Source organism: Pelodiscus sinensis, chromosome 1 (assembly GCF_052426305.1).
Source record: "Pelodiscus sinensis isolate ZL-2025 chromosome 1, ASM5242630v1, whole genome shotgun sequence".
NCBI classification, from domain to species: Eukaryota; Metazoa; Chordata; order Testudines; family Trionychidae; genus Pelodiscus; species Pelodiscus sinensis.
In genome coordinates, this window is record NC_143052.1 from 81,815,494 (window position 1) to 81,959,672 (window position 144,179).

Consider the following 144,179-nt stretch of genomic DNA (forward strand, 5'->3'; position numbering starts at 1 on the left):
ACGGCCATTGTAAGCTCAGGGCTCAGGGTCAGGGGGTCTCAGTGGACCCCCTTGATTCTCTTGCACACCTGCTCCTGGGTGGCCAGGCTGGCAGCTCTCCTGCCCTAGACGGCCACTTTCCTGTGCCTAGTGCAAAGATCGTGGACGAGGTCCACGATGTCTGCACTAACCCAGGTGGGTGCCCACCTCTTGCAGTCCCAGGCAAGCTCCCAGGAGCTGCCAGCCTGGTCCCGGGAAGAGGGGGAGGGCTGGGGGGCATCGGGTGGCTGGCTCGATCCGTGCCAGGTGCAGGGTCTGCTGGCTGGGTGCTGGCAGGCTTGCACCTGGCACGGGCACCGTAGCCAGCACGTGCCCCTTTAAGGAGTCCGGGGCCGGGAGGGGGGCATACGAGTTTCCCTGGTGTTGGCCAGAGTGGCCACCAGGGAAAGCTGGGGAGGGCTAGCCTCCCACTAGTTCGAATTAAGGGGCTACACACCCCTTAATTCGAACTAGCTAGTTCGAACTAGGCTTAATCCTCGTAAAAGTTCGAACTAAGCGCTCCGCTAGTTCGAATTAAGTTCGAACTAGCGGAGCACTAGTGTAGCGCCTATCAAAGTTAATTCGAACTAACGTCTGTTAGTTCGAATTAACTTTGTAGTGTAGACATACCCAGACATAGTAAAATGAAGCGGCAATTTAAATAATCGCCGCTTCATTTAAATTTACATGGCTGCCACGCTGAGCTGACAAACAGCTGATCAACTGTTTGTCGGCTCAGTGCGATAGTCTGGACGCGCGGGTGTCGACATCAAAGGTATTTGTCGACCACCCAGGTATGCCTCCTGGGATGAGGTTTACCTGGGTGGTCGACAGATACCTTTGATGTCGCCACCCGCGCGTCCAGACTATCGCGCTGAGCCGACAAACAGCTGATCAGCTGTTTGTCGGCTCAGCACGGCAGCCATGTAAATTTAAATGAAGTGGCGATTATTTAAATCGCCGCTTCATTTTACTATGTCTGGTAGCCTAATCTACATGCCTCTGGCGACAGAGGCATGTAGTCTAGACGTACCCTAAAGGTATGTCTACACTAGCCCCCTAGTTCGAATTAGGGTGGCTAATGTAGGCATTTGAACTTGCAAATGAAGCCCAGGATTTAAATATCCTTTAAATAGTCCTTTCTTTTGTTTAGGCAAGATCAGACAAATACGGTTACATCTCTATTACTAAAAAATTACACAGACGTTGGAGGCTTGTTTCCTCACCTAAGGGCCAACAGTCCCCTTATACCTGACATGTTACTGCTCTCACTTCTTTATTAAAAGATACATTTTGTTTGTTCTGCTTGGGTTTTTGTCGGTTTGTTTACCCTAGATTAGGTGACATTACCGATATTTCTGTTTTTTGCTGCAGAACTTTCTTAAAACTATGAGATATTTATGAGCTCACAGCTTCACAAGAAGAGGCAATGGTGTTGAAATTGTCATCCTTTTTCTTTCCAAATACTCATTAGACAAATGGAGTTTAAAAAGGTATTTTATAATGTCTGATTTTTAAAATCTCTTCCCTCTCAGCTTCTGTTCCTACTGTTGTCGTTTTACTAATTCTCTCACAGGCAGGGTCTTCCAGGACAGAAATTCAGGTAGACAATTTTAGTGAAATATGTCATAGGTTAGACATCATAAAGCAGCAATCAAGGTAAAAACTTGTTTCATTTTCAATTCACCTTCATCTACCTTTGATGTTAAATCTGGAGGGTAGAGTTGACAAGTTTGGTGATACAAGTGTTTAGCTATGTAATAAATAATTGTGTAGACATGTGTGGTCTGGAGTGAATGAGGGGAAAGAAAGTACTGTCCCCAAGCTCCTTCCTTTAACCCCTATGCTACAGGCACATGTAGAATTAATTAGAAGGCTGGAAGAACATAGTCACCTGTGAGTTGTTAGACTATATATCACATTCAAATAAGCCATAAAAGTGAGGAAATAATTATTTAAATAAACCATGTTAGTCTGCATCTGCAAAAACAATGAGGAGTCCTGTGGCATCTAACAGATTTATTAGGGCATAAGCTTTTGTGGGTAAAACCATAATGCAACTTCACCTTTTCTCATCCATAATCTATCCTTCAGTTCTCCTTCCCACTCTCAACTGCTCTCCATGGGTATGTCTACACTATCACCCTAGTTCGAACTAGGGTGGTTAGTATAGGCATTTGAAGTTGCAAATGAAGCCCGGAATTTAAATATCCCGGGCTTCATTTGCATCTTGCCGGGCGGTGCCATTTTTAAATCCCCATTAGTGCAGACTCTGTGCTCGCGGCTACACGCGGCACGGAGTAGGTAATTCGAATTAGGCTAATTCGAACTACCGTTACACCTTCCATGGAATGAGGTGAACGATAGTTCGAATTAGAAAGCCTAATTCGAACTACCTACTCCGTGCCACGTGTAGCCGCGGGCACGGAGTCCGCACTAACGGGGATTTTAAAATGGCGGTGCCCGGCAAGATGCAAATGAAGCCCAGGATATTTAAATCCCAGGCTTCATTTGCAACTTCGAATGCCTACATTAACCACTCTAGTTCGAACTAGGGTGTTAGTGTAGACATACCCCATTACACCACCTACAGCAGACATATTGCCACCATTATCCTGAGAAAGGAACGGGTACTCTTGAGCTCTGACCATCTTTCTTGGCAATATTGCCAGCAAATTGCAACGACTACTACAGGATTAGTGTGGTTTTCAAAAGGTATATGGTATACCATAGTGAGACAATGAAAGAAACCACTCTCTCTGCCCAGCTGGGCATGGGTAAAGTCTGGGCAGGTCTAGTCCTCTCATCACCAGGGTAGAAGACAGACGTGTCCTTGCTGATGAACCAGCTGCTGAGCTAGGTGGTGTGCTGGACCATGAAAGACCCAAATCCAACGAGGAACTGGAGCTGTTGGGACTGCTGGTGGCCAAACATCCTGACAAACCCAAGGAGCTAAGTACATAGATGAACAGGAAGAGCCTGATTTGGAACTCAGGCAGGAAGGCATCCAGGAATGTTAGCTAATGGGGTTGTGGCTTAACAGCTGGTCAGTGTGCTGCAGGAGGAGCCTCACTGACCACTTGGTGGGACATCTGGTCACTGTTAGGGACCTAGGTTGGAACACAGTAGAGTTGGCTCTCTCTCCACTATAGACCACATGGCTAGTGCTTGCCTGTGGCCCCATTCCTGAGAAACAGTGTGATGGACTCCTTGCCAACACCCCCTGTCTAGGGACCCAGAGCCTTGTGCTCTTGGGAGTTATCCCTGTTACTAAGGCTGGGACGCCACGCTTACCCTGCTAATTCCCTCAAACCCTAGGCCGTGATCCTGGTGAAGTACAAAGGCAGTGTGGCCTCCCTCTGAGCTGGGGGGAGGGAGGAATGACTGCACTCACCTACTACAATACATTTTCAGCTGGAAAAAAAAACATGGTGCAATTTTCTGGCAAAACTTGTTTTTTAAAACAAACTGTTTCAACAGCTTATATAAAAACGAACCAGTAAGTTTTGAAACATTTTAGGTGGACATTTTATTTCAAAAATGTCATTTTTGAATTGAATTTCATTTAGAAATGACGCCTTGAAATGTTTCATTTGACCCAAATGTGTTTTTTGTTTTGTTTTGTTTTGTTTTTTAGTTTCTCATTTTGGTGAGAAATGAAATTCAGTTTTCATGTAACAGGAAACTAAAACACATTCTCTTCTCAACATTGGCTGCAATACAATATAGTAGAGATATTACAAATCCTAAGTTTCTGTTTAGTGGTAGTATGGGAAGGAAAAGCTTGAACATCATGGACCAGATTCTGGTTTCAGTTTTCTCCACTGCGTGAGGCTACATTCATATAAAGGAGCATTTCAGATCCATTTGTGTGCATGTGGCTGCACCTCTTCATGAAAATGATGCTGTGCATCCCTACTATGGGAAACACCGTTTGCAAACACTGCAGTGATGTCACAAGATGTTGCCCCAAAGACATATAAGGTTGTCACCCTAGCTGGATACATATCGTGAGAGAAATGTAAGGCCTGACGGGACCTCCAGAAGTCATTTAGTTCAGCCCCTTGTACCTAGGCAGGACTACACATATCTAGACCATCTCTAGTAGGTGTCTAACTGGTTCTTTAAAACCTCCAATGTCAGAGATTCTGCAGCCTCCTCTGAATCGTATTTCAGTGCTTTACTACCTTATAATTAGGAAGTTTTTCCTAACAGCTAATGTAGATTTCTTGTGCTACCTTCAGTAGGCACAGAGAATAATGGGTGCCCATCCTCTTTAAAAAAGTCCTTAAGGCCAGGTCTATACTAGACCCAGATGGTCGGTTAAGGTACGCAACTTCAGCTATATAAATAATGTAGCTGGAGTCAACATACAGGAGCAGCCCAAGACAAGCTGCTGGCAACTGGCCTCAGGTGAAATGCACAATCGGTGCACGATCGGCGCCCCCGCCTCCAAAGCCCTCAACGGCCGTTTATTTTGGCGCCCTAAGTGACCGCCTAGGTTGCCTGTATTGACGGGCTGCCACTGCCTAAGATGAGCTTGGCGCTACTTTCACAGTGGGAGCAAATACTCCCAGTGGTTTCCCTTACTCCTCGCAACTGTGAGGATTACTGGCATCAACCTGGGTTGCCTTTAATGTTCAGTTTAGTGAGTCTGTACTAGATCCGCTAAATGGAACGTCACAGGATCTGTTTCCAGCATGACCAGTGGAGACATGGTCTAAGACAGTCTCATTTTCTCGAGACTAAATGTGACCAGTTTTTTTTTTTTACCTTTCCTCATAGGTCAGGTTTTCTAAGCCTTTCATCACTTTTTAAAATTTCCTCTGACACTCCCTTTTCCCCCTGTCAAGTGCAGACAGAGGAAGAGCTAATAGTGGTGTTGGTGACGTATCTGTTTCCTCCTATTACAGTTACTTCCTTGTGGAGTACCTGCAAATTAAGGGGAAAGGGGGAATCCCTCCCTATCTACCTCTACTAGCAGACTCCCTTAGAATCCTACCCACATACCTTACCACTACCAGCCTGGACCCCACACCCAGCTGGAATGAGTGACTCAGTCCTCTCAGCATCCTCTAATCATTGGCCTTTTCACTGCTCTCACTTTAAATAGCTACTAGAAAGCAGATGCTGCCCCACCTAACTTCATGGCAACCTAGCCCACCCAGTCAGTCAGCAGCCAAACAGATTTTTAAAAAGTAAATCAGCTGTGATGAGAAGTTCGCAACACAGAAAAGAACACACCTCTTTTCTCCAGCCCCTCCAAGTTAATAAGGCAGAAGTTCTCAAGACATACTTAATAGCTGGGTTACGCCCTTATGCCAGGTCTATGCTAGGGGAGAAAGATGACCTAAGATATGCAACTCCAGCTATGAGAATAACATAACTGGTGTCCCTGCTGCATGAGGTCGACAGGAAAAACTCCTCTTGACCCAGTGGAGTACTAGAGTTGATGGGGGCAGTCGATTTAGCAGATCCTTACCAAATCTGCTAAATTGAACTCTGGGAGATAAATCTCCACAGCGTCAATCTTGGGGTAATGGAGACAAGCCCTTAATCTTCCGCTGCCGTCGTATTACCAGCCAGAGGAACAAATTACATCTCCAGATCCCAGAGGGAAGGAAGATAAGGGACACTGAGTCTACTGTCTTGCCTTACACCTGGGCCCTCCCTGGATTTCACTTCCTTGTTTTCCACCTGTCTACAGCCCAAAAACAGAATCATCATGCAAGTGAAATGAATTTCACCTATACAACATCATGGCATTGCTTAGAAAAAATAATTAAGTTAGCAGCTCCTCCTCCATCTGAAACCCATAAATAACCCAGCCATTGTTCCCTTGTCACAAATACCACCCATTTCCCAAAAGTCCCAAGCAATACTCTTTGAAGTGTACCCTAAGCCCAACAAATATGGGCAATTTCAGATCAAAGCTGGGCAAGTGGGTTTTGAAGTTAAGCTCCTCATGGAAATCTCTACCAGCAGTTTCCTTTCCCTCATTTTAATGGTGCTCCAGCTTTAATACTTCTGATTATGACAATTCTGGCAATATTGCCTGTAGTGAGAGGTGGTCTAGCATAAGCCCTGTGTAAGTGCAGGCCTTACGCATAGTTACTGTTTGCAAAGCTAAACCACAAATATAACTTTTAATGATTGTTTATTTGTTTGATTATTCTGATCACAGTTGTCAAACTAACTGCACCTCTGACCCTTGCTACACCTTCTGAGGACATTCCCCATAGGTGTTATGCTGATACTTTTCTTGGATGAAATCATATTCTTCCACTCTCAAACTGGGGCCTACCTGCAGTTCCCTGGTATTAACTGCGATTATCTCAGCAGCTGTGACCCATGTTCCATACCTGCACTTTTGCTCCTTCTGGGAGCAGTGACTATGATAACCAGTGACCAAAGAGCCTTCTTGAAGCAATGTATAGCTTATTTCAACATAAGCATTTAAGAGAAAATACATCTTAAAACAATAGACCATATACTTCCCTGTCTTTCCTTAAAGTTTGCCATTCCCTAGATCTGGGGAAAAATCCAACTTTTTCAGACTCTGCCTCACAGCCTTCCTCAGTTAACATGTCCTCTGTCTTGCCAGATCATGACAATTAACTCCCTTCTTCCCCAAAGGGCTTTTTAACAACTTGTGCACTGTTCTTTTGATCTCTTTGTTCCCAGCATTAGCAGAAGAGCTGTATCACTTAATCCATATACCTGAAAATATGTCATTGACCTGTTATTGCCTCCCCAATTGTTTATTTGGGGGTTGCTTATCAAGCACCATTGTGTGGCTTCCCTGCTTGTTTTTCCAACACCCCCTTTGGAGTGAGATCAATGCATTCATAAAGGGAGTTATAATAAACCACCATAGTCTTGTCTGCTACAATAACTCCCACATTGGCCACGCCATGGTGTTCATAACAATTCTTACACTTTAGTAATCACAGATAGCAATTGCACATCCCTCCCAACAAAGCTAAGGCCCCCTTGAAGACAATAGAAACAGGAGCAGACCTTTTAAATTCTTCTGGATGGATTCTGCAAGGTGCTGAGTAAGCACACTTCACTGCCGGTAAAATTCATCAAACTTCTGAAGGTACTTTTCTTTTTAATGCTAAAATATGGTTTATAAAAACTTTTACTTTTTGGTGTATGTTTGAAGTGTGATTCTGATCTTGGTTGCACTGGTGTAAATTAGGAATATTTCTAATGTAGCCAGTGGACATCAGAATCAATCTCTCTGCATAGACTTATAATATTTTCTTCAAAGTGTGAGGTGACTAATATGAAGGAGACCTGTTTTTAACAATGGTCACAGCCAATATATCTTAGTTCTCAACCTTCATTTATACAGGTTTCCATGCTGTACAGGTAGCAAGATATAATCCTATGGAGCCATTTCCTGGCTTAAGAAAAACTTCATGTCCCTTATTTCATTTCTGAAGTTATTTTTAAAATGTCTGACCATATAGGAGAGGACATAGACAAGCTGTAGAAGAATACAACTTCTGCTGATTTTACTCTCTTTCCTGATACTGTTCTTACTAATAAAGCAATGAGGATTTCGTGCAATTAGGAGTTTACTGAAAACATCTTTTTTATCAGAAATATCCTGACAAGAACAATGCACTACTGCAGACATAAAATTAGTCATGAGTAGTGTCTCTGTGTTTTAAAAAGACATGATTGACACAAACAAACAAAAGACCTGAGCTCTACCCACAGTTCATTGTTTGTTGCATTGCTTTGCTATTTGAACAATGAAGACGCTTTTCAGGGAGGAAATGGGAAAGTTATGCTGCTGCAACATACAATTTATCTATTTTTTATTAGCATTTCCCTCTGAATTTCCTGCTAAACCCAGCTTTTGAGATGTACGGCTGTATCTTACCATATTTAATATTCGACACGGGAAACCCTCTGCATTTGTGGGGGATACGTTCTGGATATAGAGGTGAATACCAAAATCCACAAATACAGGGGAACAGGGATGTTCGCAACACAAAAACAATGCATTGTCCAAAATGAGCATTTTATTGCTTGCTGTTTCACAGTCAACAAACAACTTCAAATTCAAAGCAGTAGATTTCCAATCAAACTTGAACACAATAATACTGTATAGTCAACAAACAACTTCAACTTCAAAACTAATCACCCAAAACTATTCTTTGAACTCCTCCCTGTGAAGAATCTTACTTTTTCTCCAGGATGGGAAGGGGAGGGTGTTAACAGGGGTGGTTCCCAGGGATAGTCCCCTTACTGCTTTATGGTCTGCAGATGCTGTTCTTTCCCCCTTCCTCACACTGACTTCACATTACGTAAACTGTGCCTCTCTTTAAATTTGTCAAACCATCCTGTGCTTGTAGTGAATGACACTGCACTGCCGTGACTTCCCCTCTCACCACCTGATGCTTGCACAAAATGCTTCAACAAGCTCAGAATCTTTTCTTGAATTACAGGTGCTTGTTTCTGTAACATGTCTTCAAATGCTTAATGACTTTTCCATTTTTTCAATTATGGGTCCACGACACACACGACACCTTTGCACAAGATAGTGCACTTGCAGAAACACTGACCCTTATATTTTTCTCTTTTTAATAAAACACACAGTAGACTCATTAATGCTCTACATTCTAGCTAGTCAGGCCACTCCATTGCAAGCTTATCCAATAATTAGGGCTGTCAAGTGATTTAAAAAATTAATCGTGTCATTAATCTCACTGTTAAACAATAATAAAAATACTATCTATTTAAATATTTTTGGATTTGTCTACATCTTCAAATATATTGATTTCAATTACAATACAGAATACAAAGTATATAGTGCTGACCCTGGGCTCCGTGTTGCACTGCCTCTTCGAAATGCCGCAGCTGAGCCTGGGCTGCCCGGCTATGTCTATACTACTGGGCTTTATTGGGAAAAGGTACACAAATTGCACTCTGCAATTTGCATACCTTTTTTCGATAGTTTTTTCAGAAGAGGTGTTTCCGAAATTTGGCCCGTCTACACTGCGCCAAATTTTGGAAAAAAAAAAACTCTTTCAGAAGAACCCTTCTTCCTCATGGGAGGAGGAAGACAGGGCTTCTGAAAGCGTGCGTCTGCTCTTCCGCAAAAAAAAGCAGAAGAACAGACACGTACTCTGGATGGAGGTATCCCGGAAAAACTCTATAGTCTAGACATAGCCCCTGTGATGCTGTCTATATGAAATGCAGCAGCGGCATTTCAAAGGGGCAGTGCCACACAGCTGATCCGGGACTCCAGCAGTGCTGCCCCCTTTGAAACACCTAAGTTCCGTCAGCATACAGTCACTGCAGTTAGTGCATCACTTGTGTGCATTCATGCTTGGTTCCTTGTGCTGGCAGTGTGCATACTCACCAGGAATGCTTGTATTGATGCAGAGTGCAGTGCACCCGGGGTAGGTACCCCACTGTGCAACTCTCCATCATCCAGCAAAGTGTCTTTTGGGAGTTTTTGCAATGCCTGATAAGCCAAAACAAGTCATAGAGTGGTGACAGAGAACATTAGGTCCATAAAAAAGTGTTCTCCATTTCCCACTGCATAACTTTAGAGAGGAATTAAAAGCAAATATAGTAGCAACCATACCTCCCTTGGTTGTTCCACAACCTCACTTCTTCTGCACAAAGTAAAAATGATTAAATCAAAAGATGTGTCCTGCTACTTTGGAGGTGCCATCTTGATAATTTCAAAGTAAATTGCATACTTATCTATGGTTCTTTGCTCCGCATTGGGCTCACCTATGCCCAACTAGAAGGATTGGCTGGATTGCGATAAGTAAAAAAAAAATAATAAAAGAAAGGTACTGGCTTGATGAGCAGCTGGGTACCCCCGTTGCCTGACTCCCATACTGCTACTCCTCTTCCTCATCTACCTCCTGCTACTCACTATTCAAGGAACCCAGGGTCAGCTGGGAAATCCCCAGCTGACCCTGGGCTCCATGTAGCACTGTCCCTTTGAAATGCCACAGCGTTTCAAAGGAACAGAGTTGCGGGGAACCCGGGGTCAGTGTGCAGCACTGCCTCATTGAAACACTGCCGGGGCATTTCAAAGGGGCAGCACCGCACAACTGATCCCGGACTCCACCAAAACACCTGTGATTAATGCGCGTTAATTTTTTTAACACGTTAATTCTGCCTGCATCAATTGCAGACGTAAACACACGTTGATTGACAGCCCTACCAATAATTCAAGTTTCTGGCTAAAAGTCATTTCCTTTTTTCTCTTCTTAGCCTCTTGGCCACTGTCTGCATCACTTGCTTTTTCTTTTTGGTGCCATAGTTAAGGTTAGATGTTACTTTGGCAATCGTAATGTTTTTACTAAAAAACACTGCGAAAGTGTCAGCACACTGCATCGTGTGCCTGTGCCAGTGCAGTGCCGCCCATCGTGAATAGGTGACACCATGAACAGCAAAACCACAGATGGTGAGGTCTTTCTGTATTGAAGAAAAAGGTGCTGCTATATTAAAGAGGATCCAAAAAATGGTATTTTAACCCACAATTTAGGCTTAGAATAGGGGTTGGCACTTGAACTGAGCCTGAATAAATGTTAGATGGATGGATGATGAAAAAAATCTTATCAGCTGCTATTACAAAACTTCATATCCTAGTCATATGAATGTAAAAAAGATTCTGCAAAATTATTACTACTTCAAATGTTGGGTCTTGTGAAATCAGTTATTAGGATAAGTTTTCTGCTATCATACACTATGGCTGAATTAGATCTGGAACTAGGACATTTGCTATATAGTGCAGAGAAGTGGTTCTCAAACGGTGGGTTGGGACCTCAAAATGGGTCATGACCCCATTTTAATGGGGTTGCCAGCACTGGCATTAGACTTGATGGGGGCTAGGTCAAAGCTCTAGGCCCACCACGCAGGACCAAAGCTCAAGCCTCAGCACCTGAGGCAGAAGGGCTTTGGATTTGATTAGACTCCTCCTCCAACCCAAGATAGTGGGGCTTGGAGCAGGCTCAGGCTTTGGTCCCTCTCCTTGGGTTGTACAGTAATTTTTGTTTTCAGAAGAGGGTCACAGTTGTTACCATATTTGCCCGTTACTTTGACGTAGGCTCATTTATTAGGGTTACTCTTCTGAGTGGCTGTTGATCATTCTATCAGTGTGCTCCCTTCCGCCAATTCCTTCCCAATGGAGCTATCATACAGGCTCTCGGTTCCCCAGGAATGGGTTCTTCCTACCTTAGAATCAGACACTCACACACACTATCAAAACATGTCTGAGAAGACCAGTTAATCATCCTTCACAAGCTGAACCCTTAAATGTCCCTGGACTCAGTAGGCTGGGTTGCACAGCAATGCCAAGCTGTGAGCCTCATGGGCCCTTGGACTCAGTGGGTTAAACAGCACTTTAAGTTGCCACCCTCATAGGCCTCCAGCTTCAGCACCTTCCTGTCCCCACTTTCACACCACAACTGTTCTGCTAGTAACCCCACTTAATGAGCAAACCCCACAGGATTTTTGGATGCCATAGGGATCTTTAGTTTACATACAAGAAGCATTCCAGAGTGAACAGGAAAGCCCAAGGGGAGGAGGTGAGGGTGAGAGAGAGAGAGAGAGAGAGAGAGAAAAGCAACCATTTTAACCATGAAAGTTATTAATTTCTAGGTGGTAACCATACACAGGAAGGCAAACAAACAAAACTGTTACAATATTAAAACTAATTTAAATCTTATTACAAACATTGGGGCTAGCAAACAGTAACTGACTACATAAGGCAGGCTCAGGAGGCTACACCGTGGTGGGAAAAGAGGAGAAGAAAGAAATCTCAATACTCAATGAAGCTTGAATTGATCAGAGTTCCCAGATGGTGATGGTAGCTGAGGATCCAGAGTGCTGGAGCAGGCAGAGCAGAGCAGAGCCCCCACAACATGATTAGTCAGGAGAAGATGAGATTCACTTAGGCTGTGTCTACACTGCCAGTTTTTGCAGCAGAAAATATGCTAATGAGGGACTCATTACCATAGGTCGTGACATCATTAGCATATTTTCTGCCATTTCTTTTTGGCAGAAGCAGTGTGGCCTCTTCTGTTTTGCGCAAGATCCTTATGCCTCTCCGGGACAGACACAAAAAAGTCCACACTGCTTCTTTTTGAGCAAAAACCCCTTGCGCAAAAAGAAATGGCAGAAAATATGCTAATGAGATCACGACTTATGCTAATGAATCACTCATTAGCATATTTTCTGCTGCAAAAACTGGCAGTGTAGATGTAGCCTAAATGGCAGAGGCAGGGGAAGAGGTGGCCTCTCTTTTAACCTTTAGCCCAATAGCTAGGGAACTCATCCAGGATATAGATTGGACTTTAGTTTCCCTCTCTTCCTGAAGTGAAGGAGGGATTTGCCTAAGGGTCTCACAAAGTGCTCTACCACTAGAGGTTAGAAGTTGGTCCAGTAAAAGATATTACCTCGCCCACCTTATTGCTCTAGATTATAGAGTCATTCTCACTTTCTTTCCTTGTCCCAATGACTATTTATTGTCATTATAAATGACTATGGCTGATAATGAATAGTGATTGAGCCAAAGAAAGAGTATGGTTTGACTCTAGTGTCTAATGGTCAAGGCACTAACCAGGCATGTGAAAGACCCATATTCAAGTATCCTCTCCTGTGATAATTTATAAAAAGTGGAACAGCTTCAACAGAAGAGATTGAGGAAAAACCCATACCAAAATAGCTTGTAGCCCAGTGGAGACCAAAGTTTAAATCCCATCTCCATATGAGGGGGAAACTGAATCTGGATTTCCTACAATCCAGATGAATTTCCTAACCACTGGATTGAAGGTTTCATGAGAGCCCTGTTTTGTTAATCTAATCCTCCTTTCCTTTTCTTGAAGTGCATAAAATTGAAACAAAAATATTTGTCAGGCTGAACAAAACATTAATATTGCTGAAACATTTCAATATTCTTAGTTTTGTCAAAACTATTTAGTGACCTCAATCCAAATGCATTAATCATTTTGGGTTGACTGAAACTGTATTTTTATTCACTGAAAAAATTTCACTTAGGTCTAATCTTAATGTAGTGTTCATTACAGAATGCCATGCTCATTCTAGTTTGTCAATTCAAAATATATTTTCTCCTGATTCAGCAACAGTTGAGTATTCCTATTCACTTTGCATTGGCTGCCATTAGATTGAGGCTGAATTTAACTTGATGCGTAGTATTCTTATATAAAGAGTAAGCAACATAGAACAAGCATGAGATTGCAAAAACTTCATTATGCATGTTTGTTTCATAACAGCATGGTGAGCTGCAGCATACTGGTGTTACGTCTCATATGAAACAATTTTAAATATTGTACGTGAGCATTATACCAAGAGGTTAATTTTATTCTACGATAATTAGAAACAATGACTGTTTTACCAGCTTCCCTGTTATATAATCATTTTGCCTCATTCTATGAAAGTATTTCAACATCCTTATTCTTAAAGGCATATAATTAATATAAAATGCATACCTCGGTGTACTTTCATGGATAATGTCAATTCATGATACAGCCCTCAAAACAGTCACCTGAAGATATATAATTTATCTAGTTATAGAGTATCTGCCAGTATACAAGTTGTAACTAGTTATACAGTATAGATTACCTCATCACATTCCAGAATGGGTGAACCATTATGAATAGAATTACATGCTTTTTGAATAGTAAAACAATCTAGAGAAATATTTCAAGCACTTTATTTTCAAAAGAATCCTTCATAAAGTAATGAATAATCTATTGAGAAAAAACTAGGCCTAGATTTCAATAATTAATGTTAATGTCTGATGTGTGTGTTTCCACCTACTTCCAAGTAGCTCAAAAGGTATTTTAGAGACTATCAAAGATGTACCCTTTTGTAATACAGCTTGCGACGTAAGTTGATAGGGCAGATGCGATGAGTCTTCTCAGACTGATATGTAAGCTTTCAGAAGAGTGTTTTGTAGGAGAAAGGTTAGGACTGACTAAACAAAGTAGAGGTTAAAAGTCAACATTTTGGAGAGCAGCTTTCTGATGAAAATAGCAAAGCGATAAGTTCAATTAACATTTTATTGCTTTATCTGACACCACACTCCTGCATTAATCATTGTTTCCAATAATCTGGTTGATATTTAAAACATAACAATCCTGCAAAACACTATGAGATGCAAGAGATACATTCATTTAGGAGAGGTCATTCTTATATTCAATTATTGAAGTCTGCCTCTCAAGTTCCAGTGGATATAATATGCTTTTCCATAATTGCTTTTCCTGATCTATTGTATAGAGTTTCCATCAGCTTTAAAGGACTACTGCATTCCACCCTAAATATGGCTGCATTTCAACAGGCGACTGAAGTTTCCAAAAAAAATCTGGAGATTCCTTGAAAGTACTCAAGAAAAAAATTCCAAAATGAATGCACAGTGTCATTTGATTCACTTTTATTATTTCTTTCTCTGTAATCATGGAGACAGGATATAATTTTCATTTGATTCGTTATCCTGTGTATTGTAGTTAACCCTGCCAGTACATTTCCCTACCATAAATAACCACAGATGCCTCTTAAACAAAAGAAAGAGCTTCTCTGTGAGGAAAACCCCCACTTATTAGAGTTCTATAACTTCACATCAGAGGGATGTTCAAATGCCCTGCCCATTTGCCTAGCTATACAAACATGCCAAAATACATATAACAAACAAAACAGTTGAATCACTAGGCTAGACTTGACAATCAAGCTCAAGTAGATTCTCCAAGTTTCCTAAAGAAAAGGAATGAAGTTTACTTGAGCCATTTTTTCCACTAGTCTGTAGTATCTTTTTATAAGCTCTTCTATTAATAATATATCACCATTGTCTTTCTAGATAGAATGACTTTCCACCAATAACCTTCCAGGGAAGGAAGCTCCGAGAGGGAAGGTCTCTGCAATTGCGGGCCCCACCTGGAGAGGGCAGGTCTTTATTTTGATATTGTTGGCAGGTGTAACAAACTAAGGTTAGCTTCATTCCCTGCCTCCAAAACAGACTATTGATCTCTTCCTGCCTAGCAAAGGATAGTGTTAGCAGGAATTTAATGTGATTAGAAATGCACTAAAATCAAAATGGAGACTGTGACTGAAGGGACAATTCAAAATGGAGTTGTGGTGCATGATGGGATTTTAAAATGGAATCCAACAGACTGAGAAGACTTTTGCCGCCAAAACCATCCTCTGCACATAGCACGTGGCTATGCATACCGCACCAGGTTGTCTGCACCCAGCACCATTCTCTGCACTCGGAACTCCAGCTGCTTTCCTGCTCAGAGACACTTATAAGCTCAGACCTCAAGAGAGCTCAGGTTCCTGGATTCCTGAATCCCTGGGTTCCTGAGTTCTGTTCCCTGCTTGGTGGGTTCGTCGTTCACCTAGCTTGCTGTCTGCAGGACCATGGCGAAGGCCGGGGCCTATCCTGATAGCAGACCAGCATCCATCGGCTAGCAGGGTGCTCTAGTTCACCCACTGTGGCGAAAACCCAGTGTAAGTGAACTCCAGCTACCTGTCCAGACGAACCGGACACACCTCCTAACTCAGAGGCTACGTCTAGACTGGCATGATTTTCCGCAAATGCTTTTAACGGAAAAGATTTTCCGTTAAAAGTATTTGCGGAAAAGAGCGTCTAGATTGGCAAGGACGCTTTTCCGCAAAAGCACTTTTTGTGGAAAAGCGTCCGTGCCAATCTAGACGCGGTTTTGCGCAAGAAAGCCCCGATCACCATTTTTTGCATATTGGAAGGTCAATCAACATTGTGGTAAACCTGTACATTTTTAAATGTTTGATAAGTATATTTTTCTAGGATAGCAGAGTCAAGAAAATAGGATGCAGATCTGGGGATAGGAAACAGAGGACCAGGTATAAAACCTGCTTTCATGAGGAGTAAGAGTTGGAAATAAATATTTACTAGTTTCCTATGTTGCATGTTAATTAAATAAGCCTGTATGTGTTTCTTGGTAGGCTTCTCTAATAGTACTGGCATTTACAAATGTTGGCACATTTAAAACTGGGGAAAGAATCATAAAGATTCTCTATTTACCGTAAAAACGAATTGGCGTTATTCTTGATCATCTCAGTGCGAACACAGTATGGCATTATTAACTCAGAAGGAGCACTATCCATTTCATTTTTAAGTTGGAAAAGGTGAACTGTGTTGAAATAAGACCTTAGCTAATGAATCTTTGTTCCTCTCTCACTCAGAACCTTTGTATAAGATTCTAAAAAATACAACTAAGACTGTGTCCTGGCATGGAAAAGGAGAAAAAAGGTCCCCGATTTGACTGCCTAGTAGCTGACCTTTCCATTCCTGATCTCCACAATTCTTGGAAAATTGTTTATATGATTACAGGGCAGCCTCTTTACTGAGTTCTGATACTGAATTAGGATATAATGTTTTCTGAGGCATATAGCAGTGGTTACATAAGAACGGCCATACGGGGTCAGACCAGTGGTCCATCTAGCCCAGTATCCTGTCTTCTGACAGTGGCCAATACCAGATGCACCAGAGAGAGGGATCACAACAGGTAATCCACACATGATCCCTCCCCTATCACCCATTTACAGAGAAACAGAGGCTAGGGACACCATTCCTACCCATCCTGGCTAATAGCCATTGATGAACCTAACCTCCATGAATCTATCAAGCTCTTTTTTGAACCCTGTTAAAGTTCTAGCCTTCACCACATCCTCTGGCAAGGAGTTCCAGAGTTTGACTGTGCGCTGAGTGAAGAAACATTTCCTTTTGTTTGTTTTAAATCTGCTACCTACGAATTTCATTTGGTGACCCCCTAGTTCTTATAATGTGGGAATAAATAAATAATTTTTTCTTCTTCACTTGTTGAAAGTTGTTAAATTTCTATGTGGACATGCTGTATTATCTCTCAATACTACTATATTTGTTTAGATAACATGAACTATTATGCATTTCAAATGATTATTAAGTAATGGAATGTTTGAAAACAACTATATTGTTTGGGAGTCCATAAAATTTTTATAGACTGAAAAGGGGTCCGTATGCTCAAAAAGGCTGGGAACCACTGGCAGATAGCATACTCCAAAGAGGTTGTTTGCCTTTCAGCTACAGCATTTCCTTGGCAATCTAATTGATATCATACCAAAAAAGGTTATAATCATGAAGGAACAAATGGTGATTTAGAATGAAGACAATTAAAAACAATAAGCTCTAATTAGCACAAATTGGATTGACTCACTGATTTGAGGACAAAGTTGGGTTTTCTCTGTTTTCAGAATAAATGGCAAATAAATGACTAAAGCACCTCCAACACAAATGTCTTATTTTTATTAACTATAATAAACTATATGAGTGCAAAATATATTTTGCTAGTATCAATTCCCAGAACGCAGTTATTAAACTCTGCAGTTTCTAATCTGGGCAATAAATGTAGGTCAAGGAAATCAAAAAAGCTACATCTGTAAATTTTTAAACTATTTCTTCAATCTCAAGGAAGAAAAAGTTTGCTCATAGTCACACCAAGGTAAACTTTGCTTCACTCGAGATTTTAGCTAAAACTAGTTGGAGAACTATTTTTGTTTCATTACCAAGGCTTTGTTAACCTTTTTTACATCGTTATTATACATAACATTGTGCAAACTGTTCAATAGAAATTTGAATTCAAGGTCTCCAACTTTACATTACAATCATTAGTGCTATTGTATATGCTCCAAATAGAGAAACATGTTTTTAAAAAGATGATTTTGAATCATTACTATCACAGTGAAATGAACCTTTGACCTAATACCAGAGCAGCTCTTTCAAAAAGTATACTGTATAGGTTCCTAATGGACCATCATATGAATACCAGGGTATCATTAACAGGGTATATGAATCAGTAATCATTACTAAGTTGATTTACATGTGACAGATACTGTGAATGCATGGTATTAAAATGCATAACTATTATTTACTCTATTTCTTTTTAAAATATTCCACAATATTGCTGCTGGTTTGAAATTCTAACATTTATATAGATATGTAATTCTAAATAACATGGCCTTTTTACAATTACAACATAAAATGGTGAAAACTTGTAACTTTTAAAAAATATTTAAAGATTACAAAATATATAATGGAAGCCACATCAGTCTTGACATTTAAAACTAGACCCATAGTATTGATTACCCCAGATGTTAAAAAATCCTGAGTCAGGCTCCCCCAAATTATTCAATTAAAAAAAAAAGTTTTCTTATTTCCCTTCTGGTTTTTTGAGTTTTTACGATAGGACACATTTTCAACCGTTTGTCCACAAGCAGGAGGGTTAGAAAATGTTAAATGAAAGCCTAATCACATGCCTCTGGGAACTGAGGCTTCTAAGAAAACACAAAAAACACGGATCATACTTTGAGAACCTCAGCATGGTGCATGTATGTGTGAGGTGGATAGCAACGCAGCATCTGGGCAGCTCCCAGGTACTGCCCCCTGTTGCTCCCATTGGGCCAAGATTCCAGCCAATGGGAGCAGTGGGGAAAGCTGCCTCCAGGTGAGCGGTTTCCTGTGCTGCCATTCCCCAATCTGGGGGATGGGGAAGCGGCAGTGCATGGAGCCAATTCCTACCCTGCGAACCAAATCTGGCCCACAAGGGTTGGGGCTCCCTTCTTCCACCCATGGGAAGCCAGTGCTGGCACTCCAACTAGGCATGGAGGTGTGGGGTTAGAGCACCAGGACATGCTCATGCTCCCCTCTGAGGGGTTGGGAGGAAGGGCTGAACTCTAAGCGCATGGCACACCTGCAAGACAGTCATAGACCACTAGTGGTTCACGGACCATACTTTGAGAACCACTGCACTACTGTATCTAAGTTTTTTATAAATATTTATAAAATTATCTTCACAATACTCCTGTAAGATGAGGTAGTATTAACACCCAGCTGCACCTTTTTATAGTGAGAGAATGGAGGCAGAGAGATTGAGGACAAAATTGTCAAAAGTATGAACTACACTTGGATACGCAGCTTCAAACATCCAAGGCTCGGATTTTCCAGAGTACTTGCCAATTTAATAGTACATTATATGCTCAAAATACAGCTTCCATTGACATCAGGTACTGTTGTGAGTGGTCAGTTTCAGCAAATCTGGCCTCAAACATTTGATGCTTGACACTCAAAAATGAGGAACACACACTTAGTGGCTAACTGAAAATTTTGGCTCATGTGGTTAAGACTGGTATTCCCATAGGAAATCTGTTGCATTCATCAACTTTTACAACAAATGATACAGCGATATTATAGCCAACAATCTTATTCACTACACATTCCTGATTCATACCCAGAGTAGTCCTTCCTGCGTACTGAATGTGCAAAAAATAACATGCAATCATATAATTAAATACTGAATCATAGTGTATGCAGCACAAGCAACCTTAATGCTGATATTTTTCAACTTTTGAGGGTTTGACTTCTCAAACTTAATGTTAATGTTTTGTTTGTTTACCTTGGGTGTTCTTTCCTAACTTTCTTAGAAAACAAACTGAAAAAACACAAATTTGATCACAAAAAAACACAAATATTGATACCAAACTAAGGTAATCAGCAGGGTTTGGACCTTTCGATTCCTAGCATAAATTTCTGCCACTTGAGGCAAGATGGTAACTAATAGTAGTAATAGGTTGTTTTCCTCTTCGTTCCCTGCCACTACGCAGTGGTTCTCAACTAAGGGCACGTCTATCCAGCGATGTTGCACTGAGTGATATAAACTGGCTGAAGTAGAACTAAGACTCAAGCTATCTATTTTAGGGTTTTATATACTAACTACAGGTTGAATCTCTCTAGACCAGCATTCTATGATCCAGTAACATCTGTGGTCCGGCATGATTTTAGTTAGCCAGACATCTGGCTGTCATAGGTCTGGCAAGTTTCCTGTGGTCCCATAAAGTTTGTTTACAGCCACTAGTCCTGGTTCTCAGTGTTCTGTGCCGTTATTTAGCTCTAATTTATCCTAAATGTCTTCTAAGAGCCCAATAAACAGTGAAAATGTTGGTAATGTTACTAGGCAATATTGAGCTCCCATGGTTCAGCAAATTCTCTGTTTAGCATCATTCAGGTCCTCACAGTACTGGACTAGAGAGCTTCATCCTGTACTGCCCCAGTTGGTAATATCTAAACACATTCCAAATAAAACCAATAATAATATAATATTATTGTACTACCTGGATTTCATGCAGTTTGTAGTTCCTTTCCCTTTTGTGGGCAAAAATCTCTGTTTTGGGTGAGTTTTTATGTATTTGCTTTTGGAGATTATGAAGTACAAGGTGGAGTCACTGTATAGTGAATGTAAAATTCTTATGGTGATTTTTTTTCAAAGATGAAGGTTTTCAATATTTACTGAAGACAGTGAATATAGATTGCCTGATTTCCTCTGCAAATTCAGTCCCTAGCCAGATTGCCTTGATCAATAATTTTTGTTCTGAGTTCTCATATGCTTCATCTTGGGCCTTGTGATCTTCTTTGGCTCAGAAGAATGCAGCTGTAAGGCCAAATCCTAATAATAATATTACATAAATGTGTGGGAAGCCCCTGTTTTAACAGATGTCTGGTTACTATAAAGAACATCCTTGGTTCAGGCAGTGATGGATTTACCTCATATCAACTGAACTTTGACTAGGTCATAGTAATATAAATGGCAATCATGTCCATTTTGACATGGTCCTTGCAGTAACAGCATCACCCAGAATTGGTAAGAAATTAAACATGTACAGTGGACATCTTAAGTGCTTCAGTCTGCTCCAAATAAGCTTGAATGGGAGATATCTGGAAGCCTAGTAAGAGCCATTACTAACCAAAGTAAATCAGGCCTTAGTTACAACCAATGGCATATTTCTGTGAGTTTACAGAACTGTAACAACTGAGGTTGGTGTACAACCAAAACTTGCCCCAGTTTAACTAAAATCACATTTCAAATTGATTTAGGACTTGTCTACATAGGAAAGTTATCCTGGCATATGGGTTAGGGAGTGAATGTAAAGTTCTGTGGTTTGACTGGTATATCTCCCTCTCTGAACATACTATTCCAGAAAAAGAGTATGTTTACACTACAAACATTACAGCAGCACAGCTACAGCTGTGAAACTGTAAGGTCTCCTGTGTAGCCACTCTATGGCAGCAGGAAAAAGCTCTCTGCAGAAACAGCAATAGTGGCAGGATAGAATTTCCACCTGACATAACTCTGTCATACCTGCACTTTTGTCAGGGAAACTTTTGTTGATCAGGAGGATTTTTTTCACACCCCCACTGACAAAAGTGCTAGTGTAAACATAACTTAAGTCGAGTGACTTTTTCCAGTTTAGTTTATCATTTTGGAAAGGATTTCAGTTAATAGCTTGTCTATACTTAAAATGCTGCAGCTGCACCATATTAGTGCTTCATTCCTATTTATCTAGTGCTATCTATGCCCCAGAGTAGGCCAGTTTATCTGCATCACTCAGGTGTGGATTTTTCACCCCTGTGAGCAACAATTATACTGACAATTTCCTACTGTAGACCAGTCTTTGCCTAAAAAAGTGATTTGTATTCCCATATAAGCATGTTCATTTGGGGGAAATCTACCAGTATAGCAGTTGAATGACTAATATAAATGGAAAAACCTTGCATAGATAAGCCCTTAAATCATGCCCTAGGACCTTGGTGGCACTGAAGACACTAGCCTCCACCCCATCCCTGTGCCAGAACCTGCTCCCATCACCCATCTCTTGTCAGCCCTAGCCGAAGGGTGCTGAGAGCCACTAAACCATGGGTTCCCAAGCTGGGGGGCATGAATAAATTCTACGAAGGGGGGGGAGAAGAGGCAACCCAGCTTCCCCCCATCAAGTTTTGCTGCCCCGGTCAGGTACTTTTTTTTTTGCTCAACAAGTTTTGTTGTTGGGGGGGGGGGGTTTCAAAAATCAAAAAGAGGCATGATGCCGAAAAGTTTGGAAAACACTGCACTAAACCAAGCTGTAAACCCTGTACGTGACAGTAATGGCTTCACGCCCAGGAGGAGGGCAGCGTCCCAGCACGTATGCTACCGCTAACCCTGTAAGCAGACCAGGCTCAAGGGGGGGAATGAGCAGAGGGGCCAGCTCCATCAGTGCCTCGGACACTGCTCCGCACTTACAGCCCATCCAGCAACCTACCGGCCTCCTTCAGCAGCCACTCACCCAGTTCAACGCAACGCAACGCCCCGCCCCTCTGCTCCCGCTCCGCTTACCTCACCCCGCCCCTTCAGCTGCCTCGCCAGCCCCACCCTCAAGCCCTCCCTCGCTCGCTCGCTCGCTCCCCCGCCCCTTCCCTCGCCGGGCCAAGCGCGCCTGCGCAGTGCGGCGGGGAGGCGGCGGCGCGCGGGGGGCCGTGCGGGCGCAGGAATGTGCGTTACAGTTAAATAGTGGGCGCAGGGGCGGCCGCCGCGGCGCTCGGGGCCGGGCAGCGCAGGGAGGCGGCGGAGCCGCTGGGCGGGGGACGGGCGGGCTCCATGGCGCGGCGCGGTTCCCTGGCAGGCGGCGGCCGCGGCGGCGCTTCGCTCCTGTAAGAGCCGCTTCCCCGGCGGGACCGAGCGCAGCTTGGCCGGTGCCGGGCGGAGCGGGGCCGTGTCAGGCGGGCGCGCCGGGGCCGTGTCAGGCGGGCGGCGGCCGGGCCCCCTCCCCCCGCCTCTATGATGAAGCTGAAGCCGAACCAGACGCGGACCTACGACCGGGAGGGCTTCAAGAAGCGGGCGGCGTGTCTGTGCTTCCGCAGCGAGCGGGAGGACGAGGTGAGCCGCGCAGGGCACTGAGGGGCTGGGCACGTGTGTGTGGGGCGGGGGAGCCGCAACCGGCTCCGCGCGCCGCAGCCTCGCCGGGCCCTTTGTGCCGGGGGCGTCCCGCTCCCTTCCCCTTCTCTCGCTCGGGGCCGCGCAGCAGCAGCCGCGTGGCTGGGTGCGAGACGCCGTCCCTCCCAGGCTGGCCTAAGGCCCGAGCGGCTCGCTTTGCGGGCCGGGGCGCCGGTCACAGCGATGCGCTCCGCCCTGGCGAGCACGGGGGAAGCGGCCGGCTCCGGGTTTCCGACGGCGAGGGTCCCGCTCAATGTGCAAAGCAGCACGGTGGCGGCGGGGGGTCCTCGGACCTTTCGGCTTTTGTAGGGTGAGCCGCTGTCTGTTCGAAACTGAGTCAGCGCATGTGGCAAGAGAGGCGTCTCGGCGTAACCTGTGCGCATTGCCCTGCCTGGCGTCTCTTTCCAGTTACGCACCCATAGGGCTCCCTCAGCTGAACAGATCTCTCTTCCGAAGTGTAATACAACGAAAAATGACTCCGATTACTTTCTTTGCTATGTTTCAACTTCATTATTGAGGGGGCACTGAGAGATCGAGGACTGTCACCATTTTACAATCAACAAACCCGGCGTGCAAAGCGGAGTACTGACAGATAGGCGGCACCAGCGCTGATTTATAACCAGAATCGTTATAATGGGCGAAAACGGGCTCTCGGAATCTATTGTCTTTTTAGTTTGTAGGCTGCTTAGAACTATGACTTGTCTGTACAGCAGTTTTGGTGCTGAAGTTGGCTTCTAGTAATTTTCTAAATGCTGATTTTTCTCAAGTGAATATTCATGATTTGATTTTTTTACCAAATACTTGAGGGACTTGTAGTCTAACAGAGTGTATTGAAGATGAGGCATATTTGTGACATAGGGTTAGGATGAACTTGGAATAAACCTAATTGTGCTGTATTAGTGAATTTGCATAGTTCTCTTGGCTTTTTCTTGTCAAAATAATATTTGAGTTTTTAAGCACAGTTTTAAGAAAGACACTTTACAGTTTAAAAATATTGTATATAGACCTTTTTTCTCTGTACATTCAGTTTTCGAGGAAAGTTGAAATGGTAAATATAGGTATGAGTGAGGTCTTGTATCCAATGCAGGAGACAACACATTTCTTTATCCCTAATCAAGGTCAATTATACTGGCAGTCATTTAAGAACTTTGAGGTTTTGATTGGTAGATGTTACCTGGAATTTGGCATATGAACACTAGAAACTTGAGTTAATATTTGTAAATAACTGAAATGGTCATGAAATGTATGTACCAGGAATTTTTAAGACCCGTGGTTTGTTTGGATGTTTTTTCTTCCTGATCTGCTTATGGGAAGAAATCTTTTTCTAGAGATATCATTTTACAGGTTTTGTATTCCTGGGCCATAGCCCCTCAATGTGAGAGCTCAAGTTTCTTACCAGAGTACTTATCCTTGAGGTCTCAGAAGCTGGAGAGACATTGCTAGCTTCTTGATAATGCGTTCAATTCCTCCTATACCATGTTCTGCAAAGGAGCACCAGCAGGAGATGATGGCGTAGTCTACACAACAAACTTCTGTCAGTATAACCTCACTCAAGGATGTGGAAAATGCATACTCCTGAGTGATGCACCAGTCAAACTCCCAGTGTAGAAAGTACTATTGCTTTCTCTCACTGATGGCATCTTTACTAACTGCTACAGTGGCATTGTAAGTGTAGACAAACCCCATGTCTCACTGGTTATTGCACCATCTTTTCTCTGGATCTCGGCAGCACCTCTGGTATTCTGGCACACCAATGCTTTTGCAGTTTTTTTTCTCAGATTGGGATGCCTGCCTCAGTACTCAGGAACTGTTGGTCTTTGCCTTTCTTGGTGCCTGAACATCTGTTTTGTCCAGCTTTTTCTTCTCATTGACAGATGAGCATACATGCTCTGGTGCCAGAGTCTGTTAGATGCCTACACCTAATGAGTTGGAGCTTCCTGTCTTGTGCTGCATTTACTTATTTCATGTATAAGTATGCAAAGAGTGATCAAATAAGAACTTGGCAGTTTCAGATCTGTTTGAACAGGGTCCACAATTGAAAAACAGCTTGTTGCAGACAGTGTCATCTGAAGAAGTGGGTTTTGCCCACAAAAGTTCATACCAAGATCTGCATGTTTTGTTAGCCTTTAAGGTGCTACTGGACTATTTTAAGTTTTTCTAGTTACAAGCATGGCTACCCCCTGAAGCTTGTTGCATTGTTGCATTTTATCTTCCTCTGAATCTACTATTGTGCCTTTTCAAGCAGTTCACCTCAGGAGAAACTCTTGAAGTCTGGCAGGAGGCAAGCCTGCAATATCTGGAGGGATAAATTAAAAGTAATATAAGTTGGCCAGAGTATCAGGACTCAATGCCAGCACCACCAATGTAGCTGTAGTCCCATCCTTAACCCAATGGGATTGTTCTGCCACTGATAAACACTGGTATAATGCACTTTCAAAGTGCGCCATTGGCCCGGTCCACTTTTGTTTACCTAAAGGGTGTGTAACCCATGGAACCTCGTGGCTCCCATTCACTCTAGTTCAGTTTCCAGTTGCAGAAAGCAGCACACTGCTTCCTATGGCTCCCCTTGGCTGGAAACTGAACCAGAGTAATGGGAGCAGTGAGGCTCCATGTCTACATACCCTTTAGGTCAGGGGCCAGAGGTGGTCCTTGGCTTGCCTGGATCTTGCACCCCAGGGCTCAGGGCTCCTCCCCACCCCCAGAACAGGGAGCCTGCGCTGGCACTTCAGCCCCTGCCTGACTGATAGTTCTGTGGATCAGTGGCCCTGATCCCAAAAAGGTTCTCCACCCCACTTTAGGTAAAGAGAGCACCGTGGGCCACCTAGCAGCTTTTCCATTAGCCCACAACCCACTTTGCTGATTATTGCACAGGGCAGCGTTTCTCAAAGCAAGTGTGGGATTTGCCATGTATTTAGGTGGAGAAGTTAGTGGTATTCTGTATAGGAGTCAGAGACCAGTAGAGCCAAGAAGGCCTGTAGCTTTTTCTTAGCTATAGTCCCAACTCCACTCTTTCCCTTTCTGCCTTAATGTAAAGAAAATTGTTTGTGCACGCTTAGCATTCTGGCCTGACTACAGCTTGTCCTCTGCAAGACTGCATCACCAAGCCCAGAGTATTGCCTTTGGGGCATTCCTTCTGCCTTATATGTGCAATTGTATTATCTCTTGGCACAATTAGTACTTTTTGCAGAAAGGTTGGTAATTCTGGTCCAGGGAGTCTTGGCCTCTATCCAGTGTTTCAGTCATTGAAAATTCTGGTGTAGCCGTTATTGCTGTCTGTGGTAGACTTTTATATGTAACTTAATTGACTATTAACTTGAGGGTATCTACTGCATCCCTGAAAATTAGTATAAATGCTCTGCATGCAGTTTTTGCAGATTACTAACATTTGAGACCTTACATTACAAAAGTCCACACTAATCTTTGCAAACTTGAAGTACTTTTATTGGGAGCAAGCTAACTTGAGGTACAAGGCTGGTGTCAAATCCTGCTTGTTGCCCAATACTTAACAGTGAGTAGCCTAGGCTTCTAGTTCCGCTGACTAGCCAACTGCACCTGCTTTCATGGGTGTAGGCTGAAGTCCAACTTTCATCACCCTAATCTTCAGATCTAATTAAACCTGAGGAATCTTCTAAGTAGAGATGTGCTGCCGAATCCCAGTCCAGAAGCCCACATGGTCTGGGAGCTGGCAAATTCCCCTCCTCCCTGGGCTGTGGCTTCCAGCGCATGTGGGCTGGCAGCCCCATGGGGCTGGAGCAGCTCTCTGCCTGTGGTGGGCAGAGAGCTGCTCCTGAATAAGTTAATTGTTCACACCCCTACTTCTGAGGCAAAACCCAAGTCTGATGCTAAATTCATGTCTGCTACTTACACATCAACACCCAGCCCTGGCCCCCTCCTGCCAGCTCTGCTTAGGAAAACTTGAATAGTGGCTGCTGAGGGTGATTTACCTTTTTTCCTAATAGCTGATTTTTAGTTAAAGTTGGTCTAGGAATCTACAAGGGTATGTCTACACAGTGCTTAAATGCTTATAGCTAGCCTGTGTCAATTGACTTTCTTGGCTTAAGGGGCTGTTTAATTGTGTAGCAGAGGAGCTGCAGTTAGCTGACCAGAGCCAACTGTGGGTCTTTAATTGAAATGTAGGCATATCCTCCTCTCTCTCATACCTTTCAACCTAGACAACTCTCTCTTAAACAGTTAGTCATTTGTTAATGCTAAGTCTCACAAACCACATCATTATGTAACCTTAATAAAAAGTATTAAAAAGCAGTAACATTCTTATAATTTCATTAGATTCTTTGTGGTCCTCGGACCTCTTCTTAGGCTTCTGGTATACATTCATCACTTGTTCATGTTACTTTGCCAAGTATTTTCAGGGACACTTTCTATTAGTCTCCCCAGTTTGCTTTTGATTGAAATGGAGCTTGTCAAGTGCTGCAGTAAATTCCAAACATTTGGCTGCTGTAATTAGGATTCAGCTGTATCGGCATTTACCAAAAAAGTTAATGCATGATAGTGCTCAAGACACACTGAGAGTGTATACTTTTAAAATGTGGTGCAGTTAGCTTGTAAATGAAATCTATTATGTACCTATATTCAGTGCTGACAAACTCCCAAAACTAGAAGTATATAGGAAGATTCACAGGTTATCTACTTCAACTTAGTTTTGTTGAGCATTAATTCATTATGTAGGTGACAATATTGCTTATTATATCATAATATAATAGCATTTGAATCTCCCCATCCAAGAAGCTGCTAGTATGTACATAAATACAGTATTTGTCTCCTCTTATATTGTAGCTCCTTGTTCCTTATTAATTTCTGCATCTCTGTTCTTTTTTGTGGGGGACTTAATAAAATAAAATTATCTCCTGTCTGATTTCACCTCTGAGTTGTTTAAAAGAATGTCTCCTTGTTAGTAGGATCACATCCTCTTCTTTGTAGGCCTGGATTGAATGAGCTTTCCAAGTAGTTAGCTTTGATGTAAAAATCTGCCTGGCTCCTGTGCATTTGAGAAACTAGTTCTACCCATATTGCATCCCTGCAGATGGCAGTAACTTAAGCTATTTGTGCAGTGGGGCAGGGGGAAAGTAGTAGTGTTAACACATTAGCTGATTGAGCTAGGGTTTACCTCCGCTAAACTGTTTAAAAAAACAAATGTCTTCTGTACGCTAAGATTTTAACTAATACATGTTAAAATGCATTCTTTTGCCTAGAAAACATGGCCACATGCCCTGTCTTGATTAGAGGAGAATGTTTTCAAAATAGCTGACATCTTCATATCATATGCAGTGTTTGTTGCATCCATGTTGGTCTCAGATATTAGCAAGACAAGGTCCAATAAAAAATACTGCCTCACCTACCTTGTCTCATCAAGATGTCATGTTAACTTCATTTATGAACCCCCCCCCCCCCCCGCACTATCTTAACTCTTTTTTTAAGTGCCATTTGCCACAATAAATACAAGTCCTAACTGAGTGTTTGAAACATGTGCTTCGGGGACTATAGAAGTACCTAAATCTGGGGGACATGGCTTTTGACTGGAACATATTCTTCTCCCTTAACTGTTATAGTAGAATTTGATCACAGGTACATTCTACAGATGTTAAATTGTGGATATTTGACTAATCGAATAGTCGATGCATTTTGCTGCGACTAGTTGATAGGGCATGTCGGCCTTTGAAGTGTAGCAACAGCCCTAGGGCTGTTGCTACACTTTAAAGGCAAAAGCGCCACTTGGAGCCTGGGATCAGCTGGGGACTCCCTGCAGAACCTGGACTCTGAGCAGCTCTGCTGCTTTGAAATGTTGCCATGGGAGCCCAGACTCAGGCTTCCCGCAGTGTTTCAAAGTGGCAGTGTTGCACTCAGTGTTTCAAAGTGGTGGTCTGGCCCCAGGCTCCACATGGTGCTGCTGCTTTGAAGCACTCTCTTCTTCTCTCCCCCCTCCCCCCCCCCGCTGCCTCTTTCTGATGGACAGCAAAGGGGAGGGAGAGCGACTAGTTGACAAGCTTGTTGACTACCCAAAATGCATTTGCTTATAAGATAATCAACTAGTCCTTCACATCCTTAGTACATTCCAAAACTTTTGTTAATTCAGTGAAATTTTTTGTTAGTGCTGGCTTGACAGAGGATGGTCCCAGTTTTGTAGCCCTCTATTATATTGACATTTGGCCAATTTGACCTGTTAAGTTTTGGTTTTTTTGTACCTAAAGACTTTTGATGGAGCCATCTTATAAATTTTAATACTAATACAAAAAATCAAATACCTAAAAGCAAAATCTCTTCTGTAAAGAGGTAGTGTGCTCTTCTAGGTATCTTAAATGCCTAGACAATTCAATGATATTCAATCGATCCTCTGTATAGCAGTGATAATTTTACCTACAGCTGAATGGTTCTCAAAGTTGTGGAACTTTTTCCTGTTTCTGCAAATGAGCTAGTGACATGTTGATCCTCAAACTACTATTTCCCCACCAACTAGCACAGCACCAAGAGAAAAATGACTCTTGCAAGGAGTGCAAAGTGATTGTGATACTACATAATTGGGAATGGGTCTTTGTCAACACTCCTGAATTATCAGTTAAGGAGAAAAAAATTTCCCAATTTGAGATCTCCAACAAAGTTAGTTAGGTTAAACCTTCATGTTTTGTTTCCAAACGTAGGTGGGTGTAGGGTTGTATGTGAAGGGGGGAAAAGAGGGGCTGTATGCAACCAGAAGAGTTTGAGGCCTTTCTGGCATTCATCCAACATAAGGGCAAACACTTTTCCTTTAGAGGTCACCTTTCAGTACAGCAGCTGCTTGTTGATTACTCCACACTACAGTATTTAATCTAACTTTAAAAGGCAGGTATAGTTGTCAAAACTTTAAGTTGAAAGGTTGGCTAACATTGTAAATGTAGCTAATGAAATTACAAACTTAAATGTTAAGTGACCTTTGTAGCCCACTCACAAACATAGCTCCTTAGCACCAGTGTTCAAATGCTGCCCAGCAGAGCACCCACATCTAGGTTTTTTGCTTCTATTGGTGGATCACATTCGCACGTGCTTCAGTGCACAAAACTTATTTTGCCTGTCGATTGAAAACTTCTGCACATGGATAAGGAAAGTCAGTTAACCAGTGAAGGCAGGAGGTGCTCTGACCAGACTGAAGCAACCTCTTGTGCCACAGGGGGCACTCGGGCTAGGCCAAAGCAGCCCGCTGCATCATACCTGCCACCATTTTAAGTGGCTAATCCGTTAGCCAATTAAATGGGGTTTTACATCCCTAACATAGATGGAAAAGATTAGAAAGAACGTTACTTAGCACTATCTGTTGTCTGAGTTAAGCAAGGCATCTTTTAGTGCTTCATGTTAAATCACGTCAGCCAGAAAAACTGCTTTGTCCTTCGGTAATTAACATGATTATTAATTTAGCATGACAGCTGCTCTGTGGCACTTTAAATGGGACTAAAAACCCAGTTTCTCCCAACTTCGAGGTAAAGTTTCAATATCTCACCACCTTCTAGCACTAGCAATCAGGAAGCTTTCTCTGAAAGACAGGGAGGGCACCTAAGGTTTCAAGTAGCATTTCACATGTATTTGTTTTTGGACAGTGGTTCTCAACTCTTCCAAACTATACAGGTGGGACTTCCCTGGTCCAGCACCCTGGGGACCTGAGCAGTCCTGAATGATAGTCTTCAGGACCAGTGAAGATCCACTCTGCTTCCCTCCAGCCCTGCTGGGAGCTGCACTTCCCACTAGGGATGTAATAGTAGAACTGATTAAGCAAAATCTTTGGCTGTGTCTAGACTGACCAGTTTTTCAGGAAAATCATTTGCTTTTCCAGAAAAACTTGCCAGCTGTCTACACTGGCCACTTGAATTTCCGCAAAAGCACTGACTTCCTACTGTAAGAAATCAGTGCTTCTTGCAGAAATACTATGCTGCTCCCGTTTGGGCAAAAGGGCCAGCGTAGACGGCTCAGATTTGTTTTCCGCAAAAGTCCCGATTGCGAAAATGGCGATCGGGGCTTTTTTGCGGAAAAGCGTCTAGATTGGCAGGGACGCTTTTCCGCAAAAAGTGCTTTTGCGGAAAAGCGACCGTGCCAATCTAGACGCTCTTTTCTGCAAATGCTTTTAACGGAAAACTTTTCTGTTAAGCATTTGCGGAAAATCATGCCAGTCTAGATGTAGCTTTATAGTTTAATGCTATAGACTACATGCATTCCCCCTGCCTTTTTCCAGCAACGTTTTTTAGCAGCATGGCTCAGTCCCAGCTTGTGCCGGGTCCAGGACCTACCCCTACTGCGGCTCTGTAGTTAAAGAGTATTAGGAGCCAGGCAGACAGGCAGCCCAGCTTGTTCCAGGTCCTGGAGCTTAGACCCCATTCCCTGGATGGGGGCTGCTGCCACCCCATGCTGCTGCTGCCTCTGTATCAGAGGCAACAGTGTGAGGTGAGAGGTAGCTAGTCTGTGAGGGGGATCTGGCTTTTAAATTGGCTCCCCTTGCAGACCGGCTCCCGACAGAGGCAGCAGCATGGGGTGCCAGATAGAGGCAGCAGCATAGAATAGCAGGGGGCTCCTTGGGAGTGGGGCTGAAGCGCACTGGCTGCCACTCTGCCACTCTGGGCGGGGCTGCACTCTGCCAGCTCCATTGCCACTGAGCTGTGTTCCAGGGTGGAGCTGTGTTCCCTGCTGCCAGCCGGGGTTTTCTAGTCCAGCAATATCCATGGTTCTTCTGGACCATGCATGTTGCCAAACCAGAGTCCTGGATTTTACAAGTGAAACCTTTAGTTCCCTTTCAGGAGTCTGATTTGGTTTGCATGCCTCCAAGTTTCATTTCACTTGAGCTACTTGCTTACAAAATGTGAAAGTGTCTGTGTCTCTCACTGAAATTGCTTGCATCTCATCTTCTCTGTACAAAATTTTAGCTTGCAGTGATTTAGCTAGTGCTTTTGATATATGGCCTATTGTAAAATTAGGCAACTATCTAGATGAGTTGATGTCTGTTAGAAGAGATCTGCGTACACCTGTTTGAGAACTGTCCTAAGGCTTGCCTACATGGGAATATTTACTGGCGTAACTATACTGCTGTAACTATCATAACTCCCCATGCGGACAGTTACTACAGAATAAGAGTGCTTATTTCCAGTTTAGTTTCTCAAAGAGGAAAAAGGCACTCTGGAGCAAGCCTGTTTATGCAGCTACACTGATTATTGGCATAACTATACTACCAAAGTTAAGTTCCCCACATAAACAGTTCCTGGGGCATCAGTAAATGTGAAATGCTGTGTTTAAAGCTTAGATGCACAACCTGATAGCATTGGTCTTCAGCGGAGGCTTCTGTGTTAGTTTTGTTGCATTCTTCCTCGGACATCAGTTTTCTGGAGCCCAGCTGAAATGGGTGCTCTTCTCCCATAATACTGCCATGTTAAGCTCAGTTACAGAAGAGACTAACTAAAAATCACTGCTTAGTTTCTGTAATTCTAAAAGATAAATCAAGGAAATCTCTAAGTTAAAACACTCTTAACTAGAAAAGCAGGCTTACCAGAAGTCTTTAGTTCAAAAATCCATTTCACTTCTCAAAAATAAAATAAATCCTTTGAATAAAATCTAATCAGATGTTGTAAATCATCTACCATGACATGTAATCAAGAACTTTGTGCTTGTGGCATGGAGAATAAGTGCATTATAGAGGTAAAAATGACTCTTATTTATAAGTTTTCATTATACTTCCCGTTATAAACTTTTACCACGAGGTCTGAAATTTTCCACAATGATAATCCTTAGTTTTTGAGAATGAGATTAGGGAAAAATATTCAGTCTGTATCAAGCAAAACTCTTACAGCCATCTTGTTCACAAAATTTAGCTTTGGCACAAACTTGAAATTTAGTGTAGTGGTTGCTTGGTGTGAAGGGTATCCACTTTACCATCCCTGTGAAAATTTTACCAAGTTTGGTCAAGTTCCAAGATCGTGCAAACTTAGATTTTTTCAGATACTCAAATAGGGATGTAAAATTCTGTTTAATCAGTTATGAGTGGGGCCACTGGTTAACTGGTCAGGTAAACATTACCTGTTCATATCCCTACTTTAGAATAGCTAGCTTGGTAGCAGCAATTCTCTTCAACTTCTGTTTGTGTTAAGTAGGGTTAGGCATTTAACTAGTTAGAAATTGTCAAAAATAGTAAAATATTTTTAAAGCATTAAGCAGCAAGATATTAGCTTCCAGTAGGCTTAGCCTTAGACTCGTAGGCCTGATTACAAGAAATGAAGTTCTTTAAAGTTTGTATGTGTTCCTTACTTAAGTTCTACTGTACATTGGCCTTGTATACAAATAAAGATACATTTTGTAGAAGACTCTAGCCATTAAGATGCTCAGCTTTCAGTTAATTCATCTTTTTTTTCAAATGTGTGGCTTTCACATTTCAAAAAGTGATTAAGACATTTAAGTAGTCTTGCTAGCAGATGATATGACAATACAACCAGAAAAGTAGGTTGCTGCATATATTAGGACATTCTTGGAGGAATATTTAATGATATTTGACCATGATCAAATTGATTAGCTTGTCAGGCCTAGTCAAACTCTACCTGCCATTCTGGTACAACAATTGACCATTCTGCAGCCCAGGGCTGCAGGAGCTGAGCAGGACTTACCCTGTGGTTGCTCTTTCTAGCTGTTGTGGGTCACTATGGCATTAATGTCGAGTATCAGGGGTAGCCGTGTTAGTCTGAATCCGCAAAAAGTGGCGAGAAGTCCTGTGGCACCTTATAGACTAACCGAAGTGTTGGAGTATAAGCTTTCATGGGCAAAGACCCACTTCGTCAGATGCATCTCATGAAGTGGGTCTTTGCCCACAAAAGCTTATGCTCCAACACTTTGGTTAGTCTATAAGGTGCCACAGGACTCTTTACCGCTTAAGGCAGTAGTGGAACTGAGATGGGAATCTTCTCTCCTGTCTTTCAACAATCCTCCCATGCATTCCGGAGGAGGAAGAGGAAGGCAATGTTGGCTGCTGGTTGAGCAACAGGGTGGTGTGTGTGTGTGTGGGGGGGGGGGGGGGGGGGAGGGGGCAAGAGCTACCCAAGAGAAGTGTGACTGGAAGAATATAAATGGGTCTCCAATTAGGGCATTCCCCTATAAAACCTGGTACAATTATTCTTGAATTTAAACATCTTAGTCACCTAGCAAATAGCAGTGAAACAGTCCTGTGTAGTAGGGATGTTAAATTTAGATTAATTAATTGAATAGTTGATGGGATTTCCATCGACTATGTGATTAGTCTATAAGTGCACCTCCGCCTTTGAACTCTAGGAGGGCTCTTGCTCCGGTTGAAAAGCAGAAGCCCCACAAGGAGCTTGGGGCCAGCAGGGTGCTCTTGTACATTTAAAAAACAATCACAGCAAAAGCACCCTTGTGCTGTATGGGGATCGCGGACCCCAAATGGCTGCTTGTGCTGCTTTCTCCCACGCGGCAGCCCAGCTGAGCGGCGCAGAAGTCAGTTGCGTGTCATGTTGGGAGGCAACAGCGCCGCCCAGAGGGAACAGCCAGTGTTGCAGCGTTAGTCACAGACATTGGGCTACTATATATACTAGAATTGCGTTACAAGAATATGCACAAGGCAGCTTTAACTTTGGTATTTTTTTAACTCTTTGAGTGGGTCTTTGCAACCATACCATTTTTAAAGTAGATTCTTTAATGTGTTCTATATAGCTTTGTTGTTACGTACTCTTATTCCAAGAATGTGAGGTGTTAAATCTTAAACATTTTACCCTAAGCAAGAGATCAAAAGAAATATACAGTAATGTTTTTTAGGTTCTAAAAACTAATCCAAAACTTTTACATGGTTGCATCTTGAGGTTTTTCCCCCCAGTTTTTAATTTTCCTATTTTTTCTAATAGTGGTTTCTATAGAATGGCCCCACGATGCCACATGTCCTGCCGATTGGTATGTACACCTGTGACTTAAGTTAGCCACAGCTAGGTTAGGCAGATTTCAGTTGCTTTTTATAACCAGGTGATAGCTACCCACTTCTCTTCTTCCTTCAATGCGAAGTATAACTTTGTTCTTCAGATAAAGGGTAAAAACATTTTCAATAAGACTGGGAGACAGGCTTTTGCCCCCCTGCTTCAGTTGAGCTGAGCCACACTGGTTTAGCTTCTGTGGCAGGTGGAAGAGATTAACTTTCTCTCAGCTTCTAGGAGAAGTTAAATTTAGAAGAGGGTATAGCTAGCTAACCTATCCAAATCACCTTCACTTCACTTAAGAAATAGCTTACAAAGAAGAGGGGGCAGAGGATATGAAACAAATCCTCCCCCGGCTTTTGGGAAAGGGGGAATGGGGTTCTGCTGTCAAGGATCCCAAATAAGTAATAGGATGGTAAGAAATCAAATTCCTTGTTATGCAATTTGAGAGCCTTCCTTCATACACAAGAAAAATTCCTCATCCTCTATATGGATGTTTAAAATTAGATTAATCAGCTAATTGAATAGTTGATGGAATTTCAGTAAGGGCGCTTCTGCTTTGAAATGTAACAAGAGCCCACCTGGCTGTTGCTGCATGTCAAAGGTGGAAGTGCTATGTGGCGTTCAACCCTTGAATTGCCTTGTGGGGCCAGAGGTCATCCCCACTGACCCCAGGCTCCATGTGGCGCTTTGGCTTTGAAATGTACAAGAGCCCTAGCTGGGCCTGAGAGCAGAAAGGGTGGGAAGAGGGGAGAAGCAACAAGTCGACTAGTGTGGTGGCTAGTCACTTGCATCCCATATCCTATAACTGTCAACGTTGTTCTGAACCTAGTGACGCGTCATGTAGAACTTCGGGAAAAGTCATAGATCTTACCTTCAATGATGTTTGAGTGTAAATGACTAACTGTTAAGCAGATGCTTATTAACAGTGTAACTTACACTCAATGAAGTCTCCTCCCCGAGAGCCAGGCAGGCAAGGGCTGCCTGCATCACTTTCAGGGAGGCTTTGCTATGAAGCTTTATGCTGCAGAGACCACAGGGCGGGAAAATCACAGCGGTTACTAGGGATGTCAAGGAGTAGTCAACTAGATTAACCAATAAACCCAAGATTATTGGTTCATCTAGTCAACTAGTCACATTCCTTTCCACTCCCTCGCCCCCCCCCCCCCCCCCCCACTGCCTCTGTATCTGTTTATGGCAGGTCCAGAGGCTGCTTCGCAGCAATAGCTCCTGTCCATGGGGAGCCTGCATCTCCTGAAGCAGCCATTATCCATGGCGAGCCTGGACCTGCCATAGTTAGAGGCTGCTTCTCAGTAGCAGCCCCTGTTCATGGGGATATGTTCCCTTTAGAGCAGGCATGTCCAAAGTCCGGCCCGCGGGCCAATTGTGGCCCGTGTTCTGGTTTAATATGGCCCCACAGGTAATTTGGCAATATCTATCTTTTATGGCCCCCAACGAATCCATATGTATTGAGATGAATACATTGTAAAATCTCAGTTAATGTCAGCTGGTCTAAATCAGTTATAAATATATTTGGACACAACATGTATACTTGGTGTTATGTTCCTGTTCATATTTTTTGAACTTAAAAGTTGACAGACAACCTTTATTACCAATAATATGTAATGTACTTTACAATGTTCCTGACATATGTCAGCTTCCTGGATTTTTTTCATCTGGCCTTCAGATATGAAAGGCAGAGTGATTTAACACCTGTTTAGATTGGTCAACCATGTGACAAAATGAAAAGTATGCCGTTTTCAATAAACATTGCATAAAATAGTTAATTAGCATTTAATTTTAATGGTTCAAAGAATGTCAGGCAAAATGGTCGGCCCTCACGCATGTTCACTTCATCAAATCTGGCCCTCTTTGAAAAAAGTTTGGACACCCCTGCTTTAGAGACTCAATAGGCACAAATCAGATATCCATAAAGGGAACATACAGAAACCTGTTGGTGAACACTTTAATCTGCCTGGTCACTCATTAAGAGACTTTCAAATTGCTGTTTTGTTACAGACCAATTCCTCAAGCCAAATACACAGGGAAGGGTTGGAACTACAATTGATTCACACAAGTTTAATTCTCATGCCAATGATCTGAATGGAGATACCGGATGGCTGGGACATTACTGACCTATCAAACAATGAATGCGCCAATGGTTCTTTGTGTAGAATCTGGTGTTAGTGCTCTTCCTTTCTATTGCTAACTAATGGTTCTCATCTGCTTCTTTTAACTATCCAGTCTTTAGGTGCTTATAGACTATCAGTTTTGCTTGTTACTGCTTGGCTTTCCCTTTGATATTTACATACCCACTGCCTCTTCTCCAGTCATCTGAAGAAGAGGTCTGTGCCCAAAAAAGCTCATGATACCATCCACGTGTTTTGTTAGTCTTTAAAGTGCTACCAGACTTTTTGTTTTAAGTGGATCCTGTACAGACTAACTCGGGTACCCCCTGAAGCTTTTTATTTCTTACATGTAGGCCATGCCTAAGGATTCTTCCTTCAAAGATTCGTAATTACTCCTGGTAAGGGGCCTCAGATACTTGACTGTTTTACTAGCCCCAAAGAGCATGGATCAGAGTAATCTTGCAGGATTTCCTGTTCTTTGGATGGACCAAATTCTTGGATGGAGATAATGCCATAAGACTGTTGCAAAATTAGAATGAACTGAGTGCTGTGTCATAAGATTCTCTAAGGATGTTAATATTTGGAATCTGATCAATAGTGCCTCTGTTTTAACTCTAGGGAGTATAAATGTAACTTTAGTTCATGTTCTGTTCAGAGGGAAACTCTCTAGGACAATTTTGAGTTGGGGTGGGGAGAGATGGTGAACCAGACAAACTTCAAAATGAGTACGGCTTACTTTGTAGCCAACAGCCCATGAAGCTTGTGGGTTTCCTTTTGTACCTATAACTAAAGTCTATCTGGTCATCTTAATATGCATTTTTTCCATTAGAGATGTAAAATCCTGTTTAAACATATTTAACCATTTAACTAATTAAACAGTTAACAATTACATGGGGTGAGCAGGAGGGCTGGGCTGGAGCGCATGCACACGCACACATGTTACAAACTGATGCTGCTCTGGCCAGGGTAGAGTGCCCACCTCCACCTCTGCTTGTTGCAGGTCCCATGGGGCTGGAGCATTTCCCTGCCTGAGACAGGCAGGAGGCTTCTCCAGCCCCTACACCCCACCAGCTAAAAATTCATATCCCTACTGTCCATTTCTTAATGTGTCAGGTGGTCATAAAAATACAGCTTAGTGGCAGTGTTCCCTCTAAGATTTTTTCTATCCATGAGTGAGTTTGTCTTGTATGCCAAGAATGAGGTCGTGTGTGCCACTGTGGTACCCACCAGTGCTCGCTAGGCAGGCCATGTGGTGAGTGGCCGCCCCATGAGCCCGGGCTGGAGCCAGGACCACAATGAAGCTGGGGCTTCAGTGTGGACAGCTCCACATCTCCAGCTCTGGCAGCTGCCGTGTGGTCTGCCCTGGCCCCAGCTTCAGCTCTTGGAAAGCACTGAAGCTGGGGCCAGGGCTGCATAGTGGCTGCCCAGCTGCTCCCAGAGCAGGGCTGCATGGTGAACAGCTGTTCTGTGTACCCATGCTGGGGCAGGCTCCAGCTTCAGCTCTGGCACACTGGGCAGACACCCACCACACAGCCCATTCTGGGAGCAGCTGAGCAGCCACCATGCAGCCCTGGCCCTGCACTCTCCCAGAGAGGCACCACCAGCAGCTTACCTTAGACTTAGAGAAAGATGAGTGCTGCACTGTGGCTCTGCTGAGGAGGTGGGTGGGATTGAAACTTTTTGTGTGCCCGCACAGGCATGCACCCTAAAGGGAGCTTAGCTGTGGTAACTTTTGTTCATGTCAATGGTAAAATCAAACATAAAATGCGTGACTTTATGCTAAGCTTCCATTCAGGGCAAGCAAACTGATTTGTCCCCTTCTAGTAAACTGGAATTTTTCAGCCCTTAACCAAACAATAAATCCTGATTTCAAACAATTCCACTAAACCAGGAGTGGGGCACCTAAGGTCCAGGGGCCAGATGCAGTCCCTGACTTGCCTGGTCTGGGCCTTGGGGCTCAAGGCTCCTGCCCGTGCTGGCACTCCACCTCCCGCTCCTCCCTGCCTGACTGATTTTTTTTTTTCTGTGGGTCAGCAGCCCCCTGGCCTAAAGAAGGTTTCCCACCCATGCACTAAGCTCTGAATGATTTAATGTAATAGTCATCACTATTACTAGTTGCTTTCACACAGCTCCCTTGAACACTGATTTGATCAGCCGAAAGTTGTGTGTAATGTTCATGTTGTATGGAATGTCAGCTGTGCTTATCCTTCAGTTACTTGTAAGGTTTTAAAATTGCTTTTTGAGCATTGCTTAAGTGGATCCATACTCATAGAAATATACATGCCCTCGCAGGTTACCAGTTCTAAACTTTCTCAGTAGCACCACTTACCTATGCATCCTGTCCACGTACTCATAATAAAGGCTGTAAAGAGATGCAGCCTTAATACATAAGCATTGAGCAGAATCTTGGTTATGATTATTGCTATCCTGCTCTTGCCTGTATAGGAAACCGTCCAGGGCTTTTAGTTAAGGTAGTCGTAAGCATTGTCTACACCAGTGGTCTCCAACGTGGTACGTGCGGGTGCCATGGCGCCCGCTGGGCCATTTCTGTGCGCTCACCGAGTGTTCAGGGCCAGCCCTGCCCCCGGGCGTGTGGCGTGTGGGTGGCACCGGCCCCCGGGCGCACAGCCCCAAAAGGTTGGGGACCACTCGTCTACACTTAACATCAGAGATCATTGATGCAGGGGTATCCTGCTATAGGTGAAGCTTGGCAAACTACGGTAGAGTCCCAATTATCCGATCTAAACGGGGACCAACAGGTGGTCAGATTACTGAAATTGTTGGATGATAGGGACTCTACTGTAGCCAGAGCCGCTTGGTCCCCATCCCTGCCTGGCCCTGGCCTTGGCTCTGGCCCCTTCCCTCCCTGCAGCTCCCGGGACGCAGGCCGGGAGAATGGCCCCACTCGCTGCCCTGTCACTTTCCTGGAGCCGCTGATGCTGCTCCTGCCAGCGCCACTTTGTCCCTGGGAGCTGCAGGCATCAGCAGCTCCAGGAGAGCGACAGGGCAGTGGGCGGGGCCATTCTGCCGGCGCTGCTTCGTCCCCTTCCTGCAGCTCCTGGGGCGCAGGCCGGGAGAATGGCCCTGCTCGCTGCCCCATTGCTCTTCTGGAGTTGCTGATGCCTGCAGCTCCTGGGGACAAAATTGCGCTGGCAGGAGCAGCATCAGCAGCTCCAGGGTGCGGACTGGGAGAAGGGCCCCACTTGCTTCCCTGTTGCTCTCCTGGAGCTGCTCCTGCCGACACCGCTTCGTCCCCGGGAGCTGCAGCCATCAGTGGCTCAAGGACAGTGACAGGGCAGTGAGCGGGGCCATTCATCGGACTCTGCAGCTTCCGGGGATGGAGCGGCGCCAGCAGGAGAGCGACTGAGCAGCGAATGGGACCATTCTCCCGGCCCACACCCTGGAGCCGCTGGTACCTCTCTTGCCAGTGCCAGGAGCTGCAGGGTCGGATAAAGCAAAATGTCGGATTGCCGAAGGTCAGATAATCGGAACTCTATTGTATCACTATTCCTTTCCTATTCCTACAGTCAAGTCTAATGTAGCTTCAGAAATTTCAGTGAGACTTGCTCCTGGGGAAATTGTGCCATTGTGCAAGGAGGGATTTACACAATTAACATTTTGCACAGTATTTCATTTTTCCATGCAGAATTGGCTTTACAGAACTGCTGGCTTCCACTAGGAACAGCTGGACCTAGCAGAGTGGGTGTTCTGGCTTGAAAATACAGGATACTGTCAGGGAGACTGAGCTTGAGAGTTTTGGGCAACTGTGGTTCCCACTATGTTGTTTGGATGTCCGTGTGTAGTCCACTACATGATTAACTGATAAGCCTGGGCTTAGTGGTTCATCTTCTCAACTACACTCACTGCCCCTACCCCCCACTTGTTGCCTCTGCATCAGAGGCAGCAAGGAAGGATGGAGTTTAGAGCTGGTAACCTGAAAGGGCATGTATATTTCTGAGTATGGAGCCACTTAAACAATGCTCAAAAAGCAACTTAAAAACCTTCCAAGTAACTCTGATAGAGGCAGCAGTGCGGAGTGTGAGGAGGGTGGGGGCCGGCGGCAGCCAGTACATGTGGGAAGCCAGCTGTCAAGCAGGCTGCCCACATGTATTGGCTCCTGCAGAGCCGCCACCTCTCCCCCTCTTCCCGTGCACTCCTGCCCCTCTATCAGAGGGGAGGGGCAGGCAGAAGCCAATATGCATGTAGAACCATCTTTTGAATCTGATTCTGTGCACCAGTTCCATGGAGCCTACTCTTCTTCCCCCACCCCCCGCTTGCTGCCTCACACAGAGGTAGCAAGGGGGCAGGCCGGAGCCAGTTCTTGGGGCGGCGGGGAGGGAAGGGACCCAGCTTAAAAGATTTTAAACCAGCTCCCCATGCGGACTGGCTACCACCTGCCAGCCTGCACTTCTGCCTGTGATACATTGGCAGCAGTGTAGCGTGACGGGCTCTCCAGGAGTGGAGCTAGGAAGCACACTGGCTACTGGCCCTGCCCCGGGGACTATGAAATAGGTGTGTAACCAATAATATTTTGTGCGGTTACACACTTATTCAGTTGTTAGGGATGTTAGATAGCGATTGTCCTGAAGGAAGGAGTGGCTCTGTACAAGCCCTGGTCTTGGTCTCCGCCTCAGGCTGTGTTTTTTTTTCTAGATCCCTGAGCTTGGGGAGTGAGGGTGAGAGGCTGAGGGAGTGTGTATGTCTGGGTGTGACAAGCCTGCCCTGAAGCTGATGGAGTGACCTTGGCTCAGCTGGCTGAAAGGGCCCTATTCCCCACAGCCCTTCTGGGCATGCTTCAACTGGAGATTGACTGTAAAGGTTTCTGGAGCAGCTCAGTCAGGGCTGACTCCTGAAGGGGAAGGTGGAGCTGAAGGAACTCCTGTGGGGGAGCACAGCCAGCCCAAACAGCAGCAGCCAGGCCGAGAGGTGCTACCTAAGGAGCCTCAGAACCTGAATCCGCATACGGGGTAGAAATCTGCCAGGTACCAGTAGGAAGTAGCCCAGGGTGGGGAATCACTCCTTGAGCACTCATCGTGTTGTAGCAGGATTCCCCCTTGAGTGAGCAGTGGACCATGCCAAGGCCAACAGGGCCCTGGCCTGGGACTCAGTGCAGTGGGAGGGCCCAGGTCCCCTTTCCCCTGTGTGGGGGAGTTTTTCCTGCGTATGTACTTAGGCCATTGGGCCCTGAGAAAAAGGCTAAGGGTATAGATTGATGCTGTCAAGCTGCCCTGTAAATTGACTTGGTGACTATCAAGTTGCTCCATCAAAGGAAATCTGGCTCAAGGGTCCTCCACAGGTTGGTAGCTACTATAACGGCTACTGCTTCAGATCTTACACCACAGATTGAATTTACTAGTCAGAGCAGAAATGGCTCAAATACAAGTAATTTTATTAACTGCAGACATTCTTTAGCTCCATTTTCATGGTTTTACCATATTTCCCTTTTATATAAAAAGCATTCAGTGTAACTTCTAACTTAAGTACCAACCTGGCTCGATGGTGAAATAAGTATTTTAAATTTCTGGCTAATGGTGAGAAGTGCACAATTCTATTGTGTTAACAGTTAAACAAGAAGGCTCCTTGGGGCAGAAGCCATTCTTGTTCTCTGTACAGTGCTTAAAACAGCAGAGTCCTGCTCTGACTTAGGCTTCTAGGAATTGATAGTATGTATAACAGACTTGTTTTGTTGTTCGCCCTGTGTATGTGCCTTCTAATTTCAATGCAAAATAGATGATGAAACATGAAGATAGAACACACTAAATCTAAATCCTAACTTATTAAACTTGGATTAGTACATTTTGAAGAAAAAAGTAACTTGCAGTGCATACTTTTTGGGCTTTTTTTGTATTTCTCTAACTTGGACAAGTTCCGGTGAAGTTGCATCATTACATCTTGCAAGCCCAATGTTGTAAAAATTTCAGGGAAATATCTTAGTACATCTTACATTTTTTGACAATTCTATGTGTATGGACTCTTTTACAAAAGCCTCATCAGCAGTCTAGAAAGGTATAACTCTAAATCAGCTTGATATAGTTCATTTAAGAGTCAGGATCTTAGATCACATTGGTAAAACATTTCCTATTTACACATGTGCAGAAAGTGAGTATCCCGAACCTGAGGATCTTGACTCTTAACATTAATTTTGTATTAATCTCAAGGCGTTTTAAGAGTTGGTACTTCACATGTAAATCTTGCTATAGGTTATTGAGTTCTGATTATGTTTTGTAAGGTATAATCCATCTGGCATCATGAATAAGCCCCTCCCATGCCCCCATTCTAACCAAATCCCCCCTCCATTCCCCAGAGCTAGCTCCCCCAACCTAATGCCTCCTCTCCCCCAATCTAATAGGGTTGCCAGATGGTTTCAACAAAAATATGGGACACACTTGACATTACATCACAATCAACATTACATCTTTAGAAAATACCAGACATTAATATTTTCTCGATTTGTTTTCCAAACAGAAAGCTCAAATACTGGACTGTCCAATTCAAAATCAGACACCTGGCAACTCTACAACCTAATATGTGGGTCCCAAAGTCAATGTTGCTGCCTCAGGCGCTGGGGCAGCATGAGCAGTGGCCAGCTGTGAGCACCCAGCCAGCCATGAGCGCATGCACAGAGCAGCATGGCCAGCTGTGAGCAGGCACTCGGCTACATGTTCCAAGTGGCCAGCACTTCATTCTCTTATAAAAATGTTCTGGGGGCCACAAATTTCCATCGGGCCACATGCAGCCCTCCAAACACGAGTTTGACATGCCAGCTTCAGACTGTCTTCAGTCAGATTGTTTTCAAGTGACTGCTTAAATGTGTGTCTTTTTTGATATTTTAGGTACTGTTAGTGAGTAGTAGCCGGTATCCAGATCAGTGGATTGTACCGGGTGGAGGAATGGAACCAGAGGAGGAGCCAGGAGGTGCTGCAGTTCGAGAGGTTTATGAAGAGGTAAACATTGAAAGTTTCACTCACATTCAGATAGCAATCTTAAACAAAAATAGAATTTCAGCAACTTCTCAATTTAATTTGCTAAAATTCCAATGACCTACAAATGCCAAAAATGTATAACTTAGCCTATTTCAGACTTAATTTTTAGGACTCATATCTCCATTTTAATGCAAATCAGAATACATTGTGTAAGTAGGTTTTGATCAATATTTAGATTGAAATCTGGGTTTTTGTAGACATAGTACATCTTAAATCAAGTAATGAGACTTGACTAGTTGAAGGAAAGGGATTCTTCGATTATTTTAAATTGAGGAACACCAATTCAAATTCCTGACAGAAAATGTTTGAGTAGTATATCTCTGCCACTTGATTTGAGGGCAGAGTTTCTGTTCTAATGCTACAAAAAACCCTAATGTTTTGGTATCAAGTAATCTATTTGTATACTTGTGTGAGAACACTATGTAGGCAGTAGCATAGTACCAAAAATCTTTCTGTAAAAAGATTTTGGCAGTGAATATTTTGTTGACGTGCATAGTTGCTAAAAGCACTGCAGCAGAATTTCTCCAAAGTCCCATTTAATGAGTTAAACACAACATATAAGCACTATGTAGTGAGTACCAGTAGTGGTAATTCAAAGGTGCTGGTGCTCACAGGGAGTTGGCTTAAAAGCCCTGTAAGCACTAGCTTCTGCCTCTGCCCTGCCCCCATGCATGTGAACATATAACCATTGACATGTTCAGCAGTTACACGCTTACACTAATGCCTTTGAACAAATCTATTTTACGAGATTTGCATCTCTAATTTCCAGCTAAAATAAAGTACATCGGTGATAAACTACAATGAAGTGAAATGTATATAATTAAACTTAAAGTGAGGGTGTTCGATCAGGGGTGGGCAAATGGCCTGCAGGCCAGATCCAGTCTGCTAAGGTTAGCCCCTGTCTGGTCCCCACACCATCAGATTTATCTGCACCTGTGAACCCAGCCAATGGGAGCTGCAATTGTCTGAATCTGTGGCTGCGCAGGTAAATATAGCAGCAGCAAGTGCCTAAAACAGAGGCAGTCTTGTAAAGTATTCTCCAGTATATAAATTTCTCTTGACTGCAGTTCTGCATTATTTGCAGCAATTGTTTCCTGCAAGAGAAACTCACTGGATTTCATTTTGTGGGCATTCCAAAAGTGTGAGAATAGTGTCTTAAAGTAAATTAAATTACTGCTTGGTTATTCAGTGTCTTGGTGAACCTTCAATGCCATCTTAATTTTAGCTCACATATCAAACTTCAGAGTTTGTATGTGTTCTAAAATACACAAGCTAGCATTTTGCTTCTCTATAAAGTATGGGTTTTGCTCCACCTACAGGAAACAGAAGGTAAGACTGTAGTGTGTATAAATTTTCTCTGCTGGGTCCAAAAGATTATGGGCTAAAACTGAAGTTCTTCCTATTTAGATGCATGCTAAAGACGAGCAATATTTGGAAATGTATAAAATCTAATAATGTCTTTCAAAAACACACACACACAGACAGACACACATACACACCCTGTCTGCTACCCAAGATCAATAAAACTAGAAATCCTGTGATGGCACACTTACAGCAGGATTATTCAGTTATGTTGACTCTCTCATCAGACCCTATGCTACCATCACTCCTAGCTACCTTTGAGACACCACTGAGTTCCTGAGGAAACTACAGAACATCAATAATCTTCCTAAAAATGCCATCCTGGCCACCATGGATATAGAAGCTCTTTATCTGAATATTCCACACGATGGTGGATTACTGGTTGTCAGAAACACTGTCCTTGATGACACCACTGCATACCTGGTTACTGAGCTCTGTGATTTTTATCTTAGCTACAACAACTTCCAATTTGAGGACAAGTTAAATCTTCAAGTCAGTGGCACAGCTATGGGCACCCACTTGGTCCCACAATATGCCAACATCTTTATGGCTGATCTTGAACGACTTTTCCTCAACTATCACCCCCTAGCATCCTTGCTCTGCTTATGCTACATTGACAACATTTTCATTATATGGACCCACAGGAAGGAGACCCTTGTTGAAATCCCTGGGGAATTCTTCAATTTCCACCCCACCATCAATCTTAGCCTGGATTAGTCCACACAAGAGCCACTTCCTTGACACTACAGTACAATTACACAAAGGCCAAATTTCCACCACTTTATACCAGAAACCTACCGAGTGTTACACTTAACTACATGCCTTTAGCTTCCATCCCAGACACATTTCCCAGTCTATTGTTTACAGCCAGGCCCTAAGATACAACTGGATTTGCTCCAGTCCCACAGACAACAGGCTCTGTATGAAGCATTCTTAAAACTTAAATACCCACACAGGTGAAAAAACAGATTGACAGAGCCAGATGAGTAGCCAGGCATCAGCATCTTCAGTATGGGCCCAGCGAAGAAAACAGAACCCCACCAGTCATCACCTATAGCCCCCAACTTAAACCCCTCCAGCTCATTAACAATCTATAACTTATCCTGGAAAATGACCCCTCACTCTCTAAAGCCTTGGGGTGTTGTATCAATAAAAGCAAGCAGGATTTTGAGGGGGATAAGGCAAAAAGCCACATTTATTGTAAAGATAATAAAGAATAAAGAAAAGATAGAAGTAAACAACCTTGTTTAACTACTTATTCCTATCACTACTTAACCCTTATACATACATACATACATACATACATACATACATACATACATACATAGAACCTGAATGTATGTATGTATGTTCTAGTTACCAGCCTGGAAGTTGCTTGTGACAGAATACTGACCAGGTACTCTGTACACAAGTGATGGTAGTGGGGAGTGAAGTCCTGATCAGATGCACATCTGAAGCTCCTGGTAGGCTGGCAGCAGAACCTTGGACTCTGACTCCATAGTCTTTTAGTCCAGTTCTTATGGGAATTTCTTCCTATACCAGTCTATAGGAATTGCTGCATCATGCTGATGTCCAGGGTGGCTGTCAGGTGCTTGTCAGTGATCTCATAGGGTGGACCTCCAGTACTTGGTTTTCTCCACTTGACACCTTTTGGTTGCACTGGCACCTGACACCTTCTTCAGCCCTTTGTTGCTGAATTCTCAGGCTGGCACATCTCAAAACTATTCATTCATCATCATCCAAGCACTCTCTCTTACATACATTCCCTAATTGTTTCACATACAGTATTTTGTATAATAATAACTTTACATATACAAGAGTTGTAGTTACAAAGTCACAAGTTTCTGGGTGGCATTTCTTTGCTGAGTTAGTTACTGTTATAGTTACAATGTTTCACTTTGCTATTAGGGTTAATTGCTTCACAGTGCTTTGAAGAGAATGGGCATCAATTGTGTAAGTTTGAGCATGCCCTGGGACACAGAGGGGAGCTGTTTCTGGCTACATAAAACTGTTAAAAATATAATTCTTAAGTTACATGACCTAATATTACACTCCTAACAAATTATATTCTAGAGGGGCAATAATTATAAATCTAAACATTTAACAATCTTAACAAATAATCTAAACACTTATCAAGCTTGATAACACTAAATCTAAACACTTATATGCTTCTTCTATTTAAACTTATGCTACTTAGACTTTAAGTTGTGGGGAACAAATTATGGGGAGTCACTTCCACTTGGGGGAATCATTTTAAATACTTTAATATGTTATCCCTACAGACGGACCCCCAATCCTCATCTACAGACAACCCCCTAACCTCAAACATTCTTTTCAGCACCACACAGCACACCACTGTCATACTCATCTCGAAACCCACTCCTGCAATCAACTCTGGTGCCAACTCTGACCACACATTTATACAAGTGACATTATCACAGGACGTAACCACATAAGCCACCAAATCAGAGGCTCATATAACTGCACATCAACTAATGTGATCTATGTCATCAAGTGCCAGCTAATGCCCCTCTGCCACGTATATTGGCCAAAGTGAACAGTCTCTACTACAAAGGATTAATGGACACAAATCAACTATTTGAAATGGTAACACAGAGAAACCTATTGGGGAACATTTCATTTTGCCTGGGCGCTCAGTAATGAATCTAGATGACTATATTATTTAAAAGACCAGTGACTAGATTATATTTCAAAAGCCAGATGGAGAGAAGCTGCAGAACTTTGTTTCATTAACAAGTTTGACACCTTGAATAGAAGTTTAAACAAAGACTTAACTGGATGAGTCGCTATATTCCACACCCAAATGACAAAAAGTGAAGCACTGGGCACTTAGAATACTTAGAGCCTCGTTTATCATGGGCACTCTAACAATATTTTTTCCCCTATTCCCCCCCTTCTTTCCCTCCCCATCCTCTTTCTCTATTCATTTGTACCCTGCACCCCTACACTCCATTCATCTGAAGAAGTGGGTTGTGCCCATGAAAGCTTATGATACCATCTACCTTTGTTAGTCTCTAAGGTGTTACAAGACTAATTTGCTGTTCAAGTTTTTTGTAGCAACTTGTTAGTGTCTACCCACTTTGTCTCCAGTCTGAGCTTCTCATTAAAATCCATCTTTCTCCTTTGATGTCTCAAAGACATAAGACACCATCAGTTCTGATTCTTTAGCCTAGTACATGAGATAGGGATTGAAGGCTGGAAAATAGCTTTATAGTACTGGAAAGTCATGTATTATAGATACCACAAGGACATACTTAGGCCTGATACACAGTAGAAAACTAAGCTGACTTAAGTACCTTGCTGAAGAGTATGACAATCCACAACCTTGAGCAGTCTCATTAAGCCAACTGTGACGAACCGGGCTGTGTCTGGGCACAGCTGAGGGCGTCCGCTCAGGGTGAGTTGCTCAACTTTGGGGCTCCTTACAGTCCCCAAACAGGTCACAAACCAGTCCCACAGAGCACTTCAGCAGCCTGCCTGAAGCCTTACGAGCAAAACCCCTCCGACACCCCAGGAATATCCGTGCCCCAGATGGCCCCGGGCCTCATACACCGGTCGGGGGGGGGGGAGGGTCTTAGAACCCAATCCCACCTACCCCGAACAAGTTCTGACTGGTTCCAAGAAACCAGCCACAGATCCCTGGTCAACTTACCCTCTGGGTCTTGCCTACAAATCACACTGAGCCAATCCTTTAGCATCTAACATCTAAAGGCTTATTACTACAATAAAGAAAAGCATGAGAGTAAGGTTAAAGGATAGTACATTACATGCATTGAATCTCCCAGTTCTCAATGCAGGCTCTAGCAGAGATGTTATAGCTGCTGGCTTAAAAGTCCTTGTTGTGCATCCTAGGATCAGGATGGGTCCACAGTTCTTCCTGGCTCTTGAATCCCTGCACTGCTGCCTCTGGGATGAAGTGCTGAGCTGAGTACCAAGATGGAGTCCGCCACATGGCCTCTTTATACATCTTTCCTGGTCTCTTCTTGGCTGCAGCAGGTCACTTGTTCCAGCGACCTATCCCCGTGTTCCTTGTTGGCAGCCCTTAGGTGGCAGCCCTCATTCTTTAGGTGTGTCCATGGCCCATTGAGTGCCATTGTCCCACAGAGCCTCACTAATTAGCATGTCCATAGGCCAGGCTCTGCCCAATGCTCAACAACATGCAGAGAAATATTCATTATCCACACAGATTACAGATTCCTAACTACACACACATACATTATACAATCACATGACTAGCGTACATAGGATTAGCAGACAATAAGCTTCTATTCAACACCCCACATGGCCCCCTTTTATACCATTTTTGGAGCCAACACCCCCACCTATGGGTGTAGCAGTGATCTGGCTGCTTCCCTCAAATTCAGTAACGTGACACCAACCAAACATCCTTTCACCATGAGGGGAACCCTTCCTATTGATGTAGATAGCGTCTACATTGAAGTGCTGCAGTTGTGCAGCTGCAGCAGCACCGTTGTAACATTTCAGGTGTACAAAAACCCTGTTACAGCCTCGTCTGCAGATGGACCCTTGAATCATACATTTGTAGATTTAGATTTGTAGCTTGGTTGGACGAAAGTGTAAAGCATAAATAATGCCTCTTCACTGGAAATATCTCAAGCTACCTGTAGGTATGAAACTGGAGAAAATGAAGTAGTAATTTCTCTCGTGGCATATGTTAAGCTATTTCTAAAATAAAACTCTGAATTTTAGCCTTGTATGATTGCTAACTAACTAAAAAGAGATGAAAGACAGGTGTGGAGATCCCAACTGTAGGTTTGAGCATCACTTAAATCTGTTTGAAACATGTATAATGTGAAGTATTTTGTCCCAGTTGCATGGGGGCAATTCATGTAACTATGATTAACATATCAAGTATTCTAAAACAGTATTAAAGTCCTGCCTTTTGATTTACTTTAGCTGTTGACAATGTTCATGGACATCAGTGTCTGGACTAATAATTCTTATGGAGTGACTGTTGGCTCTTTAGTTAACTTGATTATTCAGCCTTGGTAAATTATACCTAATTTTATTTCATTCTATTCACCTTAATTTGCTACATCCCATTTGATATCTTACTAATGTAAAAATGGCTTACAAGGAATATATAAAATAACATTTAGGTCTAGATACATGTGAGTTTCAGCCATTTTTTGTTCTTTGCACTTTGGTGCTAATATGTGCACGTGGTGATAAGTCAGTAAGATCAGATACATATCTTCTTACTGGATGCACAAATTATTGAATGTACAAGTTTCTTGCCCTACAAGCATATTCAGAGATCAAAAAGTTTGGGTAACTTTTTGAGATCACCTCATCTCACAGATATATTGGCATTGGAAAAGGTTCAGAGAAGACAACAAAAATGATTAAGGGGTTTGGAATAGGTCCCATATGAAAGATAAAAAGACTTAGACTTCTCATCTTAGAAAAGGGGAGACTAAGGGGGATATGATAGAGGTCTATAAAATCATGACTGATGTGGAAAAAATGAGTAAAAGTTATTTACTTATTCCGATAATATAAGAAATAGGGGTCACCAAATGAAATGAATAGGCAGCAGGTTAAAAAATAAAGGAAGTTTTTCTTCATACAATCAACCTGTGGGAACTCCTTGCCAGAGTAGGTTGTGAAGACCAGGACTTTAACAGGGTTGAAAAAAGAGCTAAATACATTCATTGAGGTTAGGTCCATCAATGGCTATTAGCCAGGATGGATAGGAATGGTGTCCTTAGCCTCTGTTTGAAAATGGATGACAGGAGAGGGATCACTTGGTGATTGCCTGTTACGTTCACTTCCTCTAAGGCATCTGGCATTGGCCACTGTCAGCAGACAGGATAGTGGGCTAGATGGACCTTTGGTCTGACCCAGTATGGCGGTTCCTATGTCATCTCAAGTAATAATGGTGCCTAGGCAAAATTTCTCTATGAATTAATATTCTACATCTACAGTATCTCCTGATAAACCTGTGTAATCCCTTTTTTATATGGTTTGTAGCAACTTCATTTCAAAAGCATAAGTCAGATTTCAGATTTGAACGTAAGAAAAATGGGCATGGTAATACTTTATTCTTTCTTTTTTGTAGGCTGGAGTAAAGGGAAAACTAGGCAGACTGCTGGGGATATTTGAGGTGAGCTATTTAAAATATAACTCCAAACGCACACCTAAGCCTATATGTTCACTATGCAAGTTGATAGGCTGGTGAAACTGACCTCTTTGAAACTCCAAGGAATGTAAGCATTGCTTGTTTCTGGAAAAGATGTGCCTTTTTGCTGCTCTGTGTAGGGCCTGAAAAGTAGAAAGCCTTTAAAATGTTGGAGATCCCTGGTGTTCTCTGCCCTATTTTCCTGGAAAAAAATTGGGGTATCTGAACTAATAGATTTGGCATTTGGAATCCAAAAAAAGTGAACCAGAGTGGTAGAGGCTTGTAAGCTGACTACACCTTTTGGTCAACACCCAACTTTCTAATTTAGTCGTAAGTCTGTTCTGGCCTGAAAATCACCAGATTACTTCATCTGACCACTAGCATATCATAGGTCACTGAATACAACCCAGCAACCTGCATACTAAAGACCTCTGGAATTAAACCAAATTATTATTGCCCTCCTAAGACTTCACTTCCTCTCACCTGTTCTATGTGGCATAGAAGAGAACTAGTACCTGAAAAAGGGATGGGGGATGACAGTGGTGATGAATTCCTGCCTGACTCTGAAATATGGCTATCAATTAGTTGCTGAGAACATGAGCAAGACCTGAGAAAATGCTTGATATCACCTCAGACCACTGGCCAACATCATCCAATATCTCTTCTCCAGTTAAGACCATCTCTGGTGCTTGATATTGAAGACAAAATATCAGTTAAAATACAAGTGGGACAACTCTTATTCAATACCTAGTCCTTTTAAGGCTCTCTGAGAATTTTCAGTCCATTTTCTTGGGTTTACTTCTGGTTTTATGCAAGACAACATGGATGTTCTTAAAGTATCTTGGAGATTTTAAAAAAAATCAGTTCTAGAAATTGGGCTTTCTGAACAGCAAAGCACAAATTACTTTGTCCTTGAAGTGTAGGTGACAAAGGGACCCAATCTAGTCAGTTTGAGTTGCAATTTTAGTACCAGAAATTAAAGTATCTTTCAATGTTTTGTTAGCCACTATGATCCAGTTTTTAAAAAATGCTTCTCGTGATGCTTTGTGATAGACACAAATAAGGAAACTGATGATACAAAGTTTAATGTCAGATGCTCACAATGAATCCGGGGGGCGAGGAGGGGTTGGAGAAGACCTCTGATTTTTGCTGTAGTTTTTCAATATTGGTTGTAACAGTAACAAGCAAGACATTAAGTTCTTTACTCCTTTAAAAGAGTAACTATCAGCGGTTTAGACTGGCTTATTGTAGGCAGTCTATACTTGATTTTTCTCCCCTCAGCATCCACCACCCCTACGGTTTTCCCTCTACGAAAAACAATATTGGACTTATGCAAATAGCCATCCTTATTTCTTCAATATGGTTCCCACTGTCACTTCCCTATTTTATCAAAAACCACAGCTACTATCCTATTATGTCTTTATATGAGCATCTTTAGTTTTAAAATACTGCCCAGATACATGCGGGATTATTTCCTTTACCTTCCCACGTTATCTACACATAGCCGGCATTTAATTTCTCCCTCTAGCCAGTGTCTTTGGGTATGTCTAGACTACATCTCTTTCGAAAGAGGGATGTAAATTAGACCTATTGAAATGGCAAATGAAGCCGGGATTTGAATTTCTTGCACCTTATTTGCATAATTGTCTCGGCAGTCTTTCGAAAAATGCTATTTTGAAAGTGAAACTGTGGTCTAGACACGGTTCTTTCAAAAAGAAAAGCTGGTTCTGGGCACTCCCCTCTCCATCCACCATGGGAGCGACCTGACTGCGTGCACAGGATTTAAGGGATGCCCTGAAGGGAGGGAGGTGGGCTGGGTTCCCAAGTGGCTTATGGGATAGGGCATTCACCTGGGGAGTGGAGGGTGGAGTACAGGATCTTTCGAAAAAGGCTTTTCTTTTTGAAAGAACCGCATCTAGACCTCGGTTTCACTTTCAAAATAGCATTTTCGAAAACACCATGACACAATTATGCAAATGAAGTGCAGGAAATTCAAATCCCGGCTTCATTTGCAATTTTGATATGTCTAATTTACATCCCTCTTTCAAAAGGGGGAATGTAGTTTAGACGTACCTTTTCTGATAGGGAAAACATTAGCACTTAATTGTAGTGTAGCAATAAAGGAGGAGGATTTAGCTGTGTACAGTCTAATCAAAACAATTACTAATTGGGTTGTTTTTTAAAACACTTAATCCCTCTTAACAACTTTTCTCACTAAAACATTAAGTGTTTGGTCTCTTGTCCATACCTGTCCCTGTGTAGAAGAATTGAGAAATCCCATACTTAGACAGGGATCGGATACACTACTTGCTTATCACTTAGAAGCCTTAACAGGGTTTTAGGAACTTACAATGGTGATGTTGACCAATAACCATCTTGAAACTTGTATTTAGTAACTGGAACAAAGCACTGAATTAAAACCACCTACATACTCACCCCTAGGGCTTCTCTACATGAAACAATACTGCATGGCAGTCTGTAGATATACATCTTGGCTTGCCACACAGTAACATTCTGTCGATAAGGCCTAAGTCTCATGTCCATACAAACCAAGTTAGATGGTTATTGGAAAAAACTGACCCAACTTAAATTCCCCTACAAGCCCTCCTGTCTTGGATGCTCAGTCCGTTTTTCTGTTCACCTTTGCTTTGGAGCACCCTAAAGAGACAGCACTGGCTTTGGAATGTCCCCAATGAGCAGCCATTAAGGACGTGGATATTGTCCATGATTTACCCATTACTGTAAGCTGTCGGGGGACTAGGGAAGGAGGAAAAGAGGCTCTAAAAGGTTAGCAGCAGGGCCTGTTAACCAGTCAGACCTTTAGGATGAAAGTTGCATTCTCTCGTATAGTCTTGAGTAGCCATGTTAATCTGTAACTTTAAAAACGAGTAGGTCCATAGAGCCTTAGAGTATATGTACACCGCGCAGCTAATTTCGAGTTTAGGGTGCTGTGTAGACACACCCTTAAGCTAACAAAATTATGTATTTTAAAAATATGGCGGTATGAGCATTCATGGGTAAAACTCAGTTCTCCTGCTCATCTGAGGAAGTGGGTTTTGCCCATGAAAGCTCATGATACTATCTATTGGCTGATCTAAACTGAATATTAATTATTGAAAAACTCAGTCTTGCTTACAAATCTAGAATACTTAGCTGTGTCCATTCCACCTATGTTGAGTGAAATTCTATAACGTGTTATGTGGTCAGACTAGATGATTGTGATGGCTCTTCCTGAAGTGAGTGAGGGGGGTGGGTGGGGTGGGTGGATGTGTGTGCACGCGCGCGCATGTGCTAAATATTATTCAGTTTTCATAGGGTCCAACTTTGTTAACTTTCAATTTTTATGCTGTTCAGTACTAAGGTGGCTTTCCTGTTTGGAGGGAAAATAGATGTTTGAATTCTCTTGTGCTTATTCTGCAATAGTATGAAGTATTTTACAACAGGAATATCAAATAGTCAAGAGTGAGTTGGTTTTGTTTAACGGATACATTGAACACTTTAATGTATATAATTGAACATGAATTTAAACAAGTGTCTGTCTTTAAATTACCGTGAATTAAAATTTGTATTTCTAACATTCAAGCAGAACCAAGACCGGAAGCATAGGACTTACGTTTATGTTCTTACAGTGACTGAAATATTGGAAGACTGGGAGGATTCAGTTAATATAGGCAAGTTTGTTTGTTTTATCCTTGCTAAGCGCTAACTTCAGTTATGAAATGTATTTCATTTTCTGGAACCTACAGCAGTGGATTCTTCTCAATTTGGAGAGAACCCTAATTTGTGACAAAACTGAAATGATTGTAAATGGTGTGGTTTTTTTCCTCCGCTGTACAAAACTTAACTTTCAAATTAGGGATGTGACGGACTAGACGACAAGCTTGTCAAGGGGAGGAAAGGAGAGGGTACTTCAAAGCGGCAGCGCCAAGTGGAGCCTGGGGCCAGATCCTGAGCTCCACGTGGTGCTGCTGCTTTGAAACACTGCAAGGATCCTGACTCTGGGCTTCTGCTCACCCCCTAGCTCCATGCAGCGCTGCAGCTTTGAAATGCTGCGGGAGCCCAGAGTCAAGCTCCTCCCAACATTTCAAAGCGGCAGCATGGCGTGGAGCCCAGGATCAGCTGGGGCTTCCCAGCTGATCCTGGGCTCCATGTGGCACTGTCACTTTGAAATACTGTGGGGAGCCTGACTTTTGGGCTTCTGCAGCAGTGCTGTTCGGAACCCAGAGTCAACTGGGAGTCCCTAGCTGCTTCCAGGCTCCACATGGCGCTTTCACCTTCAAAGGCAAAGATGCCCTATCAACTAGTCGATGTAAAATGCATTGACTATTCGATTAGTCAATTACCCTAAATTTAACATCCCTATTTCAAATACAATGTAGGAATAACACAATATATATAATATAGGTGGTGTAAAGCAATAAAATGAGAAACTGCAACATTTCTCAACATAACTGGAACTCCTTGTTGTCAAGTTGCTAGGCATAATCGCAGATGTTCTGAAAATGGGTACCTTGCATGAAAATACTATTTTTAGCAGATTTTGCTTTTTGTTGAAAAATTTCCAGTGTTTGTTTCAGAAAACAAAAGGATGTTTTGATTTCCATAATAAAACAATGAAAAGGTTTTTTTTGAAAGACCCTTTATCCAACTTTAATGAAACTTTGACTAGGTTTAGTTAAACTTGTACTTCATAGCTTTTGTAGCACTTGAGCAATTCCAGTAAAATAAGATTAGGTTGTGGAAGTCGCAGATTCCATAACTTTCAGAGACCTCTGACAGCTTTTTTTTAAAATTAGCAAGTTATAGATATCCCTAATAAGATAATCTGTCTTTCCTGTGGCTTTATCTCAATATTAGCATGTTGCATTCATTGAGCAGTCTGTTGGTCAGTTGTCTTATGGATCACAAAGGAACCCGCACAAAAACAGTATCCTCCGTTGGCTGATGGTTTGCCCATTTCAGGAACTATAATTTTAATACTATACATTATATTCTACAATAAATACTGTAGATCCTAGAATTTGAATGTTTTGTCCTTTACAGTAAGTAGCATGTCAGTCACAACAATGTCCCTTTAAAAGAATGTTTCAAAAACTACAATAGCAACACAATATATATTGCAAGTTGTACAACAAAAGAAAACCGTGTTAACAGGTTTTTCATACTATTTTCAGTACAGAAATCACTCCTTAAAAAGGTAGTACAAGGGTTCCCAAACTGATTCATGTACCCAAGAGGCAATGCAAGATCTCTGGGGGAGATGCAGGAGAAACTATGTAACGGTAGATTTTATTTATTACACTTTCATAATAGGCTACTCAAATGAAGCTTTTAAACTCTACAAATTTGTTACATAAAATATGGTAGTTTAATTTACTTCAAGATATACCAGTGAGAACACATGCTGCTGTACAGAGTACTCATCTACAATCTTGTATCACCCAATACAGTGTGGGTTCAATTGCCCAATAATTGTCCAGTGTAAGTTCAGAACTTCATACTATAGCTGTATATAACTGTGAAATATGAACACATGGCAGAAAACAGTGTTAACATGCAAAGTATTAGTTATAACAAGGGTAGGATATGCAGGCAGCAACTAGATCTGGAAGGGGATATACAGATAATTGGTAAATCTGAAAGAGCGTACACAATAAGTTTGGGAATCTCTGCCTTAGTGTGCTGAGGTACTTTAGGGTCATTAAAGGTGTCACAATCATGTATTGTGGGGTAGCAAATAAGATTAGTTTGTGTTAACCATATAGTAGTGGTTGCATTTTGGTATAGCCTACTTGAACTACAAAAGATCTTGACTTCAGGTTGTAGTTGCAAAGACTTTGCAGTTTTGGTACAAAAGAATTGGGCTTGTGGTTCTGGTCTGGTATGCAAACATATCTTCAAATATGAATGGTAAAGAAATTCAAACTATTTTTGTCAATATATTTGGAAAAACAAAATGGAATGACTTTAATTCAGTTTCCTTGTAACAACCATTTCCTTTAATATTTTCTGCTCTGCTTTAAATGGCTTCATTGGTGTCTTATCAACTGAAACATGAAGTTTGAGCATTTTAGCAACTTAAAGGGGTTGCTTGAGCAGACTTCTAGACTGCTCCGCTTTCATTGGCCAGAGGAACTCCTCAAGAGTTTCCTGTTTTTCCTTCAGTTACTAGTGCTTGGAGTTCTGCTACTACTGTCTGTCAATTGTCAGATGTTACATTTAGTACCTCTTCGTTATCTTGAAGAGGGCAGATGATGATGCATATGTACTCTGGTATATTTAAAGTGGAATAGCCATTCCAAAATAACTTCAGACATGAATATTTACTCAGAATGGCTACTCAGAAAAAGGTGCCACTTCTATAAGTGTCCATACAAAGTTATTCAGTAGGCACTCATATAGACTTGCTCTGTGCCCTAAAGAAGCCAACCATGCATCTGTTCCTGTTCCCAGCCATTCGGACTAAACTTGTTAAAGAGCATGGATTCCGCAGAAGTTGGACTGGAGATAGAATAGGTATAAAACCTCTACAAAACAGACCTCATAGCTAAAATCTTTTGTTAGCATCTATTTAGTTTCAATGAACGAGATAAGTTTGACTATTTGTTGCCCAGCTTTCTCTTGAAGTCACTTTCCTGTTCTCTAGTTCAGTCTACCAGAGCAGACAACCTGGATTTCCAGTGTAAAGCAACAAGGAAAATAAGCAAACCTTTTACGATTCTGTACATTGGGGGAGGGGGAGGGGAGGCAAGGCACAAGAACCTCTCTTGCTCTGCTACTCACTGTTACTCTTGTGTTTCATGTCAGTTTGTATTTTTGCTTGGCATTTCACCTTGGAGTTTTTTGAACTAGCTGTTGTACCTAACTGCTATTGAAACTTGTTTGTAACATCTTTTTATGTAAATTACTCATTCAGGAAGGAAAAGAGAATGGTTTAAAGTAGAAGATGCTATCAAGATTCTTCAGTGTCATAAACCTGTTCATGCAGAATACCTGGAAAAACTGAAACTGGGCTGTTCCCCAACCAATGGAAATTCTGTGGTCTCAAATCTTCCCGATAACAACTCCTTATATGTCACTTCAGCACAGACTTCTGGGTTGCCCTCGACTGTGAGATAAAAATTTGGAATACCTTTTTACTCATGTGCCATCACAAGGTGGGGGAGGGGAGGAAGCTTTGTTCACATGCAGACATTTTTGACTCAGTTCTCAGCAAAATGTATGAATACATCATAACATTCAGACACTGACTTTTTTCTTTTAACAATGTAAAATAATATTGCAGCAAACTAAAGCCATATTTAGATTTTTAAGATGTCTTAACTAGCCATTTTAAAAAAACTAATCAGTGTGTGAATTTACACCCCTGCTAAAATAACACAACATCTGAGTTAAGTGGAACTTATTCCAGATTTTGGCTTAAATTGTTTTAGTCAAATACACCATAAAATAAAGGTAAACCTTTTGGCAGGAAAGTTTCTGTAAAACTTTCATTCAAAATGTACATTTACAATGCTAAAGACCTCTAAAATACTACTACTGTCTGGGAAACTGAGCATGCTATTCAACGTAAATAGATAAGCACGACTACAATGAAGCACTAAATACATCCAGCCAATGGCAACAAAGGATTTAAATATCAAGCAACATTTTTCTCCTTAGTTACGTTGACTTATGTAGTTTTAACACATAAAATGTATTTGACACCTCTGGCAAAGATTCTGAACTGAGGCTTGACAATTGATGGTCTGTCTCTACATTTCCAAAAGCTGTTCTGAGAAGCTTTTTGTAGTACCTGGCAAACATGCAAGAAATTCATAAGTATAGGAAGAGGTACATGAAAACTGAAAACATGCTGCTGATTCCCCCCCCCCCCCCCCACACCTTCTTTACAATGATTTTTTAAGTGTTGCTTTCCTCTGATATCTTAACATTCATTTTGCTGACAGCATGATCCTGTCGTTCTTTCCAGGATTGTTCAGTTATCAAAAATAGCATCTCAGTTTCTTTCAGTTTTGTCTCTTGAAGCTTCTGTGGCATAAGAAAGTATAGTGTTTGGGGGGGAAAAATTATACCTATAAGGGGTACAATTTGGATAGGTCTAAGTCCATTAGCAAACTGATGATGAAGAAATAGCATTTTGTAAACCTAGGAGCAAAGAGCTTCTATATACATTTCAGAGGTACCAAAAATTGTTACCTTATTAACTATGCTGGATATCCCAATTCAAGTAGTTATACTTCAAAAATATTACGGACCATTCCAAATAACCATTTTTGCTCTCCAAAGTGAAAGTAGAGCTACTGCTACAACTGCAGTAAACTTGGGACTGCAGCCTGTCATAATTACCACTTTCCCTTGTACCTGCCAACCAAAAACATTGAGACCCACAGCTGAGATCAGTTTCCAAACATGTTCTTGCCACTGTGCCATTATAAGTCTTCTACAAAGAGTGCCATCCTAGCTTATGCAGATACTTAACTTTGGAAATTTGTAGGATCTAAATGATGATTCAGCAGCCTCTGCCTTTCTAAGCAGCCAAAACTTAGGGTGGGGTAAACGTGTCTTGTGAAGGCTGTTTTGGGTAAACTCATTCTTTTACATAGCATTTGAACCCTTTGTAAATATTCCAACTGGTAAATAGTGAGTGTAAAATGGAAAGTAAATGTAATTTAAACATTTTGTTACTCAATACACAAATGGTTAACTTCTACTTTTTTAGCACAAATTGTGTAAAATGCTGCTATAAATTAAACTTGCGTGCTGTTACACTTTTTTAGGAATATACTGGTGCCACAAGTGATTTTTTTGAAAAATGAGATGTGCCATATATAAATGTATTTGAACAATGGATAGTAATATTTCTGAGGTTTCACCTCATGCAAAACTGCTCTTTGCCAAGGCCATAAGTACTACTGACTAGAGATGGCCCTGAACATGAGCCACGAAACATGAGCTCCTTGAACTTTGAAGTGGGATGACCAAGTGATTTAAACAGCACTAGCCGTAGTTCTAGTTCCAGGTCACTTCTAAAACCGGAAGAGGAGGCATGTCTATGTATAGTTCAGATTCACCACACAATTGTTGAATTGTGGTGAACTGCTGATCTCATGAGTCTTCAGGTACTTGAGGTCCAAAATCTCAAAACAATGAGATTTTAAACTATTTTTTAATTATGATGTGAACACCACCAACATTGCCTAACTCATATTGACTTTGAAGGGCTTTCAAAATTGAAAAAAATGTACTAAAACATCTAGAGAGCGCAGAAGTCAGGCACTTTGAAAAGAATCTGATGTACTATGATAGAATTTCTGTCATGTACATTGACACTCATGTTGTTCAGAAGTCATTAACATGTTAAACTGAGCTCATAACTATTAGCCTTTGAGAAGTTTCTGATTTTGTACAGCATAATCCATGTAACTACATACAAGAATCCAAAGTAGTTACTTGGCTTATAGTTCATAACTACATCTATCTCAGTTTGACTCCTGGAATTAAAAGAAAACCCATACTTGTATAAAATATTAGTGGTAATGCATGATTTTATTTTGTAGCTCTATGTATTTGATAATTGTAAAAATGTACAGAATTGCTGTTGCTAACAAGCTCAGTTGATTGCCTATAAATATTTTAATATTTTTGGTTGCACCCCTTTGGATTATTAATAGTGCCACATGAATTCTTATGCCATTCATTGTACAGATCTCTTCAGTCTCTATGCAGCTTTCAAAATGAAACATGTTCAATTTTATTTCCAATGCTTTTCTATTCACAGAACTTTGAAGTATGTGACAGTAAAGGTAAACTGACAGTACTGTGCAGGCTGTTGCTTTTAAGTATGCTACAGAACCATTTTGGCAAATATTCATTTGTGAGTGTTAATGACTGTCAAAGTGAGCACTACATTGCATTCTATAGAAATGAATGGTGTAAAAATGGATGGTGTAAAATGTGGGGTAAGAGAAATTTTGCATTGGTTCCAGGTGTCAAAATTAAATATAGAAGCATGTTGCTGCCAGCACTTTTCTCACATTCTTAGAAAGATTTTTCCAGTTTGATTCATGAAGTAAATGAGTGGTGGTTCTTATGGCTTTTACTAGGGTGCATTATTTGTGTAAATAGGACTAGTTTAAATTTTTCATCCTGTTTTCCAACCAAAGTGAGCTGCTGATGGCTCTGAGGCTTGTCTGGCTGTGTGAACAAAAAAGGAAGCTGATTTGCACCAGTGGATGTGATGGGCTATTGCCAGTGCAAATAGCTTCAGCTCCAACTGAACTGAAAATAGTTACCCATTTTTAAGCAGGCATTTATTGAATCTTGTAACACTGCAACAGTATCAAGTGTTTTGCACAGAGGCTGTTAAAGTGAAAAGCATAATTTGGCAACAACTTGCGCATTAACTTTGCCCAAAGTTGGCCTATTTACGAGCTGTTATGGAGAAAATCAAACCAACTAGGTTTTTTCCTTTTATCAACGTGGTTCTGAGAAGAGAAACTTGAAGGAAATGTAAGTTGTAGACATTTTGAACTGCTTGCATGGATTTTTCTTTAAAGATTGATGTAAGAATTTTGACTTTTTATATTTGAGAAACATCAAAATAAAATCTGAACTAGAGCTGTGGGTGTCATCTTTCAGTAGGTACTAGTGTTTAATCACTGATGGCAGAGTGCTGATATACAATGTTTATGCCCTATCTGAAAAGGGTTTGAGGGTCACTTGGCTATAGCACTGGCAAGTAACTTAAACCTTAAGTTGCCCTTTTGGTGCCCCAGTTTGCATATCAGTGTAAATGGTCCCAAAAGCTGGCAGTGTTGCACGTGTACTCATTTAAACACCTCAAGGGTATCCATGTTAGTTTGTAACTTTAAAAATGTAGTCCTATGGCACCTAACATACTCAGTCGTGAATTCTGAATGGTCCAGCTAACTGTATATGCAAATACAATTGAACTCTTTTACCACAGTGCTTCTGCAAATTGATAGTTCTCTGGCCACAAACCTTGTTTAAACAGAAGATGACAGTGTTTGTCTTTACATGCTTTGGTAATTAAACATTTAAATACCAGCCCTTTTAAAAAATGTTCAAATCCTCTCCATCCAGATCACTCACATTTTGTTGCTCTAGTCTACCATGTAGACATGAAGCCAAACTAGTGCTACAGTTTAGGACTTTGAGTTCTCTGCCTCATGTTATAATTGTTTGTACCAGTGTTTCCTAAACTATGGGCCATGGGAAGAAAATACCGGGCCTCAGCGTGGCTCCCATGGTGTTCCGGGCTCCTGGACTGCCCATGCAGTGCCAGGTCCCCCAAGCCCTCAGCTGGGATGGGTGGATACAGCTGTATGTTTCAGGCTCCTAGCAGAGCCATAGTGAGGATTACCAGGTGAGCTCTTATTGCTGGCTGGGGGGAAGGGGGGGTGTTGGATATGGGCTGCAGGGAATCAGGGTTGGGGCAGTGGAGCTGCCTGGGGGAGATAGGGAGGGAAACCGGCCCGTGGAAGCAGGGCTGGCAGAAGCAGGGCTGGTTTGGGGGTGGGGGGGCAGCAGTGGGCCTGGCTGGGAAAGGTGGGTAGGGGTGGAGAGAACAGACCAGCAGAAGCAGGGCCAGCAGGGCCTGCCATGGGGGAGGGGGGAGAGTGAGGGAGAAGTTGGAGAGGGAAGGGGGGGAAGAATTGGCCAGTGGGGAGTAGGACAGTTCAGGGGCACACGCAGTTCTTGAATAAAAATGTAAAAGCGGTGCATTTTAAATATCCCCACTGCTGACAGTGAGGTTTAAAGGCACTATAATGTGTCAGAATGGAGAGAACCTGGTGCTTTCACCATCCAGAATGAGAATATGGATAAATTCCAAAGATGGTGTGGGCTTTCTGAAAATAAATGAGCCCTTTTCAAGACACGAGGTAGTGGTGCAGGGTTTTGCTGGATTATGCTGGTTCTTCTGGCAGAAGCAGGGCTGGCCCCAGGAGGGCGGGGGGCTGTGGGGCTGGCTGGAAAAGATGGGGGCAGGTGGAGAGAACCAACGGGAGGAAGCAGGGCTGGCCGGAGCAGACTAGGAGAAGTGGGGGAGAATTGCCAGTCTGGCAGAGGGTTGGAGGGAGGGGGGAGAGGGAGAGCAGGGGGAAGAGACTCTGCCAGTGGGGAGTGGGACTGATCTGGGCACATGCAAATCCTGGGGCGCTACCTGTCCAGTGCATGGTCGGGCGAAGCATGAAGGAGTCTGGCCTCCTAGATTCCATTTTGCCATCCCCAAGTAGTTGCGAACTGTCTGGCTGATGGACACACGCAGCATGTGTTGACCAGTCAGGAAGTTGGCAACTATAAACTGATACACATAAAACGTACCTAATTAGAAAATAAGACATTTTATATGTGGTATTTTCTCAATTTGTTTCTAGAGAGAACCCTCAAATACCAGACTGTCTGGTTCAAAACTAAACACCTGGCAACCCTGCCCCTCGTAGCACTCTCTCTCCTAGCCAGATACCCTACCCCCAATCTGCTTCTGCCTCCTGGAGTGCCTGTGTGGCGCTGGGTCCCCCAGACCCTGGCTCAGGTTGGGTGGAGGATGCAGCGAGTGAAACAATGAAAACTTACTCATTTTTCATTCTTTTTTTGTGATTTTATTTTTTGGGGCTGGGAAAACAGTACAGGCAGTTCCTGGGTTACATGGATCCGGGTTACATCAGATCCCTACTTACAGATGGGGTGAGGCAACCCCGCACTAGCTGCTTCCCTGCAGCAGACCAGGGAGATGCGAAGCTAGTGCGTTCCCCCCCCAGCAGACCAGGGAGACGCGGAGCGGCTTTTCTCAGCAGACACCTCAGCTTGAGAATAAAGGACTGAGGGAAGTGAGGTGTGGGAGAATAAAACTGAGCTCTGGAGAAATGTTTGGCTAGAGTTTCCCCTACAACAGTGGTCCCCAACCTTTTCAGGTTGGCGGGCGCCAGGGGCCGTGGCCGTTTGCCTGTCAGGGGGCGGGGACACTTGCCTGCCCGGGGGCGGCCCCACCAGCTGCATGTCCTGGGGGCAGGGGCCCCCCCCATAGCCGCGCGCCCGGGGAAGGTGCCCCCTGGCAAGCGCTGCGCGCCCGGGGCCGGCGCGCCCCCCCCCCCCCGTAAGCGCCGCGCGCCCAGGGCCGGCGCTCCCCCTGTAAGCGCCGTGGGGCCGGGACCGGGGCTGCAGCCAGGGCACACATGGTGCCCCCGGGAGCGGGGCCAAGGCCGGTGCCAGAGCTGGCAAGGGTACGCGCGGTGCCCCTGGGGCTGGCACCTGCCAGCTCAGATTGCTCCGCGGGCGCATGTAAAGAGCCCGGCGGGCGCCATGGCGCCCGCGGGCACCGGGTTGGGGACCATGGCCCTACAATATGTACCAGTTCCGACTTACATACAAATTCAACTTAAGAACAAACCTACAGTCCCTATCTTGTATGTAACCCGGGGACTGCCTGTACTGGAAAAAAAAAAACCCAGGTTCCAACTAAAGTAAAAGTTTGGGAAACCCTGGTCTAGCCAGCTTTCTGTCCATCTTACAGTCCTTTTATCCAATCCATGTTCCCTTAACTTGCTGGTAAGAATATTGTGAATGGCCATATCAAAAGCTTTGCTAAAGCTGGCACTGGGGGCTTTGGGAGGACCAAAAACAATGTTTGCATATTAATTTGCTTAATGAATATGAAATGAAAGTTACCAGTCCTCTGAATGCTTGTGAATGGATTTACTGGTCCCCATGTCAAAAAGTTTGGGAACCCCTGGCTTGTACCATAAGAGGAAATCTTAACTAAATTCATATGAATTATTCTTCCCACAAGTGTCTCATGCAAGGAACTCAGCAAACAGTGCAGTGCTTCTGCATGCAGGGCTGAGCACCATATAGGTTAGTGTCAAACCATTTCATTCCTTTCTTTTCTTTTCTGCAAGAAGTTCTGGGAGCTGGGAAGTTATGTAGAATGGCCTTCTACTAAAAGTAGACCATGTCTGCTGGCACTCAAATTTCTGGCTTATCGGGGTTGAAACACATGCACAGCAAGTTAGTGCAGTAAAGCACCAGTGTGAACCAGGATAGAATGTTGTTTGCTACTTCCCATGTGGAGATGGTTTACATAGTGCTGGGAGATCTCCCATATCCCTCATGCCATGGTCATACTTAACAGTTTAAAGCACAGCTGTAGCAGTGCTTAAAATGGAAAAGTGGAGACAAAGCCTAGTGTTGGAAAGGATCTAGGAACGTTGCACCCATTTGCAAATGTGGGTTCTTAAGCACCATGCGTATTTGAGACTGTAAGTAAAAGGAAAATTGCTGTTAAGTTTTCCTTGACTCTTCCCATCTCCCCAATTTGGGCAAGGCTGGGAACATGAAAGGGCAAGGACTAGCTGTGAATCATGCCACGTTTGCCTCTCCCTACTGTTGTCTACTAGGCAAGCCACTCAGTTGTAGTCAATCCTGTCGCATTCAGACTAAAGAGCTTTCTGCCAAAAGTGGTACTAACTGGGGAAGTTTTCTGGTAGGAGTATGCTAATATTTGTGTGGGGGTTTGAGGCTCTCTGAAGCAGGGCCCTGGGCCTGATTGCCTTGTAATAAGATGGCTAGTCAGTGGTCTTAAGCAGTTGTTGTACCATTTTGGTCTGTTTGATTATCTGGAAGCTTAAGAGTGTTCTACTCTGTTTCAGTTGCTACTCCTGGTGCATTCAATCACCACATGAAGTGATGTTTATATAGTTGGACATCTAAGACAGTGTTTCCTCAGACTTCAGTTGGACAAGCTGGTCCTGTACTACAGCATTTTTAGTTGTGCTGGTGACAAGGCCTAATCTGTATTTCAATGTGGGTGGACGTATTGTCAAAACTGGTGAAGCTACGCTGTCTGAACTTTAGCAACACTAAAAGTTGCAGAGTGTAAACAAGGCCTTAGAGGGGAATGGCACCTAGCAGGCTTTTTAATATTATGCCTGTGTATAGTCTATCACCCAGGCATCAAAGCCACATTCACAGTGCAGTCCCCTATTCAGTGCAATACTTGGAGGGGAAGAAACATGACCAACTTCACTAATGCTCTCAGCTAGGGGTTGTGGCTTTTTTTTTGGAAGTAAGAGGACAAGAATGCTGCCAGGTTTGGTCAAGGACACCAGTGAAGTGTTCATTACCCCTGAGGGAAAGAACTAGTTCAAACTTGAAAAGCAGCAGGAATGGTATTAAACACCCTGGTTGCTGCAATCTAAACTGCTTTTGCTGTAGGGGGGCTGTCACTTTCGGATAGTTCTCACCTATTTCTTAGCTTTTGTAGAAATAGGGCAACTTTCAGAAGAAATGGAATCGAACTGTACTACTGCTTGTGAAAGTAGATGGTTCAGCAACATAAAGATGTGGAGGGCAACGACCAACTGTTCTACAGTTAGTCACCATCAGTAATGTTTCTAAACATTTCCCCTTGTGCCAGTTGCATTACCTGAAGGAGGCAGTGGTTAAGGGTGTAAAATATTCAGCTTGCTTTGCCCTGCCCTAGGGGTTAGCTGCATAATAAATTCCTCTCGTCAAGCTCTTGATCCTATAAGGCACAGGTCTTCAACCTTTTTAACCACAAGATAAATTGAAAAAGTGAAGTGCAATATAAGATCTACCTGAAACCCCAATACCCTAGCCCTGCTTCCTTCCCATCCCTTCTTTGAGGCCCTGCCCCTGTTCCACACCATCTCTGAGGCCTCACCCTGCTCACTCCATCCCCTTTCCTCCCATAGTCTCTCACTTTCATCAGCCTGGGGAAGGGGTTGGAGTGCAGGCTTTGGGCTTGAACCAAGGAGTTTGGAGCAAGGGAGGGGTTTCATGTTTAGCCCATGGTGGGGGATTGGGGTCTAGGAGTAGTTTCAGGGTGCAAGCTCTGAAAAGTTTGGGGGCAGGGGGACAACTGGACAGCCAGCGTTTGAGAGCTTCCTGGATGAACCAGTCAGGAACACCAAGATCTGCGGGTAGATCCTGATTTACGGGTTGGTGACCACTGTCATAGGGACACCACACATGCTTTGCTAAACAGTTGCTTGCCTCTAGCTTAGGTCATCCTTCACCAGGCTGCTAGGCTACGTCTACATTGGCCCCTTTTCCGGAAGGGGCATGCTAATTTTACAGGTCGTAGTAGGGAAATCCGTGGGGGATTTAAATATCTCCCGTGGCATTTAAATAAAGATGTCCGCTGCTTTTTTCCAGCTTTTAGAAAAGCCGGAAAAGAGTGTCTGCACTGGCCCCGATCCTCCGGGGAAAAAAAAGCCCTTTTCCGGAGGATCTTATTCCTACTTTGAAGTAGGAATAAGATCCTCCGGAAAAAGGCTTTTTTTCTGGAGGATCGGGGCCAGTGTAGACACTCTTTTCCGGCTTTTCTAAAAGCCGGAAAAAAGCGGCAGACATCTTTATTTAAATGCCGCGGGGGATATTTAAATCCCCCTGCGGATTTCCCTATTACGACCTGTAAAATTAGCATGCCCCTTCCGGAAAAGGGGCCAATGTAGACATAGCCCTAATGTGTAGGCTCCTGAATACATAAGGGAAAGGCAGACCTACCTTCAGAGGTGGTAGGCTCATGTCTACAGTAGCTGAGGTTTTTGGTGTTAGTCACAGTAGTTCTTTTGCTTTGATGGAATATTAGGACAAATGCTTATTTTCTTCATAGCACAGATGTGTACTAAAATGCACTGAAGTAGGCATGGGACACTAGCAAAAAGGTTTTATCACCTGGAGGGGAAGAATTGGCTAAGCAATAAGCTGGTTGTTTCTGCTACTACAGTGCATAATACATTGGGCACCAATGGGCTTTATAGTAAAGCCAATGCAACAAGCAGGATGGTTCTGGACTAGCTACAGCAGTGGTGGCCAACCCAGGGCTTGTGAGCCACATGTGGCTCCTGGCAGAACTGGAACTGAACCTGGAACTGCTCATGCTCTCTCAGCCAAGCTGCTGAGAGTCACATGTGGCCTGTGCCATTCTGCTCATGGCCCCCAGCACACATCATATCCTGCATGTGCAGGCTGGGTTGCGCACAGCATCTCAGTCTGCATGTGCTAGCAGCTGGCCACTGAGTGCAGGCAGCAGCACCTGGGCAGAAGGTGGGGCGGAGAGATGCCTGGCTCCGGAGAAGGGGAGGGGAAGTGGATGGGGGGGAATGCACTGGTGGTAGCTGTGGTGGCAATATCAGCAGGTCTGGGACCCAAGCATAAGGTTGGGAGGGGGATTGGATTAGAGCTGGGAGGGGAGGTGTCTGGCTCTAGGGAAAAGGGAGGGGGATTGGGTTGGGGGGGGGGTGTACATAGCATCCCCAGCCAGCTCATACTCAAAACTGGCTGCAGCACGTGGGGGGAGACATGCAGCTGTAGCAGCAGCTCTGGGGAAGGGAAGGAGGGGCAGATTGGGTTGGGGGGGAACCTGGGGGAGGGAAAGAGCAGCCAGCAAGCTTCCCAAGACCCAGGATCCCCAGGTACTGGGCCCGTTATCTCTGTCCCTTCCTCCCAAGCATACCCTACCCTGGCACCTGCCCCAGCACTCTGTCCCCACCAGCACAATTGGGGCCACATTAGCAAGGCTTGTTTTTTTTTTTGGAGCAGTAGTTGGTTTTTTGCCTCTCACTTGTGTGGCCCCGATTGACTTTTCTATGGGTCAGTGACCCCTGCTCATAAAGACAACACAAACATTTTATTTGACATTTAAAAAATGAAGTCTGGCCAACAAGCCCCAATTGGGGCTAACCCCCCATCTGGCCACAGCATCATAACACTCCTGCACCCCCCCTCCCCCCACCAGACTCCAAACCTGAGCCCATCATACACTGGAAGCCCGTCCTGTGAGCCTCTCATCCCCCAGGCTTCTGCCACAACACTTCTGCACCATCCACACACTGCAAATCTGTGTCCTGAACCCATCATACTCCGAGCCCAAACTCCTGCACCTTCACAGCCATAAGCCTGCAGCTTGCTCAGCACCCCAACACTCTCCAGCCTGGAGTCTCCTCCCTGAGCCAGCATCCTCTTCTCTGCTTCCTCCTGCACCTCTCATCCCTTCCCAGTGCTTTTTTTGTGATGGTATGTCCTGGGACCATGTACCAGCACTTATTTTCCCTCAAGCATGTGTTTTTCCCCCCCCTCAACTCTTCCCTCTCCCCCACATGGATCTTCACATTCTATCCACCATTATTTTGGCTCTTCATTTCTAATGGATTGGCCACCCCATAACAGCCTCAGGAGGGACTCGGACAGTATTCTGCCCAGAGTAAAGAAAGTTGCCTTAACATGCATGTTCTGGAACAATTCTATATCAGTGCTACACTCACAATTAGAGATTCATCATCTTCCAGTGATGTCCTTCACTTCATATTTTTACTCCCCCCTCCCACTAGTTTTCATGTTGTACACATCTGTTTTGCTAGCAAACAGTGCTTTTTTGAAATTCACAAGCTTAAAGAAAGGTTGAGGGGGACAGTCTGACTGCCTCCTGTAGTATGATACATAGCTAATCAAAAAGGACAACTTCTTGCTAACAAAACAAGCTTTGCTAATGCATATTACCAAAGTAGTTGTGTTCTAAAATAAGACTTTTTTACTCCTCAAAGTCAGGAGGCATAGTTCATGCTCATTCAATGTTTGGAATAAGTAAAGCAGACTTCATTTGTACTCAATTATTCCACGTAAGTCCAGGTTATTACTTCCTATAGATGATGCAGCATCAAACAAGCATACAACAGTAGAAGAAAATTTCAGTGTTATAGCTTAAGTGATTTATAAGAATCTTGGATTCAAGCTATCAAAATGTTTACCTGTAGCAGACTCATATGATATTAACTTAGTGTTTCAGAAGTGTTGTAAACATTTTTACAATAAGCAATTAGGAATGTTAGCTGAATAATTTAATTACACCTCCAAAATCATTAGTCTCCATGTAAAAGATCCAGGCTTTTAAAACTCCTATATTTTGCAAGAAACCAGAAAATAGCCTTTCAAGGCCAAAGGAAACTTGAGTCGTCTTTGGCTGAGAGACCGTGGCCAGAATAGTTTACTTTTCTCCCCATTAGAAACCAGCAATGAATGGAAAACAAGAGTTATGGAGGACTTAAAAATTTGTCAAACTTTATTTTCTAATTTTGCACAGACATTATTTAAAGACCACTGAAACTGAACAATACCATGGTCATACGACAAAAGGGACCACTTTCTTTTTAAATGATGCTCAATGTATATGTGATGAATAATCCACTCGTCCTTTTATTTAAAGTGTCCATTACATTACAGTCATGACAGGTTGTTTATAACAGACATTTTCATTTTAAAGTACCCCTCAAAATAATTCCAAGTAGGAACATACATAAATTGAGGGAAATTTCACAACTTTCAATTGAACTATTCCATTAAGACGTTTAAAGTAACCATGTGTTGGAGATACGCTTTCTTGAAAGCTATAAAAGCAACACTTCACTGTTTTAGGCTACAGAAGTTACCTAATAGTCAAGTCATTTATTCTGTCTGTTGTTCTAAGGGATAGATACACCACCTCATTTCCATGTAAAATCATGGCTAAATGTTTAAAAATGACCGTTCAGATTTCAGAATGTTAAATGCAAGAACAAAGAACCTTCCAGTGTATTTCCTTGACCTAAAGTTAGATATTGTGAAAAAAATTAAAATGTAGGGTCTGGTTTACAATTTTGTCTTCTACGTACACAACCATAAATTAATATGGAAAAACACAGCTTTGACTCCTGTTCAGGCTTTCAGGCCAGTTAGCTCTTAGCACCAATAGTACTAAAGGAAAAGTATGAAAGGAAATACTTATACTGAAGAATTCAGTAAAGATTAAAAATTCTAATGTGCTCATGGTAAGGCAAACCATACTTGTACGTGGTGGAAAATTATGATTCTAGAAGTCATGTTTGAGCATTAGATAAGACAAATATCAGGGCATCTTCAATCACTATTTGAAAAATAGAATTTTGTTATTCTGGTTTCAGATAATTCAGGCAACTGTACAGATGAGCTAAGAACTTCACACTCTCAAATATGAGCCAGGGAGTCATATCTGCAAGCATAACTTGCTACAAGGCAGAAAATATCTGATGTTTCATTTTAAACTTCATTAAAAAAAGCACAAGGTTCAGATGTTAAGTGACTCTCATAATATAAAGTAATATTTTCATAGATCTTACTTTACTTGAATTTATTTTGGAGTTTAAGTCCACAGTTCCGGATTCTTATGGCCATGGTTAGCACTGAAGTTATGCCACAAAAAGTTTTTAGCATCTAAATTTTTTTTTTTTTTAATAAGCATTTAAGGACAAGTCCTTCTAAACATCTTACATCTGTAGATGCATCAGCTATTTACCCACACATTTACATTGTCTAACTGCACAGAGAAAAAGGAAGTAGCGAAGCTATTCAACACTAACCAGTAGATACTTGAAAAACCTGGTATACATTGGCTCCTCTATATACACAATGAAATGTACTGCACACCATTTCTGTACCATGGTTTGACTGGTGGAGTACTTTTTCCATTTAGTTACATATTCAAAGTATGCTAATAAAGGCATCAATTGGTACATGGGAACAGTAGTATTAAAGGGTTGAGTATCTTTAGATGCATTTTAGAATTCAGAAGACATGAATGCAGAGTTAGTTACAGTAAAATTAAGAGTACATGTATGCTTAATTAACTACAGTCACTCAACAAACAACCAAGAGAACTTCACAAACTAATCTGCACAAATGTTCATCTGATCACCACATAGGGGGTTGTTAGTTACAGCAAAGAGGCCTATTCAACCTAAATAAGCCTAAAATCTGCTGTACATCACAAATGTGAGCCAAACTACATCCAATATGGAAATCTAGATTTAAACCTGGCTTTAAGTGTCTTAATCTTGTGCTGAACTAGATTATTCTGAACCAAGCTTTAATGTGTTACTATGCAATGCACTTTGAGGGACAATACCAGTTACCAGTCACTGAGCATTAGTATGTTGAAAATGTAATTTTAATAGATAATCTTCATCTTACATAAGAGCACAATAAATACACCACATTCTATAGAAACTCCAGATGACACTAGAATAGGAGTGTGGGAGGCAGAAAATACCAACAGGCTACATAACCATCACTGTGAATTGCAAGATAGATATACATTCCCACTTGCAGGCTGTCATTTATACAGTTTAAATTGGACACATAGAAAGCTTAGAGATCAGAAAACATTACTGGAGTTTTGTGGGGAGGTGGAGAGCAACTAGTAAAAGAGCATTTAAAAGGATACAAAGTTGCACTGAAGAGATTAAAATGGGCTTCCAAAAGACATAAATATATAAACGTAAGAGCAAAGAAGCAAAAAGCTATTTACTGCTTCCAAATGAAGAAACCTTTCTAGTGATAAGTTAGCTTAATTAGGCTTGTAAGAAAGATCAATGGTAAATGGGGCTATTTGAAAGTGGCTTAGCAAATATCGACAGACTAGTTTGTTAAGCAGTTGTACTGTACACTGGTATTTTATATGCCTTTTTGGAGACATGAGTTAGAATTAAAGAGAATGCCTATAATACCTGATACTCAGCACAAAACACTGAAGTCGTACATTAACAGCAAATGACAGCAGTAACTGGGTAAGCCTCCATCAATTTTGTATTGGCCAATTTAGGAATATTCAGTGGCATGGGCTGTTACCTACTATATGGGCTAGTAATACAAATCAGCAGCAAGAGTAAGGGAAATTGCAAATTCTTACTCTTACTATTTAACCTGTCAGACTGGAGAAAACATTCTTCTGTTCTGATTTCAATTTTTTAAATACAATTGTCACAGTAGAGAAATGAAAACCACAGCAAAATAAACTGTACAACAGCGAAGTAGAATAACAAAAAATATTTTACTAAAACATAAAAGATTTACAGAAGATTTTCCAGACAAGCCATACAAAATGGTCACAAGCTTTTCCTTGAAAGGCGGTTTCTACACTTGACAGCAGAATCACAATGTAATTAGTGAAGGTGATGGATGTTTAATGTTCCCATTTTTGTTCAAACAATCAAGCTTGTCCATCTACAATGTCTAAGTTAGACTTGGCTAGAGGGCATATCCTAAAGTGTAACTGGTTAGCTGCTTTAGCCAATGCAATTAGCATCACCATAAAAAAAAGGAAGAGGAGCTCACAAAATTAAAACAAAATCCTCAGCTAACCCTGACTACCTTCATTCACAGTGCTTATACTTAAACCATGATGGAAAAAAAATGATTAAAAGCAGATGAGCTACTGCTTTTAAACAATTTCACAACAATCCTGATGATACTTCTAGCCTCTGCTCATGCGTTACAACAGTGAATTAGGACAAGACACAGATTTGCTAATGTGCATTTAATCACCAAAGGACTGAAAATGTCTGGGTTTTTATTCTGTAATGTTTCTAAGACTGTGTCCATTAAATGCAAACAAAAAACAAAACAAAAAAGAAGAGGTCTTGGCAGAACAGGAGAAGTGATGCACACTTGATGTTCAGAGTGAATTTAAATATTATTCATGGCATATAGCCTAGTCCATGCTCTGGCTGCAAAGAAAAAAAGATGCATACTTTAAGCGCATTAAATTTAATTTTATTCATTTCAATATACTCCATTTCCCAAACTTTTGGATTAGAAGATCCCATTAAGCAGAGGCATCTCAATTTTTTAAATTAAGTTTTATTTTACTGTTTCACAAATACTACCATGTTAGCTGTGGAATGTTAGTCACAATCCAAGCCAACAGGATCCATAGAAACAGATGCCAATGGGAACAGATGTCCTGGCTGCAGTGGATCCTATAATGAGTAGGCATAATGTACCCTGTTTATCCTCTCATCACAAAAACTACATTCTATTAGAGCCTGAAAGAGAAGTAGAGATAGAGATGCTGTGCAGAGCTCTGTGAAACTAAACTGCAATTTATTTTCAAAAAATCTCTTCCAATGTACCAGGAATGGACATAAAGTAATGAGTTCAGTCCAATACTCTTGCACCTTTAGCAGTGTAAAACATGCAGTCTAAGTGGATCCTCAGAAAAGACAAACCACAACTCTCTGGCTCTGATTCTGCACCTGCAATCAAGTACTTGGATGTCAAATGCACAAGCAAACAATTATGCATGTGAGTCATAGGCACAAAACCAGAGGGTCATGTTTCAAAATTCAGTCCCAAAATAAAAAGGCATTAGTAATTTAGTTTTCATCAAAATTTCACACAAATACATAAGGAGCAGCTTGCATGATACACTACCTGTTTCTATGGCTTGGGCTTCATTGGTCTTCCACTGCTCTGCTACATCATTTGCTAGCGGATCGTCTGGATTGGGAGCGCTTAGCAAAGCCTGGATTGATAGCAGAACTGTACGGATCTGCAAAGCTGGGGACCATTTATCTGAAGAAACAGATTTACAGTAGCATGAAACACCATACTCTTTATTACCACCCCCAGATTTAATGTGCTTTCCTTTCAAATTAAAGCCATTTAAGGCATTCTTTTGAGTAAGCCAAAACAAAAAGCCACCCATAACTTAGATGTTTAAAGGATTACAGGTATCTATTGTCCCCACTTGGGATGAATGAAAAGAAATGTATTTATTGGAAAGGATAAAACTTACCTTTCAAAATATCTAAACATATTCTTCCCAACTTGTCTACATTAGGGTGATAAATTTTGGTCATGAAACGTACTTTAGGAGCTGCCATTGGATATTCTTCTGGAAGGAATAGTTCAAGTTTAAATGTCCCACCCTCAAAGGGAGAATCCTGTGGACCTGCAATGACCACATGAAAATAACGTGCGTTGCTCTCATCTGGCTCTGCTTTTATCCCAGGGACTGGTTCTGCCAGCAAGCGCTGGGTTTCCTGGAGGAGGAGGAGGAGGGAGTCAGTGTAAAAAAGGCAAACTATTTAAAACACAGCAAACATTTAGACAAAGTTTGTACCAGGATAACAAACATTCATTTTAAACATATTCATGAAAATCCACAGACAATAACGTCTCATAGATGAAGAATAAAAAGAAAAAAAAATCACAGACAAGAGCAAGACAAATTCAATATGGAAATTAGGCAAGAGAATAATTACTGGCACAATTTACCAAGCATTGTGGTGGATTCTGCATCAGACAACTTTTATGTTGGGTGAATATTTTTCTAAAAGATCTATTCTAGGATTTATTTTGAGGAAATGCTATGGCCTGTACTTAAAAGAGGTCCGATTAGACTATCACAATGGTCCAGTCTGGCTTCAGAATTGATGAACCTGGTGCACGGCTACAGAGAACACTCCGAGAAAAATCCCACCACCATGACGTTCAGAAAAGTGCTTCCCTCTACGAACTTCACAATAACACCTAACAGACTGAGAACCAGACTGAAGAACAATTTCATATGCAATGTTTGAGGTGTCCTATGTGGTAATGAGAGGACTTTCCAATGATTCAATTTAAAAAAAAATCTGTGCAATGCATTCACAGCCATAAATCAAATTTAAGATAGAATAAAAACTCGCACAATTCCATTCTTCTGTATTAATGAAAAAAGCAACACAGCACCTAGGAGCCTGTATTAATGAAAAAAGCAACACAGCACCTAGGGGCCAGGTGAGAAGCGCTTGTCCACAGTTATTGCAGCCACAACTGGGGAGGGGTATATGTCCCCTGGCTAGTGAACAGACATACAAACTCTCTGAAATATATCGTAGATAGCTGTCCTTTTCTCCATCCTGCCCAATGGGGTTATAGCTGTCCCAATCCCCATCTCTGGCCACTTGCTGCCAGTCTGTGGTCATTCTGCAGTATAACTGTCCCTCCTATCAAAAGTGTTCCTTTCCATTATATCAAAAAATCTAACTCCAGGCACATTCCAGTTTCCTGGCACAACCAAACCCTGACCTTGCTTTAAGTTGTAAGAGGAAGCTGCATACCAAATTTAGAGGTCCTAGCTCTTACTGTTTAGGAAACGTTCTTGAACAAATGGACTCTCACACAAAAGCACGTTACTAAAATATATTATAAGATATCAATTTAAAAAGAAATCTACCCTTGTGTTTAAAAGTACTTTTAATCTACTTTTGTTGCTATTGCAGATATTGCAAACACATGCAACATCTTTATTTTACATTTAAAACATAAAAACCTGTGGAAGGAGTTCCAGTTAAGGGGCAATCAATACAAAAAATAGCTTTTTGACATTTTCCAAGGAAGGAAACGACCCTTGATGTATTTATATTACCTGTTCTAGATCAGATATCAAAAGCTCAAACTGATCTGATTCTATATACTGGGACAAGTTGCCTACGGAGGTTGTGGAATCTTCATCTCTGGCGATATTTAAGAGCAGATGGACATCTATCAGGGATGATCTAGACAGTGCTTGGTCCTGCCATGTGGACAGGGAACTGGACTCGATGACCTCTCAAGGTCCCTTCCAGTTCTAGTGTTCTATGATTCTATAAACAGAAGTACTGTCCAGAGGGTTCTGGATCTGATACCTGATATCAACTGGCTCCTGCACTAGGAAGACTAAGCTGAGAGGTCTGATAGACTGACATCTACCAGAGCCCTTTGTGGGGGGTGGGAGAGGTGGAGGAGAGAGGGGACATGACATCTGCTAAGCTTTTAGCTTGTGTTTAGGAACTTTCATTGTTTTCTAGGTAATGTTTTTACCCTAAAATTAAGTGTACTTTAACTAGGGATGTCAGCGTGTACAAGACTATACGATTAACCAATAAACCTAGGCTTATCAATTAATCTTACTGACTACATGCTAGGGATGTAATTGTGTAGTTGATTAGCCGATTAACCAGTAAGTAAAAGCTTATCAGTTAATGCTATAGACTACACACATTTCTTCCCGTGCCCTCTCCCTCCCCCAGTACATTTTTTAGCGGGCTGGTCAGCAGCCCAGTTCAGTCCCAGCTTGCATTAGGTCCGGGACCTACCACTGCTGCAGCTCTGCATTTAAAGGGCATTAGGAACCAGGTGGGCAGGCTCAGTTCTGGCTCATGCCCTGCCCCCCAGATAGGGCTGCTGTCACCCCACCCTGTAGGCAGCTGATCTGTGCAGGGAATTGGTTTTTAAACTGACTCCCCTCGCGGATCAGTTCCCACCTGCCATCCCAAACTGCTGCCACTGATACAGAGGCAGCAGTGTGGAGTGGCAGGGGGCTCCTTGGGAGTGGTGTTAGGAGCACACAGGCTACTGGCCCCTCCCAGGGACTATAGAATAGTCAACTAACCACTAAGAATTCAAGAGATTAATCAACTATTCAATTAACCGATATTTAACATCCCTACAGCATGCATTTCCCTACCCCCTTGCCTCTCTATCAGAAGCAGCATGGGGGGGGGGGGGGAGAGAGAGCAGGAGCCAGTGAACAGTACCTCTATTTATCAGTTGGATCTCTGATCTATAATAGGTAGTATAAATAAATCAAGAGTCCTTTCCTTCCTGGGAAAGTGTCAAAAAGCCAGTTCTCCCCAGCACTCGCTCTGGGGTGCCACACCCCTCTGATAGAGGAGTCAGCAGCATGGAGTGGCAACACCCTGGGAGTGGGCTGAAGCGCACTGGCTGCTGGCCCCGCCTCCAGGGACTATCAAATAGTTGTGTAACCGCACAATATAGTGTGCCATTACATGATTATTTAATTATATGCTAGCTAATCTCCCTAATTTTAACTTAGTGAAGACTGCTTGATAAGTGATGGGGAAACCTAAGGCCTTGATCTAGAGAAAGACAGAGCTCTGAGCAAGAGAGAGATGAGAGCCAAGAAGCCTGAAACCTTTAAATGGCAGTGGTAGGCAAATGCTTATGCAATGGTGGACAACCTGCGGTACCACCTGCAGCCTGTGAACTGCATGACTGTCCCTCTCTTTCACGTGCCTCTCGCACACTGGGGCATTGGAGTCCTGCACTTTCAACTGCTCCCTCTCTAAGCACTTTCAGAGAACACGAATTCCCCAATTCATGCTCCGTCCCACTCCCTCCTAGAACTGAATCAGCCATGAACAGCTGACTCACAGAGATCCACTTCTGGGAATAAGGGAGCAGGGACAGAATGCAAATCAGCCAATAAGGAAGAGAAAATTATAGTAAAAACAATTTGTACAGTTACAAGAATGAAAGTTTTTTCAGTGCACATTCCATGACATTTATAAAAATATTTTATGTAGGGTGCCCACAAAACATATCCCCAAAGACAGAGGCACTACTACAAATCAGCACAATTACAAAACAAAGTTGATGCTTTCTATACAGAGACGCAGCCAAATACTATTTTAGATAAAATATTCTAATTAACAAGAACAGTAATATTTAATATTTAAAGGCTATGTTTACCATTTCAACACGTGTTCTTCAGAGCCAAAAAAGAACGCATTACATTAATCAGAAAGATTAAAAAAAAAAAATCAGATAAAAATTATGCACCATAATCACTGATGGCAAGTGATAGTTTACTCATCTCATTCAGTAATTAGATGTAAAGCAGTACTCAAACAAAAATCTGGTACAGGCAGTCCCCGACTTACGCGGATCCGACTTATGTCGGATCCGCACTTACGAACGGGGCTCTCTCGCCCCGGAGCTCGCAGGCAGCGATCCGCCACCTCGACCTCCGGGGCGAGAAAAGCTGCTCCCAGTGCCCCTGGTCTGCTGGAGACTGTCTCCAGCAGACCAGGGGCACCGGGAGCAAAGCCACAGCAGCGGCGGGTTCCCACGCTTCTGAGGCTTTGCAGAAGCGCGGGAACCCGCCGCTGCTGCGGCTTCGCTCTCGGTGCCCCTGGTCTGCTGGGGACTGTCTCCAGCAGACCAGGGACACCGGGAGCGAAGCCGCAGCCGCGGCGGGGTTCCGCGCCTCTGAGGCTTTGCCCGAGCAAAGCCTCAGAGGCGCGGCACCCTGCTGCGGCTCTGCTCCCCGTGTCCCTGGTCTGCTGGGGGGGGGGGGGGACGCAGCTAGTGTGCCCCCCCCCCCAGCAGACCAGGCTTTTGTTGTGGACCCTGGGGCAGAGCAGCTGGGGCGCTGCTGGTTGGTCCAGTAGCGCCGAGGAGCGGTGCTACTGGAGGAACCCAGCAGCACCCCAGCTGCTCTGCCGCAGGCGTCCCCAAGTCAGCCGCTGCTGAAACTGACCAGCGCTGACTACAGGAAGCCCGAGGCAGAGTTGCTCTGCCCCAGGCTTCCTGGAATCAGCCGCTGATCAGTTTCAGCAGCAGCTGACTTGGGGACGCTTGGGGTTCTTGAGTTGAATCTGTATGTAAGTCAGAACTGGCGGTCAGTTTCAGCAGCGGCTGAATCTGGACGCCAGTTCCGACTTACATACAGATTCAACTTAAGAACAAACCTACAGTCCCTATCTTGTACGTAACCCGGGGACTGCCTGTACAAACATTATAAACAACCCAAAGAAAACACAGATGTTCTATCCTAAAATCAGTTAAAACCACTCAATCCACTATGATTAAGCAGGTAATACCAAAAAATGGGAAAAACTAAACTAAGTTTTAAAAGAAAACAATCAAGAAGGAAAATAAAGCATCCAAATCACAAGCATCTACACACCACCACTAAGTTACTTAAATATATAACAAAAAAGAAATAGTCTATTAAAAACTCATGCTAGATTATATAACAATCATGACCTTCATTTCTGGCTAAATATATTTTTTGACTACTACTTATTTTGTATCAAATATAACATTAACTGTCTCTTCTAGGAAAAAGTGAACACTTTTTTCTTTGGTATGTCCACCAATGTTGCCTCTTAGCAAATTTTATTCTGCACACTGATAGAAAAAGTTATGTGCACTGTCAGGAGGTACGCCTCTGACAAGGGGCTCGGCCCCCTCCTATCGGGCCTGTACAGTACCCCAAAGTCCCGACGTAAAAGTCCAGGCCCTTCTATCAGGGCATATACGGTACTAGAGACCTAGCCGCTCTGAGAAGCCTCCCCTGGCCCGGGGTTCGCTTATCCAGGGAAGGGAAAATGGGTGGTAGGGGGACCCGGGCCCTCCCTCTCCACCGGGTCCCAGCCCAGGGCCCTTTAGGCAGGGCCTATGGCTCCTGCCGGCTCGGCGGGGGATCCAGCCGATACAGGCCGAGCCAAACTTTGTATCCTTTGCCCTGGGCCGCTTCCTACCACGCCCTGGTTCCCCCCAGGCCCCTTCGCCTCCGAGGCAGTACCTGCCGGGGTTGCGGGCGTGCTCCTGCCACTCTGGGTTGGCGGCTGCTTCCTCCGTGTCAGGGTCCGGCGCGGGCAGCAACTCTGGTCCCAGCGGCTGCAAGAACACTGGCCCGGCCTGGTCTCCTCCTTTGCCCTGGGGCCTCCCTGACTGCCGGGCTCCTTCTGCCTTTATACCTGGCCACTGTTGGGAGCATGCCCAGCAGGGTCAGAGGGGCGGGGCTTTCTCTGCCAGCTGGGCCTGGGCTATCCCCTGCTCATCAGTGCGGGGCCTGTCCGCCCCGTCACATGCACCAAGACGTACAGAGGTGCACCACCAGTAGAAATACATGCTATTGGCTCTGCAGGTGCTCTGCTAATCAACTAGGTAGCCACCCAAGCACTCAGCTTATAGGGAACATTGATATCCACAAGAATAAAGCGCTGATAGTAAATAGATATAAATGGTGGGAAACTTGACAGAAATGTTCATGAAATTGATTTTTCTTCAATTTGTCAGCAACGTTTTGCCAATTGGCTCTAAAGGAGACTAGTCAGGCTTGGAACTCACCTACTGAAAGCACTGCCTACTTATTGCTACTTCATAAATTTGGTGTTAGGGTATTTATGTATTCATGGCCAATTTGTTTAAAAACAGAAATAAACTAATTTACATTAAGAACATAAAATCTAAACAGTAACAGATTAAAGAGGGACAGCCTCCAGTCCCTACCGGTTAACCAGTCACATCTAATTCACTTTAGCTCTCTTACAATCTCCACCAGGATTTTCAAGGGGCAGCTGGTTTTTACAAGTCATGATGTGGGTAGGCAAGATGAGTACTATACTCCCACCTGGGGCTGACCTCAACTAACTGTGACAGGGTCAGGTCAGAGGGATATAAGAGTGCTAGAAGGAGAGCATGTGAGCCCTAGATTAAGTAGGTCTCTGTTCCCTGGGTAAACTGGCTAGAACCAGCAGGAATTTTCCAGAAGCAGTCTGGACGATCAGGTCAACTAGAAGACATGGAGCTAATTAGGAGCTTTGCAGAGACAAGGGAGTCAGGCTAATCAGACCACTTGTGGCCAATCAAGAACCAGCTGAGATTGGTTTACAAGGGCTCTTCTTCCATTAGTTGAGAAGTATGTGATCCAAAGTGCTGAGTCTCAAAGGAGTCTGGGTGAGAGCTGGGAACTGCAAGGCAGGAAGTGTGTGTTGGAGGAGCAGGTATCAGAGGAAAGGTACTGGGAGGAGTTGTTTGGGGAAGTGGCCCAACGTAGTAGTTGCCAGACGGGGAGTAGAAAAGAACGGTTACTTACCTGTAACTGTTGTTCTTCGAGATGTGTTGTTCATGTCCATTTGAATTAGGTGTGTGCACCGCGTCTTCCAGAGCGTTTTCCCTAGTGGTACCCGTAACGCCAGCAGGGCGCCCCCTGGAGTGGCGCCGCCATGGCGAGGCATAAGTACCCCTGCAAACGTTCCCCCACCTCAGTTCCTTCTTGCCGGACGCTCTGACAAAGGGGAGGTGGTGGTCGGTGGTGATTTCTGTCCAGGCATGGGCAAACTGAGATAACCTGGCCCCAAACGGGGGGCCAGGGTGGGAGGCTGGTGCACGACTCTCTAGCAGCCTGTCAAAACTGGTGCTTGGGCTGCTGGGAGGAGCCTGGACCAACCCCACGGGGGTTGTCCCCTCTCGGGTGACGTCGACAACCCCTTGCGGACAAGAGGCCCGCAACTGCCCCCACACCCCCACTGGGGGCACGAGGATGGCGTCTCCAGTAATCCCCACAGGGGACATGGGACTGCGTTCTCCCCTGCTGTCTGTAGGGCAGCTGACGACGCTGAGGGGCCGGCGTGTGGATCCCCAAATACCGGAGAGTAGACCTCGTGTCCTTAAGCATATGGAGCCTGGAGTCCGTTTGCTCCGAAAACAAGGCTTTCCCATCAAATGGCAGGTCCTGGATTGTGGTTTGAACATCTGGAGGTATTCCAGACACCTGAAGGGCCGTGTGGGGGTAACGGTTCTGCCCTCCGAAGTCGTGGCGCAAACTCCTGACAGGTCTCGGCAGGCAATTTATCCTTAAACTTATCCATGGTCTGCCAAAGTATTATAAGCATAACAACTCAGCATCGCTTGCTGGTTCGCAATGAGGAGTTGCACCCCGCCAGAGGCATTTAGGCTCCCTAGCCTTCGGGGATGACCCCGGCTGGGGAAGCCTCTCCTTTTGAGCCGCAGCCTGAAGGACCAAGGACCAGGGGACAGGTTGGGAGTACAGGTGTTCGTGCCCCGACTGGGGAACATAATAGTGCTTCTCAACTCCCTTTAAGGTAGGGGTCAGGGTTGCTGGGGTCTGCCACACGGCATTAGTAATCTTGGCCACGGTTTTATTAAGTGGCAAAGCCAAGCGGGCGGGCGCATCATCCGAGAGGATGTCAATCATGGGATCCATGTCCTCCACTACTGGCTCCACTGGGACACCCAGATTGGAGGCCAGATGCCTAAGCAGATCCTGATGCACTCGAGCATCCATAGTAGGCAGTGCTGGTGCGGGATCCACCAAGCCTTCATCAGGAGATGATGATGATGACGACAACAACTCCTGGACAGGTACCGGATCCAGCGTAGGGCCCAGTTGAAGAGCCGGCTGGGCAGGCGGCATCATTTGCGGAAGCGGCTCCAGCACCGAGGCTTGTGGCTCAGCAGCAGCATCTGTAGCAACCGACCTCGGGGGGGGGGGGGGGGGGGGGGGTCGTGACAGCGATGTCGACGGTTGTGCACGGTGCCCCGAGCCACTGGACACCACAGAGGAGGGCACAGGCCCCTGCCACTGGTGGTAAGCCCACGGCATCCAGAAAGGCCATTGCAGTTGAGGCGGCCAAGTTTGCTGCACGCATGAATGATCACGCCGGTGCCGAGAGCGGGATCTATGAGTCGAGAAGCTCCTGAGGACTCCGACCTGAACGACGCCACATCAGAATCCGACGAGTAGTCTGACTCAGGCCAGGGAGGCGCAGATGACAAATGTTCTGCCACCAAGGGGGGGGGGGGGGGGGGTGCAAAACTGGCCATAGACTCGGGTTTGCCCACGTGCGTGCGATGAGGGCGTGCCGGCACCGGAAAAACCAGTCCTGGTGCCATTTGCGGTGCTTGTTGCGGCACCAGGAGGACAGGTCCTGGTGCTGGGAGTGGAGCTGGTGCCAGGAGGACAGAGCCCAGTGCCTGGATTGGAGCTGGTTGCAGCACTGGGAGGACAGGTCCCAGTGCCGGTTGTGGTGCCGAAGTCGGAATCAGTTGCGAGATGAGCCCCGAAGAGGCCGATGTCACTGGTGAGGACGGCACGGGCATGGCCCATGGGGTCGATGCCGGTGCCTGTAGTGGTGCCAAAACTTGCATTAGTGCTGAAGAGGTTGATGCTGAAGGTCCTGGTGCCGATGACTGAAACAGCACCACGGGAAAGCTGCTCAGCGCTGGTACCGATGATGGTGCCGCAAGGCCTGGGTGATACGGCACTGGAGGAGCCAAGATGGGGTTTGGAAGAGGTCCCAGCATCAAAGGAGGTTGACTGCAGTCGAGCACCGAGTGAACCCTGGCGGCCTGAGCTGAGGCCGGCATCAATGACGATGCAAGTGGTACTGGTCCCACAGGGGACAGTCCCGCTGCATAAGCGACCGGTGCCGTCCGGTCGAGCCGGTGCTGAGGCGAAACCGGTGCCAACACAGCCTCCAGCGTAGGCAACCTCGACCTCTCCTCCTCAACCAACGACGGAGCAGAGGCAGTGAGGCTAATAAGATCATGCACCGCCTCAAAGGTGTCCAGCGTGGAAGGGCGGTGCGAGGGTAGTTGCCCTGGACTGGATGGGTGTCCCACTTGCTTACGCCGCACTGTGGTGGATGAGGACGTGCACACCGGAGACTTGGCACTGCGGTGTAGGCCCGACTTGGACTTCAGGCTCAGAAACCTACCAAGGGACGCTCTTGACCGCTTTGGTGCCGGGGAGCGAGACCAGTGCTGAACCCTCGACACCGAGGCCCAGTCTCGAGATGGGGCATCGCGCGTGGACGCCGGTGCACTGCGCACGGCAGAATGTCCAGCCGGTGCCGGCTGTAAAGCCGCCTCCATGAGGAGAAGTTTTAGACGAGAGTCTCTCTCCCTCTTAGTGCGTGGCTTAAACGACTTTCAGATCTTACAGGCGTCTGTAAGATGGGCCTCACCCAGACACTTCAGACAACTGTCGTGAGGGTCTCCTTTGGGCATAAACTTTGCGCAGACAGCGCACGCCGTAAAGCCTTGCAACCCTGGCATTCCTCACCCCCGAAGGGGGAGAAGAAAACAAAGAAACACTATCTAACTAATTGAACTATTTAGAACTATCTACAATGCTAAGAGAAATGGGAACCATTAACTGAACAGAGACACACGCTCCAACGACAGTCACGGGCGGTAAGAAGGAACTGAGGTGGGGGAGCGCCGGCAGGGGTACTTATGCCCCGCCATGGTGGTGCTATTCCAGGGGGTGCCCCGCCGGTGCTACGGGTACCGCTCGAGAAAACGCGGTGCATGTGGTGCGCACACCTAATTCAAATGGACATGAGCAATCACTCGAAGAAGAACTAACCCCATATTTTGCCACTGCCTTAGGGTTCCTGGATCGGAACCTGCAGCAGTGGATGGGCCCGGGTTCCCCCCAACCCTCCCCACACCTCTACAGGAGTCTATCCCTGGTTAGGGAGACCAGGACTACAGAGGGGTTTCACCCCCATATTATGGACTAGCCTATGATGAGTATGGCTCGATAGGCTGTGAACCCTGCCTCTAGTAAAAAGAAAGAGGCTGTGTGGTGGGGCATAGTGAGTCTTTGAGGCTGAACACTGTTCACCAGAAGCACAGGACCCACGGGCACAGCCAGAGCTTTGCCACACTAAATCAAGCAGCCTAGCTTCTTCTAGGATTTTAAACCAAGAACACCAACTTGCAATAGTTACCTCACAAGGTAAAAAAATTCCACAGCAAGCCCACACACTTTTTTTGGGAGGGAGGGGGGACTCTTCACAGGGAAGCAGTGAAGACAGCCTTAAGCCATGTCTACATTACAAAATTATGCTGACCTAACTTATGTTGCCCACTGCAGTTATTAAATACTTTCTGCATGCATATACTTGGCTCCTTGTGTCAGAGGTGGTACACATCCTCACTGGGAGTACTTGTATAGTCAGCATGGGATAATGCCTGAAAGCCAGTAATAGCTCATGCAATCAACACGTCTACACGGATACGAAATTGACTATCATCCTATGCCACTCAAGGAAGTGGTGTTACTAACCAGGTATGGAGAGGCACTTATCAGCAAGAACCAAAGTTAAGTGAAGACACTTTCACAGCTAGGTTGATGCAAGGTAGCCTACGTTGACCTAACCATGTAGTGTAGACCAGGATGTAGTCTTTGGCCAGCCCTGAACTTTTGAGATGTCCCACTACAGCTACTTTGGGTACGGGTGTGGGGATAGGTTTTAAAACCAATATGGTTATACTCAGGGATTGACAAACCACTTTCTCTACTCGCCTATGGCAAGTAGATTTCAGCCGGTTGCTCCGTGCGCCCCATTTACCAGCGCTGCGCACATGTGTGGTACGGGGCTGGCAAGTAGTTCCCCCTGCAGTTTGTCGAGCCCTGGTTATACTAGTACAACGCCTACTGTGGATACATTATTCCAGCGAGAGAGGTCTTATACCAGGTCTTAGTCCCCTTTCCATGCTGTAATAAACAATAGTGGTATAAACACACTACAACTGTGCTTTTAAGACAGCTCCCCCCCAACATTGGCTTCTGCTCCTCCCCCCACCCAGCTGCCTCTGATACACAGGCAGCAAGGGGGGAATGGTTGTAGTAGTCCAGATTAACAGATAAATCTTGGTTTATCTGTTAATCATATTGTTGGCTACACATTGACATCCCTAGTAAAGCACTGGATTAGTGACCTCACACTGGTAGGTTATTCAGCATATAAGTAAAACAAATTTGTATCCCTTGTTGCCATGATTGCTGGTTCTCATGCTTGAACAAACACACCCTAGCAAGGCACTATTGCACAAATATGAAGCCAAGCATTAAAAAAGGTTATTAATATTACCTTTGAATGTTCCACAGATTATTATTACGGGCAAGGTAATGCTTGCATTTTAATAACCTTTTGTAGCATGTGCTACATTCTGGAAACTGGAAAGTGACTGAAAGGTTTCAGACAAAAGCTGAATGCCCTTATTCTTGCCATTCAAAACTAAGAGTATTTGATATACCCCCTTTAAACATTTGCCAATCTCCTTTAAATTTAAGTCACTAAGGCCCTAATTCTACAGAGCACTTCAGCATACGAGTAGTACCAGTAACTCCAATGGAACTACTCAAAAATGTAGAGCATGTGCTTAAGTACTTTACTGAATCAGGACTTAAAATTCTATATTTAGAATTAACATGAGATTTGTATTAGACGTCAGACTTATTCACAGAAAAAGAAGATTCAGGCCAAGATTTTTACAGGTATTTAGGTGTTGCACTCATCCTCATAATGCTCAACTGATTTAGAAGCCTAAATCTCATTTTCAAACCTGAATTAGGCAGCGTGCAGTCTAAATCCCATCAAAATGGCTTTTAAAATATCAGCTCAAATACTTAAACTATGTCTGAACTCCTGTTTTATACAACAGGAAAAATATGCACTATTCATTGGTACTGCAAAAATACATAATCAAGGCCCTACTAGAATCATGCAATGATTGTCAAATAATTGCAGCTGAGTTGCAGACAAGGCACAGAAAAGTAATAATGGACTTTTATTAATTGTGGTAATTTAGAAAAGCCAGAGAAGATCCATTTGTTTAAGAAAATTTAGTTGGAACAAGGTACACATGCAAGTGTTATGTTATGCCTGCTAATCTGTTCAATAGCCAGATATTTTGCTGCAAGTATATTATAGTCATTAATGCCTATGGCAGGCAGCCAGAGCTCCTACTACCATTGCACAGCTGACAAAATTACGACAGAAGCCTAATATTGCAGGATCCACAATATTGCAAATTAAGTATAGTCTTATATACACATACCACTTTACAGGTAGGCTGCAAAAAAAAACCAAACAAAAAAAACCTGAATCCCAATATTAATGTCCGTACAAAAACTTTGTGAACATTGAAAACTACGAATGGCATCTATCAAGCTGAAATAAAATGTTTTAGCAAGACCTAGAAATCTGGCTCTGAGGCCTACTAGAAATGAAGTCACAGGTAAGAATGGGCTTTGAGAATGCTGTTGGCTGTAAGTCAGTGGTCCCCAACCTTTTTGGGTAGTGGGCGCCGCGCGGGGCTGCTGGGCCACCCGGGGGCGGGGCTGTGCATGTGCCACATGGCCGGGGCCAGCTCTAGGTTTTTTACTGCCCCAAACAAAACATTTTTTTTGCCTCCCCCCCCCCCCCCCCGGACAGGCACTGAGGAGGAAACCACCCCTTTCTCTTTGACTCCCACCACACTCTCCGGCCAAACCCAGCCTATATCCTGTCTCCCCTCCAGACACATCCCCGCCCACACACACATCCCAACCCCCCCTTCTCTCCCCCCCACATGCACTCACAGAACCCAGTTTCCACCTTCTCTCCCCTCCCAGGCAAACCTGACCCCTCAGTGACTGGACCCAGTCCACCCCTCTTCTCTCCCCCACCTGATCCACCCTGTACCCTCTTCCCTCCCAACCAAACCCGATCCCGACCAGACCCAGTCTGCTCCCCTCTCCCACCGACCTAATTCCATCTCCTTTCCCTCTCTCCACCAAATCCTTGTGTCCCCTCCCCACAGCACACGTGGAAATGTTGGAGCACCCTGGGGGAGGGGTGAAAGTGGCATGGGCCCCCTACTTGCCTTTCTCTTTAGCTGTACACACCTTTCCCCGATGTGAAGTAGGGCACCACAGGCGCCCCTCCCCTGCAAGAGGAGAGAGAGGAGCCACCAGGCCAGGGCTCACCTGCAGCCGCTGCAAGGGATTCTGCGGCCAGCAGCTCCCGGGGGTGCTGCGGAAGGGCGGGGGGGGGGGCCGGCGATGTAGTGCAGCTGGCAGCCCCGGACAAACACCTGGGAGCAGGAGTGAGGCAGAGTACTGGGTGGGGCGCTGCCTGCGCTAGGGTCCAAGCTCCTCGTGGAGCAGACGGAGGGTCTCCAGAGCTCTCCTGGTGTTGATTAGACAAGAGTGAAGGGGATAGATGGGGGAGGGGCTGAAATCAACAACAAGCAGCGCAGCAGCAGTGTGAGCGGGGACGGTGGCAGGCGACTCAGACCATGGGGCGCAGCTGCCCGCCCCATCCTGCTGCTGAGGTCACTGGCATTCACCATCAGGGTGGGGTAGCTGCGGGGCACACCCGCTCCTCCCAAGGGCTCAGCTCACACGCAGCAGGGCTCAGCGCTCGCCCGACTCCTGGCCGGGCTTCCATGGCGCCCCCTAGGACACTGGCAGCGGCTAGCAGAGCACGCTGCACCTGCCTCCATGTCAGCCCCGGCCCAGTCACCTCTCCCCACTAGCTGCCACTCCACAGACGCTCGGCTGCTTCATGCCCAGGCAGGGCTGGGCATGTGCGTTGTGCGGCGGCAGCACCCCCATGCCGGCTTGCATCCCTCCACCCACCATCGGGCCCCCGCTTCTCAGGGTGGTGGTAGCCACATTGGGCACCCCGCAAACTTCAGTCGTCACCCAGCGCAGCCGCCGGAGGGCTTGGGGGTGGGGGAGAGGAGGCTGCAAGAGGCGGGGGTGGCTGGGCTTCGGCATCCTGCTGCATGGCCTGGCTCCCCTCTCCCTTCCCTCCTTTGTCTTCCTGCTACCCCGTGCCATCCCTGCCACGCTCCCCTCCACAGGCAGGCCCGCAACAGGCAGTGAGGCTGGCCGGAATGCCGCCCCTGAAAATGTGCCACCCCAAGCACATGCTTGGTTTGCTGGTGCCTAGAGCCGGCTCTGGGCAGGGCCGCGCATGTGCGGAGCTCCCGGGGGCAGTGCTAGGCGGGCGCACATAAATGCCCCGGCGGGCCATGGCGCCTGCGGGCACTGTGTTGGGGACCACTACTGTAGGTCATTTATGCTATTTAATGAGATTGTTTTGTTATGTATTTTAAACACTGTAAAAGTGGTGTTTTAAAAGTTCTTCTGGACTAGTCTGGAATGAATAGCTTATGCCTTCCTACCAGCCAGTGGAAACAGCAAATACCTATATACTTGCGTCCCAGTTTGGTTGTGCCAATTTATTCAACTGGAAGATCTGTCAAGTGAGATAGCATCTTGTAAGGTGGTGTGTTCGGCTGTTTTGTTCCTCTTCCTAGTTCATTTTAGTACCTAACATGCTGTTTCAGAATCTAGTGTAAAGAGAATTCTGTTTACAGGTTTTTGAATTGACAATTCCTCATGAAGGCCTTAGAATTGGCCATACCTAATCTTCATTAAACTTGTTTAACAGAAGCTACAAGGGAACTGGTAAGGTAATAATCCAACCTTGCAGCTAAGCCAAAAGGAGGAAATCCTCTTGACTCCTTTCATTAAATGGAGTTACGTCAATTTGCTCAACTGGTTAGTTTAATCGAAACATTAACTCATTAACTTATTTAAATGCAAACATTATCTGATTAACTGTTATTTAAATGTCATGGGACACTATAGTATTATAAAAGCACCCTAGAACTACCTAGATCTGATAATCCTCAGAGAAACAAAGTCCTTCAAAACTGTGATCAGGGTTTCCAAATGGTTTAAACAAAAATACTGAACCCCCACCCACCCCCCCAAAAAAAAACCACCATTGAGGAAAAAAAGGGAGACCAAAGTTGTTGAGGGGAAATACCCTCGACAGTTATTGAGAGAGAAAAAAAAAAAAACTACAGAAAACCCAGCATGGCCCCTTCAGAACTTTGGGGCTTTTTTTGGCCGGTGGCCATCTTGTTTTCTTACTCTGTGCCAGAAGAGGCAGGGGGTTGGGGACTGTCCGGTTGCTGAGAGTGTCACAGGGTTGCCAGGTATCTGGTATTTTCGTCTCCTGGCTATTTTAGGTGTCCGGTATTTTCTGGTTTTTAAATTATCGGGCTGTCCAGGTCAATACCGGACACTTGGCAACCCTAACTATGATTACGAAAAAGGCTTTTGCCAGAATTTTCTCAATTTGAAATCAGCAATCACAGAATTTATAAAAAGTATTTAAGGTAACCATGCAGGTAAGCATGGGGATAGTGCAATTGGTTTCTCTTTTTTGAGAGGAGATAGTATAGTGATCTGCATAAAAATATGTCACCATCTATTCAAAGTGTAACAAGCGCTCCATTTTTTAGATGCCTGGATGCATTAATTAGTCCCTAGTCTTTCAAGAGATTCTTAAGCAAGCACTCACAAGTCTATCAAGACCACAACTCAAGTAACCAGTTTCAAATAATGTTATAAAACGCCATTGTATATATACCAAAAAAGAAGAAAGCAAAGGTTAGTACAATACAATGGCACACTAATAATTATACTTGAAAAAACTGTATTCGGTTATTTGTAAAATGTCACCTTTTCATTAGTGGCAGAACTACACTAGTATAAATGGAAAGCTTTAGCCCTCACTTGACTGATAAGAATCTGTACTGGTTTAGAAGACTGAAGAGAAAATGGATCACATGAAATAGAGAACTAAGGATTTTAAAAAAAAATAAAATAAAGGACTTCTGTATTGACAGGGAAAGTGGTCATACTCCTACCTTCGTCCCATACACTATAGCAATAAGGAAGCATAAGGAAGGACATTATCACTGAATGACAACATATTTCTGTAAAAATTAAAGAATGCTTAAGGCAGTGGTCGCAAACCAGTAGATTGGGATCTACTGGTAGATGGTGAAGCCTTTAATGGAGATCCTGACAGGTTTGGCTGACAGGCTATCAAGCCGGCACTTCAGCTGTCCCTCAGCACTTCCGTGTTGCTCCTGTCCTCTGACTTGGAGCTGCCCCCCAATTTGGGAGCCTCCTGCTTGCTGTGCATGGCAAGGGAAAAAGTAGTGGTGGTACTGATGTCAGAGTGCCCTTCCTCCACCCCCACAGAATGGAAGGGGAGGCAGGGATGGAAAGAGTTTGCTGGCTACTTTTAGGAGTGGTGAGGACCCACAGCAGGGGTGAGACTGCCTTAGCCCCCTGCACCAACACCACAGAAGCCACCTGTGATAAGCTGTGCCCCGCTGCAGCCCACATTCTAAACCCCAGCCCCAGTCATGAACCCCTCCTGTATCCCAAGCCTCTGCCCCAGCCGAGACACCCCCGCTGCACCCAAACTCCCTCCCAGAGCCTCCACCCTGACCCCACCCCAACAACTCAACCTTCTGCCCACAGCCTTACAAAAGTGAGTGAGGATGGGGGAGGAGAGGGAGGATGGAGTGAGCAGGGGCGGGGCCCCAAAGAAGGGGCAGGAAGGAAGTGGGGCCAAGGGTGTTTGGGTTTGAGGTACTTCCTGGATCACACTTAAATTCAAAAAGTGATCTCATGCTTAAAATGTTAGAGATCACTGGCTTAAGGAAAAAGCTACAAATCTTTTTCCAACATTTATCGTAGAGCTATTGGGATTTAAATGAATTTGACAATCCATTGTCATTCCAACAATTTTAAAACAGTTAAAAATGGAAACTCTTATTTTGTATTAGCAAACAGCCTCATTGTCGTCCCCTACTCTCTCCCCAAAAACCACAACCCAAAATCATTACATCTTGTCAGATTCACTGTGCTCTCATGTAAAAAAGAATGTTAACCTACTTTCTTTACTTTCCATTCAAGGTAACATCACAGAATAACAGATCTGTTATCACCAAACGCCAAAAAATTGCTGGCTAATCCAGGAGTTTTATGAAGTATCTATTAAAGTGATGCCAGGGAGTTTAAGTCTGGCCTTTGCCATTCCAAAATTGCATGGCAATGGCTGTGGAAACACACATGGAATGGAATTCATTAAGATTACAAAAAACCCCAAAGGAACTTATTTTCCTGCTATAATGGGCAGTTGATGTAGCATATCAGAATACTGCACTCTTCTGTGATCAGCTTCAAAAATCTCCCAGTCAGTAGTGTATTATAAATGGGCAATTCAGCAACTTTTAATAGTAGTAAGAGTATGGGCAAAGATGAGAAGTTACTTATGAGAACTAACTTTACCACACTGTGCCTTTGCTACCCTCCACCTTATTTTAAGTACAGATTGGATTGGGAATATGTCCCTGTGACGGGTCTGCTGGGACACACACTGCGTCCAGCGAGGGGGAGTCACCAGGGAACAGCGTGGCGAGCGGCGAACCCTCCGCCGCTGTGCAGGGAAACAAGGGAAGCCCTGCACAGCCGCTGGCAATGGGACAGCTGGGGAAATCATGTTATTCTGGGGATGGTCTTGTAAATCAAAAAACGATCCCTAAAAAAAAAATCATGCTATCATGAAAACGTGATAAGCGGGCACGTGTTAAATGAGGAATTACTGCACAGTTCAGACTTCAGCTTGATCCTTCTCTCTAAGCCAAAGGAGCAATATTCTCCTTTCTGGAAATGGCACCTCGTCTTGCTTTTTGATTCTCTAGGCTGGCTGAATAAGATGGGCTCTGGAACAAGAGGTTTCATCTCTCCTTTTTCAGAAGAGTCACACTGATAGTGATCCCATGATTCCCCCAAAACGAAGGTGAACACACTAAGTCTGGGGGGCCTAATGGAGAAGAGAATAGGGAACAGGAGGAGGATGGGGATGAGAGATGTGGGGAAAAAGCATTGGTAGGAGAAAGGATCAACTTTTTTTTTTTTTAAATAAATCCAGTTAACCACTGTAGCCAAAAGGAACTTAACTACTGTATTCTATTCCTTGCAGGTGTGTGGCTTTTTTGTTTTGGGGTAGGAGAAAGGGAAGATTGAAGGGGGGAAAGAAGGTTTTCACAGCTAGGGATGTCAGCATGTAGTTGTATATGTGATTAACCAATAAACCTGGGCTTATTGATTAATCCTAACGACTACATTCACCCCCTCCCTGCTGTCTATCAGAGGCAGCAGGTGCCAGCTTTTAAGGCGGCTCCCTGTGCAAACTGGCTCCTGCTGAGCAGACTCCCTCTCCCTGTGCTGCTGCCTCTGTATCAGAGGTAGCAGTGCAGGGGAACATGGGGGGGAAGCAGGAGCCAATATGTGCAGGGAATCAGCTTTTAAGCCAGCTCCCCGTATGTGCCAGCTTCTGCCGAGCCACCTGCCCCCAACACTGCCGCCTCTGAATCAGAGGCAGCAACACGGAGAGGTGCAGGTGGGAGCCAGTACATACAAGGAACCAGCTTTGAAGCTGGCTCCTCGCTCATACCAGCTCCTGCTGAGCCAAATGCCCTCTACCTCCAATACAGAGGCAGCGGGGGGGGACGGGGACGGGGGACATGTATCTGCTGAAATTTTCAGTGGATAAAGGTTTACACAAATGCATTTTACCATCTCTGTTCCCAACTAGGGATGTTAGAAATCACGTATTTCAATAATTGTGTAACCACTAAAATTCTTAGTGGTTGCATGATTATTCAGTCCCCCACCCAGGGACAGGGTGGTAGCCAGTGAGCTCCTGGCCCCAACTCCAGAGAGGCAGCACTGTGGAGTGGCAAGTACCGTATATTCCGGCATACAAGACGACCTCTGATGTTAAAAAACATCCCCCAAAAATCGGGGGTCGTCTTGTACGCCGGGTATGCATCCCAGGCGCGCCTGGGCTGCCCCCCCGCCTGAGCCCCTCCACGGCTTTGAAAGCCTCGGGGGAAGCCGGCGGGGGGGCATCCCAGGCGCGCCTGGGCTGCCCCCCTGCCGGAGCCCCTCCGCGGCTTTGAAAGCCTCAGGGGAAGCAGCCCAGGCGCGCCTGGGCAGCCCCCCACCGGAGCTCCTCCGCGGCTTTGCAAAGCTGCTGCGGCTTTGCTCCCGGTGCCTCTGGTCTGCTGGGGACCGTCTCCAGCAGACCAGGGACACCGGGAGGAAAGGAGGCAGAGGGGTGCTGGGGTATAAGATGAAACCCTATCTTTTAATTAAAAAATTAGGGGGTCGTCTTATACGCCCAGTCGCCCTATACGCCGGAAAATACGGTAGCTCCCCTGCGTGCTTTTCATTTAAAACCCAGACTGGCAGGCTGGGAATGGGCTAGCCTTCTGATCCCAGTTTTAAATGCATAGAGCGTGCCGGGGGAGGGAGGGGGGGGGGGGGGGGGGAAGATATAGGTGTTGATGTGGCTAACAACTACTCAGATATCTCAACATACAGAAAGTGAAAGACCTCATCTGTGGGACAGGTTTTTATTCAGTGTGGTAAAGTGCCACAACATTATTCTCATTCTTTAAAGAAGAAATAGACAACCTACGCTAAAGAGTGGGCCACATGAGCAGCCCTCCATCACAGTGAGCCACAAGATTCTCTTAACCAGGTCTCTCAGAATACGCAGATTCGCAAGCTGTGCTTGTGTGCCAATTGAACCATAGCAGCATTTTGGATGCAGAGGGAGTGCACGGCTCAGTCAATTTGTGCAGTCATCACGCACCTCATTTCACATGCCCTTACTTTATTTTTGTGTGTCACTTTATTAATACCAGTAGGAAACACATATACACAAACAGAAACCTATGGAATCTAGCAGACCCAGCGCATGGGCAACGGTAAACAAAATATCTCATGGGATACACATAGAACTCCAATGGGACACAAAGGTCCCAGATGGCCCAAAACTGGTTTAGAGAAAAATAAAGGAGATCAGAGAAGATCAATATCTCCTATTTATAACATCCCACTGAGCAATAGCATGCTGAAGCTACTAAATATACACAAGGTTATATATAGATCACCGCAAAGTGCTATAGAACTTTACAGGAAAGAATCCCAAAGCACTTGACAAGATGGAAAAGTATTCTTTTTATTTTAGAAGAGAAACTGAGCCACAATAGTCATTAATTTCAGAAGTACCTGTTATATAGATTAGAATGGTGTCATATTGGCACTGAAGATAAAGGAAAGTCCTTTTACACAGTCTAAGCCTTCCCATTTGAGTTTTCCAGTCTTTACAGGGTAAACAAAAAGTATACATGCATTCTGTTAAAACCTATCAAGGATGAAAGCTACAATCAGCTCCACCTATAAGCAAACAGCTTGATCTGATTGTGCACAGACTAGTAAACCATCAGGGCTGTGTCTAGACTGGCATGATTTTCCAGAAATGCTTTTAACGGAAAAGTTTTCCGTTAAAAGCATTTTCGGAACAGAGCATCTAGATTGCACGGACGCTTTTCCGCAAAAGCACTTTTTGCGGAAAGCCGTCCGTGCCAATCTAGATGCGCTTTTCCGCAAAAAAGCCCCGATCGCCATTTTCGTGGAATTCAAGCGGCCAGTGTAGACAGCTGGCAAGTTTTTCCAGAAAAACGTCAGATTTTCCAGAAAAACTGGCCAGTCTAGACACAGCCCAGGTGTAAAGCCAAGAATCAATTGGTGGCTGTCAATACTACACCTCCAGTAAAAATCCTATTCCTTGCAGGTGTGTGCCTTTTCTGTTTTGGGGTAGGAGAAAGGGAAGCTTGCAGGAGGAAAAGGTTTTCAAACTAGAGATGTCGGCATATAGTTGTATACATGATTAACCAATAAACCTGGGCTTATTGGTTAATTCAAAGTAACTACATGCACCCCCTCTCTGCTGTGTCTATCAGAAGCAGCAGGTGCCAGCTTTTAAGCCAGAAAAAGCTGGGATTGTTTGGAGTTACAATTCAAAAATTTCTTAATCTGCCTGTTTCTGTAGCAGCTGAATGTACTCTTTTATACTCCCCTCTTTGCCTTTCATGGTTTGCTTTATTAGTTCTATCTTGTGCCCTGTTCTTTATAGGGGTGTCAATGACTAGCAGAGTAGTCAACTACCCAATAAGCAAATGCCACAGCATTTCAAAGCAGCAGCACCACACACAGCCCAGGATTAGCAGGGGAGTTCCCCAGCTGTTCCTGGGTTCCATGGGGCACTGCCACTTTGAAACGCCGCGGGGAGCACAGGGCCAGTGGGGGACTGCACTGCAGGCCCCGTGCTCCCCGCAGCACTTTCGCCTTTTAAGTGTCGCAAGAGCCCTGAGGGCACCCTTATCAACTAATGAAATAGTTGATACAAATTGCATCAATTGACTATTCAATTAGTCAATTAATTGAAATTCAGCATCCCTAGCTCTTTAATGGCTACTCAACCTCATCTACTGGTTCTCCTCTTGGATCTTTTCTCCTCTCTGAAGATATCCCCCAAAGAATTTAAGCCACATCCTAGGGATGTGAAAGTATAAATGTGTACATTGTTAACTGATGAGTTTGGGTTCACTGGTTAACCTTCACAGTTGAATGCAAACTCCTCCCGCATTGCTGCCAAGGATGTTAAAAAGCAGTTAGTTATTTGGCTAATGATGTAACTGATAAGGGCTACTCTGCAGAGCCGCAACAGGAGGGTAGCTCGTAGAACCAGCTTAAGATGCAACTGAGTAGTCCCAGTTTATGCCAGCTCTGGATTGCTGCAGCTCTGCATTTTAAATGTAGTAAGAGCCCGGTGGCTTTTCCGACATTTAAAATGCAGAGCAGCAGCTGTCCCAGACTGGCACGAGCAGAGACTTCGATCCAGCTTGCAAGAACTGGATGAGGATGGCCATGGACAGGGGCAGGAGCTGCTGCCAGAACAGACCCTGCCCACAGCCAGCCCAGGTCATGGTGAACAGAGGCTGCGCCAGCAGCAACTCCCGTCTGCAGCAGCCAGGTCTGGCTGTAGATAGCAGCTGCTGCTGGAACAGTGTCCCCTAGTCTCCCACCCCCACCTCTGGGGAGGCAGCACCAGCTCCTGTCTCCCCCTCCTCCACTCCGGTCTCATACAGAGGCAGCAGGGGATTTAAGGGGAGCAAGTAGTCAAGTACTCTACTTGACTATCCAATAAGCTTATGCTGACTGGGTAGCCAAAACACTGACTACTCGCTTACATCCCTAGTTGCTGCCATGGGCATTTTCAGCAGTTACATGTTTACTTAAATAAAAGCATTCTTAAATTCCTCATCTCATTTCTTCTATTCTGCCTCATACCTCGTATTTTAAAGTAGGGATGTAAAATCCTATTTAGTTAGTTAACCAGTTAAACTTTGTTTCATCAATTAACCAGGGGCAAGTGGAGCCCAGGCTGGGCCTACCACAGATGATGGCTGCTCCAGCTGGGCCTCCCAGGGCTCAAGCAAGGTAAGGCTTACCAGTTAAGCATTCAAATCCATATTTTAAAGGGGTTTCACTATGTTTAATGCTGTGCTAGGAGGAATGAATAGTCACTTGGCCACTATGTAGCTTGCAAAGCATCAATGAAGTAGGGCTCAAACCACCTATTTTAAATGTTTCCTTTCATTACATACTTAGTGGCAGTTATGCCAAAAAGGCTTACCCAAATTTACATGAAAGGAATTTGTTATATATTTCTTTTTATAGTCAAAGAAAAGGAATTTTCAGAAAAAAATCACTTACAACAACTTCCACAAAAGTAACTGCCACAACCCATACAAGTCCCATTACAAAAAAATAAATGAAAGTTTAAAATTTAAGGTTTGTCTTAGGGATGTGAATGACTAGTCACCTATCCGATAAGCAAAGGCTGGGGATTCCAGGCTTCATGCAATGTTTCAAAGTGGCAGCGCCATGTGGAGCCAGGTTCAGGGGGGCACTCCCACTCCCCCATGGCGCTGCTGCTTTGAAACGCCATGGGGAGCACTGCGCCAGCAGGGGACTGCTTGAGTTCCCTGGAGCTGTTGCTGCACTTCAAAGGTGGAAGCGCCCTTATCAACTAATAAAATAGTAGAATAATTGAATAGCAAATTGCATCGACTATTCAATTGGCCAAATCTAAATTTTACATCCCTAGATTTTTTTTAATATTCATGTTCAAAATTAAAATACTGTAAAATAGCATAGATGCTCTAGATTTTAGTCAAAGTTGAAAACAAACTCCAGATGAAGATTTAGCAGTACAGGCAGTCCCCGATTTGTTCTTAAGTTGAATCTGTATGTAAGTCGGAACTGGCGTCCAGATTCAGCCGCTGATTAAACTGACCAGCGGCTGACTACAGGAAGCCCGAGGCAGAGTTGCTCTGCCCCGGGCTTCCTGTAATCAGCCTCTGATCAGTTTCAACAGGCTGAATCTGGACGCCAGTTCCGACTTACATACAGATTCAACTTAAGAACCCCAGGCGTCCCCAAGTCAGCTGCTGCTGAAACTGATCAGCGGCTGATTCCAGGAAGCCTGGGGCAGAGCAACTCTGCCTCGGGCTTCCTGTAGTCAGCGCTGGTCAGTTTCAGCAGCGGCTGACTTGGGGACGCCTGGGGCAGAGCAGCTGGGGTGCTGCTGGGTTGCTCCAGTAGCGCCACTCCTCGGCACTACTGGACCAATCCACCAGCACCCCAGCTGCTCTGCCCCAGGCGTCCTGATTCAGCCGCTGCTGAAACTGACCAGCAGCGGCTGAATCAGGACCCCTGGGGCAGAGCAGCTGGGGTGCTGCCGGGTTGGTCCAGTAGCGCCCAGAGCAGCGTTGCGGGACCAACCAGCAGGCCCCAGCTGCTCTACCACAGGCGTCTGGAAAAAAGCCTGGACTGCTGGAGGGAGGGGGAGGCGGTGTACTAGCAGACCAAGGAGACGTGGGCGGGGGACCGAGACGCACCGCGGTCCCGCCGCCCGGGTCCTCCGCGGCTTTGCTCCGCGTCTTCCTGGTCTGCTGAAGACCAGCAGACCAGGGAGACGGGGAGCAAAGCAGAGCAAAGCTGCGGAGCACGCCGGCAGCGGGACAGCCGCGGCGCGTCTGGGCTGTCCGCTGCCCGTGTGCTCCGCGGCTTTGCTCCGCTTTGCTCCCTGTCTCCCTGGTCTGTTGGTCTCCAGCAGACCAGGGAGACGGGGAGCAAAGCCTCTGAGGATGCCGGCAGCGGGACAGCCGCGGCGCGTCTGGGCTGTCCGCTGCCCGCGTGCTCCTCAGCTTTGCTCCCCGTCTCCCTGGTCTGGGGAGACGTGGAGCAAAGCCGTGGAGCACACGGGCAGCGGACAGCCCAGATGCGCCGCGGCTGTCCCGCTGCCGGCATCCTCAGAGGCTTTGCTTCCTGTCTCCCTGGTCTGTTGGTTTCCAGCAGACCAGGGAGACAGGCAGGAAACCCCATTCGTAACTGCGGATCCGACATAAGTCGGATCCGCGTAACTCGGGGACTGCCTGTATATATTTGAAATATCCAATAAAAGATATATATAGTATGGCTTTTTTTGCCCATAAAACTGGAATTGATTTAGACAGACTAATTTAGCAACTAGATCAGTTAAATCAGTGTAACCCCAAATGGGCACCCTTAAAATGGCTAAAAGAAGTTAGTCAATATAAAGCACTCAAGAGTGCCCAAAAAAGGGGGCTGAATCATATTAATCAAGTATATTTAGACAATGATTTAGTTAAAAATGTACAATCTGTGTTTAGATGAGGCCTAAGCAATCACTATATCTATGTAAATCACTAAAATAAGTTTCAAATAAAATAATTAACTGGTGTACATAAAAGCATTGTATTAAAGCTGCACTTGTGTCACGTTCTGAAGATTACTAGCACTGATTTTTTTAAAATAATGTTTATTGGAAAATGTGACGATTGAAATGGAAAATATTCCTGATTCATTTTTCAAGATTGGGTCTCTTCATTTTCACTTTACGCAACAGCAGTAAGAAATAGGGATGTCAACATGTCGGTGACTACATGATTAACCAATAAACCTGGGCTTATCAGTTAATCCTGTCCACTACATGCTAGGGATATAAAGGAGTAGTTGACTACCTAGTAAGTCTATGCTTATCGAGTCAACTACTTGCATTCCCCTCTCTTGCTGCCTCTATATCAGAGGCAGCATTCGGGGGGGAGGGGGGAGAGCCAGGAGCCAGTGTCTGTGTGCAACCAGTTTTGTAGCTGGCTCCCTAGGAGCACTGGACCCCGTGGAATTGTCTGCCCCTGCCCACCCCCCATGCTGCTGCCACTTTCTAGCACAAGGGGACAGGCTGGAGATGGCTTTTACCCATCCTAAATGGGTAATGCTTACTAGTTCTGGTTAACCAGTAACAGCAGGGGGCTGCTCCAGCCTCACAGAGAGCCCACTATGGACAGGGGCTGCTACAGCGTGCAGAACCACCTCTGTCTGTATGGAGTCCAGGTGCCCCATAGGCAGGGGCTGCTCTGGCAGGGGCTGGGAACCGGCAGCAGTCTCAGCTCCCACATGGGGACTGAGAGATGGCAGAGCCTGTTCCTGCCCCAGCACAGGGTATGAGAGCCAGCAGTCAGCCCCAGGGAAGAGCTGGGAGTGGGAGCCCGACAGGCTATGGGCTGCTCCAGTCATACTGGAGTGGTCCCCAGTCTGGATCCTGCTTAATTAGGCCATTAGGCCAACCTAACATTTAACCAGTAACAGATTACCCGAGATTTTGCATCTCTATTTAAGATCATCGATGTCTATTAGTTACTTTTAAGAAAGGATCATTTGACAGAGTTCTGTACTTCTCAGAAGAAAATGTATGAAGACACACAATGAACATCAATCAACCACAATTAGGCACCTACCATCACCTGCAGAACCATCAAAAACAACAGATATTCATATCTACAATATCTTTACCACCATTCCATGATTCTGAAGATTGCAGGAGCTGTTCCGCAGGGCTGGAGAAGCCTCCTGCCTGTGGTGGGCAGTAAGCTGCTCCAGCCCCCACCAGTTAACTGGAACTAGTAAGCACCACCCGTTAACCTTTCACATCCCTAATTTAAATGTCAGTCTCAGGACTTGAAAAAGTTACCCATACAGTTGAAATACACAAGCTATATATACTCCATCCAGACTTGTCTCCAACCTCCACTGTGTGGGCCCATACTATTCTCTCCTGCTGCCTGAATTCTGTTCCCTGCTAATACTAACACACACACACACACACACACACACACACACACAGCAAGTGAACAAATGTGTTATACCCAGTAAAATTAATGCTTGATAGTAGCGTCAAATATTTTGTGTGATCCTCAAAAATCTTCTACTGGAATCCCACATACATGCAGAGTACTCTGCTAAGGAAACAAAGGGCAGGTTTCCCTCTTCCTTGCCTACACCCCTGCCTCCTCAAAAATAAAGCAGCAGACTGAAGAGATGTGAGACTCTGCCCTGGCCAATCCGAAGACCAGGAATAGCAGGCCCGCTGCCAATCCCAGACCAACAAGAATAGGAATACAGGCAGTCCCCGGGTTACGTACAAGACAGGGACTGTAGGTTTGTTCTTAAGTTGAATCTGTATGTAAGTCGGAACTGGTGTCAGCTGCTGCTGAAACTGATCAGTTTCAACCGCGGCTGAATCTGGATGCCAGTTCTGACTTACATACAGATTCAACTTAAGAAACCCAGGCGTCCCCAAGTCAGCTGCTGCTGAAAGTGATCAGCAGCTGATTCCAGGAAGCCTGAGGCAGAGCAACTCTGCCTCGGGCTTTCTGTAGTCAGCCGCTGGTCAGTTTCAGCAGTGGCTGACTTGGGGACACCTGGGGCAGAGCAGATGGGGTGCTGCTGGGTTGGTCCAGTAGCGCGGCTCCTCGGCGCTACTGGAGCAACCCAGCAGCACCCCAGCTGCTCTGCCCCAGGCGTCCTGATTCAGCCGCTGCTGAAACTAACCAGCAGCGGCTGAGTCAGGACGCCTGGGGCAGAGCAGCTGGGGTGTTGCCGGGTTGGTCCGGAGTGGCGCTGCGGGACAACCCGGCAGCCCCCAGCTGCTCTACCCCAGGGGTAGGCAAGCAAAGCCTGGTCTGCTGGGGGGGGCACTAGCTGCACCCCCCCCCCCCCCAGCAGACCAGGGGGACAGGAGCAAAGCCGCGGAGCACGCCCGCAGCGGGACAGCCTGGGCGGCTTTGCCCGTTTGCCCGGGAGCAAAGCTACCCAGGCGGCGGCTTTGCTCAGGTGTCCCTGGTCTGCTGGGTGGGTGGGGGGGGGGGTCCAGTGGCTTTTCTGGACCCCCCCAGCAGACCAGGGGGACAGGAGCAAAGCCACCCAGGCGGTGGGAGTCCCACTACCTGGGCGGCTTTGCTACGGGGCAAACGAGCAAAGCCGCCCAGGCAGCGGGACTCCCGCCGCCTGGGCGGCTTTGCTCGGGTATCCCTGGTCTGCTGGGGGGGGGGGGGTCCAGCGGCTTTGCTGGACCCCCCCAGCAGACCAGGGAGACCGGGAGAAGCTTCTCTCGCCCCAGAAGACACGGGTGGCGACCCGTCGCCCATGAGCTCCGGGGCGAGAAAAGCCCCGTTCGTAAGTGCAGATCCGACATAAGTCGGATCCGCGTAAGTCGGGGGCTGCCTGTATCAATCTCTTGCAGAGGAAAGGTCTGGATTCCATATGGCCTATTGGGCAGAACATACATTTAGAATATCGTTCTTTCCTCAATCCATAGCAGATCTCCCACAGATGTCAGTGGAAGGCTTGCAAAGATATTAAGATAAAATACAGTACTTATTTAGTAACTAAAATTTATTCATATCCTCACATTCACGAGAAAATAGGCTCTCCTTTAAGCCACCACTATGTCCACCCTTCTCTTTCTCTCTCTTTTATCTGTGTTCCCTCTACTATACCTCTGTATTTGCTCCCGTTGATTTTGGAGTTGGAACTAAGGGATTCATTCACTTTCCTATGCTGTCAAATGATCCATAATGGAATATTTGATGTTGTCTTTAAGTATCACTGGCTTTTGGAATTAACCATAGCTATCTATTTCAGACCTCTGCAGATTCAGGCAGACATAACCAGTTTAGATTGGGAAGGATCTCTCTCTGCAGCCATGATGGCTAGAAACTTTCATACAGAAAAACTAGGGGGCAATACCCCCCTGCTTGCTAACCCCCTCTCTAGACAGCTCCAACTCTCCACCCAGCCGACAGGGAGGGCCAGGCCAAGGCATGGTAGCCCTGGCCTGATCTCCACCTCTAGCAGGGGGCCAGACCAAGTCGGGTTTGGTTCCCTCTCTCTGGCCACTAGGAAGGGAGGAGGGGAAGGTTGGGCCGGACCAAGACTGAAGCTGTCCAGCTCCCTCCCTCCAGCCACAGGAGTTGGGGGGGGGGGGGGGGAGGGGGTTGGGCCCAACCAAGGCTGCTCCCAGCCTGGCTCCCACAATTCCAGCCACCATGGGGCTGGGCAGGACCAGACGGAGGCTGCACCAGCTCCCACAACTCCAACTGCTGGGGAAGGAGAGGGCGCTAGACTGAGGCGGCAACTGGCTCAGCTCTCTCCCTTGGGCTGCACCAAAACCCCTGCTGCCCAGCTCTCCTCCCTCTGGCTGCTGGGGAGCTAAGGGGGAAATGGACTGAGGCTAACCTGGCTCCCTCCCTCAGGCCACCAGTGGGGAGTAGGTTGGGCCAAACCCTCATAACTCCTGAGCACCGCCCCTCCCCAGCCCCAGACAGTGGAGGAGCCGCGTGGCTCAATTTAAACTCCGGCAGCTGCCACAGGGCGATGGTGAGGCCCATGGCAAAGGGCCCTGCTGCAGAGTCCCGACTGGGAGAGGGCTGGACTGTGGGTCACCCACAGGAGGCACCCCAGCTCCTGAGCCAAGGCTGGAAGTCCCTGGATACTTTTCAAGATGTCATATTTCCACCCAATCCTTGGAAACAAATGTGATGATTTAATTTTTAATGATATTATGTTGCAGTTAATCAGCTAATCGAGCAGTCAATGTAATTTCCATCGCTGTCTCTCTGCAATATAAATGTAGTAGAAGCTGGGAGCACAGCAGCCCAGATCCCACTACATTTAAACTGCAGAGCCACAGCAGGGTTAGATCCAGGAGCCGGCGCAAGCTGAGACTAAGCAGTCCTGGTTCGTGCCAGCCTCGGGACTGCTGTTTATCTGCCTCCCACCACCCTGCACTGCCAAGTAAGGCCTGGGGGGGAACCAGCTTTTAAGCCAGCTCTTGCTCCCCCCTCTTGCTGCTGGGGGAAGAGAGTACTCGACTACTCCCTTACATAAATTCATCAGTCTCTAAGGTGCTATAAAACTACTCTTTTTTTAAGTTATTTTTGGTTACTGTCTCCCTCCAGATTTTAGATCTAGTAAATCTCATCCTCACATCTAGACCCCCCCCCCACCCCAATAAGTGAATAAAAAAGAGAAAGGAAGGAAGCTTAGACTCCCAATTACTTAACTTTGAATCAACTAGTCATTTATCTGAACACAAGTGAAGAAAATATTTTCTACACCTGCAGCAGAGGCTATTGCTGTTAAACGCTGATTTAGTATTTAACAAATTCTGATTCTAGGTGCTCTACCAGTTCATGGATTAATGTCTGGTTAAAAACATGGTAGTAAAGAGGGATGTGAGCTGTTAATCATAACTAATAACCAACAGGAGCTAGAGTAGCCCACCCTGGGCAGGGGGCTGCTTCAGCAGTCCAGAGCAGTCCCCACCCTCCTCCATTTAATCAGTTAACTAATTAAAAGGGATTTTACATCCCTACTACAAATATAAACAAAAAATAGTATGATTACTCTATAACAACAAGGTTAAAGGTTGTCAATTTCAAAATTTAAATGAAATATTAATTTAATATTTAAAGGGTAATAGTCTACCTTTGCTCATTTCAGTCACATTTCCAGTTTGCTGTACTTTGAGAGAACTATGTAATTGAATTCCATTAATATAATTTTGTCCTTAAAATTCTCAATGTGGCTTGTAAACATTAAGAAAAAGGTAATAAAGTTTATAGGTTTAATTCTCTTACAAAGTTTTAGTGGAATGTTTCTTCTTTTTAATTCTCATTTTGTTATCCCAACGAGTTCATATAATTTCATTTTAAGACATATTAACTTGCATATTTTCCTGTCCTTCACTGTTTGCACTGGATGCAAACTTTCAGTGTGTTCAGCCAAGAACAGCTTCAAAGCATTATAAGTTATTTGTCTGACTTTCATTCAGTGTAACAGGAAACAATCATGTTATTTCCATCCAAACCTAATAAACCTTACTCAAATAAGGTAAGTTACTTTCATAGAACTATTCATCACATGACTTCTTAAAAGTCGGAGTTACAGATACTGTAGGAATTCAGACTAATCTTTAAACTGTACGAGTTGGGAGTTATAGAAAGGTATTTATTTTGTACTAACAAGAGGACACAGGTATATCAGATCAATGTTATGCTGCACTGTTAATTTTTTATTGTAGGATTTCACAGCCATACGTATTTGGGTAGTCTGCTTTAATATTCATGTAAGTTGATATAAAAAGAAGTGTCAGATTCAGTTAGGGCACTCAGTGGCTTGAACTAAACAAAGTGGTAAAGTAAGAATATTACTACATATTTCAGCAAGCATCAAATTAGTACTATCTATGAAGTTTGTTGGATTCACACTGCACTCTAAGAATGTAGTTACAAACTAAGAACTTGATCATTAACACACTACTTGATCATTAACACATACTTAAATATATAACTACTGAAAGATCCATACTTACAATATCTACAATATTCAAATTTTAAACCATTATTCTATTTACATATACCCACACCCCCCAAATATCCAGAAATCAAGAGGTCTTTATTGTTCTTACATCTCCATTTAATGTCCAGTTTCAAGACTACTCTGAATTCTTGTTTACTACACTAAACGCATAGAGAAATTCATTGTAGAATTCTCTTCCTCACTGCCTACAAATTGCCATCTAATTAGGAAGAAGCATCTACGATCAAAATAATTTCAGCCCTATTTCTAAGTGTTAAAATAGAAATACATAAAGAGCAAACTTGCTGGAAGTTATTTTTTTAAAAAAGTTAAAATTCAAGCAAAACACATACTTGACAGTCACCTCAACCTGTTAATTCCTATTTGGGACAGTCATCAGAATTGGCGTAACCTCACTTCCTCAGACCGTCAGTCCTGAGTCATCAAAAGATTCACAAACCGTGACTAGCGCAGACTAGGCACCCCGACTGCGAGGCTGAAGATGGGCTCCAACAGTGGGTGAGTAGGTGGGTGTGTCACAATCTCTCCCTGCAGAAGGCGGGTGGGAGCAGGGTTTGGTGCACGCCGCGGTAAGCAGCCTGGTGCCGCATTTCCCTTGTTGCCGCTGTCACGGGCGTGCCAGAGGCACCAAGTCCGGGGCGGCCCCGGCAGGCGGATACGGGGCTCGCGGCTAACGCCGCTCCCCGGCCAGAGACGGCGCCCAGGCCGCGGCCTCACCTGTCCATTCATTCCCCGCGCCGCGGCGGCGCCCAAACCCCGCCCGGGCCTCGCCGCCACCGCAGCCGCAGGGGCCTCCGCGCCTCGCTCGGTCACGCAGCCCCGGGGGCGGGGGGCCAATGGCGGCTCCGCGGGCCAAGGCCCCGCCCGCTCCCGCGCCGCTCCCAGCCCGGCAGGGCCTGCCCGGGCTCCCGTGGTCGGCAGCGCCCGCCTCCCCGCGCCGCGCCCCGCTCACGGGAAACTCCGCGCTCTGCGCCCCGGCACAGGGGCAGTGGGGGAGGGGTGGCGGTTACCTTGATGATCCTGCGGGGCAGCCCGGCCATCTTGTCTTATCGGGATTCAAGCGCCGCTGGGTCTCGGCTCCGCTCGACACTCGCGCACAACCGGAAGGAACCCGAGCGCTCCCTTCCGATGACGTCACGCCGCGACTTACAGCCTTCTGGGAAACGTAGTCGCGGCTGCGGGGAGGCGCGAGAGTTGACGCTCAGGGGCCGTCGCCGTAACCAGGCGCGTGCGGTACCGCCCGGCCCCCAGACCGACCCGCCTAAAGCCCCCAGCGCTGCCTCTGGTCTCGGCCCCCGACCCCCGCCCGCAGCCGCCCCACACCCCGCCCGCCTCACGCCCCCCGCAGCACCAGCGCCCCAGGCCCTGCCACGCCCCAGACACCTGCCCAGCGAGGCGAGGCTGCGGTCAAACGCCCGCGCGTGCTCGCCATGGCACCCGCCCTAGACGGCTCACCCTGGGGGGGCGCGCACGTGCCTCAGCGTCCCAGGTGTGGAGCCAGGGACAGGCCTGGATTAAGGTTAGTAGGCCCTAGGCCACTCATAATTATAGGCTTTCAATTGGATTCTAAATAGATATGGGAGAAATGCCTGGTGCATAGATGCCTAATATTGCCCACTTCAGTTTTTGCTCCTGAAAGTGCTGCACCTTGTGAGCAATTCATGATACTTCATGCTAAAATCGCAGCCATTTTGATGTATATTACAATGATACCTAGGATGCACCCGGCAGTTAATCATCTGATCAGGGAAGTAAGAAGATGTTGCCGTTACAATTGTAATATTTGATTTTGCAGTTTTCTTATTTTCAAGTCCATTATGAATTTTCGTAGGCCCTAAACTTTGTCGTAGGCCCTAGGCACTGTGCCTGTTGTGCCTAATGGATAATCTGGCCCTGGCCTCTCCCACCCTGCAGTCACCAGTCATGCTCCACCCTTTCCTCAAGTCCTGCCCCCTCCCTGAGCAGCGCCACAAAGAGGATTAATGAGGGAGGAGAGCTGAAACAGAATAGCCAAAGGTCCATCTAGTATCCTATCTACACTGGCATGATTTTGCGCAAATACTTTTAACAGAAAAAAATTTCCGTTAAAAGTATTTGCGCAAGAGAGTGTCTACACTGGCATGTGCTTTTGTGCAAAAGCATCCGTAGCCAGTGTAGACGCTCTCTTGCGCAAGAAAGCTCCGATGGCCATTTTAGCCATAGGGCTTTCTTGCGCAAGAAATTAACATTGCCTGTCTACACTGGCCTCTTGAGCAAGAATACTTGAACAAAAGGGCTGATCGCAGTGTAGACATACCCTGACACACAATTGGGGCCAATAGTGCATTTGTAAGCTGTTGATCCCCACTTTTTGTTCAGAGCCTAAGCATATGTTCTGTGCTTAGCTCCTATGTAAGAGCAGGGCTGGAAGGCCTTTTCCTGCTTAGCTGTAAGGAGCAGGTACTTGGTAGTAGGCTCTGAAGAGGCTCTCGAGAATTAATCGTTTAAATAATTATCAATGAACTGGAAGTCAGTATAAAACCACTGCTGGTAACATGTGTGGGTGACAAAATACTACCAGAGAGATAAATAAGACTGAGATCAGGGCAGTGACATAGGGGCTATATCTAGACTGCAGGCTTCTTTCAGAAGAAGCTTTTCCGGAAGGCTGTGTCTCCATTGGCACCCCTTTCCGGAAAAGGGATGCTAATGAGACACTTCGGAATCATAACTGTTGCGGGGGATTTAAATATCCCCCGCGGCATTTGCATGAACATGGCTGCTGCTTTTTTCCAATTCGGGGTTTTGCCGGAGAAAAGCACCAGTCTAGACGGGATCTTGCAGAAAATAAGCCCTTTTCCGGAAGATCCCTTATTCCTACTTTCAAGGCCAATGGCTGGAAGGTGAAACCAAATACATTCATATTAGAAATAAGGCACAAATATTAGGCTTCACCATGGGAACAAACTACTGAAGTAAGTGATGGATTCTCCATATCTAGATGTCTTCTAATGAAGACTGCGTGCCTTTCTGGTATGTGCTTGGATCAAAACTTAGCAACTGGGATATATAGGATGGGTGGGATATTCAGGGGTCAGATTTGATGCTCTCATGGTTCCTTCTGGCCTTTTAAAGTCAACTAATCAATGAAAAACTGTATGTGCCACAGAGAGCAGCCTCTGTTGCTTTACTATGCTGTCGGCTTGATCCCCAGACTCAGCTGTGGGATGATTCAGGGGAAGCCATTCAAACATCCAAGAGGCTGGCCAGGATCAGGACACCAGCCTTATAGGGGACAGGTGAGAGCAGCAGTGATATCACAAAGGCCTGTTGCAGGACCTCAGCCTATTGGGGAAAACTGGTGGGGAGATGGTGACCTCATAGAGAGACCCTGACATCAGCCAGGCAGGACAGAGGTGCAAGGCAGGACAACCTCAGACACACCCATGGCTCTGAAGCAGCAAGGCTCCTTTTTAAGGTCTCTCTTTGGGGACAGAGAGAATTAGGATTAATTGACATAAGCATGAAGAGGAACCTCATCAGAGTTTTCTCCTTTCCTACTACTGATTTTGTAATCCCTGTATAGAAGGTAAGACCCTCAGACAGGTCTGAAACCTGTTCTGTCTGATCCACCTGATACCAGCTGAATTCTAGGTGTAGCAGTCACTCAGTTAAGATAATTTGATTTCCTACCAAGGACTCTGTCCCAGAGAATCACTGAGGACATTGGGGTTTATCCTTTTAGGTTTCCCTTTTCCTCTTTCCTTCTCTCTCTCCTTCTCTTGCTTCTTTTCCCCCTATTCCTTTCTTCCCTCCACCAAGGAGGTGACTGCCTGTCCTAGGGAGGAGAGGTTGCAGTCACTGTGGGAGGCCCGCATAAAGAGGTGGGGCTGGAATTGGTGTGAGACTGATCCCCTCCAGAGGTGTCCGGGGCCATCCTTCAGGACATCTGCAGAGACCCCTCTGCTTCTTACCTTTCAGGGTACGTCTAGACTGCAACGTTTTTGCAGAAAAAGGTAGGCAAAATGCGCTTCTCATTTTGGGTCAAATTTCAGAAAAAAACTCTCTTTTGGAAGATCCCTTCTTTCTCGTGGAAGGAGGAAGACAGGGCTTTGGAAAGAGCACGTCTGCTCTCCTGCAAAAAAAAAAAAGAGGACGAGCAAATGCGTTCCCTGGGTGCTGCGGAGGTATCCCGAAACCCCTCCCCCCCACAGTCTAGACATACCCTCAGAGTCTCAGTGCTCATTGGCCAAGCAGGTGGCTATTGACAGGGAAGACTCAGGTCATTTTGTTATCTTTTAAGACCACACAAATAGTTCACAAGCAATCATGTATTTAATTGATGGTGTTGCTTTTCTCCGGTTATTGTCCCTGGGCAGTTCCTAATTCTCTCTAATATTCTAGTTCTTTTCAAATACTTACTGAATGATGACTATCAGCAATTGGTCTGTAACTCATTTGAGAGGACTTTATTCTGATCAATCTGTGTGTCCCAATGGGCTGGCTAGGGACAGGCCATCAACCTTGCAAGGGACAGGTGGGCATGGCAGTGACATCACAAAGGCCTGTTGCAGGATCTCAGCCTATTACGGAATGGAGGGTGGGGGTGACTTCATTGAGAAACCCTGACTTGACCCAGGCTGGACAGAGGTGCAAGGCAGAGGCAACTTCAGATACTCCCCCTTATGGCTTTCTGGGAGGCCCTCCCAAAAAGGTGGTCCTGAAATAGTGCTCTGGGACCGATCCCCTCTGGTGGTGACCTGGGCCATCCTTTCGGATGTCTGGTGACTTGAGACCTCCCACCTCTTAGTGTCTCTGTACTGAATGGCCAAGCAGGAACTATTGTCAGAGAGAAGTTTTCCCAATTGTGACCCATGACTGCCCTTCCTTGCAGGCTCTTCACAAGGTCTTGTGTGACCTCAAACATGCTCATGCTGGGGAACCTGCTGGCAGAGTCCCCAGACATGGACAGGCTCCAATACATCTTGGAGGTGAGCAAAGTCAGGAAGGGCGGGGCATTTGCACTGGGGAGAACTGGAAAGAAGAGACTGGAAATCCATTTTCAGTCTGTCATCCTAGCCTGCACCCTAGGGGGCCATCTTTGCTTAGGGAAGTCAGTGCACAGCTATACTGGTCCCTTCTGCCTTAAGGGACAGGGGAAGGAGTTGGAACTTCAAATCAGGACCCTGGCTAGCTTTGGGAGTGAGAGCCTTAAACACCTCCCCCACCACCATCACCACTCAAACTTCCTCTGCCACCTCCCATGAGATCCAGGAAACGATGCTCACACAGTAGTATCAGAGGAGTAGCGGTGTTAGTCTGAATCTGCAAAAGTGACAAGGAGTCCTGTGGGACCTTATAGACTAACAGATTTATTGGAGCATAAGCTTTCGTGGGCAAAGACCCACTTCATCAGATGCATGTTGTGGAAATTCCAGAGGCAGGTATAAATATACAGGCATAAGAAAAGAGTTCCAATCAAGAGTAAGGCTAGAGATAACAAGGTCAATTCAGTCAGGGAGGATGAGGCCCACGATATTGCTGGGTGAATTAAGGGTACCGCTATTGTAGATTATACCACTATTATAGGGTACCACTATTATAGATTGATGATATTGCTGGGTGAGTTAAGGGTACCACAATAGTACCTTAACTCACCCAGCAATATCGTCAATCTATCCAACTACACACTCAGCCTGGCAGAAGAATCTGTACTATCTTGGGGACTCTCTTTTTGCCCCACCACCTCCACAAACATGCTACAGTTCTGCGGTGATCTGGAAGCCTACTTTCGCCATCTATGACTCAAAGAATACTTTCAACACAACACTGAACAGCGCACTAACACACAGATGATACCCTCCCACCAACATCACAAAAAAAAGAACTCTGCATGGACTCCTCCTGAGGGTTGAAATGACAGTCTGGACCTCTACATAGAATGCTTCCGCTGACATGCACAGGCAGAAATAGTGGAAAAACAGCATCGCTAGCCCCATAACCTCAGCCGTGCGGAATGCAATGCCATCCACAGCCTCAGAAACAATTCTGACATTATAATCAAAGAGGCTGATAAAGGAGGCACTGTTGTCATCATGAACAGGTCTGATTACCAAAAGAAGGCTGCCTGACAACTCTCCAATACCACATTCTACAAGCCACTTTCCTCAGATCCCACTGAGGAATTCACTAAGAAACTGCACCATCTGCTCAAGACGCTCCCTACACAAGCACAGGAACAAATCTACACAAACACACTGTTAGAGCCCCTACCAGGTTTATTCTATCTACTACCCAAAATCCACAAACCTGGAAATCCTGGATGCCCCATCATATCAGGCATTGGCACTCTCACTGCAGGACTGTCTGGATATGTAGATTCTCTACTTAGACCCTACACCACCAGCACTCCCAGCTATCTCCGAGATACCACTGATTTCCTGAGAAGACTACAGTGCATTGGAGATCTTCCAGAAAACACCATCCTAGCCACCATAGATGTAGAGGCTCTCTACACCAACATCCTACACACAGATGGAATATAAGCTGTCAGGAACAGTATCCCTGATGATGCCACAGCATAACTGGTGGCTGAGCTCTGTGACTTTATCCTCACACACAACTGTTTCAGATTTGGTGACAATAAATACCTCCAAACCAGTGGCTCCGCTATGGGCACTCTCATGGCCCCATAATATGCCAACATTTTTATGGCTGACCTGGAACAATGCTTCTTCAGCTCTTGTCCACTAGCTCCCCTTCTCTACTTACTCTACATTGATGACATCTTTATCATCGGGACACATGGGAAGGAGGCGCTTGAAGAATTCCACCACGATTTCAACAATTTCCACCCCATCATCAACCTCAGCCTGGACCAGTCAACACAATAGATCCACTTCCTGGACACTATGGTACAAATAAGTGATGATCACATAAACACCACTCTATACGGAAAACCTACTGACCGCTATTCCTACCTTCATGCCTCCAGCTTCCATCCTCGACACACCACACGATCCATTGTTCTACAGCTAAGAACTAAGGCTACATCTAAACTATACTTCTGTGTTGGCAGAGGGATGTAAATGAAGCACTTCAAAAATGCAGATGAAGCGGGAATTTAAATGTCCCATGCTTCATTTGCATAATCGCGTCATGGTGCTGTTTCGAACAAGTGCCATTTTGAAGCTGAAACTGCAGTTTAGACACATTTTTTTCAACAACGCGGTGCCTTTTTGAAAGATCCTGTACAAAAAATGAGGAGTACAGGATCTCTTGAAAAGGCATCCCATTGAAAATAAAACCGCGTCTAAACTGCGGTTTCAGTTTCGAATGGCGCTTGTTCAAAACAGCGCTATGACGCGATTATTCAAATGAAGCACGGGTTATTTAAATCCCTGCTTCATTTGCACTTTCAAAGTGTTTCCTTTACATCTCTCTGCTGACAGATGGGTATAGTTCAGACGTAGCCTATGATGCAACCGCATTTGCTCCAACCCTTGAGACAGAGACAAACACCTACAAGATCTTCACCAAGCATTCTTGAAACTACAATACCTGCCCAAGGAAGTGTGGAAACAGATTAACAGAGCCAGACGTGTATCCAGAAGCCTCCTACTACAAGACAATCCCAACAAAGAAACCAACAGAACACCAGGGGCCATCACCTACCGTCCTCAGGTAAAACCTCTCCAATGCACCATCAGTGATCTACAACCCATCCCGGACAATGATCCCTCACTTTCACAGGCCTTGGGAGGCAGGCCAGTCCTCACCCACAGACAACCTGCCAACCTGAAGCAAATTCTCACCAGCAACTATACACCTCACCACAGTAACTCTAACTCAGGAACCAATCCCTGCAACAAGCCTCGGTGCCACCTCTGCCCACATATCTACACCAGTGACACACCATCACAGGACCTAACCAGATCAGCCACACCATCACGAGTTCATTCACCTGCACATCTACCAATGTAATATACGCCATCATGTGCCAGCAATGCCCCTCTGTGATATACATCAGCCAAACTGGACAGTCCTACATAAAAGAATAAATGGACACAAATCAGATATCAAGAATGGTAATATACGAAAACCTTTAGGAGAACACTTCAATCTCCCTGGGGACACAGTAGCATATTTAAAGGTAGCCATCCTGCAACAAAAAAAACTTCAAGAAGAGACTTCAAAGAGAAACTGCTGAGCTACAGTTTATCTGCAAATTTGACACCATCATTTTAGGATTAAACAAAGACTGTGAATGGCTAGCCAACTACAAAAGCAGTTTCTCCTCTCTTGGTGTTCACACCTCCACATCAGCTGCTAGAAGTGGGCATCATTGTCCCTGACTGAATTGACCTCATTATCTCTAGCCTTACTCTTGATTGGAACTCTTTTCTTATGCCTGTATATTTATACCTGCCTCTGGAATTTCCACCACATGCATCTGACAAAGTGGGGTTTTGCCCATGAAAGCTTATGCTCCAATAAATATGATAGCAGGGCTGGCTCGAGCCATTTTAGTGGCCCGGGCGTGCAGCGCTGCCTCCGGGCACACGGTGCACGTGCAGGCCTGCTCATGGGACATAGGCCCGCCCCCCTCAGGGCACGATGGCCCAGCCCTGGGGTGCACAGTGCATGCGCGGGCCGGCCATGGCCGCTGGTGCGCAGCCAGGGGCCCACACCCAGGGCGAACGGCGCATGCGCTGCCCAGCCCGGCCACCGCTGCTGCCATGCACGCCGAGCCGTGCAGGGTCCCGCGGCTGTAGGGGAAAGGGTGCTGCTGGCTGCGCCACGGGGCCAGCGCTGCGGGAGCCGGGTGCACAGCATCTGATGACAGCTATAATGGATGCCGCGCACCCCTTAAAGCTGCCATGAGGCGCCCCCCCATCAGTTGGCGCCCTGGGCAGCTGCCCGGCTCACTCACCCCTCAGTCCAGCTCTGTCTGTTAGTTTACGTCTATACTTGCAACCTAGTTCGAACTATGGATGCAAATGTAGGCGATCAAAATTGCTAATGAAGTCGGGATTTAAATATCTCGTGCTTCATTAGCATGATCTCACTGGTGCGTTATGCTGCTCAACAGCTGTTTTGAAAGTGAAAGTGCGCGCTGGGACACGTTAGTTCGAAACAAACCCCAATGTCTATCCAACCTGCTCTTAAATTTCTCCAGTGATGGAGATTCCACAACCTCCCTAGGCAATTTGTTCTAGTATTTAACCACCCTGACAGGCAGGAAGTTTTTCCTGATGTCCAACCTAAACCTCCCTTGCTGCAATTTAAGCCCATTGCTTCTTGTCCTATCCTCAGAGGCCAAGGAGAACAATGTTTTCCCTCCTCCATATAACACCCTATTTGATTCTTTAAAACTGCTATTCTGTCCCCTCTCCATACTGTGTTTTCTAAACTAAACAAGCCCAGTTCTTTCAGTCTTCCTTCTTAGGTCATATTTTCTAGACTTTTAATCATTTTTGTTGCTCTTCTCTGGACTTTCTCAAATTTCTCCACATCTTTCTTAAAATGTGGTGCCAGAACTGGACACAATAGTCCAATTGAGGCCTAATCAGCACAGAGTAGAGCAGAAGAATGACTTCTCGTGTCTTGCTCATAACACTTGTGTTAATTTATCCCAGAATCATGTTTGCTTTTTTTGCAACACTGTCATACTCTTAACTCATGTTTAACTTGTGGTCCACTATGACACATAAATCCCTTTCAGCAGTACGCCTCCCTAGACAATGACTTCCCATTCTGTATATGTGAAACTGTTCCTTCCTAAGTAGAGTACTTTGCATTTGTCCTTATTAAACTTTATCCTGTTTACCTCAGACCATTTCTCTAGTTTCTCCAGATCATTTTTAATTTTGACCCTATCCTCTAAAGCACTTGCAACTCCTCCCGCTTAGTATCATCTGCAAATTTAAGAATTGTACTCTTTATGCCATCATCTAAAAATCATTGATGAAGATATTGAACAGAACCAGTTCCAAAACAGAACCCTACGGAACCCCATGTCTTATGTCCTTCCAGCATGATTGTAAACCATTAATACCTACTCTCTGAGAACTGTTATTCGGTCAGTTATGCCCCCACCTTATAGTAGCCCCATCTAAGTTGTATTTGTTAATGTTTAAAACAAGGGCTCCTCCTGCTCTAGGCATGTACCTGGGGGAAGCAGCAGTGGTTACATGCCAGGCAGCACATGCCTAGCCAAGTGGAGGGGAAAACTGCAACTGGAATGCTCCTGCATTGTGGAGTCTGTTCCAAGTACATCTCTGCCATCTTCCACCCACTTGGCAGCAGCTACCCACAGGTGGCTCATTGTATTAAGCACTGCAGACTGAAGGCAGGGGAAGCGCAAGTCCAGGCAGAACAGTTTAGGCAAGTTCTGGTTCATGTATCCCCGTCTCCCTAATGTGGCTTCTCCCTACTTCTGTTCAGGCACCCAGGATCTTGCATGCATATGCCGCGTGCATGCAACGAGCTGTCCCCCAGTTTAGAAGGCACTGTACCTGAGGGCTGGATTAAGGGGTGGGGCTGGCTGGGCACCTGCCTGGGGCACAAACCTATGGGGGTGCCTGATTGAAGTGGGAAGGGGTGCCACGCGCCCGGGGGTGGAACACACGTATGGCTCGGTCCAGTACTGCTGCACCCCACCAGTTGGCTGAACTTGTTATGATTAACCAATATAATTTTGATAGTTTAAATGGTTACTTTTTAAAATGATATTTACATACATCCTTAGTCTGTATTGGTTGGCTCCCAAGGGCCAAAGACCACATCAAGAATCTCTTTCACTTTAAGTAAGCCATCCTGGTAGAGAACTTCCTACTGTTGAGTAGAATTTGTTGAATAGCTGCCAAGCATTGCCTTTCCTCTTAATTCAACCATACAACAGCCATGCTGTGAGATACAGCGAGTGAAGTGTGGGATGCCAGATGAGGCCATGATTCTGAATGAGCAGATTCGGGTGGAGTAGCAGCGGAATGGGAGACTGAACTGGCATCATGAGAAGTTTGCAGAACCAGCACTATCCCAGCCACACTGGTGCAATGGGAATAAGCTTAGTATGATCAGTCCAGAGTTTTGAAGATGACATCGGGAATGATTAGGATACGGGAAAAGATATGTAGGAGAGCTGATTGCCAACTGCAGTGGAAGATGTTAGAGAAGGAGCACATACTGAGGACCCTCCAAGACCAGAGCAGGTGACATTTCCTGATCTTCTTTGCAGCAAACAGCTTGATCGTGGGAACATCCCAGGCTATGCAGAACTGAAAGACATCCATCTTCAGAATCGTTCATGACTTTGGGAGAAATTCCTATTGAGAGAGTCCGTGACATGATTCTGCATCGTGGGCAAGTGGACAACTACTGAAGCAATGTTCTTCATGATACAAAACTGTCACTGATTGACTGTCTCTGGCTATAACCTTTAGAAGTTACTACAATGTAAATGTTAAATAATAATAAGTAACATGTATTTGTTGTTCATCATTTTCATAGAAGCTAAAAGAATGTGTCTCTTGGTATAACTAAGGGGAAAGCTCCACTTTCCAGTAGGAAATGGAATAATAAACAATTCTGGTATGAATTTAAAGAAAAGATAATGGCACAGCTAAGACACCAACAAGAACTGCTTCTAGAAAGAAATATTCCTCTCTTAAGGGGACTGAAAATGAATAAACCATTGTAGTAAAAATATTTCCATAAAAGAAGAAATGAGATAGAGACCCTTCAGTTTGCTTTCAGAGTCTCAATGACTATGGCTTCCAGCAAGTCTGTTACCATTTAAAAACCTCCTATTGTGTGGGAGGAGAAAAGGCATATTGAGCCATGCACACACTCAAATGTTTTTAATACAAGATAAGAAATTTTAAAGGACAATGAGCATTTGTGTCAAGCTGAGAGAAGGCAACTCCTATGACCTAGATAACTAGTTATGCTTTGTAAAATGTTGTTTTAAAACATACATTATAGCTTGTACAAAAATCCACTTTTTCAAATCTATTTTTCTTGCCATTTTCCCCTTCAAACACACTTTTTAATGACACACAAATCAAAGAAGCACCATTTGTGTTCTTGCATAACTATATGACTACTAGAATTTCTTTGCCATGCCATTTCAAAGTTACGATATGACTTAAAGGAATTAATTCATTTGGTACGTGGACAGTAAATACCTTGCAAGTCTCTAATGCAAGAACAAATCATTCCATGCATATGTGCATTAAGATGCATCTTTGTGGAATTTAGAAAGACTATAAATGAAGGTCAATTATTGCTATACCTCCTCATGGAAGATACCCTTTGATAGAGCTTTGGAGTTGTGCAGTGATCCCAGATTTAAAATAATAATCTAAGTGGTATCTCCTGAACCCTGGTTGGTTTATGTGGGAAATTCATTGCAGACTTTGGAGCTATGTTTTTATAGGTCTGACAGTACAAAACAACATTTATTAAGCAGCCAAATAGTGACGACGGATCCTTTCCTACACATATAGATAGCAGCTTTAATGAGAAATATCTTTTCCCTTTTCAGGCAACTGTCCTTTTAAATGAAGATTTTGCCTCTGAATTGTCCTCTCATCAACTCCAGAATAAGTAGACTACAACTCATTCTACATGTGTATGAAGGTAAATGCCATAAGAATTCTGAAATTTTCCAAGCATATTTTTGTCTTGCTTAGGTTTTGCTTCAATCACCTGTTCACATATGGCTATTTCTACTTTAAATACTACTGATAGCTTCATATAGTATACTTGTAACTACATACAGTACTGCAGAGAAAAGCAACCTGTGTTTGTAGCATGAAACTACCACACTATATAGTATAAGGCCCTGTAGGAGGCAAAGCAGCAAGGAAAGGCATTAGATTAGAAGTTCCCTGCTTCCAGACCTTTCACTGCAGTGAGAAAACGTCCTGGCATTACATAGCTTTTTCCAGCTGCTTGAGTACTTCCCGGAGGTAGAAGAAGGGCTCCAGCAAGGAGCCAGCTCAGCAGGGCTACTCAACACGTGGCCTGCGGGCCACCTGCGGCCCCGTTCGTTTGCGGCCCATGGTGCAGTTTGGGTTTATGTGGTTCTCAACACACGGCTGGGAGCCGAAACAAAAAAGTAATAAGTATAATGGTCTTCTGTTGATATGCGCTTTAGTAGTAAATTCCTGGACTGTCATTGCTCATTAAAAGTGCTGTCATATCGGTGGAAATTGAGTAAATATTGCATTTTATTAATATCAGCAGAACTGACTAAAATGGGACCTGCGTGTTGTGTAGTCTTTCCTTAGTTTTTGTATTCATGCCCATCTCTCTGAAAGAAGTTATTTGCATATATTTGCATATGTTTGCATATACTTGCAACCAGACTGAAGTTGCAGCCCTCCACATGTGCTCTGAGTATCAATGTGGCCCCTGAAGCTTCCAAAGTTGAGTAACCCTGTAGTACAGCCTTTCCCCAATGCTGGAGTCTACCACAAACCCAAACCCTTCACGTGTGTCTTCACCCTACTTGCCTAAATCATGACTCATCATTTACACTCCTATTCACATCCGTGCTAGTGGGGGGTATGCATGTGTATAGTCTGAATGCTGCCAAAAAGAGCATGTAGTGTAGGTACACTACTTCTACTGTATCACTACACAATGCAGAATTTGTACCCAACTAATGTTCCCTGCCAAATTTTATTTTTTCATGCAGACTTTGTGATTTCCACCAAAATGTCTTCGGTTTTTCCAGCACGGATTTCTGCTATCAGCCCTATATAGCTGGGGCTGACAGCCCAAGTCCCAGCTGTGCATTAAATATTAGACCATAAGGAGTGAAACAAAAGCTAGTAAATGAGAATCTAACCAGGCCACATGTAAGGAGCCAAAAATTAAATAAGCCATTGGCCATTGCCTGTAAACTGCCTAGAATTAATGCTGGGTACTTATCAGCCACCTATGAAGATAACCTGAGCCCAATCCTGCAGTCCTTATTTCAGGCAAGATTGCCACTGAGCTAACGGAAGCATTGCCTGAGTAAAGCCTGGCAAGAACGGTCACTTTGAGGTAACACTATGGAGACGAACTCGCACTTCAGCTAAGGTCATGAGGCTGGGCTGAGCCCTACTAGCTGCTGTTGGGATTGGGCCTCCCACTCCTGCCTGGTGTCAGGAGGGAGAGTTAGGGTTGGGCCTGGAATCCTTCGCTAGGGGATCTGGGTCTCACACCCTTAAGAGAGAGAAGGATGCTGCTGGCCTGGTGCCCCCAGCAGGGATTAGAGGAAGGGGGGCAGGTTGGCTGGCACCCATGGTAGAGGGAGGGGCTAAGCCTGGCATGAGACGGGGTGGGGGCGGGGCCTGGCATCACTAGCTGGTGGTCTGCCGGACTGGGCTGGGCCTGACAGTGCACCCCTATGGCGAGAGGTGTTTGGCCGCTAAGGTTCGCCTCCCACCATCAAACCACTTCGGACTACATTTCCCAGAATGCGTTGATGGTGCGTGATGTTACCGGAAGTAACCATCGTCCTGTTTCCGGTGCTGCAAGCAAGTAACGGCTAGGAGAGACTCACAGAGAGTATCTCCATCGACTCGGCGCAGCGTTGCGGACTGAGCCAGGTAAATGTGGCATCCATCCGTGCCCACCTGCCGTGTCCTAGCCAGACAGGCTGGGCCTAGCTCTGCCCTTCACGTGTCGTTCCAGGGGTGCTGGATGGGCTTGGTGGGTCCTGGGCTCCACGGTTGGGCGCTGGGGCTGTAGCGGGATGTGGAGCCGCACGTGAGTGGCTTGAGATACAACATCACAATCTGCTCCTGGCGCCAGACCCCATTCCTGCTCCCCTGGTAATGGGCCTAGCCTGCGAACTGAGAATAAGCAGTAACATCTGTCGTGCTCCACTCCGCTTTCCCTGGGATTCCAGCGTAATCCCTGCACTTGGCGGGGCTGGTGTGGGAGAAAAATCAAATAACTCCAATTGTGTCTAAAGGGGGGAACTGTGCAGAAATCATAACTTTCTAAAAGAAAACTGCTGTAAGGGTTAAAAAGTTTTCCAGGCCTCTCTCCCTGTAACAGAGAGAAATCAAATTAGCTCTAATCAAAGACCCTTACAAATGACTATCTCAAATTCATGGATACTCCTAGTCTGTCACAATTTGTCATGTAAACCCTTATCTTTGTCACAGTTTGCCTTGTAGACTCCTCCACTCAAGTTCTCATGTGGCTTTGTGTACTGTAAAAACTTACTTCTAGCACTCCTGGGGTGAACAGAAGTCTCAGAGTACTTCTGCTGAGACTTTGATATGTTAAAGAAGAACAATCCACAACTGAACTGTCTAAGCATTCTGTATAAAGACTCCCTGAATCTGTCTGTCAGGGCTGCTGCTTCACTCTTGGAAGTGACAGCCTGCATGCATGCATCATAAAGTTTTCTCTTCTAAGTTTCTTTCCTGCCTCACTGATTTGACCTCCGGCCTCGGACCCTTCTGGGGGCTCTGTACCCCAGGGGAGCGAGATTTCCCCCTCAATTTGGTGTCAGAAGTGGGATGGCTTGGAACTCCAGTTGGAAAGGCTGATGACGGGGAATGGGAACGGACTACAGCGCGCATCTGGAGGGTAAGGGATCCATTTAAAATCCCCCGGTCCGCCTCCCTGTTCTCGTCACCAGCTGGACCGGCTGGCGGTAAGAGTCATCTTTTACTTAAAATTTTTTGTTAAGAGGCTTGAGGGAAATTTAAAATGAAAACACTGGGTATAGCCAAATAGGGGTTGGATTTTGTTGTTGTTGTTGACTGATTGGTGGCGAGTCCAAGCGCATGGTTTTGAGTGAGTAAAGTCCGGAGTGGGACCGCAGCCGCACCAGCGCTGTCAGTGTCACTGCACAGCTGCTGAAAGCAAGGGCGGTTTCCCCCGGCACATAAGGAGTATGAGTGAAGCTGACAGTTTGTGTGGACTCCCACACTATCCTTGGAGAGGGTAGTGCTGCTGGACGCCTGTACTATCCTTGGAGAGGGTAGTACTGTTGGGCTCCTGCGCTGTCCTTGGACAAGACAGTGCTAACATGGATAAGATTGCTCCCTCAAGTCTGTCTCCTACTGAGGGGAAAGGTTTCTCACAGCCTGGGACTCCCTTGTCTCAGATGATCAGTCAGCTAGGTATTGCCTGCAGGTTTGAAACTAAGGAGACTTAAGGAATTATTGAGCATTTGGAATGGCTATACTCAGGGGAATTCCCAGAATACATGACAACTAGAACTTTGACTTACAAAAGCTTGCTTATCTTAGAGTTTTCCTCGAGGAAAAACATCCTAACCAGATGGAATATTGGTGCCTCTGGGAGGATGTGGCAGTAAAAAAAAAATATAATCAGAGCATTATGGCTAGCAAAAAAGATTCTATTGAAAAGCTGCAGCAAGAATTGGCTACTCTAAAGAAACAGCTTGATTCCCCAGATGTGCCATCTGCACCCCCACCCCGCTTTGGACCCTTGTCAGCTGAACATTCTTTCCTGTTATCTCCCTGTTCTCCTGTAAACCTTATGGGACGTGACTTGTTGTGTAAATTGGGTGCAAACCTTCTCTGTAGAGAGGAAGGGATATTTGTTGACCTTTCCCCCTATCAGGCTCCAAATTTGATGGCATTACTACTCTCAGAGGAATCTGATGAGACCTCAGGACATACACCCCTCCTGGACCTCTCAGATGTCCCAGAGACATTGTGGGCAGCCCATGTGAATGAAGTGGGGTTGCTAGCCTCTGCAACACCAGTGCAAATAACATACAGACACAACAAGCCTTTCCCAAGGGTAGCCCTGTATCTATTGGCTAGGGAGGCACAAGAGGGCATTAAGCCTGTAATCTCTCCCTCCTTAAACAAGGGATACTTGTGTATACAACTTCACCATGTAATACACCTATACTACCTGTGAAAAAGCAAATCTATAGATTTGTAGAAGACTTAAGAGCCATTAATAAGTTTGTAATCCCTAGATTTCCAGTAGTACCTAACCTGGTTTTCTGTAATAGATTTATGTTCTGCCTTCTTTTCTATTCCAGTGCATAAGAATTCCCAATTTCTCTTTGCCTTTTCCTTTCAGAGTCATCAATTAACCTGGACATGTTTTTGTAAAGTTATTGTAAAAGCCCTACTCTGTTTTCTCAGTTTTTAAAAAGCTGACCTTAATTCTGTCTCTCTTCCCTGCAGTTCTGTGTTAGTTCAGTATGTTGATGATGTGCTAATTGCTAGTGAAACTGAGGAAAGATGTAAAAAACTGATACCTCCTATGTGTTAAAGTGTCTTGCTAAAAAGGGTCACAAGGCTTCCAAAGCCAAATTGCAATTTGTAAAACAAAGAGTTCAGTACTTAGGACCTTTACTTTCAGGAGATGGCCGCCAGTTAACACCTGAGCGAATCTCACATGTTTTTTCCATTCCTCACCCTTTCACCAAAGTCAGGTACACAAATTTCTGGGTACTGCAAAATATTGCAGACAATGGATTCCTAACTTTTCTGAACTCACCAAACCCCTTACTATTCTACTCTTAATCTTAGCTCCTGACCCAGTGACCTGGTCCCCAGAATGTGAATCTGCTTTTCTTTCCCTTAAAACTCTTCTGCACAGTGGGCTTACCTAAATATAGCAAGCCTTTTACTCTGTTTTGTCATGAACAGGATGGAATTGCAGCTGGAGCTCTCTGTCAACCCCTTGGACCCACACCTCGTCCAGTAGCTTATTTTTCTGCAACACTGGACTCAGTAGCCCGTGGGTTCCCACTTTGTCTGAGGGCAGTTGCAGCTACTGCTGAATTACTTTAAAAAGGCCCAACCTGTCACATTAGGCCACAGCATTATCTTACAGGTCCCTCATGCTGTCTCTGCTCTCTTACAGTGACACCGCATTCAGCACCTATCTGTTCAGAGACAAACCCTGTATAAGAATGTTATCCTCTCTTCCCAAATGTGGTAATTCAAAGATGTAATGTACTTAACCCAGCTACTTTTTCTCCTTTACCCTCTAATGGTAAAGCACATACCCATAACTGTGAAGAACTGCTTGAGCACTGTGTAAAACCTCCCCAACAATTTGTCTGATCAACCGCTGGAAAATGCAGATCTTGTATTGTACACTGATGGCTCATGTAAAAGAAATTCAGTTGGTAAAGTAGAGGCTGGATATGCAGTGGTCTCAGATAATGATGTTTTAGAGGCCTTTTCTCTTCCAGGAATCAAAATCAGCTCAGTCTGCTGAGCTCATTGCTTTAATTCGTGCTTGCCTTTTAGCTTCCGGACAGTCTGCTGCTATTTATACTGATTCAAAGTATGCTTTCTCTGTCTGTCATGCCACAGGACAAATTTGGAAACAACGAGGTTTCCTTACCCCTTCTGGCTCTGCTATCTCTCATGGTCCCCTTATCTCCCAACTCCTTGATGCTATTCAGCTACCCACATCCCTTTCTATTACCCATTGCCCGGCCCACACAGGTGCCACTGATCCTGTTTCTCTGGGTAATGGGAATGCTGATGCAGCGGCCAGACATGCAGCAGCACATGGACCTCTGACTCCCTTTCAGATTCTGGTCTCTTTCTCTCCCTGTTTCTTTGCAGGCCCTGATAGAACTACAGCAAGCTACTCAACCTGCAGAGAAAAACCTTTGGGAGAAAGCAGGCTGCTCCTTATCCTCAGCTGGGATAATGGGTGCACCTGATGGCTGCCCAGTTGCCCCAAAAATCTCTCACACGGCAGCTTGCTCAGGTGTCTCATCAAATGATACACATGAGCAAAAGGGGGGTGGCCTCACAAATCCCAAAACAATGGTACGCCCCAGGCATGCACCTAGAAGCTGTCTCAAGAATATCTAATTCATATCTAATTCATGTGTGATTTGTAAGCAGTTTAATGTTGCAGGAGGCCCACAGGCTAGCAGCCACACAGAAAGAAGAAACCTAGACATAAAATGACGGTTAGGAGAGCTTGCACCTGCAGGTAAAGGAAGCCCTCCCAGCACCTACTGATGTGCCGTGCCACAACATCCAACCAGGCGACTACGTGTTCGTGAAGGAACATCGCAAAAAGAATTCCCTGACAGCCCGGTGGAAAGGACCGTTCCAATTGCTGTTCATCACCCACACAGCAGTAAAGGTGAAGGAGGGCCCCTCGTGGATCCACGCAAGTCATGTACGCCGAACTGCAGATCCAACAGAGCTGATTGACCCCGTCACCCAGGACCCCTCCCTGGAGGAATCACCTGAGGACGAGGTTCAGCGGACCGAGGTGGCACTCTCAAACCAGACTGTTACCAAACCGGCCTCCACCAGGAGCTTCGAGGTACAACCTGAGAGGTAGGACTGTGCCAGAAAAGACCTACAGGTGAGCCTGGCGCCCCATAGCTCTCACAAAGGGGAAGCCATTCCAGTATTGAGTGAACTAAGAGACTACGAAATCTCGAAGAGTGCCTGCAGAGGCAAGCCAAACAATACTAACTGATTAAGTTTAGTTAAAAGACTGCTTTGCTAGTTGCTAGATAATTACTATATTATTATTATCCTTTCTACTTTAGAAATTTAAGATACTATAATAGGATAAGGATTGTTTTCCTTCTTTTAGTAGTCAGAATAGCCTTAGTATATAACTTTCCCCACCCTTATTGGGAAGCCCTGCAAAAGGTTGTGTCCCTCACCAATATAAGTGACTGTTGGATATGTGAACAGCTTATAAAAGGCTCTGAAGGCCTTTTACCATTACAGTTTATCCCAACTCCTGCCTCCCTGTGGACCAGACCCCTAAAATTCAGATCTACTGGTAGTCAGTACTCTACAGGAGAGCGGGAGTGGGTAGATGCCCAGAATGATAACACTGTGCCAGAAGTACATAGTCATGGGGGGGAACAGGCAGATTTGGCATAAAAATCTGATTGCCTCAGAGATTCCCCTTACTCAAGCATTACATCCATAAGGGAATGCTTCCCTTATGTTTCCCTTATGTTTTAAAAGCAATATTGGCACTGGTAAAGATCTGGGGGTGAATGGGCAGTGGATCATTTACCCAACTGATAAAGAAAACCTCCCTCTAAGATAAGAATTCATCCCAGCAAAAGAAGAATACCTAAGAATGTCTAGAATAACTTTGAGTAATACTCCAATAGGAGTATTAAAGGGGGGAATTGTGGGAGAAAAATCAAATAACTCCAATTGTGTCTAAAGGGGGGAACTGTGCAGAAATCATAACTTTCTAAAAGAAAACTGCTGTAAGGGTTAAAAAAGTTTTCCAGGCCTCTCTCCCTGTAACAGAGAGAAATCAAATTAGCTCTAATCAAAGACCCTTACAAATGACTATCTCAAATTCATGGATACTCCTAGTCTGTCACAATTTGTCATGTAAACCCTTATCTTTGTCACAGTTTGCCTTGTAGACTCCTCCACTCAAGTTCTCATGTGGCTTTGTGTACTGTAAAAACTTACTTCTAGCACTCCTGGGGTGAACAGAAGTCTCAGAGTACTTCTGCTGAGACTTTGATATGTTAAAGAAGAACAATCCACAACTGAACTGTCTAAGCATTCTGTATAAAGACTCCCTGAATCTGTCTGTCAGGGCGGCTGCTTCACTCTTGGAAGTGACAGCCTGCATGCATGCATCATAAAGTTTTCTCTTCTAAGTTTCTCTCCTGCCTCACTGATTTGACCTCCGGCCTCGGACCCTTCTGGGGTCTCTGTACCCCAGGGGAGCGAGATTTCCCCTTCACTGGGAACTCTGGAGGGCCAAACAGCTGTGCCTCATGCTACGCTGGTGCTTTCCATTTTAAACGCCTGTGATGTAACTGCTGCTTGTTCTCTGGGGTTCTGTCTTCTCTAGTTCCTAGTCGGCATGTGGGCGGGGAATGTGCACAGGGCCAGGCAGGCGTGCTGCATGCACGGAGCCCCCCACGTGTAACCGCTGAAACTTTCAGCAGTTACAAGTTTACTTAATTTTTAATATCCCTAGTTCCTAGGGCTTCGGGGGAGAGAGACAGACTGGTGATTCTCGGAAAGGATAACGGGTTGTAAGTAGGGGCCCTACCAAATCCAAGGTCCATTTTGGTCTGTTTCACAGTCCTAGTATTTGTCGTACCTTGGTGTTTTCGTACCTCAGTACCTTTGGTGGTCTGGACTGTCAGTGTCAGCGTCGTCTGGTTAGGGTTGTCCTGGCGCGCTTCTGACAGGACCTTTACTCCGTTGTTAAACTTTCAGCTGCGTGCGTAACAATCGGTACTCCCTTTATTTAGAGTGTTAGACCCCGTGCACTTGGGTCAACACAAGAGATCTCTGAGAGGCCCCGGAAACGACAGATGCAGGCAAGGTTTGAAATCAATCGAGCAGGTTTATTGTCAAATGCGAAGCTCTACCAGTTGGTAACAGAGATCAGTACAATGTTACACCACTGGGCACTATGGCCCGCATTGACAAGGTACCAACACCGGGCAGGCCTATTGCCATATAACAAATATTAACAGCAGTTAGTCAAAGTTAAGCTACTGTGCACTCTGTAAGTTTAGGCAATGACACCTGCCGTTCAGGTGCCTAGTGCGCCCCCCCCAAGGTCAGCCGGAGAGCACCCTCTGCAGTGTCCTTTTATAGACAGGTACAAACAACTTACATCATTTCTTTACGTACCAGGTTACCACCCTCTGTTGCCTAGTTACCACCCCTCACGTTACGGAAGGGGGGCTTACTTACTATCCTTTATGCTGTCAATTCCAACCTGGTCCTGAACCTAGGTCAGTATGTGCATTAGTTTTTAGGGAGTTTTTGTACCAAGACATTTCTTATTAAGATGTTCCAATACTCCCCTTTGGCTTACAGTCTGTACCCAGTGCCTCCCTGTGTCCTTCCATGCTCGATCTAACTTACACAATCACACAGTTATCAATAGGGCCTCTTTCTTGGCTCCTGTTACTGAACCAAAGTCTTGCTCACTAGATTGCAGGCCTGTTGCTGTTTTCATGTTACAGGCCTCTATTTAGGCCTGCTGACTCCATGTTACTGACCCTCAATTTACTACATTCCCCCACTTTTTATCCTTTTATGGGGAGGATGTTTACCCATCGTCCCGGAAAAGCATAATGTATGAACTGAAGGTGACCCAGTGGGCTAAACACTGTCATCTGGACACCTTTGTTGTACCATTCACACACTCATGCCCCGTCTGTCCCTTAGTCTGCACATTCCCTCGTACGACTGATGGACAGATTTTATTTTCCAATTTTTTTTGGTCCCTTATGGTGGGTCTGGGAATGTTAGGGCCGGGACCGTACTGAGGAATGCAGGTTTTTTGATTGAGTTTTAACAGACTTTTCAAATAATTAATATGGAAATGGTGTATCTTTTGTAGAGTATTTAGGCATATTTGCTCAGTGCACCTACGTATATATGGCATAACCTTATAGCCATTTGTAACTTGGTATTGTGATTTGGCTTGTGTGGTACTGCTGATAGCCATACACTTTAATTAGGGCATATATAATTACCATTTGTACTATTATTAATAGTAGACTGAGTGTTTTTTAGTGATTTTAAATACTGGGATAGACATTGTTAGAGTGTCCCCCACAAGATTATATATATAAGAAGCAAAACAGAAATTTGGAGTAGTGACATTATAAATGAGGCCTTTTATAATAAATGTTTTGTACTCCATTACTACTTAGTGCTGTCCATTCATATTATACATCAGCTTTACTGCTGGTGGTCACCCTCTGCAATAGACTGCTAGGCAAGAACCAGGAATGGCTAGCGTCTTTGTTCCATTGGTCGCAGTGCTCTGTGACACACCAGTCAGTTGTTTCTTATGGATTCTGTTTTCCAGACAACTTACTGAATGGACAGTAACCAGTTTATTAATTATTGCTGTGTTAGGATTTGGGATTGGTCCCAGACACTGAACAAAATTGTTTGGAATAATATGTGCCTCGGTTTAGGTTTAATGTCACTGATCCAAATCATGATGGGGTAATAACAGGGATTTGTTTTTTAACCCAAGTTGTAGTTTTATACACTTAATTTTCTTTTGTGATTTTCTCTCTATCCTTTTTTTTTTAAACCCTTTTTTATATTTGCTCCTGTTTGTTGATTTTTCACCTATTATGGCTAAACAATTTAGCAATGCTATGCACATTGTAAATGGTGTACAGCAAAAATACAATAATAATACAGTGATATAGCAATAGTGGTACAGCAAACAACAATTGGTTTTACATAATAGCCAAGTTTAAATTAACTAACAATGATTTCTAGCTGATTGCCAACTTAATTATCCATATATGGGACATTGAGGTGAACAGTCTTTTATTTGTAGAGCACTTCATTTTTCTTTTCTTTCTTGATGCTTAGGCATTTCTTCACTGTGTCCTGGTATCTTTTAGTGTTTTTGTGCTGTGATACCGTCTAGTGTTTTTGATCTGTAGGATAAACCTTAAAAAACTTCAGTTAGTTGACATAATACAAGTTTTTGCTTTACATGTTTTGTTTTTAGTAACCCAAATTTAATAAACAGGTTAGTCGAGTTTGTTTATAATAGGGATCAAGTCTTTTATAATACAACTAAACTTTTGCAATTGTTGTACAGATATTTATTTTCACTGGAGGTTTATTACCAATTTTGTCTTCCAAATATAATGCTTAACTGCTAAAATAGATACTTACAATGTTCCATGAGATGGTTTATTGCTTTTCCATCAAAGTGTATAGCAATTTTACCAAGTTTTTAGAGTTAATTTCCTTGTGATACCAATTCCACTTTTGTTAACTGTTTAAAAGTACAAAAGTTAACCACTATTTTCCTTTAATATGCTATAAAAGAAAACAGAATTTATATCAAAATGAATTTTTAAAACAGGTGTATGTAAATACTTTGAGAATATTAAACATTCATAATGGTTTGTTGTGTTAGGAGTTCAAGGTGGAAACCTGTTGAAAAAGTTTGGTTAGCTTTATGCATTATTGCTATACCATTCTTATAACTGCATTTAAAAGTAAAAACAAGGTTATAAAATCCATACCAAAACTGACATTTTGTTAATGTTACCTGAACGTTATTATGGACCTTTAATGTTAAGGGTCTGGTCTCCCTTACATTTTCTTTGAATTAAAAAAAAAAATTAAAAAAAAAAAACTTTGATTAATAAAAGAAAAAAAAATTGTTTGCAATTGCATTCTTTGTTGAGGCATGAAATATATGTACATATATTGTACTTGAAGCCTTTTTGAACTTTGAAAAAAAAATAGTATTCATAAAATGATTATAAAATAGTGTGGTACCACATTTTAAAAAAAGTATAAAAATTGACTTTTGTTGCAACACAGTAAAAATAATTTAAAAAAAAATAGTGACGTGACATACAACATACAACAAAAACAACATACATGACGTACAGGACAACTCACAATTTAAAAACAAATGGCGCCAACATTACATTTATAACTGTACAAAATAAGAAAAAAAGTTAAACATTTAAATCAACAAATTATTACCTTATTTAAAACTATTAATAAAACCAAATATTTTGTATCAATTTAGTAACTTATGGCATTGCTCTTTACTTTATATTAAGCTTTATTTTAAAACTCTGCTATACAGGTGTACTGAAATAAAAAAGAAACCCATGTTTCAAATAAAAGTTAATAGTTAGAAGCGGGGGAGGCAGCTCTGCAGGAGCCAGTGTTCTAAGGACTGGAACCCACCTCCCCAAGTTGCTGCTTTAAGCACAGAGCCATCTCTTCTGCTGCCTCTGTAGCAGAGGCAACAGAAGGAGGCAGGTGGGAGCTGGGGAATCTAGCTGATGGGAGACACCAACAAGAGGGGTGTGTCCTATATCCCACCATCTCAGAATTCAGCACATAAGGCCAGCTAGCAGGAAGATGCTGATCTTTGCTGGCAATTTGTAATCAGGGGCTCTTTTCCTAGATCAAGTGGCTTAAGTACTTAGGCTGTGTCTTCACTGGTGCGATCTTGCACACAAGCAGCCGCTTTTGTGCCAAAACTTGCTGCCTGGCGGGGAGTTCTTGTGGAAGAACACTGACGTTCTAATGTATGAAATCAATGCTTCTTGCGCAAAATCTATGATGCTCCCGCTCAGGAATAAGCCCTCTGCGCAACTGTTCTTGCGCAAGAGGCCAGTGTACACAGGCAATATGAATTTCTTGCGTAAGAAAGCCCGATGGCTAAAATGGCCATCAGAGCTTTCTTGCACAAGAAAGCATCTACACTAGCATGGATGCTCTTGCGCAAAAGCACATCTCTTGTGCAAAGAAACATGCCAATGTAGACGCTCTCTTTTGGAAGAGTTTTTGCACAAGAACTCTTCTGCAAAAGAGTTCTTGCACAAAATCATGCCAGTGTAGACATAGCCCTAAGGTATTTCTCATGCAAATGTCAAGGTTGGCATCTATCTTCATAGGAAATAGCCAGAGGAGAAAGTGGTGGTCTCATCAAACACCTTATAACTTTTAGCTAAGAAGTCAGAGCAGTCACCGTCTTAGGATGTGGGATATGGCTCAGTTTGAAACCTTCAACCCCTCGGCCTTCCCAGGCAAACAGGTTTTCTGGGTGAGATTACAAATATGCTCTGGCCAGAAGATGGCCCACAGGCCAGGAGTTTGAGACCTGCTGTAGTGTAAACCAGACCTTAGCCATGGGCAACTGACAACGTAAAAAAAAGAGAAGTCCTTGTGTACACTAAGGGTATATCTACACTACGCACTAATTCGAACTAACTTAATTCAAATTAGTTAATTCGAACTAAGCTAATTCGAACTAGTGCATCTAGACTAAAAACTAGTTCGAATTAGCATTTTGCTAATTCGAACTAGCATGTCCACATTGAGTGGACCCTGAACCAAAGTTAAGGCTGGCCGGAAGCAGTGCTGGCAGGGCATCAGGTTAGGACTTAGAGCATGGAGCTGCTGTCTCAGGCTAGCCGAGTGCTGTGCTTAAAGGGACCCAACCCCCACCCCGGACAGACAGTTCTCAGGGTTCCCTGCTTGCTTGTCTACCTCGATGAGGGACAGCAAAGCAGTCCTGGCTTGAAGTGCCCTGAATGCCCACACTCAGCACATCACAGCACTCGGCCATCAGCCCAGCTGCACTTGCCGCAGGCTGCCATCCGCGGGGGGTGGTCAATCGGGGGGCTGCAGGAGAGTTTCCACCCCGCAGAGCCACCCCAGTCCTCCCCATCGGGGGCTCGTACCCTGTTCCTCCCTCACCTCCTTCCACTTACCGCTCCCTAGCCCCCCTTCCTGATGTAAAAAATAAAGGACACGTGTTCAAAAATAGAAACTTTTTAATTAACAAAACTGGGGGGGAGGGATTAACCTCTGGGGAGACTGAGAAAAGGAGCTGGGAGAGGGGAAGAGAGAGGGTGGGAGAGGGGAGGTGGAAACCTGGGAGGAGGGAGCTGGAAGGGGGAAGCCAGGGGAAGGAGAAGAAGGGGAAGTATCAAACTATGGTACGCCATATCTTCAGTACTGTGTACAGATGTGAGCTCCTCACCCCAGAAAATATATTTTGGTCTTGGAAAGGGTTCAGAAAAGGGCAACTAAAATGATGAGGGGTTTGGAACAGGTCCCTCATGAAGAGAGGCTAAAGAGACTGGGACTTTTCAGCTTAGAAAAGAGGAGACTGAGGGGGGATATGATAGAGATCTATAAAAGCATGAGTGGTGTGGAGAGGGTGCATACAGAAAAGTTCTTCATTAGTTCCCATAATAGAAGGACTAGAGGACACCAAATTAAATGAATGGGTAGCAGGCTTCAAACTAATAACAGAAAGTTCTTCTTGACAAAGCAAATAGTCAACCTGTGGAACTCCTTGCTGCAGGAGACTGTGAAGGCTAGAACTATAACAGAGTTTAAAGAGAAGTTAAATAAAGTCATGGAGGTTGGGTCCATGGAGTGGTATTAGCCAGGGGGTAGAAATGGTGTCCCTGGCCTTTTTTGTGGAAGGCTGGAGATGGATAGCACGAGACAAATGGCTTGGTCATTGTCTTCGGTCCATCCCCTCCAGGGTACCTAGTGTTGACCGCTGTCGGCAGACAGGCTACTGGGCTAGATGGACCTTTGGTCTGACCCAGTACGGCCATTCTTATGTTCTTCTGTTCTAAGCTCAGGGTCAGGGGTCTCACTGGACCACCTTGATTTTCATGCAAACCTGCTTCTGGGTTTGCATATGGCCTTTGGTGGCCAGGCTGGCAACTATCATGCCCTAGACAGCCACTTTCCTGTGCCTAGTGCGGAGGTCGTGGATGAGGTCCACGATCTCCGCACTAGACCAGGTGGGCGCCCGCCTCTTGCGGCCCCGGGCAGGCTTCTGGGAGCCGCCAGCCTGGTCCCGGGAAGAAGCGGAGGGCTGGGTGGCAGCGGGTGGCTGGCTCGTGCCGTGCCAGGTGCAGGGTCTGCTGCATGGTTGCTGGCAGGCTTGCACCTGGCACAGGTACCGTAACCAGACCGTGTCCCTTTAAGGGTTCCGGGGCCGGGAGGGGAGCAGATGAGTTTCCCTGGTTGTGCCTAGAGTGGCCACCAGGACAAGCTGGGAAGGGCTAGCCTCCCACTAGTTCGAATTAAGTAGCTACACAGCCCTTAATTTGAACTACTTAATTCGAACTAGGTGTTAGTCCTCGTAGAATGAGGTTTACCTAGTTCGAATTAAGTGCTCTGCTAGTTCGAATTAAGTTCGAACTAGCGGTTTGCCTGTGTAGCGCCTATGAAAGTTAATTGGAACTAACAGCTGTTAGTTCAAATTAACTTTGTAGTGTAGACATATGCTAAGAGTTTTAACATCTTGTTTAAGAGGATGATATTTCCAATTTAGAAAAGTCCTGAGTAGTAAATCACTGTAGTCAATTATCTCCAATTTCAGCAGGATCGCTCTTAAGTTACGCATCTGTGTAATGGTTGGTAGGGTCAATGGCAACTGCGCAGTCTTTTAGAAATTATTGTATGTTATTGGAAATTCTCTCAAATGTTGTGCAAAGTGCATATAAGTGCTTGTGCAGTAGGGATAAGATCATGCTTATTGGTTATCCAAATGTACCTCCTGGTCCGGCTCCAAGGGAGCTGCTTGCTACCCCACACTACTGCCTTTGATACAGAGGCAACAGCCAGTTTCCTGGGAGCGTGGTGGCAGGCAGAAGCCAGTGCACAGCAAAAGCCAGCTTCTAAGTTAGCTCCCAGTGTACACTGATTCCCAGAAAGTTTTAGCAGTTACACAGTTAATCAGTTACACACATTTTAACATCCCTGTTGTGCAGACTACTTAAGGTTTTTTACGTTGCTGCCAGTAACGGTACAAAGCAATTACTCGGTTTTGAATTTTCCATCTGTAACCCTACTTTGTCACCCAGACGACATTTGAAAACGGACCAACTCAGGCTTAGAATGAGATGGTATCTGGTACTCAGCTTCCTGGATTCATTAGTTACTAATCAGCCCACTAGGATGAGTAGTGTATACCACCACCTCCTCCCGCCATGGCCTTTGCATGGTGCATGAGCAGAGCTTATTGGTGCACTAGTGTTCACTCATCCTCATCCTCGGAAATGGAGAGTGCTGAAGAAGCCAAGGAAGAGCTAAATTACTGGGATTTGGGGTGGAGTTCCCTCTTCCCCTGCACAGAGCAACTGGGTCTGGGTGAAATCAACCCTAGCAACATCTCTTGGTTGCAGGAAGCTCTGCACCTGCCTGTCTGCATCATCCCTGTCCCTCTCGTACCTACCCTCACAGATGAGGGAGGCGGCTATGTGTAGAGGGTGTCAGGCTCGGTGGGGTAAAGGTCCTGGGGGAAGGACATGCAGGGGTTCCAGATGTACAGGGTTGGGCAGACAGGATGGAACAGCTAAGAACAGTGGCCCCTTCCTGCATTTCCAGGCCTTTTGGTCTTCATCCATGGCAGGTGTGGTGCATGACATGGGAAGCTGCTCTCCCATCCACCCAATCACCACCTCCTCCTCCTTCCACATGGAAACCTCCCACTGAGCCACCTTACTAAGTAGAGATATTAGTTTATAGTTGAGTAAATAATTAACTGATAGCCTAGGCTTCTTACTGAATCCTATTGACTACACACACACACACACACACACACACACACACGCACGCACACGCCCTTGCTGCCTCTGTATCAAAGGCAGCAATGGGGAGGAGGGGGAGCCAGTGCCCGTAAGGAGCTGGCTTCAAACAGGTGCTCCATGGACACTAGATCCACCCTCCACCCCATCTCCACGCTGCTACCTCAGCAATGCAGAGTGTGAGGGGGGCAGGTGGGAGCTAATATGCACCAGGAGCCATCTTTCAATCCAGCTCCCACAGACCTGCCTGCTCCCTCCCCTTGCTTCCTCCTACAAAAGCAGGAAGTGGGGGACAGGCATGAGCTGGTTTCCCACAGCACTAGCTCTGTGCTGCCACCTCCCCCTCCCCCATGCTGCTGCCTCCATCAGCATCCCGCAGGGCAGCAGGCAGGCGGTCCGCAAGGGGAGCTGGTTTTTAAGCTGTCCCCCCACTCGGATCAGCTCCTGCCTGCCACCCCACTCGGCTCTGATAGGCAGCAGTGCGTGATGGAAGGGGGCTCCCCGGGAGCTGAGCCAGAGAACACTGGCTGCTGTACCCGCCCCTGGGGACAATTGAATAGTCATGTAATTGATAATATTTTATGCAGTTACATGACTATTCCGTTACATAATATCTAATATCCCTACTGCTAAGCCTCACCCCTTGCATCAGAAGCCTCTGGCACCCGGATCTCCCTACAACCACCCAAACCCTTACACATTTCTTCACCCTTGAGCATCACACTCTGCATTGGGAACCCCTAACGACTGCCCCCACCGCACTGAGCCCCAATAAGCTGCACTTTGACACCCTTCAAGCCCCACTCTCCTAGCACCCAAAATGCTTGCTGAGCCCCCCCACTTCCAACCTTCTGTTCCCTCCAAGATGAGTCTTATCCACCTTCACCTGGACTCCCTTACATAATCCCATTCCCTGTGCATCCTGATCCACCCCAAACCCACCACTGAGCTGTCCACATTCAGATGGTGCCTCATAGAGCCCTGGTACTTTTGAGAGAATTGTGCACCAAAATGAAAAATTGTGCCAAAATATTAAAATTGTGCAGAATCCTGTGTATTTTATTTGTCAAATTAACACAATATGATCACCATTTTCAATTATTTTGGTAATTTATTTGAAAATACTTGTAAGCAAGTAATTGAAAATAATGTGGTTATATTATGTTGACAAAATGCAGAATTTTAAAATATTGTGCATAGAATTTTTATTTTGGCACAGAATTCCTTCAGGAGTACTATTTAGTAAATGCTACTTCTTAATTCACTACAAATATTGTGAGCATTTGTTGAACAATATGTAACATGCTAAATTGTATTTTTCATAGACCTTGAATCTTTTATTAATAAACTAATTTTCAATTCTTCTGTCTCCTGAATAGTGGTGAAACCTCCTCCTTCAGAAGTGTGTTCTGCAGTAAAAAGGATACCATTTACTCCAGAATATTTCTTTTTCCAGCACCAGTTTTCTGTCTACTGTGAGTATGGCAGTCACACTAAGAAGAACTGTGTTGTCTAGTACTACGTGGATGTATTTAGCAGCATTCAGTAGGCAGGCCCCAGTACAGAGTAAGCAATACTGCTGCTTTATAAAAATCCTATGGCAAGAAATTTTTTCGTTAAAAAATGTAACTCTTTGAAACAAATGAACAAGGAACAGTAATGTGCAGTGTTGCCTGTTTTTGCAATAAATCTGATTGGCTTATGGGGATGTGTTAGCTGAAGATAGATATGCATTTTAAGAAAAAGAGCTGGGAGTCTGGAGTTGTAGGTACCAGCCAAAAAAAAATCTTACTTTTAGTATCTCCATCTTGATATTAAAACCAAAAATGAGCAGTGTCACTTCTAAAATTTGGCAGCAATAGTTGGCAGAAAAACATTTTATCAATTGTGCTGATTCTGGGTGTTCTTTTCTAAAACTCATTATTGTTTCCAGTGAATATAATTCAGATCTTGAAGTATAGTGGTGGTGATCTCTCACCAAACTGAAGCGGTAAGTGTGAATGGACACCAGGCAGTGACAATAAAAGTAGAGTTTCGCCAGTAAAACTTTCTGGATGAGGCCTAACTTTAGGTTTCTATGCCTGTTGTCTTTGTGAAATATGTGGGAAGTAAGACATTGTGTTGTATCTGCCACAAGCAATGGAGTATTAATATTTAATCAAATTCATACTTGCAGACAGTAAAGTAATGAACATTAGAAGAACTGTACCTATACTAGTTATTTTTGTGATCACTTTTGGATATCAGAAATTAGTTCAGAGTATTTTGAAAGTGAAACCACAGTCTAGAGGCGGGTCTTTCAGGAAAAAAAAATCCTTTTTCGAAAGATCCCATACTCATTTTTTCAGGAATATGGGATCTTTTGAAAAAGGGTTTTTTCCCTCAAAAGAATTGCGTATAGACTGCGGTTTTACTTTTGAAATGCCCTTTTTTGAAACCGCCATCTGACACGAATATGCAAATGAAGCACGGATATTTAAATCTGTGCTTCATTTGCACTTTCGATCAGGCTCATTTACATCCCTCTTTTGAAAGAGGGATGTAGCCTAGGTGAGCCCAATGATAGTGCTGCTGCCCAAGACTTTGGCTGAGATCTCAGGACTCATGTCAGCTGGCAAACAAATATGTGGGGACAGTCTCTTCTCCAAAGAGCTGACAGTTTAAGCATCACAGTCTTGTAAACACACCATGAGTAATTTTCCTCCTTAGTGAGTAGATCCATTGCAGGAGAATCTGGGCCAAAGGAAACAAAATAGATGGAGGGATTCAATATACGTGCAGAGAAGTCAGCAATGCTAAGTGTGTGGGTTAGTGGTAGTGGCCTGGAACTTGGGAGATTCACCCCTGGGAACAATTTGGAAATGGCAAATGTGAGCTGTTGGAACCCTGTGACCCCAGATGGTTGCCCCACTGTCACTGAGGGAGAGAAGTGGGAAAAGATAATTAGGTAAGGAGGGGAAAGTAAAGCCTAAATAACTGTTCTGAAATCCAAAGGATGTTAAAGGGAGGGGAGTACAGGAGGTCTCTGCTTTGCGACAGCTCAATTTATGACCCCCGCACTTACAACCTTTTCCATAAGTGCAGAAGGGGCCTCGGCCCCACATTTACGATGGCGTACAATGCCTGTCATAAATGTAGGCTTGAGTTACGGCACCCCCGACTTGCGATGCTATCCCCGGAGCCGATCATGTTGCAAGTCGGGGCCAGCCTGTACAGATAATACAGAACATTTTGGTAGCACATAAATGAATGAAAAGTACATGGCAGTGTCAACTGCAGCAATGACTCGACTCATAGCCTTTCAAAAAAGAAAAAATGCAGGCTAATTCTGAGTTTCTCTTTTAAACGAATATGTTCTCTACTGATGTTTTTGCAGCCCATATCTCGACCAGATCCAGTGGATAATAAAGAAGTGCTGAAATCAAGATTAGAAGTGAAAGAGCTCAAGAATAGCACGGGATCTACATATGAGGAGCTCAGCAAAATGTTTTATACAACAAAACATCGCTGGTACCCTGTGGGACAGTAAGTGTCTTTTCTAAAATACTTGTGCTTTTGGGATTGAAGGAAAGGAGGAATAAACAACGTGGGCCAAATTCACTCCTACTGTAACTCATGAGGTATGACATAAGGTTTGCATGAGATCAGCCTACTCAGGTTACATAACACTCAAAGTTCACAAATTTCATTGCACCGCAACCCTTTTCTCACAACAATTACTACACGACCCCAGAAGGAGGGACCCAAGCCTGTACCCACCTACTTGACCCCACTGTCCCAGGTCAGTGGGGCCACAGCCTGAACCTCACCGCCTCAGGGAGGAGGCAGAGTCAAAGCCCAAAGGGTTTCAGCCACAAGTGTGTAGCTTGTAATCTGAGACCCATCATCCAGGGTTGAAGCTGTTGGGTTTAGCTTTGACCCCAAGTGCTGTGGTTTGGGCATGGGCTTTGGCAGTAGGCCCCAGCAAGTCTAATCCTTGTGACCTAATTAAAGTGGGATTGCAACCTACTTTGTGGTCCTGACCCACCATCTGAGAACCTTTTCTGTAGGGGTAAATTCGTTAAAGAATTTTCATTGGAGGTACTGTCTTATGACACTTGTCTTGGTGAGATTCTATAGTAATGTCAGTCTATTATGTAAAGCATTAGACCAAGAGCATTAGTTGCTGCCTAATATCTCTGTTGAAGATAAGATCTGCTCTGAGCAGGGTTAAATGACATCGTGCTTACCAGTGGCAGTCCACACTAGAACTTCTAACATTCCGAACAACAGTAGAGCTACACTAACATCAGCAGCGGTGATAAGCTTGGTAATAAATCCATAGTATAGACAAGACTTCAATTGTTGACCTCAGATCTCCCATTTTGGTCAAATTACTTTTTCTTCAGAGAGCTATTCTTTGGAAAATAAGTCTCAGCATACTCACCCCTTTTGAATATTTAACTTCTCCAATAACTTTCTAGAAACCTTCTAGTAGTAGTTGCTCTTAGAGTCTTAAGGGAAGTATTCAAAAAGCATGATTGTAACTGAAGTATGTACAAAATTCAGATGTGAATTTTCAAATTGGTTCTATAGTGTGTTTGTTCTTGCTGCAGTAGAAGGGGCAGTGTTATTTATGTAGATAACATATTGTCAATAGAAGACAGGTGTGTTGAGTAGCTCTTATGTATCTTTTTATAGGGCTATTGATATGTAGTCTGTTACTGGCTAAAATCAAATCCTGAAAGGAAAATACAAGCAGCTTTACCAAACTGTTATCACTGCAATTCTTTTTTCTTCTAGGTACCACAGAAGACGCAAGAAGGTCAATCCTCCTAAAAAGAGATGATTACAATAATTTCTTGTTTATGTTCTTTGTCATTATCCACTACTGGAAATAAACCACAACAGCAAATATATATATATAAAAAAATAAAGCCTGACTCTGAAATTCTGTAACAGAGCTGAATGCCTCAGGCTTCTTAGAAGATTGAAATTAAATAAGTAAGACACAGATGACCTTTAAGATTGAGATGAAAGAATATTTGGCTCCTACAGCTGTTGATGATTGCAAGTACTGTAATGTTATTGCCTCCAGGTACCACATTACAAGTGTTTAAAATTGTCATATCTTACTGAAACTGGCTAGCTCTAGTTACAGCTTAGATTCAAGGTATAATTAACTCATATTTTTACAGACTGCCTGGAGCATGCAAATGTATCTATTTTAAAAGCTAACATTCAGTAAATTGTGTTAGATGTATGTGACTTGTTTTGTTGTTGTAGCTGTGTAGAGGAAGGAATGTATGTTATGGCAGGGTAGTCAGTGAATGGCCAGGCCTTTCCTCCCTGTCAGGGGAAAGCTTAGCCCTAAGAAGCACTTTTTCTATAGTCTTTCTCAAGTTCAGGAGATTGTGATATTTAGATCCTCTGTGTCCTAATCGAAGGACACTACAGGCCAGTCAACTTAACTGGACAGATAATGGAGCAAATAATTAAGGAATCCATGGCTGCGTCTAGATTGACATGATTTTCCGGAAATGCTTTTAACGGAAAAGTTTTGCTTTGAGTCTTGTGCTGGTCTATAAGACACTTGCTAATATTATGCATGTATGTGTATCTGCCACTTCTTAAAATGCTTCCTTTCAAACCCTACTCCGGTCTGGAGCCATAGAGAAAGTTTAAAAAGTTCCGCAAAAAGACTAAGGCCAAAAAGTGCTTTTGTGGAAAAGCGTCCGTGCCAATCTAGACTCTCTGTTCCGAAAATGCTTTTAAGTTTAGTATACTACCTCCTTTAGCTTACAGTGGTCTTCATTTTTTTTAAATGTTTGACTTAAAACCCTTAGTGCTTGCTACCCTATGACTGGAAAAGCTTGATTTCAGTCTAATGCCAAAGAAAGCATATTTCCAGATTCATGTAAAACTTAAGAGGGTTGAGTTCTTTTTCTCACAGTGGAAGGAAGATTGTTTCATCTTAATAAACCATCCTGTCATCCACTTACCTGAGACTCACACTTGAGAATCACAATAATGCATGAGAGGAGACTTTCATTTGTCAAGAGGCCTTCCCTTTCCCAGGTAAGAATGAGTCTGTAGTGTAGAATAGTGATAGAGATGTATCCGTGTTAGTCTGGTGTAGCTGAAACAAAATACAGGACTATGTAGCACTTTAAAGACTAACAAGATGGTTTATTAGATGATGAGCTTTCGTGGGCCAGACCCACTTCCTCAGATCAAAGAATGGAAGAAAATAGTCACAACCATATATACCAAAGGATACAATTTAAAAAAAATGAACACACATGAAAAGGACAAATCACATTACAGAACAGAAGGGGGATGTAGACATCCCCCTTCTGTTCTGTAATGTGATTTGTCCTTTTCATGTGTGTTCATTTTTTTTAAATTGTATCCTTTGGTATATATGGTTGTGACTATTTTCTTCCATTCTTTGATCTGAGGAAGTGGGTCTGGCCCACGAAAGCTCATCATCTAATAAACCATCTTGTTAAAGTGCTACATAGTCCTGTATTTTGTTTCTGTAGTGTAGATTACTAATAGAACCAGCAGAGGGCAGTCTTGTACAAGAGCTCATTTAGACTAGTCTCAAAGCAGATCTACAATTTAGAAAAAACTCAAAAAACAAAAAATAATTATTAAAGGTCCAGTTCCAAAATAAATAGGGACTGTCAGGGGGGAGAAGTAAGAACTCCATTCATCTGAAGAAGTGGGTTGTACCCACAAAAGCTCATGATATCATCTACATGTTTTGTTAGTCTTTAAGGTGCTGCTAGACTATTTGCTGTTTTTTAAGTTTTTCCAGTTATAGACTAAGTTGGCTACTCCTGTGAAATTTTTGATCATGCAAGGTATTACAATTTAGTTAGACTCAAAATATTGTAAATGGAAGGATGAGGGAAACATGAATTTTTATATTGTTCCTTTCACACATATAATTGGGAAATGATTGCCTAGGATGAAATATTGCTGAAAAGGATTTAGTGGTCAGAGTGAACACAAGTTAAACATGAGTCAACAATGTGACACTTTCAAAAAAAATCAAACATAACTCTGGGATGCATTAACAGGAGTATGGTGAGCAAGACATGAGAAGTCATTCTTCTGCTCTATTCTGCGCTGATTAGGCCCCAATTGGAGTAATGTGTCCAGTTCTGGACACCACATTTCAAGAAAGATGTGGAGAAATTGGAGAAGATCCAGAGAAGAGCAACAAAACTGATTCAAGGTCTAAAAAACATGATCAGTGAGGGAAGACTGAAAGAATTGGGCTTGTTTAGTTTTAGAAGAGAGAAAAGGGAGAGGGGACATGATAGCAGTCTTCAAGTATCTAAAAGGGTGTTACAAGGAGGAGGGAGAAATTTTGTTCTGAAAAGACAAGAAGCAATGGACTTTAAACTGCAGCAAGGGAGGTTTAGGTTGGACATTAGGAAAAACTGTTGGGGTGGTTGAACACGGAAACTCAGTCTTCACATCTGAGGATGTTAGGGAGATTCCCAAATCTGACCCATCCTTTGTAGGTGACACATCTGAGGACTTGTCACAGATTGAAGGGTCATTAGAGGAGGTTTTGGAATTAATTGATAAACTTAACAGTAACAAGTCACTGGGATCAGATGGCTTTCACCCAAGAGTTCTGAAGGAACTCAAATGTGAAATTGTGGAACTATTAACTATGGTTTGTAACCTATCCTTTAAATCAGCTTCTGTACCCAGCGACTGAAAGATAGCTAAAGTAACGCCAATATTTAAAAAGGGCTCTAGAGGCAATCCCAGCAATTACAGACCAGTAAGTCTAATGTCCGTAGCGGGCAAATTAGTTGAAACAATAGTAAAGAATAAAATTGTCAGACACATAGAAGAACATAATTTGTTGGGCAAAAGTCAACGTGGTTTCTGTAAAGAGAAATCATGTCTTACTAATCTAATAGAGTTCTTTGAAGGGGTCAACAAACATGGACAAGGGGGATCCAGTAGATCTAGTGTACTTAGATTTCCAGAAAGCCTTTGACAAGGTCCCTCACCAAAGGCTCTTAAGTAAATTAAGTTGTAAGGGATAAGAGGGAAGATCCTTTCATTGACTGAAAACTGGTTACAAGACAGGAAATAAAGGGTAGGAATAAACAGTAAATTTTCAAAATGAAGAGGGGTAACTAGTGATGTTCCCAAGAGTCAGTCCTAGGACCAATCCTATTCAACTTATTCATAAATGATCTGGAGAAGGTGGTAAACAGTGAGGTGGCAAAGTCTGCAGACGATACTAAACTGCTCAAAGTAGTTAAGACCAAAGCAGACTGTGAAGAACTTCAAAAAGATCTCACCAAACTAAGTGACTGGGCAACAAAATGGCAAATGAAATTTAATGTGGATAAATGTAAAGTAGTGCACACTGGGAAAAAATAACCCCAACTATACATATAATATGATAGGGGCTAATTTAGCTACAACTAATCAGGAAACAGATCTTGGAGTTATTGTGGATAGTTCTCTGAAGACATCTACGCAGTGTGCAGTGGCAGTCAAAAAAGCAAACGAGGTTAGAAATCGTTAAAAAAAGGATAGAGAATAAGACAGATAATATCTTATTGCCCTTATATAAATCCATAGTATGCCCACATTTTGATTACTGCGTACAATATTGGTTATGCTGGAACAAATGCTAACCTCAGTTTACAAGGAAACCATAGATGTGTAAGTCCCATATGCCTGTCTACATTAATTATGCTAAGGCAATCCAATCCAAGCCTAGTCAGACTGAGTTCAAAAGTGAAGAGTGGGAGATCTATCCCCATTTTTCATTCAGGAGGGATGGAATTGCTTCAGTGAGAGAATTCGTGCAAATGAGGTCTTTGCACCCCACCAAAAGCCCTCTGCCTACTTGCCATTGGGGAACTTCAACCATAATAATCCCTGTGGTTTTTGGTCTGGCTTACCAACACCATTTCAGGTCTGTCAGCTGAGAGATTTTGTGCACCTCATTCAATTTCTCCTAAG

General features: G+C 44.5%; 2 protein-coding genes across 4 annotated transcripts; one reads left to right on the top strand and one right to left on the bottom strand.

Annotated features, from left to right (window-relative positions):
* Positions 1-22,356: 22,356 nt before the first annotated feature.
* NUDT4 (nudix hydrolase 4) lies at positions 22,357-62,019 on the top strand. Of its 2 annotated transcripts, none has more exons than XM_075933171.2 (5): positions 22,357-22,775; positions 43,725-43,835; positions 51,340-51,384; positions 54,983-55,074; positions 58,320-62,019. In XM_075933171.2, exons 1-5 carry the CDS (start codon positions 22,677-22,679, stop codon positions 58,516-58,518), a joined length of 546 nt encoding a protein of 181 aa, XP_075789286.1. In that variant the 5' UTR covers positions 22,357-22,676; the 3' UTR covers positions 58,519-62,019. The 2 variants fall into 2 exon arrangements, with proteins under 2 accessions (XP_075789286.1, XP_075789296.1); XM_075933181.2 differs by having other exon boundaries at positions 22,360-22,775; positions 54,986-55,074.
* Positions 62,020-73,266: 11,247 nt separating this feature from the next.
* On the bottom strand, positions 73,267-107,303 carry UBE2N (ubiquitin conjugating enzyme E2 N). 2 transcript variants are annotated; one of them, XM_075933243.2, is made up of 4 exons: positions 107,146-107,303; positions 75,032-75,278; positions 74,668-74,808; positions 73,267-73,961 (listed from the first exon to the last, which is right to left on the bottom strand). In XM_075933243.2, the coding sequence occupies exons 1-4, from the start codon at positions 107,173-107,175 to the stop codon at positions 73,921-73,923; spliced, it is 459 nt and encodes a 152-aa protein (XP_075789358.1). In that variant the 5' UTR covers positions 107,176-107,303; the 3' UTR covers positions 73,267-73,920. The 2 variants fall into 2 exon arrangements, with proteins under 2 accessions (XP_075789358.1, XP_075789368.1); XM_075933253.2 differs by lacking the exon at positions 107,146-107,303 and adding an exon at positions 106,853-106,879.
* Positions 107,304-144,179: the final 36,876 nt, after the last annotated feature.

Bases quoted from the DNA above. Each gene is read 5' to 3' on its own strand.
- NUDT4 (XM_075933171.2), top strand. From the start codon at position 22,677: ATGATGAAGCTGAAGCCGAACCAGACGCGGACCTACGACCGGGAGGGC. The intron at 51,385-54,982 runs GTGAGCTATTTA...CTAACATTCAAG, and splicing joins GACTGCTGGGGATATTTGAG to CAGAACCAAGACCGGAAGCA. The intron at 55,075-58,319 runs GTTTGTTTGTTT...TCATTCAGGAAG, and splicing joins GATTCAGTTAATATAGGCAA to GAAAAGAGAATGGTTTAAAG.
- UBE2N (XM_075933243.2), bottom strand. From the start codon at position 107,175: ATGGCCGGGCTGCCCCGCAGGATCATCAAG. The intron at 75,279-107,145 runs GTAACCGCCACC...CTCCTCCTCCAG, and splicing joins TGCCCCGCAGGATCATCAAG to GAAACCCAGCGCTTGCTGGC. The intron at 73,962-74,667 runs GTAGTGTATCAT...TTTTCTTTGCAG, and splicing joins AGCCCAAGCCATAGAAACAG to CCAGAGCATGGACTAGGCTA.